The sequence below is a fragment of the Fistularia commersonii genome, chromosome 4, assembly GCF_037954325.1.
Source record: "Fistularia commersonii isolate RoL2024-O1a breed Wild chromosome 4, RoL_Fcom_v1.0, whole genome shotgun sequence".
Classification (NCBI taxonomy): Eukaryota; Metazoa; Chordata; class Actinopteri; order Syngnathiformes; family Fistulariidae; genus Fistularia; species Fistularia commersonii.
This window is the reverse complement of record NC_141287.1, coordinates 2,247,130-2,369,025: the sequence shown is the minus strand read 5'-3', so window position 1 is coordinate 2,369,025 and position 121,896 is coordinate 2,247,130. Positions and strand designations below refer to the sequence as shown.

The window sequence follows — 121,896 nt, the reverse complement described above, 5'->3', positions numbered from 1 at the left end:
CTCACCTCCACAGGTATGTCATCATGACCAACTGCCTTTCCACTCTTCATCCTCTTCAATGCCTCTCACTTCACTTTTACCAATCTCTTCTACTTTGTGGCCTACAATAGTCACCTCTTCTACCCTTGCCTCTCTTTTATTTTCCCCAATCATCAGCTCTTCAAAGTACTCTTTCCATCTTCCCATCACTCTTCAAGTACCGGTCAATATGTTTCCCTCTCTATCCTTAATAACCCGGACCTGTTGTACATTCTTTCCATCGTTATCTCCCTGTTTATGCCAACCTGAATAGATCTTTCTCTCCCTCCTTAGTGTTCAGCCGAGCAAACAGGTCATTGCCCTTTGTTTTGCCTTTGCTACTTCTATCTTTGCCTTACTTTCCACTCCTGTCTCTGCTTCCAAACATGCCTTTCTCCACTCCTTCTTTGACCTGCAGTAGCTCAGTTTCCATTGGTTCCCTGTAGGTCAGTAGTACCAATGCCGAACGTTGTTAACCCGGGCCTCGACCGATCCGATATGATCTGGTTATTATGGTTGATTGGCACGTTTGGTTTTGGCAAAAGTTTTATATATATATGTGTGTGTGTGTTATTCACTTTATATGAAATTGGTAGTGCAAATATTCTAAGTTACTAATTTTTACTGAGATGGAGAACCAAAAAGTAAACAAAAGAAAAATATCCTGAAGGTTTACTCTTTATATGCCTTCACTCACTTAATTCACTATATTTCTCCTCTAGTTACATGGAAATGCATGCCCCCCTAAAACTGAACTTAAAATATGCTAACTTGAAACTTTCTTTTAACTTCTAACGTTCTTCTTTAATATCTCAGAAAAGTGCATTTATGTGTTCAACCACAAATGATGACCTACAAGATCTTTGTGGTTTATTGCTGAAGTGGAAGGAGGAGGTCATCAGTGACAATAAAGAAAGTGGACACCAGAAGTTATTAGGATCACTGCATCAGGCATACAAGTCTATTCGCTGGCGAAGGTTAACCAAACCAGGAAAATTGGTTGGACTTCTCTGCCATCAATTAGGTGCGGTTTTGTTGTAATATGAATAAAATAGCATTGTTACTTACTGTAGCAGTAAGCTCTGGGTTTGAAAGATAAAATAACAGCGACACTTGAGTTGCATGCCCAAAAATCCGGCCACGGATATTCCTTTCACGAGCTGAGTAGGACCATCTAGACGATTATATCTGATCTTTCACCGTAAAAAACACTTTTGTTTTTAATTTTAACCGTACTTTAAAGTGAAGTTATTATTCTGACTTTCTCAGGTTTAATTTCTCAAGCTTTCAATTGTCAGATATGACTTAAAGCTGTCAATAAAAAAGGGCAAATGAACACTGAGCTCAATTTTATTTTTTGTTTTTTCTTGAAACTGTGAAAACGGATCCAATTCCATTTTTTATTATGCACAAATTTCAAACGTGCATAGAAGTGTTTTAGTTTCAGTGAATTGTGAGTTGTGTTCTTTCTACAATTTAACATTTGTAAACACTTAGAACAAGGATAAAGACTGACCAACTTAAGAAAAAGACGGAAAAAAGAAAAGAAAAAACATTCAAGCAGTCATTATAAATTTTCAAAGAAATAAAATAGAAAGAGATATGACAACAAGAGGTGGCTATATGGCAAAGGTGATAGATTAGTATGCTAGCATAAAGGAAGGAGGCAGAAAATAGGGAAAAGAAATGGAAAGAATATCAGATGAAGAAAGAGGGGAGATAAAGTAGAACTGAACAAAGGGCAAAAAAGAAGTAAAGGAGAAGTAGATGAAGCGCAAGGATATGAAAAAGAAGGAGTAGAAAAAGAAGACAATAGAAATAAATTACTGAAATGTAAAACGTGCACACACACACACACAGTGACATACACACTCACTCCCACACACATCCAGCCAACATACATTCATAAACACATACAGTGAGTCCATGGCGTGGGTGTCCTTTAGCCGAGCTCATACATGCATATGAACACAGTTTTCAGGGTAACCCTGTTGGACATGATGTCATCACCACGGTTAAAGCCCAGGTTCAGAGTCAGGAGAGATGTGCGTGTGCGCACAAACATACACACACACACACACACACACACACACACGAGTGTACATAAAACACATTACATCTGCAGTCTCAACGTCGCAAATCTGCATAAGTGTAATGATTACAAGCATGTTTTCTCTGTGTCTCTAAAGGTAAGTTGTTTCCTCTGAGTCATTCTCCGAGTTGTTTTTTAATTCAGACTCAGTTGATCCTCTTGTGTCTCTGGTGCCAGAGTGCGGTCGGCAGGTTCTGGCAGCCATGATACTCCCGTCGCAGCTCGCCATCCGTGAGAGGTGGTGTGACATTACAAGGGGCACCTGCCAGTGTCACGTTTAACAGCTTTTCCCATGGCTCCAAAAAGGGAGGCATTCCAGGAACCTGGTAGATGGCCACAGAGAATGTGGTGATTGTGCTTAATGACAAAATAAAGACCAAAATATTTAATTACCGATTTAATTAAATATGATAAAATACCTTCCCCAGATGGTCCAACAGGCAAGTTGTGGAGCTGATGTAAGACCAGCTGCTGTCCTCCCAGCCAGGGCTCACCCTCTGGTTCGTGTGAGAGCGAGTCTGCCTTGTGTCTCTTTGGATCAAAACCACATTGAGGTGTTTCTGGGATCCTCGGAGCCTTTTCGATAGAACACCGCTGTAGCTCTGATCCACAAACAGCAAAACACGACTCGCCTTGCAGCCAGCCAAATCAGCCAGGAGTTCATTGACCGAGTATCGCTCTTTCAGGTCTGCCTGGAAAGAGAGAAACGCAGGGAAGTTAAGGACCAGATAAGTGCACGTACAAGCATGTTTGGGTCTCTCTCTTACAATGCCGTTCAGGTTGGCATCCCACAGCAACATGGTGCCGTCACTGCGCGTAGGTGAGTTCAGGTAGAGAACCAGTGAGTCTGCACAGTGCTGCTTCCTGCAGATGTATGATAAGTGGTTACGGATTGCCATTTTCTCCGTTGCTGAGTAAACAACCTCCACCTCTTCTGTTTGGAAGAGAAACAACAAAGTAAAGACAAAACGGAGACTGGTTGTAGTCTGCACAGAGTTAATTTAAAACCTACAAGGCAAAAAAATCACTTTAATTATTTGGCTTAGATGATGGCTCTTACTTAGAGAAAAGAACAGATCCGCAGACCGTTTCAGTAGAATTTGCAGCTTAAGACTACAACACCACGGAGATTTGTTCAATTTTGTCCAATTTTGATGGTGACAAAAGTCAAACTACCCTTTTTAAAAGTTGTGTAAAGAGTCCTACCCGGAATTTGTTCACTGATGGCGAAGAAAGTCTTAATGTGATCTTTATGGAAACCGTTGTTCCGAAGCATTGCATAGAACCTCTGCAGGTTCTGAACATGATACTGAAATGTCATCTGCTGCTGCCAGCCACCTGCATGTGGACATGCATTGACAGAAGCAAAACACACACACACACACACACACGTGTATTGGTTAAATACTTTCCTTTGCTGCGTTTTTAAACAAACAAAAACAACAACAATATAATAGTAGTGAACATTAGTCAACATCTCTATACATGGTGCGAAAGGCACAGCATGGCTCAGGGGGTTGGTGTTGTAACCCCAGCTTACTGTTCTGTATATTTCCTGTGCATCTTGTATTTGCAAGTGTTACTTGCAGTGCTCATGTCCTCTATTGTAAGTCGCTTTGGATAAAAGCGTCTGCCAAATGTGATGTAATGTTGTTCTCTTGAAACTGAGCACTCCTGGTTCAAATCCTGTGATTCCTGCACTTCTCCTAGCCTGCCGAAGTGTTGTTGAGCAGCACTGAAACTCTACCTGCTCCCCTGGCGCTACTCATGATTGCATTCTGCTCAGAGTTCATCCATGATCAGTTAAATACACTGATCAAATTTCACAGATGTTGTGTTGTGCGTAGAACTGTATGTTTCAATAGAGTGCTTTCTTTCTTAAAACAAGAAAGCAATGGTGGGATACACACACCGTGATTTAAAATGTGCACATTTGGCATACTGATGATACTGTGGCCCAGTTCACTAGAAATGCCCCACCTGATATGAGCACGGCATGGTCACAGGTCTGATAGAGGCGGCACGAGAGGTGAGTGGCTAACGGCTGCTGGTGACAGCGTCTGGTGTTTTTACTCAGCTCGCAACTGGCGATGGGCAGTCCTTGGGAGCTCATGGATACAGGCTGAGGGCACCTCGCAAACTCTGCATGGTCTGCATGGAGGATGTGTTATGGATCATTTAAGTTGCAGCATCACAGAAAAATACGGAGGTGTTTTGAGAAAACATGAAAGCAGCTAAGTAAACATGTTGTTTCTGATTGTCACCGTTGTCTTTCTTATTTTGAAAAAATGCATTTTATTGTTTCTGTATTTATACTAATAAATCCCACAGTATTGATAAAAGTTCTGGCAGTGGGTGGTACAGCACAATAATCTGTCCTTGACGAATCAAATGCAGCCAAACCCCTAAACTTAAAAAATCCCAAAACAACAAACAAACCTACATGTATCTTAATTGTTGTGTCGCACAATAAGACATTTCACTGTACCCCTTTTTTTCTGCAATGCCACCCTGAAGTTGAACACATTTTAGCAATATTAGCAATAGATACCCAGACTATAGGATTACCTGCTAATTTGGCACATATTAATTTGGCCTCTGCAACATTTGTATACGTCAAGGTATAAAAATCATTTAGGGCGAAATGCCATAATGTCCAAATATTTCTGTTTATGGCAAACTTTTCCCTATAAAACTGATTTAAACTAATCATCAGAGAACCTCTCAGGGTTCTAAAGTTTTAAAGGCTAATTTACCATATCATTTTACAATTCAAGGCATCTGTATGAATCCAGACTCCACAAAGCAAATTGTTTCTTGTGGTAGCTGCACAGTGGCAGCATTGAAAAAAACTTATGTGTGCTGCAAATGCCAATGATTTGAAAAGCTGTTTTTTCATCATTTCTGTTGGAAATAATAGTTTTAACAGCAAGAGCTGGAAGATGAGGTGGCAGTAAAACAATTTGCATGAACATTCTTACAGATGTTCTATGAAGTGTGTTACTTTTTTAAATTTTAAGTTCGGAGGTATGTTCTTTTTGCTCAACGTGTAATACAAATAATAGTTTTTTTAATTCGAAAGCACTCTTACCATTTTTCTCAAATGATAATGTGCTTTCTATTCACTGGAAACAATCACCTGCAATTGAATATTCCAAATCCTTCAAGTAAACAAAAACAGTTATTATATAATATCAGTCAATTGTAAAAGACTTTAGGAGATTGTTTAATACACTGACACTAAAAGCTGAGAGTGTGTCTGTGGAAAGAGCATTGTATTTTAAATACTTAAAGAAAAACACTGTATATTATATACATATCATATATATTATTTTAATTCTCAAGATCTGACATTAATACTATTATCATGTGCTGAAAAGGCAATACTGAGAAAGAAACCAAGCAAGACCTTGCAGGTAATGGTATCACAATTTCATTAAATATATAAATCATCATAAACATGGCTCCTTTATCTTTGTGTTATGTTATATTAGTGAAACATCTGTTCACCTCTGAGGAATATTTGCCAGATAATTATTTGATATATTTAATTATAAAGATCCATTTTAATTGGGTCATCTAAAAATTGGGAATCTTGCAGACAAAGTTGAACTCGGATAGAAAGAATAAGATGCGAGCCACTGAAACCTCTTGAACTTGTGAAGATAGAGACATGGATCTTACCCACACATCTGAGTCTTTGTGTTCGGTTACTGTCTCCCACTCCAACCACCAGCGGGAGGAAGTGAACCTCACAGAGTCCTCCCACGGTGCGCTCCACCAGCCGACTGGTGCCACTGGCTGGGCTGCTAATGCCGCCACCACGAAGAGTTCCCCCTGCCAACTGCCCATAGCTGTTGCCAATGAGCCTGTCTCCTCCGGCCTGACGCCGCTTCAGCTGGTTCTGACAGCGACCTTTCAAGGCCAGAGTCAAACACTCCTCACCTGAAATACAGAGACATTGCAGGGTTTTTATTTATAAAACTTTCCTGTGGGATGAGAAACTTCACGCTGTCCTTACAGTTGAAACCCCCTCCATCATGGTCACCTAAATTAAGGAATAAATTATAACGAGAAAAACTGGGAAAATTGTGTCCGTATGGGGTCATGGGATGGACTTGCAACCGGTCGAGGGTGTTTCCCGTCCTGGGACAGGCTGCGGCATCCCCTGTGACCCTGAGTAGGATAAGCAGTAGACAATAGAATAGATAGAATAGAATAGAATAGAATAGAATAGAATTCATTCTACTGAATCTGCGACAAGATTGGAGAGCTCCTATCAGTGCAAACAGTGAGCTTTACTAATATGTACAAGATTAAATCCTACAAGACAATTGTCTTGACAATGTCAAAGGCAAAGGGCAAATTCGTTCTAAGGAGAAGTCAGTGCAAACATCATCAAGGGGCAAATGTGTAGTTACTGACTGAGTTTGAGACTGAGTTGTGTCTCAGACTCAGTCATAAACATTTGCCCCTTGATGATCCTAAACTGAAGAGAGGTTTATTCTCTTTATTTCATTCTGTTTGTTCTCTTTCTTGCACTTATTTTGTTTCGTCTGTCCATTCAGTAAACAGATTTGTGAAGGTTTGTAGCATTCACTTTGCTTGTTACAGAAGGACCCTGCAAGTAATTTGTAGCTGCCAGACACTTTAAAACTATCACCCTGATTCCTATTTATTGGCGATCTTTTCTGTACCTGTAACATTTATCTTTCCCCCTTTTTTTAAGACCAAAAAACATACTCTTTTCTGCTTGTTGCCTTATCTTCCCTCTAGCTCCCTTCCACTCCCATTTTATGGTAAAGACGCTTGAAAGACAGCCTTGCTTAAAAATACAGCGATCCAAATCTGTTCATAGGGCCCAGCAGGGCGACAGAGAATTGTGTGTATAAATTATTGACAGGTGTGTTTTCATGTTGCACACGGAGCAAATTCATCTCTACATCTTGCTCAAAATTTTCTCACAGAAGGAGGTCAGCAACCTGCACTCTACTTAACCTTTTTTTACAGCTCAGCAAATATTTGGACCTCGCCAAATACATTCCCTTCCAATCTCCTGAGACGAGTTTGACACGAAAGCTTTTCACTTCTATTGCTCACTCTTTTTATTATACTTTTTATACTTTCCATCACGGGAAATTCCTCTGCAATCAACCTATCATGAATGAACCACATCTTTTAGCTTTTTTATTCATAGATATGCCAGTGTTTGTTGGAAAAGCCAAAAAGCTAGTGTCTCTTTCTTTGCAAGACTGTCATTTGTGACTATATTGAATTTTCACAAAATAATCTAGTGTTGAGGGAGTTGAACATTGGATGAATCATAAGCAACCTGAGCATCCAAACAGCTACCCAATGATTAGAAGATGACCATCACTGTGGTTGAGGATATTACCTTAACTTTGAACCCACCTGTTTCCCCTTAACCCTTATTTAAACTTTAAGGAATGATCCATCTTAATACTACTTTCTCTGATTTTCTTTACTTTCAGAGGATCCCAAATGTGTTCACTTTACAAAGCTGTGCACACTCAAACAATCCAAATGGTTAGAAATGCACCAGGACACACGAGGTCCTGCTGTGGGAAAAGTCTTGCGTGAAAAAAGGGCTATAAATGGAGCTTTCAAACTTTCACAGTCTTTTCTGCTTCAGTTAAAGACAGAGTTTTATACTTGCACACACTAAATAAAACAGAAACACAGGCTTGTTGACCTCACAGGTAGCTTGATATGACTGCTGCGAATTACTGTTGTCAACAATCACTACTGCAGCTCCTGCTATTTTGTTGAACACAATATTAAACTACTTTTTATCATATTAGGTGTATGCTATAATAAATATAGTATATTTTTACAGATAACTTTCCAATTGAACGGTAGAATTTTCTCCTACGTTCGGAAGACATCTTTAGTCGTACAGCCGTCATACACAAATGTGACTCAAAATCTCCAACAAGGGATGCACAGAATTAGATTCTAAATCTTTTGATGAGAGTTTTTTTTTTTTTATTGTATTTGAAAAAATATGTGAACCTACAGACCTGATTGACTTTGCAAGCATCTTTGAAACCATTATGGCCTTTAATATTGACTTTGATGATGTGTTAAAAAAGATACTTGGCAAAATTCGAGTTTGAGACTTGCACAACCAGTTGAAATTTAAACAATAATACACTGTGTGTTTTTCCCTTGATTTTCAAAAGGACCTATCTTATCCCCACTATAAATAACACATTTTGATCCTGTGGTGTTTTTATCATAGATTTATGTATAGAAATCTTAAAGAAACTGAAGCTAAGGGTTCAAATGTATGTGCTATAAAACATGAAACTTCTTCTCCTTTTGGCTTTTCCCTTCAGGAGTCGCCAGAGAGAATCAACCCTCTCCATCTAACCTTATACTCTCTATCCTCCTCTGTCACACCAACTACCTTCATATACTCTTTGAAGCATGTAACTGATATAGTAAATTTTCATATCAAAATCCTTGTCCCGAATGAAAATAATTTCCACTTCAGCCATTAATTATCCACGGATTCAACAGCCAGATTTAATAAGGTGCGTGTGTGTTTGCATTGGGTTCATTGGTGCAGTTTGGGGGAAGAAAATGGATATTTTGCCACACTGACACTATACAACACCACAGCCCTAGTTTGACATAGGGGAAATAGATTCCAATTGATGATTTTATATTGTAAATTACATTTATAGTGTCCTTTCCTTAGAACCATTCAGTCCTCATGGACAGGAGATCACAAGGGGTAAAAAAAAAAAAAAAAAAAAACATATACTGTATTTCAGACATTTTTGAGTTTTGTTGACGCAATCAGCGATTTGATAATGTTGAAATTTCACAGATCTTTTGAATTTCAAAAAATGCTGGCATCTATTCATTGAAAAAAAAAAACGAAAAGTATTTCAGTAGTCCAAAAAGTTTTTTCCATCAAAACTGGACCCAATCTCTTTGTATCCATTTAAATTAAACTACTCAACAATCAAGTAAAAACTGTCTTTGCTCTTGAAAAGATGAATAAGCGACAATGAGTCTCATGTTGTGTTTTTTTTTCGGGAGGGCAAATTTAAGTCTTTATACATTTATATCAAGTATGCTTTATTTTGCCATTTGTATCAGTGAAAACCTCCTATGGGGACATTTAAATTATGTATGTAATAATTATTCATTTCATGAAATGAATTCATTCATTTCATTTAATAATCAATAATAATCATTATAAATCATATAAATTGAATTATATTACTGTATCAATATAACACCTAACAATTCTCTGAAAACTCCAACGATTATGGATAGATTATCTATCTATCTTTCTATATAGATAACAAATGAGCCCGATCATAAAAATAGCCAATTCTTCCTAATCAATAATTAAAGTGAAACACACTCAAACTCACCCAGGTAAATACCATCCAGATGAGTGCATCTCTTCTTTGTCACATTCACATCCACGTAAAAAAGAACCACTGGGTGGCCAAAGTTCTCCCCAGGGCTCAGATCCAGCACCAGCACGGCATCATGGGCCATGGAGGCTGGAAAAGACTGCTGGTCCCTGTAGCGACTAGTACCTCCATTCATCATGGCGCTGACACCAAAACCATTTTGGGTTTTTGAGCCCAAAGTCCAGGCTGAAGACTGATATGAGTCCGGGAGGATGGCCAGAACTTTGTCTGAAACACCTGCAAGACAAAGACATTGGAAAGTTTTTCCAAAAAAATAATGCATCATGGTTGAATGGAGAAAAATGTGTCGTAATTGAATTTGAGTTAATGTTGATGAGGCAGAAAAGCATACATTAGTCAAAACAAATGTGTGCATATTATGATGCTATGTTCAAACAGCAAAAACAATGTTTTCTAGTTGAGTGGAAGATTTTGTCATAGAGGATCCACAAAACCCTCATTGTGATGTGACGCTGAATAAAAACATGGTAAAAACTTTTCTGTCTAGTTAGGGGGTTACCTTATGAATTTTTACTATGTTATAACAAAATCATCACTAGTTTCCTGAAAGTTTTCATGCACTTACGTCATAACTTCCATCTTTTCAGAATTAAGTGGGATATATTTTACCCATACAGATTCTGTCTGTAAGCGGAACTTAGACACACTCAAATGGTTTCATACAAGAAAATCTCAGTATAGCTCGCTCATGCAATTTTTAACAATGTATGCATAGTTTGACCTTTGCCCTCCTTACCTCCAGATGTGCGTGGCTCAGACACATAAACCGCCACGGCAGACGGCGGCAGGTGGGAAAGACGCCTGCACTCAGCCTCGGAGAGCGAGGACGTGCGGAGGCATCGGTCCAGCTGATCCCACTGCAGCGACTGCAGGCCTGAGTGGACCCAGCGCTCCAGCTGGACCGCGGACATGCTGCCCGCCACCGCTTCCATAACAGTGTGGAGGACAAGTATGCAGAGATGAAGCATGAGAGCTGACATTGTCTCGATCTGTCCTTTTTCAGCTTTTCCTTCAAGATTTTAATCACCTTCCCACTCCAGTTTAAGCCTCCCTGTGCTTCTTTGTCTGGTTTTTTTGACTTTCCTTTTAGTTCATTCTCTCGGCTTATTTCCTTTTCTCTCCTTCTCCTTGTACCCTTTTCTTTTGTTAATTCTGCTTTTTAGCCATCTATCTTTGTTTCTTGACTCCTGGAATTCTGCAGCATCATCTGTCCTTATTGGATTTCTGTCATTTCTGCATACCTGTGATCACCAAAAAATATTTTTGTTGATGTTCTTTTCTTTTTTTTGTGTCTAGACCAAACTTTGTAGACTAACAAGTAGATATTCCATCTTACTGTTGCATTTTAAAATGTTTATCCTCCTGAAATCACGGCAGAGTAAACCTCACATACACATCTAAAGTATCCAGTAAAATAAAAAGTGGATTTCCTATTTGTTTTGTTCTTTGGTTCTTGGTTGTTTTTTTTTTGTTTTCAGGGAAAAAAAATTAAAGGTACATTAAGTTGATGATATAGGTTCAATCACTTCCATCACTTCATCGTCATCCTTTCTTTTCATTTGAGAGGAGTTGATAGACGACAAGATTGTCTTTTGAATGTGCTTCTTGCTTTAAGTTTTCTTCTTTATTCCTCATTTCTCCTTGATAACAGAGACGGAATGGCATGCCATTTTAGTCCTTGGAGAGGCAGTTCAACTGTTCTTTTAACTAGTTGCCAAAAAATGTCCTCTTCTTATTTCCAGAGGTTTGACTTGCTCAACAGCGCTGGAGCTGTTGGTTTGGAAGGTAAAAGGTCATCCAGGATCAGGAAAAACTCTTGATGAATGAGATCCTTTTGTTACTCTCCTTTCTTTTGGAACAAAAAGTGTGTCCTGCAGACTCTTTACTCTCAGTGACACTCGACTATGGCAGGTTATCCGACCACAGATGCACTTCTGCTGCTCAGCCTGTTCACTGCTTCGCCTCAAGTCTCCCCCTTTTTATGTGCTCTCTCTCTCTCTCTCTCTCTCTCTCTCTCTCTCCCTTTCCCTTTCCTTTCTTCTCTTCTGCAAGCTCTGACATGCCAGGGAGGAAGAGGGGAGGAGATAAAAGGAAAAAAGGGAAAAAATAAGGGATGGGGCTAGAGAATAAGAGGAGAAGGAAGTGATGAGTCAAGAAAGGGCAAGGGGGAGGAAGCAAAAAAATGTGAGAAATCAGTATAAAGAGGAAGGAGGAACGTGTAACTTCCTAAGTAAAGCGGGAGGAGATAGGTGGGAAAGGGGAAGACCTGGTATGAGGAGGAGAAATTAATTAAAACAGTGGAATGAGAGGAAAAGAATTGGAGAAGAAATGTATAAAGTTGGCAGACAGAGAGAAAGTGGTGATGAAGATGAGAAGAAAAAGACAAGATGTGTAATCTTTATTTAAGAAACAGGAAGTAAAAGGCGAAGGGAGAGGATAAAGTGGAAAGAGCAAAAGAATGAAGGTTGAACAGATTGGTAATATTCGGATGTAGAGTGCAGGGGAAAACGAGATGAACAAGGAGACGGGATGTGAGGACAAAAGGCCATTTGTTGAAGGGAGAGAGGTGATGAGATAAAAATATGGAAAGGAAAAGGAGGACAATAAATATATGGTAATGAAATCAATTAGGTACAGGCTGTCCGCTGCCTCTGCACCAAAGTACAAGCACGGACTGGTAGGCTTTGCCTCAAAGGCCAAAAGATGATCATCACAAGTGAAGACAAAAAAAAAATAAGTAATGTGGTTTCAACATGAGTGGAGCTGAATTAAGTCAGTCATGTTTTTTTTTTAGACAACCATTTCAAGCAAACTCAATGAGAAGCTCAGTTTACATGAAAGTGACAGGTGCCCTCTAGTGGCTCTATGTCTCTTTTGTACTGATTACAACGGTTTGGTGGCATTACACAGCAAAAGTGTGTGCAGTGATGTTTGAGGTGATGGATGGAAAATTTCTCAGTCTCAATCTAAAGAGGAAAAAGCCATCTTTTTTTTTGTTTGTTTTTTTAGAAAAATAAGTAGCACATGTTATCTGACACCAGAGACACTCAACAGCTCAGCCTTGTTTCCCACCAAATACATTCAAAATATGTTCATAAACCTATATGTCCAGTTCACTCTGGAAATAAGGGATAACGTTTTTTAGTTTAGCCAAAAGATTATTTGATACAAATCAAACTGTTTTAAGCATTCTTTACAACTTCATGCTCATACTCATATTTCTTGAAGCTTTGTCTGTCAATACCATTTACAGGCTCCCCTCCAACTTGCTTGACTTCTCCTTTGCAGAGGCTCTCCTTCAGTTTTGGAAACCTCTGTTCTTGTGTGCATGGTGATGCTCTGTCTGGAAAGCAAGATGCAACTGAGCACCAAAGGTAAACAGCCTTCATCATAAAGTTGTAGAAAAAAAACATGTTTTCTTATGTACCATAGTTTCACTGGAAAGGGGCTACGTCCTTGAAGAATGTGGCCATCCAGATGGTGTTGAAAACAGCAGGGAGAATCATCAAGACCAGCCTCCCAGAGAACAGCACCATCTACAACTGCCGCTGTCTGAGGCGAGTACAAAAACATCCAGCGTAACCAGTACCTTCAAGCACATTTCTTCCACCTGCTGCCTCTCTGGGAAGATTTAAAGTCCATTTCATCCAAGAACCACAAGACTGGCCCAAAGCCTCGACACTCAGGCAGTGAGACTACTAAATAAACACTCCCTCCCTTTCTGCAACCCCATCCATCTTACACACCACATCCCACCACGACAATAAGATGAACAAGGTCTTACATCTCACATCCCATATAGCATTCCACTCACCTTCATCTACTGCCCTACCCCCGTTCTATTGCACTTTTCTCTCCTGCACTCAAGTTACGTCTATTTCTGCTGTTATAACAAATAGCTGCATAATGCGCTCGAAACTTCTGCTGGCCTTCTCTGGACATTAATGCCACTTGCATGTTCTACAAATACTTTCTATGGCAGTATTAAGATGCTCATAACGATATCTTGTTGTTATTACAATTCTTATTTTGACAATGCAAATAAAGTATGAATTAAAGTATTGAAATATTAATTGATGTATACATATTTTTAATTCCTCTCCCTTCAGCCGCAGGGAATCTCAAAGTCTTTGTACTTAAGACACTTTATAGCAGGGGTGGGCAATTATTTCGGCAAGCGGGCCACATTTTATGTTTAACTTCTATATCATGTAAATTGAACAATATAAAAACTGTAATTTAAATATTTACATTTTTCGGCATTTTATTTCAACTTAATCATTAATGATCATATAAATGCACCGACATTATTTTGAATGCAATCATCCATACAAAATCAAACAAAAGGAAAAATATAGGGAGTTTCTGAATTTATCATTGATTGAAAATTTTTGTTAAGAATATTCAAAGAAAATTGTTTGGCGGGCCGGATGTGGCCCGCGGGCTGTAAAGTGCCCAGGTCTGCTTTATAGCCTTGACTTGTTGCTTTGACACTTTATAGTTTTATTTGTATTTCTTATTCGCCCCCCTTTTTTATATACTGTTTTACAATTTCCTACAATTATTTATTATTGTTATGTTTTACTTGAAACTCGGCCACAACAATTTCCTTCGGGACAAATAAAGTTGTTCTTATTGTTATTCTTATATGAATTAAATACAGTGGAGTGTGTAGTTACAGAAATCAAATATCAACAAAAACTGAACCTCTCTCTATGACTTTTTCAGTTTTATTTTTAAAATCAAATGAAATTAGATCTACGTTCAAGAAATGAACTGTAGTAAATGAGTGTACCGGTTGAGAGCGCTCTGATGCGCTACGACAGTGAACTTTGGTTGAAGCGTTGATATAGACGATCTTTGACCGTGATGTGCTGCTCTGTTCTGTCTGTCTACCACCGAGATGTTGGAGTTTAACGAGTAACAGCTCGACAGCCATGGAAACAACATGTTTGGGGACTTTGCAAGGCGTTGCATAGGTATGGGCTTACACCCACAAATATATAAAAAGTCTAGCTATCATCGGCGGAATATTTGGGTTTACCGGGCGGTCGGAATCGTCGCGTCGACGTTGCTAACGCGCTAACAGTGGTAAATAAAATCGGCCGCTAGCGGGCAGCTCGCTTGCTAGCTAGTTGCTGTGTCCGCTGCGTTAGCATTTACTTTGAAATGCTCCGCCGTGGGTGTTACGGTAAGTGGCGTGAACGGGGATATTTGGATAGAATTGTATGTCTACCTTAACGCTAACAGAATAATTGACGGACAAATTGAACCCCAAGATAAGCGGCTTGTCATTGAAACGGCCGTGAAACTTCCTCCTCCTCAAGGCATCTGTCCCGGTGACAATTCCTGTAGCCCCCGATACCGACGCCGGTTGGCGGGGAAGGGGAAGCTAAAGCCAAACATACCGGGCGTTTCATGGCTACTGCTTTACTCGGATCTCAGCGTGTTGTTTCTTTATACCAACGGTTACCATTTTAACCGCAATCTCCGAAAATAAAGATGATGAATATGTGGAATCTAACCTAGACCGCCATGCTCTATAAAACACCTGTTTCTGCCTGTAGGACGCTTAAAACCAATGTCTTATTCGACCTCAAATACCAGAGCTCCATCCAGAATAATCTCATTTTGAGTCATTGGAAAATGAGTCATTACTGCATCATTGGGAAAATGTGATTTTCTTTTATTTATTGGTGTCACTGCTCTTGCGGTGACCGGCTGGCGCACGGAATAGCATTTTCAACTTTTTTTTCTTTTTTTTTTGGTTTACTATGTTTATAGCTTGTATATTTTAAATATATCCTCCTTTACCTCCCACGTTCTATTACGACTTTATTGGGAACGTAATGACCTTCATCTTCTGGCTCCATTCCGTCACCCAACACGACAGGAATCGCTTGGAGCGCATCACCTAGGTCTGCTCCAAAATAATTGGCAATGACCACCTCCTCTGACTCCTCTCCCGCTTCCATGACAGTCAAATCTTAAAAAACAGCCAAAAAGATCTCCCAAGACCAGTCCCACATCTTAAACCCAGCCTTCGAGTGGCTCCCCTCAGGTCACAGACTCTGCTGTTGCACCTTCAAAACTCAGATGAACTGATGAGCTGTCTTATATATATATATATATATATATATATATATATATATATATATATATATATATATATATATTTTTTTTTTTTTTTTTTTTTTTTCAGATTCTGATTATAAAGCTGCTTTTGCATGTCTTGCACTTTCAGGGCTGGACACCGGACTTGTGTGACACTCCTTGAAGCATGGTCCCTCACTATGAGCCAAAGGGATCCGAAAAAGTGAACACTTCTATTTGCTCGCATCAGTGAAGGTCCTAAAAATCACTTACCCTCCTTTGACCTCATCTATTTCAGTATGAATCACTTTGATCCAGGAAAAGACAGCATGTGCGTGCTTGTTTAAGGACCACCTGAACACTCGATTACATCGGACCTTTTACTGGCTCCCACTTTATCTGTATGGACAGTTATGAGTGCTCTTTGTCTGAATTCTTCAAGACTTTGTGTCAATTCACAGAATTTGACAGGGAATTTGCACCCTGTTACAGCTGACATCTCAAGAGCTGTTTGGAAAGTATTTCATTGCCAGTGGGTGATTAGGTGGTCATTTTACTTTAAAGTTCAGTGTGAAATTCCTTGTCTGCCTCTCAATCCACATCAGAGTATCTTGCCCCAGACTGAACTGTGTCATTGTTTGCTATAGAAATGCCAACCAACCAGTCCTCTCCTTGGGATGGAGGGAAGCCCAGGGCTTGCTCTAATACAGAGAGCCCCACCTGTATTGCAGCCACTAAAGTGCCTTTTAGTCAGACTTCTCAAGATCTGTACAAGACAAAGGATGAAACCAAATCACTCCCTTCTACTGTTGGCTCATTTGCTACCCCTCTGAGGCAGACAACAGCGGCGCTCACTGTAATGGAGAGAGGAACCAGAAATAACATTCATAGCCCATTTACAAGTGTGCCAGATAAGTCTGCAGCCCAGCGACAACAATCAAATGAACTTCAATGCCCAAATGTGTTGCTGGCAACAGGACTGAAGCACGCTTGTAGCCTCAGAGAGACTAGCATCAATGTCTCAATCAATCATGACAGACTTAAGGTTCAGAGAAAATGCTCATCAACCCAAGCCTCTCAGTCGGGAGATGGCGTGGCATCAGTTCAAGGACATGACTCACTCATCAATAAAGAGCCCTCTGTACAGCAAATACCCAACGTGATGGTGAGTAGACTTTTCTAAACATACTCAACATTTTTTCTTACTGGCATGTTTGAGATGTAACCCTATTGAAATTGTTTTATTTTTTTGTCAAAAATAAGACGAAAAGATGATCGTTAAAAGAGCGCCGACATTCAAGAAAAATGATAGGTCCAAGTAAAAAATAAAAAATACTTATCAATACAGTCGGATAGATATAACCAAGGTAAATTAAAATATGTATTGATACAAAATAAATATAAGAATAACTCTTTACAGCTGATACTTTTTTTTTGGCTCTACTATTAAAACATATGGTGTTGACTCAAGTAGCCTCCTTTGGCATTTATGAGCAGTCTCCTTTTTATGGGCCTGAACAGACCAAAAAAAACCTATGTTATTGGATAAATATTGTTACCTTTAAATGAGTTTTGTACAAAGATCAACATTTGAATAATCCTGATCCTTTTTGAACAGTCTTGAGTTCTGATAGGAAAAATACATAATTATTCTGAGGTACAGTTGTCTTTGTGAAATAGCTATATGCTGAAGGGTTGATTTGATTGGATATGGTTGAGCCATCGGCAAAATTAAGCGAGCAATAAAATTATTCATCTGTTCTTTCTCCGCCACATTTGACTTGTCCTGGATTTCTGTTCTTTTCCTAGCTGGTGGCTGCAGACTCGCCCTCCTCGCCCACAGTGCCTCGCCTATGTCTAAACTTTTGTGAACACCAGGGGGAAGCGTTTGGAAAGGAAGTCCTTAACGTGGACGTGACGAAACCAGAAATAAAAAGTGTAACAAGAGATTCTACCAGGAGAATCAGCACAGTAAAAACAATAGCAAAGTTCGGCCAGTCAAAAGTAACAGATTTGGATAATGGGTTGCTTGTAGTAGCTTGTCCGGCACTCATCACGGCAACGAACAACTGTAAACCCCAAACAGCTGCAACACAGGATGTGAACAAGAGAGACTCAGAAAATCAGAGTCTGCAAGGACGATCCCAGCTGACACGCCATAGAATCAGCCATCTTCGAAACGGCCCCCTTCCAGCATCACCCAACACCAAAGCAGGGGCCGCCCTGGGGGAGCCACTCGCTTTATCAGACATTGGGCCAGGTAGTCACAATCTTTGCTGAATGTACAAAGAATATAACCCTCAAATAGAAGATGCATGTGTCCCCTTAACTTCATATAGGAACATTACCAAGTGCATCTGTTTGTTCTATAGACTCAGTGACCTCCAAGATCTCGGCCCTACACATTACACCTCAGGAATTGCCTGTCTACGCTACACCTGCTTCCTGGCTGACTCCCCCTACCTCGGCCACTGAGTCTCACCAATCTGGGTAAGGCTTCCCACAACGTGTCTCTCCCTTTTCTATAGTCTAAAATTCCAAAAATTATTTTCAGCCCAGAGTGTGTTATACAGGAGGGAACACTATCTGATGAGCTGGAGAATGACATCAGCAGTGACAGTAAGATACGGCCTCAGTGTTTCTGATGTTGCGCATTATCACATCTGCTGCGTTGAATACTGATTATGATTTATTTTTCTCCCTAGATGATTCTGAATACTTGTCCATCAATGGCGAGTCATCCCCAGCATCCCTCATGTATCTTTTTAGGTGAGATTCTGCACATTCTCTACATTCATTCACATCCTTGGCATTTCTGCAACTACAAATGCTGCCTGCCATTGATCCACATAAGCTGTTGATGTGGCTTAAGTTCTCTAGCAATTGAATGATATACACATTGCCCCATTTATGCAGAGGTCAGACAACAACATCAGCTTCATGACAATTTTTTTACACAGTCAATTCTGGGAACCGCACCCTGGCAAGTAAAATGAAACAGCATCATTCTTTAAAAAGTGCATATGAGACTTGGATCCCTGAATGGTGCATTCCTTCCCTCCCTTCTGATTTTTTTATAGACAATAAGGCATGATAGAGGTGTAATATTTCTGGCCGGAAAGCTGCTACTTTTTTGAGGTTTTTATGGTGTTTGGGATTCATGGATTTACTTTGCATCTCCTTTTATTTCTGTTCCAAGTGTGTCTCTTGGTGCTCCTTGCCACAGCACTATCAAAACGGGGGTTTGTTTAAGTTGGCATCCAGAGGTATTAATTATACTAGAGTGTGATTTTTTTTTTTTTTTGTTCGGTGATTGTGGGGGTACCCTGCAATATAGGAAGAGGTTAAGGAAAGCTGGGGTGTAACATAGGGAAGGATTGTTTGGGCTTTGACACTCAGATGCACACACACGCATACAGTGAAATGTAAAGCTATGATGTCATAAAAGGGGAATGTGATGTCACATTTGAATATACATAGGTCGGACGGAGTTTAACTCACCAACACAAGAGAAATCTTTAACCTTGAATGGAAGATTATAGAAAGTGTGATAAATGATTAATAATGTATTGGTTTGGAAAAAAATATCTGGAGTTGAAGAAATAGGACGGAAGGGAAAGGAGTTTCTTTCCAAAACATTGCATCTGTCCTCCGAGAAAAGCATGAACTGTCGGCAATAAATTATATGCTCTCAAAAAAGTGCTGTGCTTATACATATAACTTTTAGCTGCCAGTTATTCTAATAATTGATTAGAAAACATTTTATACATATTGCAATAGATAATGCTGATTTTTTTTTTAATGTTAACTCATCAGACACAGTGTTATCGAGGTTTCTATGACAGTGCTTTGAATATCTTCAGGCTTTTGAGGATGTTGTATCAGACGTAGGGAAATTAGCAATTCACATATTTGGGAATTTTTCATAACATACGAGAGATCAGATGACTTATATTTATCCCGAGTGTGTGCACATAGTAAGCACTGAAGTGAAGCTTTTGTATTTTCCACACCAGTCAAATCCCATCAAGCCTATCATACAAAAATAAACACTAGAGCGGCCAAATCTCCTCATGACAGGAATATTTCTGGATTGTTTAAGGGCCTTTTCACACCTGCATTGTTTACTTCCGCTCAATCAGACTGACACAAAAAACCCTCCTCTCCCAACCTAATTTGGTATGCTTAGGCCTTTTAGATCAGGGTTAGACCTGTTCTTGGTTTGTGATTAAGACGCACTAACAAAGACCTGGTCATACAGATGTTTGTCTACTCAAAGAAGGGGGGCTCTGTTTCATGATGGTCGTGCAAAGGTTTGCGGGGATGGTGGTGGGGGTCTTACTCATGTACGATCGTAATTTTTGGTCCAGGTGATGACTGACCGTTTGTTCAGGTCATCAGACTACAGAATCAACATAATCCATGATCCTAATTTGACCACTAAAATGACATAAAACATCAGTTCCTCTTGTTTCATTCTCTCTCCGTTCTTTGTTAATAGCCTGAAAGCAGCAGAGTGTGGTGGAAAGGTCTGCTGCTTTGTGTGTCGCATTGTTCTCTGCTGTGATGGCCTCAACAGTAGAACTCCCTACCAAAAACTCGCAGCTGATTCTTTGCTTAAAATAGCCTGGATATGGATCACTATTGTTGCCTCCCTCCCCCTGCATACAGCTGATTTGTTTATGTGGTCAATTAGGTCCTCCCACAAACACACACAACCTGTACATTGCTCATGTATGAGGAGTATAGTTATAAGATAGCTCTGTGTGGCGATTAATGCCATTGTGTACTTGTCACTGCCCGAAGGACTGTACCCAGCTGGAGAAAATCATCAGCATCCACTCTCCCTTCATCTTTTTATCTCTCATTCCTTCCTATATGACTGTCATGTGAGTGCTCTTTGGTTTGTACATTCAACTTTAAGTGATGGTATGAGTTCAGGTCAATTGAAGTGGGCACATTTTCTGGACTGTAGGTACCCAGTTGAGTAAATACCACAGGGACTCCTGTAAACCTGTGAATTTTAGTTTTTGGTTTAAAAAAAAAAAAAAGACAAGGTGAAATGTATTATTATTTGCATTTTTTTGAAATACTATGAAAGCAGCCTGAGTTGTTTATTGATCAAGATGGTGCTTTATTGTTGGAAGATGTTAAGTGTTATTCAGACACTAATGAATGTAGTTGTAATGCGTTCTTGCTGTAACCACCAATTGTGGTTTATGTCCACACTTAAACTCAAGATGTGCCTCAGCACATCTATGGTCAATGTGGTCTTATCAGAATTGCTGATGCTTTTGACTCCTGTTGCTTCCAACAGGCATCCATTTTAATTATTCTCATGTACACTTAAATATCCCTTGATGTTATTTGCCTTTTATGTTTGTTTTACCAGGTTGGTCCACTTTGTCAAGTGAAACCTGTGTGACAAATAGCGTGTTTGGTATTTTCCTTTAAATGGAGACATATTTTTAACCCATTTTATTCCAATGTTTTGCTGGCAAGCAAAAAGCAATGACTGATAAAGAAAGAATACACACTTTTAGATTATTGTTTTCATCTGGCAATAATACATAATTCCTCCAGGTGGCAACAGTGAGATACACCTGTGTGATGGTGGAGTGGAACAATGAAGATTCTTGTCATCGATTTACAGAAATAAAAGCGCATTTATTGAGATAAGATCCCAAAAAAGTCTCTTCAAATTATTGCCACACACTTCATAGATCTCTCAGATCTGTACAATTCTGCGATAAGACAGATTTGATGCAGTATATTTAATTGGTATAATGTAAACAAATTCTGTTCATGCTGCATTCTACCATTTGTAATGAACTTCAGTATTCTATACCAATAGGATATTGATTGTTCTGGCTATCGGTTCTGGACTTAAATTTTTCAGGTCGGTCGTTCCTCATACACATTTTCCCTCGCACCTGCCGCTCTCTCACTTTGACTGTCATTTCTAGTATTGAGGAGCCGATGACATTGGAGGCGGAAGATAACCACATGGAAAGACGAGCCCTGGTTCCCAGCTTGTTCCCTCTTCTCCCTCCAACTTTGTACTTCAGCACTGCCAGTGAAAAAGGTCAGGTGAAAGCATAGTAGCTCCAGCTGTGGCTGACTGAACATATAAAGGGCAGGACAGAGAAATGTGGGAATTATTGCAGGTCAACAACAACAGAACCGCATAACTGAACGTGAATATAACATTTTTTATCGCCTTTCACTTGCGATAAACGCTTGATGTAGTCAAACCTATTCAATTATTTTGCGTGCAGTTTTTAGCAATCTCAATCCAATCTTGTATTTTATTGTTACAACCTCTGTCACTATTTACGTTCTCGTGGCAAATACAATGCAGTTATAAATTAAGTGCAACTTGGTTACTCTTTCTCCGCAGTGGAAATGCTACCTGTGGAACAAAGACGACTGTTAAAATGGAAGATGAGCACAGTCACGCCGAATGTTGTTAAAAGCACAATTGCAAGGTCTCACTTCAAAGTCACCAAGAGTAAGTATCACAGCGTTGCAACAGCTCTAGTCCATTTTCCATGATTTGACAAGAAACCTTAGACTTGTCTCAAAGGTTCTCGATGCTCTAAAGCTGTTGCATGGAAACGGGGGCCGGCTGAGATCTCAAGTTCCGCACTTCACACAAAATGTGTGAAACATAGAAGTTGCACTGCAGCCAACACCAAGTAGGATAGAAGGGGGGTAAAAGAGTACACCTATAAAGATGATGCAACTTTCATCACAGGCTGCAATTTGTTAAGGAATAAAAATCAGCTGTTAATTTTGAAATAGCAACTGATCATTTAGCACAGACAGTGTTAATTTTTTTTATTATCTGTATATGGAATCTATCAAAAGATCGGTGGCTATAGTTTTCATAAAACATTTGTCCTGACTTGTTTACTTGGGTCTTGGTCATAGGTATGTTTCATTCAACAACTTAGCTCACCTACATCGTAACTTAGCCTCAAATGTGGGTTTAATAGTTGTACAACTTCTGCTGATAAGAGGAGAAATATACCCTAAAGCATTATTCACCCTGGGGAAATCCTGTATTTAACAATATGGCGATAATTGAAAACAAGCACCTCCTGTTTTGTGGTACACTCCCTCAGCATGCTTTTCTACTGTCTCTTAATTGTTACCCTTTTCTTGTTTAGAAAGCCATGACTGGTTGGGCTGCTGGGGGCATCACATGAAGTCTCTTTGCTTCAAGACAATTGGAGAGCACCAGAAGGTAAGGGGCTACTTACTCTTCACAACAGAGATCACTTATCCTCATCGAAGACTCCAATCACAGTAGCAATTCAGTTTATGTACCCACAATTGAACCCAGGCCTACATTGAGCCTCTGCAGTTTCATCTCTAGACTCCAAGGTCCTGACAATACATAGGACAGGAGGCTTCCATTTACTTTGTGGGCAGTGCATGGCAGAAAAATAATAAAGCTTTGTCAAAATCAGGTTCTCGTACATCTCTAAGATCTACAATTGCTGTCGACATGATGGTGTTTTTGTGTTTGTTCCCAGTTAAATCACTTCCCAGGGACGTTCCAGATAGGCAGGAAGGACCGCCTGTGGAGGAACTTATCAAGGATGCAGGTTCGATTTGGCAAGCAAGAGTTCAACTTCTTCCCCCGCACATTCATTCTTCCCCAAGACATCAAACTGCTCCGCAAGGCCTGGGAGGACGGAGGCTACCGACAGAAATGGATCATCAAACCTGTATGCCATTTCTCTTTTGGTCATTTGCTTTTTACTGTAATCCACTATCCATCTCAAAACACTGAAGTGATTATTGATCATAATTCTGCTTTTGTTAGCTTTATGCAGCTCTCAGATCAAGGCTTTTCTCATTCCATACTAGTCTCTTGGGAGACTAGATTTCAAAAGAAGTCACCAACATTACGCCACATTTGAATTTTTATTCTGTATATTTTTTGGGTGATGTACTTGTAGCGATTATTTAATATTTCTCTCTCACTTTTTCTTAGCCTGCCTCAGCCAGAGGGATTGGTATCCAAGTTATCCACAAATGGAGTCAGATGCCACGCAAGAGACCCCTTCTGGTCCAAAAGTAAGTGGTCAGGTAATTTAAAATGTGGTGAGCACTATGTGCAATACATGCCGTGTTTTCCGGACTATATGGCGCATTGGGATATAAGCCGCACCCACTAAATTTTAAAAGCAAAAAATGATTTTACATATATTAGCCACACCGGATTATAAGCTGCAGATATCCTCGGTGAGAAATGAGATATTCACACGGAAAGATTTTAAAAATGTTTATTTACATACCTTAATTGTTTGCAGCATGGCTGATCAAGCACAGAAACCGCTTCTTCTAGATTAGCGGCATCGCTATATAAACCGCAGGGTTCAAAGCGTGGGAAAAAAAGTAGTGGCTTATAGTCCGGAAAATACGGTAATCACTTGACTTGAATTTCTTCACTTGAAGATATTTCACCCCTTACCCGAGAGGTTTCTTCAATTCTAATGACCTATGGGGAGTTTCCAAATGAGCACAAACTGGGGGTATTCAGAACTCTACATAACCAGGATAAGAACATCCAATCAACCGCCGAAGGAAGCAAGACCAAGGTACAACACATCAAGAAAGCCTTGAGATCCTGTGGCAACCCTAACTGGGCCTTTGCCAAATCAGAAACCACCAGACGCAGGAATGTAGAACAGGAGGAAGACAACACCAAACAAAAGAAAACTGTCATACCTTATGTTGCTGGTGTTTCGGAGAAGCTCCGAAAGGTGTTCAACAAACTCCATACACAGGTAAATTTCAAATCCCACAACACCCCGAGAAAAAAAACTGGTGGACCCCAAGGACAAAACACCCAGGCAAAGGATAGAGAATGTGGTTTATGCCGTCACTTGCACTGGGGATTGTGATGATGTCTGCATTGCAGCGACCAAACAAACTCTGCACAAATGGATGACCCAACACAGCCACCACTTCAGGACAGGACTCTGTGGTCCACCTACACCTCAAGGACAAGGGCCATTCTTTTGAACACAGCAATGTCCGTACTCTAGCCAGAGAAGACAGATGGTTCGAGAAAGGAGTCAAAGACGCCATCTTTGTCAAAACAGAAAAAAACATCTCTGAACACAGGAGGGGGGCTCAAACACAACCTTTCACAAACCTATAATACCGTACTAGGATCGGTAACAAGACAGATTTGCACACATGGACCAGGACCATCTACACCCTCCAAACAACCAGGGAAGACCCACCACCAGAACCAGCCCCCAGTAACATCCACGTGAGCTTCAGTTCGAGTGATCCAACAGGATTTGCTCTCTTGTTGGGTTTACCTATTCACATACCAATCCAGGTAATCCCACAAAGTTGCTCTTTTGTTCCAACGAACAACGCTCCCGCTAGCATAACAACCCCCTTCGACCTAGTTTCTGCCGATCAACTCTTCCATTTACGCAACAAGCCACCATAACCTAGACCTGCCCAAAACCCTGGTAGTTATATTGTGAAACTCCCCAGAGGTCATTAGAACTGAAGAAGCCTCTTAGATGAGGGGTGAATTGTCCTCAAGTGAAGAAATTCAAGTTTGGTCGCCAAGACAAGACGATTTCGACAAGAATTCGCCATGAGCTGGATGACGGAGACCTAATCACTTGTTCTTGAACTGTCGTTTGGCAGGTCCATTATGTGCTTCTTATATTTCAAAGTATTTTTGACACATTTTTCATCTGATATCCTGCTAAGAATGTGTTCATCATCTATTACGCTCCAGTTGGTGTGTTATTCATTGTGTTATTCTTGTTTGGGGTTCATCTCAAGCTGTTCCTACAATGGCAGCAGATGATGGAACGCACCAGCATTGCATTGCTTCATGAGCTGACAGACATTATCTCAAACAAGTAAAGCATTGTCTTGTTTTTTTAAAGGTATCTTCACAAGCCCTACCTCATCAGCGGAAACAAGTTTGATCTGCGGATCTATGTCTACGTGACATCCTACGACCCTTTACGCATTTACATCTTTTCTGATGGACTAGTTCGCTTTGCCAGCTGCAAGTCAGTCCCCATATTTTCAACAGTTACATTAAAGTAGAGTGCTCATATAATTGTATCATTGTGTTCCTGACGCTTTGTTGCTCAGACCTTGGTTTAGTTCTGAAACTGTGGTTCTTAAAAAATCCCTCTGAGGTTGATAGATATTTAACATATTTAACAGATATTTAGCACCTCTCTCACTCCCTCCAGGTACTCGTCTTCCATGAAAACGCTTGGTAACAAGTTCATGCATCTTACCAACTACAGTGTCAATAAGAAGAACTCTGAGTATCAGGCGAACAGTGACGACAAAGCTTGCCAAGGACACAAATGGTAAGAACAGGAGAGTTAATAATGCACTCTGTACTGTGGCTCAAAAACTCAATTAATTGTCTTTACAGGGCTCTGAAGGCCTTGTGGCAGTACCTTGGCTCTAAAGGAATAAACACCAATTTGATATGGGAGAAGATTAAAGATATTGTGATCAAAACCATCATTGCGTAAGTATTTTGTTTTTTTTCCTATCACTTGTTACTGATACATCAATTTGTGTTTTCTCTTTGCTCAACATGACAAAACAAGCCTTGATGTGTTTTCTCCCATGCTGTATTTAAAAAAATATTTCATTTGTAAAATCTATAATGTTGTCTTTGCTTTTTTTACTGAGTAACTAAAAGAATGATATGACTCGTTACTTCATCCATATACAGACACATCCTGATAAATCCTGATTATTAGATTTGAAGAGTTTTGTATGAAATGTTATGATAACATTCCGAATGGGTCATTTTCTGAGAGAAATTCTATATCGCTTGTGTTGGTTGTTAGGTCAGAACCGTATGTTAACTCTCTCCTGAAGATGCATGTTAGAAAACCTTACAGCTGCCATGAACTGTTTGGTTTTGATATCATGCTGGATGACAACCTCAAACCTTGGATCCTTGAGGTCAACATATCGCCAAGGTGAAATACACACTTACAAAACACTTTCTGTATCTTTTCAATTAATGATGTATCTGTTTCGAGCACGGATCAGCTACTTTTGGGTATTCGTTTGATACACTCTCCTATCATTAAGAATTTGCCAAATTTACCTTTTTTATTTAATCATATTTTTTTTTTTTTTTTTTTTAATAATTATAGAACTTATTTAATAATTGTATGGTATTATTAAGCATTAATGATATTAGTCTATGTGTAGACACTGATCATGTTCACAATACTTATCAACAATCATTTAACAAAGGAAGAATACAGATAAATATCAATATGCAACTCTATTTCCTTAAATCTTTGCAAGTTTTTGCTTTTTCAAAATTTCACTCCTACAACATTCCGGGGAAATTACAATGTCCTATTTTCACAAGCCACTGACATTTTTTCACGAATCATACACTGTGTTGCACCATGTTTGCACAAGTTGTCAACTATGTAACATACAAAAATGAACTTTCAGATTTTTAAATCATTCTTATCAAATTTTGAACTTATCACCAAATCAACAGCTTTTTACCAACATTTTCATTTGTTACAGTAAAACATATGTGTTAAACTGAAAGGCCCTAAATAATGACTATGTTTAGCACAGCCTAGTTGATTTTTCAGTTTTACTTCAAAAGTAATTATTCAGTAACTAAGGCTTTCCTATCGGGAGATATTTGATAAAGTTAATAGACGTGACATAGTCATGTGACAACAGAGAGACGAGAGAGAAATGACACTGAGTGACGCTTCAAGCGAGTTAATACAGAAAAATGTATCTCCTGCAAAATGTTTCTTAGATCTAAAGCATAATTTTTACCTTTTTACGTTTACCTCATTTTGGAATCACCTGTTGCGATAAATCCATAGTTCAAGTAGAACTCCTGGTTTTGTTTGTCAAAAGCTTCTTTTTCTTGGAAGTTTTAGGCTCTTCTTCTTCCTCTTCACTGGGCCTTTTCCCCGCTGAGAGAAACTTTCCAAAGATGTCTGTTTTTTACTCATTTTGCTAGCTTGTGGGTTACGTTTTTGGCACTCAAGTGACCGAGATGTAACCGAGAAAATCCAGTCAGACTCAGATAATAAGTCCAACGGAAATCAGTAATTATTTCTTGGGTAGCCCGGTACCAATTGATCCATGGACCAGTACCGCTCCGGGGGTTGGGGACCACTGCCCTATATGAACACCCATAAACAAAACATGCATTAAAGGGCTTTGCTTTGGTTTAACGCCAGTTGATGAGTCTATACATTGGCATAGAACTGCCATATACAGAATGTGCCCTGGTGACGATTCTACGATCTCTCTGTTTTGGAAGATTGTCTACGCATTCTGATCCTTCACGATTTAATATGAAACATTTTTTTAGTAGCAAAAAAAATGAGATGCAGCACACTGGTAAGTGGTGCTAATGCCTGCGGGCAACCCATGGCAAGCTTGTGCATGCAACACCATGTTGATGATTGTTTAGAGTGATTTTTCTGACAAAGTGAAATCTTAAACTCAATTCAACTCAAACTTGAAATGCTCCTGAAAATACGATTGTGCTCAATCATCTGGATTAATCCTGTGTTGATTAATCCAGCAGGGATATATCTCTCAGGAGTCAGTTGATAACCATTGTGTTTTTGGTTCAGCCTCCACTCCAACACAGCACTGGACGTTGCCATTAAAGGGCAGATGGTCAGAGACCTCCTCAATCTGGCAGGTTTTCGGATTCCACAAAAATGGGAGGTGGTCACCCCCTGCAGCAGTTCCTCCAGCCCCCCCAGCAGGTAGTTGAGTTGGTTGTATTTGTGTGCATATATCAGAGGTGGTATGAAAAGATATTTGATAGTACATGATGCAAAAAATAATAATAATCTACATCCAGGCACAGTACAGTGTGTATACAGTATCCAGTGTTGTAAATTTATATTGTAATTTGATTGTCAAGAGTTCCAGTGCTTAGTTACCTTTGCTCAACTTGACTTTGACATTAGATGAAATTAATCCTATGGCTCTTCCAGGCTTTAATATGTTACTAGACTAATTAAATGTAGACAGTTAATAGGTCATTTGAGAGGTTTTGCTAAAGGAATAAATCAGTCGACTAATAGAAGACCCTTTCTCTGTTTAAATTCATGGGAGAAGTCACTTTGGGTCCAATGACTAGCACATTCACCTACTGTGGCCCCTGCATAACAAATGTGTTTCACTTTCTTAATAGTTTTCTGTTTTAAAATCAAACTTCACTTAGGATTCAGTTGTCAGTTCATAATGTGTCAATGCATGTGTGCACGCAGTGCAAGCAAGGACAAGACCAAGCCAGATATATCTGCTGATGAGAAGGTCAAACGGACATTTTATCTCACACAGCGCTACGCTGACCAGGTATGCACACACGCACACACACACGCACACACACACACACACACACACACACACACACACACACACACACACACACAGAAAGTAGAAAGTGATTGAATGACAAGTAAGTGTTTCTTGAATCAAAGATTAATTACAAAAATTTTATTTTGATCATTCAAAGTGCCTTGAGAGTTTGGTTGTGTCTTTAGCTGTACAATAGTCACTGGCCTTAGACTGTTCAAACACAGATAATGAGAAAAAGTTTTTTGTCATTATCGCTTTTTGTCTGTTTCTTGATTAAATTCTCTGAATGATGTGTTTTGTAGACCGCTGTACACCGCCAATAATCAACTTTCACTAACTATGTTGGCCTGATGGATTTTAAATTGACACGATATATACTTTATAAATCACAGTGGGAAAGAAAACAAACCATTTAATGATACCGGCATCCTAAACAACGGCAAGATTTTCTAGTGAAACTTTTTAGCTCTTGCCATTATTTTTGGAGGTTGACATCATGATTGTTTTTTTTTTCTGTGTCCTTCAGGAGTTTCTCTCAACTGTGCTGCAAGTTTTGACTCCAAGTGATGTCTACGTCCTCGCAGAGACTGAAGATGAACTCAGTCGCAGAGGAGAGTTTGAGCGAATTTTCCCCTCTGCAACATCATCCCGATACCTTCGCTTCTTTGAATGTACAAGGTACCTCAACATTCTGCTGGACCAGTGGGAACAGAAGTACTGGAACAACCGGGACAAAGGTGGGACAGATCTGACTGACATGTCACCAATAAATCTGTAACAATAAGCAATCCGGTGTGTGTCTTGGTTTTCTAACTGTTATAATTCATGAAGGCTTTTTTAATCTACAGGCATCAGTGTGCTGAGGCATCTGTGTCAACAAGGAGTGCATCTTGGAACTGGTGATCCTGCACACATGGTGAGAAATGATTTTCTCACACAGTGTAAATAAGTTCTTATGACACACAAAAGTGCTTTGCTATAAAATGTTTCCCATCTGTGTTTTTTTTTTTTGTTACTTTATCCTGCTAGTGGTCCAAGTGTAGCTACATCTCCAAGTTTGAACCCCTCAGACAGGAGCTCAACAGCCCATCAAGATCCAGGTATACTAATGCATGTGCACAAGTATACACACACACACACATATACTGCTTCTTTGCTCTCGTTGTGAGCTTTACTTAAACTTGAAAAGTGAAAGTGAGGAAAAAAGATACTCAAGAAAAAAGATTCTCACCTGACATTCTTTTATGCACTGCATTTTACTTCAATGCAATTAAATCCCAAACTAATAAATGTGGTGGACGTTGAAAAACAAAATTGTTGACTGAATAGTTTATAAATTTTATTCATTGGATGACCCTTACTTTCTTAGTTGGAGTTGTTGTATACAATTGCAAACTAAAAAAAGCTTTAAGTTGCATGACATGACCACTTTAATGAGTGGGTCATTTGGAAAGTAACAAGTCTGCAGTGAAGAGGGAAACAATCTGATCTCGTTTTATTTAATACCGTCTTTACTAACACAAGGTAAATAGTGTTTCTAACTATCTCCATATATCTCTTGCCTGGTTTTCCAGGGTGGTGGTCAGCCATCAGCACCAGTCCGACTTCGGTGAAGAGGATGATGGTTCTGACAGAGAAGCCTCTGTTTCCAGCCTGCCAGTCACAGAAAGCCCTGGATCCAGTGTCACCAGCAGTGCCAGTACCAGTCCTCTGCTTAGTGTGTGACCACTGATTTGCAGACAGGATACTCAGCTCCCAGATCCCACTAATAATGAGATTGTGGCCACAGCCCGAAACCCCTCTCTAGTGACTTTGAAGAGTGACCACTGGTGTGTTAGTAACATGGGCAACTTTGGTATTTTCATCCTCAGTCTTGTTTCTGACATTTAAATAATAATAGACCCGCTGTTGTGGGAGATATCCCCAAATACGCTGTTTTATGTCACTTACAAGCTCAGGTTATGTTGAGATTTTTTTGAGTTACCTCTAAACTGTTTATGCAGTGCTACTATATTCTCGCATCTTCTGAAATTAAACAGACACATGTCACTGTTGCCAGACACTGACAACTTGAGCCTTCCAGTAGAAACAACACAATGAGGTTGGAATTTGACACAGAATAGGGTCCCCGTGTGATAATGGTGCTGTCACGGTGATGGCTGCGAACTATTGAAACTTTGCAAAAAACGTTGGTCCTTCTTGAGCTTTTGGACATAAAGGGAAGATAGGATCATCGTTGAAAAACACTCGACTCATCAACTATGCAGTTCACATGTGCCTATTCTGCTGTTGTTGTTATGGACCCAGTTTAAGAAGCAGAAATTGTTGAAACGCCTGTCCAGCCTCACAATTTATCTGTGCTGAACTTGGAACCGCATAATAATGATGTTTTCAAATTTACCAGATTATCAGTTCTTGACTGCTTCTTTGTGCTGGCCGTCTTGAGAGTTCCTGTTCTTATTATATCCTAAAGGGAATCCAGTTCAGATTACATTCACTGAGATGCCATTTTTAGTGAGTTAATCTACTTGAAAAGAAATCTGAAAAAAAAGTCTCCCTTAGCCAATCTTTTATAATAAACTATGGTGGGTTACAATCAAAATAAACATTGTTATTATGAGGTTTTTTCATCTACTTAGGCCGAAGATTGGCAACTTGTCGGATCTCTGTTAACTCACTATGTTGAGTCAAAGATGGTATGAAGAGTCATCCTGGCAACACACTTAAGAGTCTTCTAAGGGAGATTTCCCTCTCAAGGACATTCCTGATCAATTATACTTGAAAATGTGAAAACGCTTTATATTTCATGTCCCAAAGTTGTACCATCATGAATTTATCAGAATGGTTAAATGGGGAAAACCTGCCATTACATCACCCAAAGCCAAAAGGTTAGTTTGCGATGCACTGCCAAAGTGAACTTTTAATGGTATTCTGCATCTTTGGGACATGACAGGTGGTTTTGTAAGTTATATGTTTTTGTATGCAGAGTACATTGCAGTTTGTAAAATTATCCTGTATTCACATCAATATGGGAAACATACAAAATCAATGGTACTGTCATTCACCACAGGGTTTTCTCTAGAAGGTTGGATGCTGCTGCTATCATTGAACAAAGACCATTTCACAGTGATTCCACTGGCTGTCGAGCTGTTAAATAAAATAGTAAGTATGGGAAAATTAGCTAATTTCACCTTACATGGCAGCCAAGTTGCCACAATGATTCTTAACGGTTTCAGAGTGAGTATATCTAACTGTGTGATTTTTTTTTTTTTTTTTTTTTTTTAATATGCTTGAAGTGTAAAAATGAAATTGCAATCATAGTGTTTTCTACTAACTTAACAGATGTAACAGTTTAATACAGAAGGGCTAGGTAGGTCACTCAGGAATAATGATTTGGAAATAAAAGCATTTGGGGAACAGCTCCTACGATTAAGGTTGTTATTTCTGATTGGTTAATTTGTTAAAATGTTTAGTCTTGAAAATCAATTTTCTCATTTTTCTTTTTTTCTTTTTTTGTCATTTTTTGGCCTTAGCTTCTCTCTCATTTCATTTCAAATTTATATTCCTTTCCTCTGTTCCTAGGTTTCCTCCCCATTTTCCTTTTTTTTTTTTTCTTGTCGCCTCCACCTTCATGCAAAACAGAACCGAGACCATGCTAATTCTAAATGCGTCGGGACGCTTAAGCAGTTGTAAACTATTAATATCCGAGCTTTTCTCTCAGCTCCAGTGCCAGGTCCATTTGGTTCGCCGCATTTATTAATAGAAAGAACCTGTAACTGCTGTCAGTAGTTTGACTCGTATACCATTTCAACGCGCATATCTAAATCTACCTGCTTTAATGAAATCGGAATTTAATGTTACATAACCGGCGTGTTTTTTGCTTGTCAGCAGATGAACTGAAAGAGGGAAAGCTAAGGTCAGGAGCGAGTGGCCTTTTAATTTCTCGCTGCATATAGCAGTCAACTTGTTTGGTGTGTGTATAAATAGTTTGAAATATAATGACACTTTGAGAAGTAAGCCGTGGTTGGGTTTAAGCAACCGCTGAGGGCTTCGGGAGCAAAACAACTGCAGTAAGAGTGAATATTCTCTAGATTTTAACCAGGTTGCCCACAAATGACAGTCCTGCAAAATGTAAGAATAATTCTGATTCCCCAGACCATAAGCCCATGCTGAACATTTCAGTTTGCATGTAAAGAGTGTGAATGTTGTTGAACACCAGGCAGTAATAAATCACACTGTATCATCTCATCCTTGCTCTGCTTCCTAGTGAACAGTTGATAAGAAAAGTCCTTCCTAGCATACTGAAAACTTTTGAAGTTTTGCCTACCATTTAATCGGTTAAGTCCTTTGTTCACAAAATGTTGGATTTTAAGTCATTCAGTCGCCGTTCAACCATCTTCAGTTACATTCTTAAGAAAGTTGTTTTGCCTACCAGTCAGAAGAATGGGTATGTATGTGAGAACACCTTGTTGGGAAAGGGTGATCATTTTTTTCTTTGTGTTTGAAGAACATAAATATTGCCATTTACCAACTGGGTTTAAGCTCTGGAGATTGCAAAATTGAATTTCCAAATTTGAATTTTAAAAGCAAGGGAAGATTTGTTAGCCATGCTTACTTTATCTTTATATTGACCTTTTGATCCGTCTGTGATTCAATGCAGCAAAAAGCAGTTTTAATGCTGCACAGATTATCTCAGCTACAAACGGTGTTTCCAGGTGGACTTTTCAGCATTTATCGATAAACCGTACTGTCACAACGAATCATAAACCCTGCCTCTGTTGTAAAACCCTCCCCCATACTGTCCCGTCCATGTCCTGTTTCCCCACCCACTTTCTCCCCCTGTGAATGCCACACTCGCCCTCATAGCCCTGATTTAGCCCTGCCAGGGCAGCCTTTCCTAAACATTCAGACCCAGCTGAACAAAGCTGTGGTGTCTTTATCATTTTCTTTTTCAGTCTCCCCCTCTTGTTTTCTCTATTGCCCCTGCACGTCCTCATCATGCTTGGAATCTATTGCCACTTGCTAGTCTGATTCAAATCCAAAGCCTCCTAGATGTTAAATTGAAGGTGGACTAAAAACTCTTATGTTTACGATGGCAAAAGCTGGGCCTTTCAGTCTGTTTAAGTTGAGGAAGAACTCCAGTTCCTCCTCACCAGCCACGGAGCCTCCTGCAGAGGTAAGATGTCCAACTGGCTCCTGCTCGATACCTGCATCTCCTACTGCGTCTAAATCTGAAGGGTGTCTGGGATGGTTGTCAGTTTGTGACAGTCACATGTTGAAACCTTTTTTCATATTTTGGTGTAATCTTTTGATGCAGTTTATTTTGCAAGGCATGCATTAAACTTGAGCAATAACAAGTCAGGGAGTCAAGGTAACATTCTTCACAAAAACAATAAAATCAAGAAGCTGTGATGTAAAGATGAAAAATTATCAGCCGCACGACCACACGCTATTAAGTGATTCATTACTATTGCCTTTGGTGTTAAAACACACCCAAGCTTAAATGTCATTTAAAAATAAGAATCAGTTTTTCATAAAAAATCCTGAAATGTTGTTGCGAGAAATAAGGCCAAAAATAAATGTTTTTGACTGTTATTACCTTAAATGGCATAAAGATAGTCAGTTTTATTAGCTGAGTAAAATCAGCAGTCATTTTGGAAATATTGTTGGTTTGCAAAATCCAGGTTACAGTTGCAAGAAGCATAAAAAGCATTTAATTGTACAAAGTACATTCGTTTCATGAGACAACCTTTGGGTGCAAATGTGTGGATTAGATTCGAAAAATGGTTCTTTCTGAGAATTATTTTTCTGAACGATCATCGGTAGGACGCATTGATGCAAATATGTTGCTGTTCTACATCAATCCCACAAGATTAGGATTAGGGAGACGCCAGCACTCTCCTGGAGCCAAGCCAGGAAGATGGATCCTGATGGATTGTTACCTGTCAGGTAACAATAATAAGACAACAATAACAACAACAATTTCTCAGGGAGAAAGAGCTAGTGTGCAGTGGAGCAGTGCCGGACAGAAATAGTTGGACTCTGTGCAGGGCATTGAATTTGTGACCAATCACCAAGAGGGGAGTTGAACTCTTCTTGTCTGGAGTAGTTCAGTGGGAAAGGCATAAGGATACCCGCAAACCCCTTGTTGTGACCAGAGTGTTGGAATTTTACCCACTCAATGAGAGGGCTGGCTCCTTAAAATTGTGGACCCCACTCTCCATTGGAGTATTCTTTGAGTAACATAGTACTGTGGAGAGACTTCAACTTTCAAGTGAGCAATTTCACAGATACCTGGAGGGAGGTGGTTGGGAGGAACTCCCTGGCTACTGTAAACCCAAATAGCAGTCATTTATTTAACATCTGTGCAAGGCCTTAACAAACGGTGTTCAAGCACAGTACTGTTCGTAAGAGTACATGTTACTAGAACACTTTGGGCCGAATATCGATGATGTATTTCATAATTATATAGTCAGATCTGCAGCCATATGTCTTGGACATCGGTGAAGAGAGGAGAGCAGAGCTGTCCACCTCTCACCATCTGCTTTTGGGTCAGATCAGGTGGCAAGGAACAGATCTGGTTTATCCAAACGGCTTGTTCGGTTCAACTGTGAATGCATAATGGAAGACTCTGTCGACCCAGCTTTTAACGCCCACCAGTTTCTCCCAAACCCAAAGGGAGGTCAGGGACATGGAATCTGAGCGGTTAAATGGTGCCTTTGGGCGAAGTAATCTGAGAAACTGTTGGTGAATATCAGCGGTGACTCGGGGTGTCAAATAAAAAATAGAGTCCTCCCAGACGTGCAGGCCTCCCTGAAAGTGTGGACACAAAAGCAACAAAGGTCAAGGCCTCTGTGGTCAAATACACAAACCCCAATTTGGAGGAATTAGAAACCATGAATTGGGATGTTAGGTTTGGCTTACAGTCTGTATAACAAACAAACTCTGCTATCTTTCTAATCAGCATGAGGTGCCTTACCGACGAGCTCATCTCTTCAAACCGTCACTGTTGTTTCTTTATGTCAACATAGAACATTGGCTTTTGGCGTTCTGTATTTTAAATCGAACCAATAATTACATGGTTCCCATTTGTTTTGTGAACGATCGTTGAATTTTACTCTACAGGACCGTCCCAGAAAATAAGAATATTGTGATAAAGTTCTTTATCTTCTGTAATGCAACTACAAAAACAAAAATGTCATATATTCTGGATTCATTACAAATCAATTGAAATATTGCAAGCCTTTTATTATTTTAATATCGCTGATTACGGCTTACATCTTAAGAAAACTCAAAAATCCTATCTCAAATTATTAGAATATCATGAACAAGTAATTTTTGTTTTTTTAATTGCATTTCAGAAGATAAATAATTTTATCACAATAGTCTAATTTTCTGAGACACTCCTGTATTCATCAGACTTGTCCCTATGACATGCATCAAAGTTGGACACTAAGCACAATTTAGTCACTATTTATCACCAGAAAGGGACTTCATTTTAAAGGATGAATTCACACTCTTGACTTTTTTAGTTTGTAGGAATGAATACTTTATTTGTGGCATTCAGTTATACACACAGCAAACCAAAAGTATTGTGTGGCGCGTTATTTCAACTTCATGGTTTTTAAGTTTGTCTGTTAAGCTTGGATCCTGTAATAGTTGAGTTTCTAGTTCGACAGATTCCTTTTTTTATACTTAAAACACAAAGTAGTGACAACGTCACACAGGGAAATGTATTTATTTGTTAATCCTCAGTGGCCGGCTGGGCCTAACGCTAAATGTTTTTTATTTCAATCACTCTCCCATTCTGTTCAAGGTTTCCCGTTTCACCTCAGAGTGCACAAGCAATGGCTTATGCAAGATTGTGAAGAAAACTACCCTTAATTTATTTATCGTCTGTGTTTGCTCTTTTTTTGCAAGCAAGATCTATGATTAGTCTTTCCGTACATCTTTCAGGACATTTTCCCGTCTTTTTGGTTTCTTAATTTCCCGCATAGTGCTGTTTTTGTAGTGTGAAATTCATTAATAACCTAAAATGAGAGAAAATGTTTTTTTTAGTGGCCTGATACTTTCTAACCCTTGACACATTTATTATTCTAACTTTGAAAGGAGAACAAAATATTTCATTTCTGCGGTTATAAATAAGTGTATATTTAAGAACAACATGCTCATGTATATTACCAATTATCTATCTCATCCATGTATTTTCACCCAATCTCCAAAAGTATTCATTATTATTATAAAGAAGCAGAGGATGTGCAAGTTTGTCTCACTGTCATTAGGAAAATAAAAATGTTGGAGGCTCAAGTGCTGTAAGGGAGTTGAATTATTGTATTTTTTGGGTGACTGGAAGTGTTCACTTTAAGATTTCTAACAGGATATAATCATCAGATTAATAGAAAATAAAAATGGCATCAATTATCCAAAAATTTACCACTTCAGATGATCCTGCATCCTCCCAGCTCTCCCAAATGAGTTTTCCACTGAAGAAATAAAGGGAACTGATGAAAAACCCCAGCACCGATCTAATAATAGTCAGAGTGATTGTTTTTTACATTAAGAAAAAGCTGATTATGCAGTTAAAGGAAGCATAGTTCAAGGTATCGTAACAGGGAATTTAAGCAAATTGTAGCTGCTCTTTTGAGCTCATTGGCCATCTGTCACTAAAATTCTTATTTAAGACTAATCTGCATTGCCTGGGAGTGCTAAAACGCTGACGGGTGTCAACAACAAAAAAACAAAGGTACATCTGGATATCCCATGCCGGTCCAGTTTACACACTTCGGTAATTTTATTGCCATTCTTCAAAAATCAAATAAAAAGTAAAAAAAGAAATTATTTGTATCTGTGCGTTCACTTGTTAGTGTCACCAGTATGCAGAAAAAGTTGTTTCGCTGAGCTTCACGCAGCAAAATGTTATTTCTGAGGCTATGAATAGGTCGTGGGTAATGCTGGATTCAAGTATAAGGAACAAAATTCAATGAACATGCTCTTTATTTCCATCTGCAACCATTTATCCATTATTGGACCGACAATTTGTAAAATTTCTTTTATGGAGTAAAATGTTTTACTTTGTCCCGAAGGAACCACACGGGTCCCTCTTACCCACAGGTAGGGCCAAAGGGGTCGGGTGCAGTATGAGCCGGGCAGTTGCCAGAGCCATGTTTTATGGCTATAGACCCAAAACAGTTCAGTTTACCCAGCCTTCTTGGGGTCCCTAGAGGGGCTGCTAGAGAGTTCTCCTACCGAGGACTACCTCGTTCTACTGGGAGACTCCGATGCTCACGTTGGCATGACAGTGCAACTTGGAGGAACTGCCCCTCTTATCTGAACCCGAGCGATGTTTTGTTATTGGACTTCTGTGCTCGTCAAGAATCGTCCATAACAAACACCATGTCCAGGCCATGACCATATATGCACTTGGCACTAACACACCTTCGGCCACAGTTCTTTGATCGACCTTGTGGTTGTATCGTCAGACTTAGGGCTGCATGTCTTGGACACTCGGATGAAGAGAGGGGAGGAGCTGTCAACTCGTCACCACCTTGTGTCGAGCTGGCTGGAGGAAGATGCCAGTCAGACCTGGCAGATCCAAATATAACACGAGGGTCTTACTAGGAACGTCTAGCAGGGTCCCCTTTCCGAAGAAGTTTCAACTCCCACCTCCAGCAGAACTAATACCACGTCCTGAGGGAGGCAGAAGACATTGAGTCAGAATGAGCCATGTTCTGTGCTTCCATTGTTGAGGCGGCAGACCGGAGCTGCGTCCGTTGGGCGGTCGGTGCCAGTAGGGGCATCAAACTGAAGGAGTCCTATCGGGCCTTTCTAGCCTGTGGGGCTCCAGAGGCAGCTGACAGGTACCGGCAGGCCAAGCTGCAGGGAGCTTCGGTGGTTGCCGAGGCAAAACTTGGGTTTGGGAGGAGCCCGGGGAAACCATGGAGAACGACTTCCGGTGGGTGTCGAGGAGATTCTGGTCCACCATCCGGCGGCTCGGTAGGGGGAAGCAGTGCTTCATCAGCACTGTAAGCAGTGGGAGTGAGTTGTAGATCAGTGGCAGGAATACTTCCGAGACCTCCTCAGCCCAGTTGAAACGCTTTCAAATGAGGAAGCAGAGCAACACACCTTTCTCCAGGGCTGAAGTTGCTGAAGCAGTCAAACAGCTCTTTGGTGGCGGGACCCTGGGGGTGGAGGAGGTCCACCCCGGGTTCCTCAAGGCTCTTGATGCTGCTGGGCTGTCCTGGCTGACATGTCTCTGCAGCATTGCATGGATATTGGGGATAGTGCCGCTGGACTGGCAGACCGGGGTGGTGATCCCCCTTGTTAAAAAAAAAAAAAAGGATCACACTCCTTAGTGTCCCTGGCAAGGTCTGTTCAGTGGTGCCGGAGAAGAGGGTTTGCCGGGTTGTTGAACCTCGGATCCAGGAGGAGCAGTGTGGTTTTCGTCCTGGCTGTGGCACAGTGGACCAGCGCTATACCCTCAGCAGGGTCCTCGAGGGGCCATGGGAGTTTGCTCAACCAGTCCACTCATGTTTTGTAGTTCTAGAGAAGGCATGCAATCGCGTCCCGCAGGCAATCCTGTGGGGGTTGCTCCGGGAGTATGGGGTACTGAACCCCACCATACGGGCTGTTACAAATCCGGGTCCAGTGTGCTCAACTGGAAATTGGTGGAATGTCCAGTCCGGGTTAGGGAAGAGGTCCTGCCTCCAGGGGAGGAGTTCAATTATCTTTGGATCTTGTTAATGAGTGAGGGGAGTGTGGAGCGGGAGATCAATAGGCGGATTGGTGCGGCGTCTGCAGCAATGCGGACTCTTTACTGGTCTGTCGGGGTGAAGAAGGAGCCGAGCCAAAAGGCGAAACTCTCAACTTAGTTGTCGATCTACGTTCCCATCATCACTTAAGTTCATGACCCGTGGGTAGTGACCGAAAGAACGAGATTGTGGATACAGGCGCCTGAAATTAGTTTCCTCCACAGGGTGGCCTGTCACGGGGCGGACATGGTGGGCCGAGCAACAGGGTAAGGGTCACACACAGGCAGGGTCTCTGGCAATTCCCCGGCCCCGAGACAGAGTCTCACAAGGCTGGGTCTCATAAGGCTGGGTCCCAGGCAAAGTCACAGGAAGGGTCCCACAATCCTCCAGCCCTGGGCAGGGTCTCAGGAAGAGTCCCAGGAAGGGTCCCACAATCCTCCAGCCCTAGGCAAGGTCTCAGGAAGGGTCACGGGCAGGGTCGCACCAGGGCAGGGTCTCAGGAAGGGTCCCAGGAAGGGTCCCACAATCCTCCAGCCCTGGGCAGGGTCCCAGGAAGAGTCCCACAATCCTCCAGCCCTAGGCAAGGTCTCAGGAAGGGTCACAGGCAGGGTCGCACCAGGGCAGGGTCTCAGGAAGGGTCCCACAATCCTCCAGCCCTAGGCAAGGTCTCGGGAAGGGTCCCAGGAAGGGCCACACAATCCTCCGGCCCGAGGACCTCTTCTCGAGTCCCTCTCAAGCCTTCTCGATCCCTCGCAAATTCCCCTGGCCCCGAGCAGAGCATGCCGCTGCTCTTTATGGGGCCGGGTAATTAGCGGCAGCTGGCGCTGATTACCAATTGGACCCAGCTGTGTGAGACCCTGACATGGCCAGACTCTCCCTTAGTGATAGGGTGAGAAGTGAGAAGTCATCCGGGGGAGGTTGCTCAGAGTAGAGTTGCTGCTCCTCCGAATAGAGAGGAGCCAGATGAGGTGGCTCGAGCATCTGGTCAGGATACCTCCTGGACGCCTCCAAGGGGAGGTATTCCAGGCATCTGGGAGGAGACCACGGGGAAGACCCAGGACACAATGGAGAGACTGCTTCTCCAGGCTGGCCTGGGATTTCCTCGGGTCCCACCAGAGGAGATGGACCATGTGGTGGAGGGAGAGAACCTGGGCCTCACTACTCCGGCTGCTGAACCCATGACCCAACTCCAGATAAGTGGGGGAAGATGGATGGATGGATGGATGTTTTACTTTGCACTGGAAACAATTCCGGATGGTTTTCCCTTGCCATGACAATGATGTTATTATGTTCCCCAAGTGATATATTGTCAGGACTTGGCTTAAATAATGGGTATGAAGTCTTGATATCGTGTTGCCACCTGGAAAGTACTTTGTTAACACACTGGAGAGGAAAATGAACAAGATGGCCACAATGACAGCGCAAAAATAAACACTTATGCCCCCTGGTGCCACCCAGGGGAAATGACCAGAGCAGACAAACACAACCCAATACGCCATTATTGGATGAGCGTGGCTGAGTCAGTTCCACAACAGATTTTCTCTGTCTTTGGATGATGGTGTTATTCAGTGCAGTAACAAAGTTAGCAGACGACCAATGTCGTTCTCAGCGAATGTCGCAGTAGTTGCAGGTTCCTGCAGATTCCTCCTTCACAATCTCAGGAAGATTTGCATATTCCTCGCGGAGGATACGGCGCAGATACTCATCCGGGCTCTAGTCTTCTCTTGTCTACTGCAACTCCCTCCTTGCCGGTGCCCCAGTGGTGACCATCAGGCCTCTGGAGCTTCTTCAGAAAGCAGCAGCCCGCCTGGTGTTCAACCGTCCCAAATTCTCCCGTAACTCCCCTTCTTATGTCCCTACACCGGCTCCCGGTAGCCGCCCGCATCACGTTCAAAACCCTGGTGCTCGCCTAACGGGCAGTGAATGGGACAGCCCCGTCATATCTCCGGGATATGGTCAAGCCACGTGTCCCTACCCGTCCCGTCCGATCTGCCACCCCTCGGTGACTGTCCACCCCATCACTCAGAGCCCCTGGCTGCCGATCGAACCGGTCTCGGCTCTTCTCGGTCTCGGCTCCTCAGTGGTGGAACGAACTCCCGGAAAAGGTCAGAACAGCGGGGTCGCTGCCCATCTTCCGCCGTGAGCTGAAAACATACCTCTTCACCGAGCACTACCCTACTAATCGCACTTAGTACCCTCACAAAAAGTGGAAGAAATGAATGTATATATGTATACGGTTTTGAGATGGCTATTTTGTAGAGTGGTGACGTCTGAATAACGACTGCTGGTGCTTCGGATCTTTGGTTATTGAATTTTTGTAAGTCGCTTTGGAGAAACGCGTCTGCTAAATGACTGTAATGTAATGTAATGTAAAGACAGGATCCTGTCTTTCAACTTACATATTAAAGAGGTCCCCAGAGTCTCTTTTTTCCACATTAGAAATATTGCTTGGATCAGAGCTGTATTTTAAGTAGAGGACACTGGGATCCAAATCTATACATTTGTGACATCGTGATTTGATATGCCTTCTTCCAGGCTGCCAAAAATGAGTGTCCAAAGCTTGCCAATTGTTCAGAATGCAGTAGCCTGTGTTGTGACTGGAGATAGTAAATTTGTACATATAACTCCAGTGCTGGCCTCCACTGGTATCCTGCGTGGGTATTAATATCCTCGCCATTATTAGGATAATAATAACATACATACCCATTGTTTGGCCTTTGCCATCTCTACCCTTACCTTGCTCTTCATGTACTCCAGTCTACTCCCTTCTTCTCCCACTTCTTCTTTGCTAGCCTCTTTCTCTGTGTATTCCCCTGCACTTCCTTATTCCAACACCAAGGCTCTTTATCTTCTTTCCCTCCAGTGGACTCTCCCAGTTTCCCAGTGATCTGTAAGCTCTCCCTGACCACCCTGAGCCTTTCTGGTGTTTAAAATAGTCACTACAGCCATTTCCATCCTTTTACATAATCTACCACCATCTGCTCCTCTGTGTTCCTATTCTGGATACCAAACCGACCCATCACTTCTTTCACTTTCGTCTTTTCCTTTCAGGGGTTGCCACAGCATTTCAACCTCCTCCATCTAACCCTATCCTTTGTACCCTTTTCTCTTACATCAACTAACTTCATGTCTTTTGTCATTACATCAGTAAATCTTCTTGTTCGTCTTCCTCTAGGCCTTCTGCCTCTGACCTTATCTTCGCTGATCAGTGCTGTCCCACTGATAGATGCATTCCTGATCCTTATTGGTCCTTGTCAATCCAAAAGAAAACCTCAACATCTTCATCTCTGCTGCTTCCAGCACTGCTTCCTGTCTTCTCTTCAAAGCCACTGTCTCTAAACCGTACCGCTTCACAAGTCTCACAACTGTCTTATACACTTTTACATCCTGGCAGATAATCTTCTATAGTAACCTGATACTTTTCTCCACCAATACCAACCTCCTGGAACCTGTTTGTTCACCTGTTTTCCACACTGGACTGTTGACCTTCAGTACTTGTATAGTAACGACCTTCAGTACTTGTGTACTAATGATATGTCTAACATATCATATACATGTCCTGCACCAGTCTAACATACTTCTCTGCTACTCCAGATTTCCTCATACAATAACAGAATTGCTCTCTCAGCACCCTGTTGTATGCTTTTTCTAGGTCTACCTAATGCAGCTCCCTCTGACCTTCTCAGCATTCTGAAAGCAAGTACTGCATCTGTAGTACTCTTTCTAGGCGTGAAACTATACTGCTGCTCAAAAATGTTGACTTCTACTCTCCAGGCATCACCTCAGGCATCTTCTCACTCATAAGATCCTATTGAATAATCCAACCAGATACTCTACTGCTGCCCTTCTAGACACTTCCATACCTCCACAGGTATATCATCATGACCAACAACCTTCCCCCTCTTCTATGCCCTCCTCAATTTACCTTTACTTGTCTCTACTAATTTGTGCTCCACAATAGTCACCTCCTCTACCCTTCCCTCTCTTTCATTTTCCTCATTCACAAGTACTCCTTCCATCTTCCCATCAGTCTTATGGTATCTGACAATACATGTCTATCCTTAATCACCCTAACATAGTGTGCATCATTTACATCTCTAGCTCTTTGTTTGGCAACCTGTATAGCTCAGTTGGCCCAGTCTGGGGATGACAGGCTGACGGGGCAGGGGACTCAAAGAGGCAAGGTGAGTCCAGTAGCCGACAAATGAACAGTTACTCCGATAGGTGAAGGCAGGTGTGTGGATACCAGTCTGCAGTCTGTAAGACTCTGGTAGTGCTGCACAGCCGGCTGTTGGGCTGTAGGGTAGCGGCACTGGGAGGACGCTAGCAGCAGGAGAACCACTGGGCGGTAGGGGTGGGCGGATCGACCCAAATATCGATATTATCGATTCTAAGCAAGTACTTGGATCGGATCGATACTTTTGTCCTGGGATCGATACTTTGCTCCTCCACCAAGGATTTTCTCAAAAGCAGGACAGTTAGTGACTCAGAGAGGAAGTGCAATAAAATGGAAAAATATAAACATGTTACTGTTCCTGAACAAGTACCTGAAATCCGTTGTCACTATGGCAACAGAGCCAAAAGGGATTCTTCCCTTTGAGCAGCGAGCCAAAGGCTGGGAATGAGAGCCAATTGTGTTTACACTTTATTTGCACTACTGAATTTGTTTTCAAAATATTGTGCAATGGAAGGTATTATGATTGTCATGTTGACATTGTTATATTTGTATTTTCGTCATCCTTTTTTGGCTTGACTCTTGACTTTTGTTCTGAAACAGTTGTTGTAGTAGACGTATTTTTATTTTTTTAATACTGTTAGTTTGTATTGTAGTTATTTTAATAAAAAATAAAACATTTTTATTGCCTAAAATCTTTGTGCTGTGTTTATCATAATTATAATAAACTAACTCGGGGGGGGGGGCAATTATTCAATGATCATGACATGTCCAACCAAAAAGTATCGGTATCGGTATCGGCCGATACTACCCTGTATTTACTTGGTATTGGATCGATACCAAAGTTCCCAGTATCGCCCACCCCTACTGGGCGGTGTAACAAGGGTCCTGGCACCCAAACTCATCCCAGGGGAGCTTGTCAGGTGGCAGGTGCTAGCTTATACTGATGTTGGGACAGGTGAATCCTGACTTTTGCCCAGTGACAGCTGGGATAGGCTTCAGCACCTCAGCAACCCTGAGGGCATGATAAGCAGTATAGATACTGAGTAAATCAGTGAATTTCTTGTTTTCGCGGCGCTTGGAGCACTTTTTTTGAGCCGGATCCCGGTCCTGGCGGAGCAGCTCCATTGTTTTTCCCGGTCACCATCAGGGGTACAGAAGTGGACATTGTGGACACCTATAAGTACCTGGGTGTCCACTTGGTCAATAAACTGGACTGGACTTTGACCACCAAGGCCTCAGGAGGCTCAGATCTTTCGACGTCTGCAGGACCATGCTAGAGATGTTCTACCACTCAGTGGTGTCCAGCGTCATCTTCTACGCCGTTGTGTGCTGGGGCAGCAGGCTCAAGACAGCTGATGCTAACTGACTCAACAAGCTCATCAGGAGAGCTGGATCTGTCCTGGGAGTGGAGCTGGAGTCTGTGGTGCAGGTGTCAGAGAGGAGGATGCTGAGGAAGCTCCTCAGCATCATGGACAACGTCCATCACCCCCTGCATGGACACTGACGTCCTGTCAGAGCTCTTTCAGTCGTGGACTGATACCACCAAGGAGCTCCACTGAACGCCACAGGAGGTCTTTCCTACCGGAGGCTATCAGACTTTTTAATTCCTCTTCCCTCAGCCGAAGGGAATCTTCAAATCTTTGTACTTAAGACCTTAAAACACCGATAGCCTTAGCCTTGACACTTTATATCTATTGTATTTCTTATTCTCCCTCCTTCCTACTATTATCTATTATTGTTGTGTTTTACTTGAAACTCCAGCACAACAATTTTCTTCGGGATAAATAAAGTTATTCTTATTCTTATTTTTGTTCTTGTTCTTGTTCTCATTCTCATTAAACTTTCTTCTATAGAGTATTTATGAGAGGGATTTGTGAGCATGCATCAAATAAAAGTGTCATTATGAAAGTTGACATGTTACATTATGGACACTCCTAATATTTCCTTTTTTTTTGACACTTTATCCCAGTTTTGTTCCATCCTAATATAAGACCAAACCTGGCCAAAATGGAAGCTGTTAACCTTTTAGACTAACATTCATTCAGTACAATATCTATATTTTAGACATTGAATTATTCAATTCAACTGCTGATGTGCTTCCATTGCCAGGTCTCCATGTTTGAGATGGACCAGGAAGAGGATGAGGAGGGTGGTTTAGTAATGAGCTACAAAGGTAAGGAAATATTGAGTTGTTATTAGCTTGTTTGTATCCAGGTTTTATTCCATTCCCTCTGGTGTAATGAAAAATGCTATGCAGAGCAGAGTTCTGTGTCTGTATATGCTTTTATAAATACATAAGAAGGTGGCACAGTGGTTAGCGACCAGTCCAGGGTTAACCCCACCTCTCGCCCAATGGCAGTTAGGATGGGCTCTAGCGTAGATGGATGGATATACTTTTATAATCTTTTATCTTTCCCTTCTTTTATTTTGTAGGTGGTGGCTTTACATATACGCTAGATGCTCTCGGACCCCCTGTAGGCAGAGACCCTGATACATTAATTTACATGAACTTCATGAAGAGTCATTGCTGCTATGATGCAATTCCTACCAGCTCAAAACTAGTCATCTTTGACACAACTCTGCAGGTATGACACACACACACACATGCACACACTTCATGCTCAGCATAAAATTCCCCTTTGTAGTCTTTGTAAACAGAAAAGAAACCTTTCCTTTAGTTTGAATGCTCCATACTTAAGTCCGGGCTTAAATACGTAATAAATGTAACATAAATAAATAAATGTTGTCTTGTGTTTTGTCAGGTGAAAAAGGCTTTCTTTGCACTGGTGGCAAATGGTTTGAGAGCAGCACCGTTGTGGAACAGCAAGCTGAAATGTTTTGTCGGTGAGCCAGACTATATGTTTAATGTCTTGCTTTTTGTCAAGCACTGAACTAAATGACTAAATGGACTAAATGGACTAACTTATCACACCCTGAATTGTTTCTGTTGGAGGTCTTTTCTCTGGGACTATGATATCGTGCTATTATAGTCATGCAAAAGTTGCCAATTCAATTATATCATTATATATTCCGATACATTTTATGTTCAAACAAATGTTTAATATTATTTCATGCCCTTATGGTTATTGATGAAGATCATTTTTTAATACATCCTCATGAAATGAAGGCATATGTTAGAAATGAAAATGCATTCTATTTTCAGACAGATAATTTACTCCTGTCTGGGGTTCAGGTTGTAGCTGACTAAAGCGATGGTGACCGACTTCCCTGCAGTTTTGACGGACGGCTGTGAGGGTTCAAATTTCCTTACAGCAGATAAGGGTTGGGGGTTCGGTGACTGTGAGTGTGTGTTGACATTTAATGGAAAGTAGGTCAGCTCTCACACGTCTGTGCAGTATTACCAACATGATCACCTCCGGGGAACACATAGAGCAGATCATCATGACACAGGAAACACTGTGTTCTTGTCACAGCCACTGTAGTACATTTATCCCTTTCTTAAATTCCCATTAAACCATCCCATTGGTCTGTATATAATGGTTACATTGATGGAGTCCAAATATAAGATAGCACATCACATTTAAATCTTTGGTATTAGACCTGTGACCATTGTACCTTTAATCTAAGAAAAGCAATAAAAAAGTCACACATTTACCCCTTTCTCTTTAATTCTTTTGCTTAATGATATTTCCTATATTTTCGACTTTGATATTGCTTCCCGATATCATCTGCCCCACCGACTGAAGATTGTAATTAAATTATTCCAATTATTGATGTGTTTTTTTATCACTTTTCAGTGGCTATCATGATATGGTGAATATAACAGCAAAACTAAGGCAACAATAAGAGAATGTAATATGCATAAAATGAGAAATATTCAACATCTAAAAAGAAAACTAAAACAGCACGCGTAGTAAACAGACATGGTTTTAGCCCCCTCAAAATTATCTCGCGATCTTTTTTTCCCCTGATGGCTGTGTAATGTTTTGTCCAAATCTTTTGGTCTACGGTTGACATTAACTGCATCACCAATTTTCTATGACGTATTTATAGAAGCTAACTGCAGTGGTGCACAAGGTACAGTAAGTCATTGATATCCCTTATACTAATCTTTTCATTTTCCCTTTATAGGTGCACTTTTAAGTCAGTGTCTAAAAACAGAAAACTGGAGCAGAAATGATGATTCGTCAGCAAGGAGGCATTATTTTAGGTTGATTTCTGCAAGATTTCTGTGAATTCTCCCCTGACCCTCTAACACCGGGGTGGGCAAACTACGGCCCGCGGGCCACATCCGGCCCGTTGGTCTTTTTTATCCGGCCCGCCAAAGATTGGTACAGATTGAATTATTGGATCAGTGAATGTGGGAACTCAAACAGGAGATTTATTCACTTTTGGAGCTACTTGAGAATTTTCCTGATCTGAATGACACAGATCGGCTTTGTGATTTAGCCTTTACTGTGGACATACTGACAAACATGAATAAGACGGACGTGGAGCTACAAGGGATAAACCGGTTTGTGCGTGAAATGAAAGAAAACGTCAGAGCCTTCAAAACCAAACTGGTTATATTTTCAAAGCAAATGTCAGACAAATGTCGGATGAGTCTGATATGTCCTGTTAACAAATGCGTTTTTTTTTTTTTTCTATATGTATGGTATCTTGTGCTGACCCGGCCCTTCTGTCAAATTTTAAAAATCAATGCGGCCCCTGAGCCAAAAAGTTTGCCCACCCCTGCTCTAACATGTTTAAGATGTTTTACAATTTATTGATGTTTTTGGCACCCTGGAGCTGTTACTCAAGAATTCCCCAGCCTCTGAAAATTCAAGAATTTCTATTCTATTCTATTCTATTCTATTCTATTCTAATTTTGTGAAACATTTTGATATCTCATTAGGATTAAACAAGTGACCTAATTTGGAATTACTTTCAATGGAATTATTTGATTCCTCAAGAAAAAAAAGACACCACCCAACTTCACACTTATTTAACCCATAATAATCTGTACCAAGCAATTCCAATCCAGTTCCAAACCAGTCCTCTAAACTGGTTCATATCATACCGTTCATTATCACTTGTACACTGTTCAATTTCAAACAATTCCAAATCAAAAACTGTTATTGCCGTTACACAAAGTGCAGTGAAATTGGGAGATTGCAGCTCTCAGATCCAGCGTTATCTCAAAAACAAAATGAAAAAGGCAGAACACTACAACAGCAGCAATTATAAGTTAAAAAAAGAATAAAAAGATAACTTAAAAACTTTGTCTTGAAGATGTTAAGAATAGTTCCTATTGTAGTGATTTTTTTTTAACATTAATTTTTAAATTTATATTTACATTGCAGGCTGAAAGTATCCAATGCAATGGCAATCCATGGTTAAAGTATCTTCAAATCATAATAGAAGTGTGCTCTTTCTGTGTATGTGCGTGTGTGTGTGTGTGTGTGTGTGTGTGTATGTGTGTGTGTGTGTGTATGTGTGTGTGTGTGTGTGTGTGTGTGTGTGTGTGTGTGTGTAGGCATGCTGACCATCACAGACTTCATCAACATACTCCATCGGTACTACAAGTCCCCCCTGGTATGTTTTGATGCTGTTACTGCATTTTGGCTTTTGAGTTTGTCAATCCTAGAAAGCAGCCTCAGGGAAGCACAGGCCGGTGTGTTCCCAAGCCAGCCTCGTATTCGGAAGGTGTATTCGGAAGCAGAGAGAGATGAGGAAAGGCAAGAGTCTGAGACTCAGAGTAGGGACTTTGAATATTGGGACAATGACGGGAAAAGGTAGAGTTGGTCGACATGATGCAGAGAAGGAAGGTGGATATACTGTGTGTCCAGGAGACCAGGTGGAAAGGTAGTAAGGCTAGAAGGCTAGAAGCAGGTTTTAAGTTGTACTATCATGGTACTGACAAGAAGAGAAATGGAGTAGGAGTTATCTTGAAGGAGGAGTTTGTTAGGAACGTTCTGGACGTGAAAATAATGTCAGATAGACTTATTAGTCTGAAACTGGAAATTGAAGGTGTGATGATCAATGTTGTTAGTGGCTATGCCCCGCAGGTGGGATTTGAATTTGAAGAGATGGAGAAGTTCTGGGATGAGTTAGATTAAGTGATTGAGAATATCCCCAGAAATGAGAGAGTGGTAATTGGTGCACACGTCAATGGACATGTTGGTGAAGGCGATAGAGAGGATGAAGAAGTGATGGGTACATTTGGTATACAGGATAGGAATATAGAGGGACAGATGGTGGTAGATTATGAAAAAAATGGTGAAAATGGCTGTGGTGAACACCTTTTCCAGAAAAAATAGGAACATAGGGTAGCTTATAAGAGCAGTGGTAGGAGCACGCAGGTAGACTACGTCTTGTATAGACGAGGTAACTTGAAAGAGATCAATGTCTGCAAAGTAGTGGTAGGTGAGAGTGTAGCCAGACAGCATAGGACGGTGGTTTGTAGGATGACTCTGGTGACAAGGAAGATGAAGAAGACAAAGGCAGAACAGAGGACAAAGTGGTGGAAGCTGAAATCGGAGGAGTGTTGTATGGTTTTCAGGGAGGAGTTGAAAAAGGCGCTTGGTGGTCTAATCTGATCAGGAAGACAAGTAGGAGTACTTGGTGTGTCCTCTTGAAGGAAAGTAGATAAGGACACTTGTGGGTGGAATATTTATACAGGTTGGTAAAACAGAGAGATAGAGGGGGAAAGAATGTACAGCAGGTCTGGGTGACAAAGGATAAAGAAAGAAATGTATTGACAGATGCTCGAAGAGTGATGGGAAGATGGAAAGATTACTTTGAAGAGCTGATGAATGAGGAAAATGAAAGAAAGGGAAGGGCAGAAGAGGTGACTATTGTAGACCACAAAAAAACAGAAAAGTGAAGTGAAGAAGGCATCGAAGAGGATGAAGAGTAGAAAGGCAGTTGGTTCTGACGACATACCTGTGGAGGTATGGAAGTGTCAAGGAGAGGCTGTAAGTTTCTGGCTAAATTATTCAACAGGATCTTAGAGAGTGAGGAGATGCCAGAGGAATGGAGGAAACGTGTGATGGTGCCTATTTTTAAAAATAAGGGGGATGTACAGAATTGCGGCAACTTTTGAGGGATAAAGTTGATGAGCCAAACATTGAAGTTATGGGAAAGAGTAGTGGAAACCTGACTGAGAGCAGAAGTCAGCATTTGTAAGCAGCAGTACTGCTTCATGCTGAGAGCGTACTCCAGATGCAGTATTTGCTTTGAGAATGCTAATAGTGAAGTACAGAGAAGGTCAAAGGGAGCTGCATTGCTCTTTTGTAGACCTAGAAAAAGCATGCAACAGGGTGCCAAAGGAGAAACTCTAGTATTGTATGAGGAAGTCTGGAGTGGCAGAGAAGTATGTTAGACTGGTGCAGGACATGTATGCAAGCTGTGAGACAGAGGTGCGGTGTGCTGTAGGTGTAACAGAAAGGTTCTAGGTGGCGGTGGGACTCCATCAGGGATCAGCTCTGAGCCCCTTCTTGTTGGCAGTGATGATGGACAGGCTGACAGATGAGGTTAGACAGGAATCTGTCCATGATGTTTGCAGATGACATTGTGATCTGTAGTGAGTGCAGGGAATAGGTAGAGGAAAATCTAGGGAGGTGGCGGTATGCTGTGGAAAGGAGAGGAATGAAAGTTAGTTGCAGCAAGACAGAATATATGTGTGTGAAGGAGGAGTGAGAGGAACCCGGGTAGAACGATGAGGCTACAGGGAGTGAAGATCAAGAAGTTTGAGAATTTCAGGTACTTGGGGTCAACAGTCCAGAGCAACGGAGAGTGTGGAAAAGAGGTGAAGAGACGGGTTCAAGCAGGTTGGAATGGGTGGGGAAAGTGTCAGGGGTACTATGTGATAGAAAGCTATTGGTCAGAATGAGAGGAAGGGTGTACAAGACAGTGGTGAGACCAGCGATGATGTATGGACTAGAAACACAATGACGAAAAGACAAGAGGCAGAGCGAGAGGTCGCAGAAATGAAGATGTTGAGGTTCTCTTTGGGAGTGACCAGGATGGAGAGGATCAGGAATGAGTCTATCAGAGGAACAGCCCAAGCTAGATGTTTTGGAGAGAAGGTCAGAGAAGCCAGACTGAGATGGTTCAGTCATGTACAGAGGAGGGATAGACAATATATTGGTAGAAAGATGCTGGAATTGGAGCTGCCAGGCAGGAGGTCTCGAGGAAGATCAAAGAGAAGATTTACGGACGTAGTGAGAGAGGATATGAAGGTAGTTGGTGTGAGAGAGGAGGATACAGAAAAGGGTTGGATGGAGAAAGTTGACTCACTGTGGCGACCCCTGAAGGAAAAAGGCAAAAAAAGAAGAAGAAGAAGAAGAAGAAGAAGAAGAAGAGGAAGTTGTGAATCATAGCATTCAAAATTACCTCTCAGCCGTTCTGATTGTTAGAGATTAAACTTCAATTAAACTCATGTCATCCACCTCAACTTCAGGTTGAGGTGGATGACATAAATTGCTTAGATGTATCCTGGTTCAAATTTTCAGAGATTTGCCCAAAATCAAAGCAATTATTTTCTGAGACGATTTCTTGTTGTGACTGCAGGTTCAGATCTATGAGCTGGAAGAACACAAGATAGAGACATGGAGAGGTCTGTGATTTGCATTGATGGCCAAAATGTTTATATAATAATTTTATAATATTTTTTTTTCAAAATTTCTTTCTCTCTCTGTCTCCAGAGATCTATCTTGAGTATTCAATCAACAAACTGATCAGCATCACTCCTGACGCCAGGTCAAGCAAGCCTTTGTGATAAGATCAGGGTTTGAGTTATGCTATTCTTTCTTGCAACCCCAGTCCTCATATGAGGACCATAGATTTACATTTTACACTTCATTATTTTTGACTTTGGCTTTTCTGTCAAAATTTGTATGCCTTTTTTAATAGGACCCATTTGACAGTTAAAGTTTTGAGACACACAAGCGTGTATTCTGTGTCCTCTGCATTTCATTGTTTGAAAGCCTCATTTTGACTGAGTTATTTATCTTTTTTTTATTTGGTTTTGTTTTGTGTTTTTCTTCCCCGTAGTCTGTTTGATGCCATTTACTCCTTGTTGAAGCACAAGATACACCGCCTGCCAATCATCGATCCAGTATCAGGAAATGTCCTGCACATCCTTACTCACAAACGCATCCTCAAGTTCCTCCACATATTTGTAAGCCAACATTTATCTGATGGCCTTAGCAATTTCTTAACAGCCAGAGCTACAGCCTTTGTGAAACAATTATTGAAAATGCTATTTGTATTGTATTGTATTGTACATTTTAGATCTCACACCGCCTATCTTCTCCCCCCATTCAGGGATCTATGATTCCCAAACCTTGGTTTCTGCAAAAAACGATCAGTGAATTTCCCATCGGTACCTTTAAAGCAATTGCAACAGTCCAGGAGTCAGCCACGGTCTATGATGCTTTGTCCATTTTCGTAGAGCGAAGGGTGTCAGCTCTGCCTGTTGTCAGTGAGCAAGGTTGTCCAAAATGTCATTGCTCTATTTGATAGATCACTTTTTCATTATTGTTCTTTTAAAGATCAAATCTGTCTATCATCTGCATTTTCTGTCTCCCGTCTAGGTAAAGTGGTGGCACTGTACTCTAGGTTTGATGTCATTGTAAGTTACTGTCAAGACTTTGTCTAGTTCCAAGTGAGAAAGCAGCCAGCTTCAGATAATGTTTTCCAGAGAGTGCAGGGAATTCCCAAACTGAATGCTATCAATAAACCCAAATCTTGCCGACCAAATTCAATTGTACTCCAGAATGAACAAAATTTTAACTTTTTTCAATTGTTTTGTAAGGTTCCTTTGAATTCATTTCAAAACTTCAATGCACAGAGAAAATCGGGTAAAGTTTCTTAGTCTAATGCAATGAAATAATTTGTCAATAACAAAAAAAAAAAAGGTGTCTAAAGGTGTCTTTATTGAAATGTTCACCCTGTATTTGATTGGAATCGCCACTGAGAGAAGGTAGCCTGGTTAATGGAGCAGACTGAAGAATGAAGCTGTGGTCAAGTTGTATATTATCAACAGAGGGATGTATTCAATGTTATTAATCTCTAATTACTATTACCTATTCTTAATGAAGCACTTGGTGCATGAATAGAAACTTTTGTGATAGTAGCATACACTTGACATGTTGATCAGAATGCCTTACTGACTTATACTTAATCCCCCAAGATATGACACCCTATTGGTTTAGATTAATTATACTAGCAGGTCACCTTGATAAATATTCCCGCCTGTGTGTGCTGTAATACAGTGATCCCCAACCCCTGTAGATCACTTGGCACCGCGCCGCACAATTATTTCTGTTGGATTTATTATCTGAGTCTGAACAATCTTTATTTTGAAAAATCTTTTATTTTGAAAAATGACCGGAATAACTCAGTTACACCTGAGCGCCAAAAATGTAACCCACAAGCTTGCAAAATAAGTAAAAACAGACGGAAAGTTTCTTTTCGAAAGGGGGAAAAGGTGGATCCGCACAATGGATTCATGTTTATTATTATAGTCGCAATATAAACAATCATACCCCGCAGTAAAATTGTCAAGCGTTGACAATTGATGATAAAAAGTTTGGGGACCACTGTTTTAATAGATTTAATGTCTGAAACCATGCCAGACAAGCCATGGGAATCAAATAACTATGTACTTCAGTTTTATAAACTTTATACTTGGAAATTATTTTTAAAAAGTTGGAGTGCCTGATCTCGTCACATGAGTACAATTTCATCGTGACCAATTTTTTAAGTGCTGTATAAAGTATTGTTTCAAATGTATCAATGAACCTGTACCAGGCAGCAGTGGCTATGAATGTTTCAATGGTACTATTCTTCTCTTTTTCACTGGATTGAAGAACCTTGCAGCGCAGAAAAACTACAACAACTTGAACATGACAATGGGGGACGCTATCACCTCCAGGGCTTGCTGTGTGGAGGGCGTACTGAAGTGTTATCCTCATGAAAGCCTAGATACCATCATTGACCGCATTGCTAAGGCTGAGGTAAAGCACCCAGTTTGATGTAGTTTGAAACAAAAAAACATCAAGGCATCTGAGGCTTGTCAACCACTCTCAATACACCTGTGTATATGCGGAATTCTGTATACTTGTAAGCAAATAGTGAGAATTCTATTTTTGAATAGCTTAAAGTCATACCTTTATCTGCATATGCTTATAGTCTCTTTCTTAAGAGATTTCAACTAAGTTATTGTGTCATGGTCAACAAAATCTTACAATGCTTTCACAATAAAATCCCCCAAATTCCACTTATATGCATTTTTAAATGGGCCAATTGGAGAGTCCCCAAGGACGACCGAGGACACGCCGGAGGGACTTTGTCCCTCGGAAATCTGGGTCTCTGCTCAGACTGTTGCACCATGACCTGCTACCGGCTAAGCATCAGAAGATGTATGGATTTCTACAACACTTTTATACACTCAAGTTTGTCTTTTTTGTCAGGTGCATCGTTTGGTGTTGGTTGACAATGAAGATGTGGTCAGAGGGATTGTCTCTCTGTCTGACCTTCTACAGGCCCTGGTTCTCACTCCTGCAGGTATTGATGTACTGTACTCCTGACTCCACCACCTCTGTTTACATCCTCCCTGCTCTCCCAGTGCCTTGGATGTTCTCCAACCTATTCAGCACCTGGTCACGTCCTTCGCCTTGTGACGGCTCCCGGCTGATTTTGGCGATCACAGTGCTTCTCTCCTCTTGTACTGGCTTGTGTTTCTAGCAAACCTAACGTATTTACATTCAGATCTGTGTATTCTAAAACAGAGGCATCACCGTCAAGAACAATTTGCCCTCTGTCTTTGAAAACTAATCTTGTCTGCTTTAGACAGCCTCTCAGGCTAAATTTTAGTCATTGGATAGACAAAACTCCTCTTGGACCTGCATTCTCATCAACTAACTGTCACTTCTAACATCAGCATTTTCAACATCGACCAACCACCTGGAACATTAAGCACCAATCAACATTCCGTGCTATCAACTTGAGTCTCAAACTGAATATATTTCATCTGCCCTTCTAAAACCAAACAGGGGTCTCATGTTAAACTATAATATTTCTGGTCCACTGAAACAGGACAGTGCATTACCTTTGTCTACACCACCAACATCATCAATCTCCTGACTTCTGACCTCCAAATGCCTGTGATTTCACCAAACAACTGAGAAAATCTGCTGAAATCTCATCCAACCCCCCCCCCCCCAGCATTCATATCTCTCTACATGCTGTGAATGCACAGCCAAGGGTCGACCTCCTCTCACAAATGTTCCTATTCGTCAGTCAGTCAGTGTCTTCAGACTGCAGTTCCTCCTCTGATACCACCATGTCCCCAGCATCTTCACAGTGCAGGTAGGAGGCCCCAACCAGGCTGCCAATGGCTGTCTGCTTGAGCTTGTGTCCATAGAAACCCGAGGTCTTACAGCCCCTTACTTACCCCTTTAAATCTATTAAACGATCATATGAAGGGTGAACTACTGTGCATGGAAATGTAACATGGTGCGGTTATGTAGCACAGAAAGAAAACAAATATAATGGCGCTGTTAGTTGAAATTTATGACAACAATGTCAGAGTCATCATTCTGACAATTCCGATCAGTCGTCACTAGTTTTCATGACGACATAGTCACGCTCATCTTTTTGTAAAGCTGCCTCAAGTATTTGTCTAAAATGAAGCACGAAAGCGTTCCCATAGCATGGTATAAATGTATATAAAATCTAAACTACGAGACGTCGAGTCACGATTTGACCAAAAGGGCCGTGTAGTATTCTCATTATTTGTCATCAGACCTGCTCACTTTTTTGGGCCTCAAAATGGAAAACTAATATTATCTTTTACATGTTTCACTTGTATCTAGTTTATAGTATGATGTACTACAGCAAACGTTGACGAATGGAAGCCGTAGGAGGAATTAATTTATGGTAAAATGTTAATCTGACCTCATTCATTCTTTTATTTAGAGTATATCAGGAGCAATTTTCCCGCTAAGCCGCGCATTTGCACAATCGAGCGTTCTCCACGCACAGCAAAGCTGAATTGTAAATGAATTAAACACGTTTATTTTATTTACAGTTCAGCTCGGAGCGGACAGAACACACAGGTGCGAAGAAGAAATCCACTGTCTAAAAAAAAAACAAAAAAAACTCGCAGAATCTTCTTAAGGATCAAACTCGCTTTCGGGACTCGCATTATGTTTTCAGTACTTCTGATATTCTTTTTTAAATTGTATTTACTCCTTACTTTTGTGATAGACCGTTGTATCACATCTCATCGGGAGGAGAAGCAAAGCAGTCATCAAATTTACTTTTTATCCATCTGTTTGAGACATTTCGCCGCTTAGAACTGATGACAGAACAGGCATCACTGAACATCATCTCACATGACTGAAAGCTCTGAAACAGCTACTAAACGTACTGTACTGTACTTACTATAAGACAAAATTAACAAATACCTTAGATGTCACACACTAACCACGCATCGGTGTTTTGCCATCTTTTTCTCCATGTCTGTCATTTTGCTGGATTCACATCATGCCAGACAGATTGTACCGTTGTAAACATTTTGGTGAAACTGGTCGTATAAGAGGGATGTGTATATCTATACTTTCTCTATTTGGTTCCTTTTCAACGTCACTTTTTGAGGAAAATATCCAATGTGTCACCAGTAACTGATAATGTGGCCAACAGCAAGGTAAAGGTTTAACGAGTTTGAATTTTTGATTTTTAGCTCTACATTGTTCATATTTATTGATCTAATTATTTCACTTACATTATTTCACTGGTTAAATTCAATAACCAAAATAACTTATTGAGATTTTTCTTCTTCTATTTCAGATATTTATCAAAAGCCCTGCTTACAGTAGTGAAGAAAGCAAGACTGAGGCACCCTTGTATCGACACTATGAGGAATCCAGAAGTTGGCAGAGGGGATTTTATTTCAGTCTTTGTGGGAAATTATGGTGACACAGGAAGTGATAGGTATTCTACTTAATAAGGCATTTGAATTACATATGAAGCCTTAAAATGGAAACTCTTAAAAGACTTGGGTTCTTTGGGCTGGAACTGATAAACTATGCAGCATGCATGTGACCAAAGCTGCACACGGCACATCCAGACACTTTAAACAGACTGATTGAAAGAGATTGAGATAAAAGTATTTTTGTGATGTTCAATAAACTGTTTTGTGCTTCGTGTTTTTATATCAGCCTGATTATAAATTGGTCACTTAAATGCCATATATATGTTTTTAAAGAATTCTAACATTTTGTTTTTTTTTTTTTGTAAAAGTTTTACTTTGGCTATATGGCTTTCAGGCATATAAAATACTTATTTAGCAATGAAAATGAGTAAATCCAAAAGGAAAATGTGCAATTGTTGAAGAGAATTAACATTCATTTGTTTAAACCTAATCCTAAAATGCTGATGGAGTAAACAGTTGTGATAGTCATGGGTAATGAATAATGATTAAGGGAAAATAAAGATTAGGTTTTGTGTGTTTGTTTTAATAAAGCATCACAAGCAATGGCATGCTGAATAGAGGGTTTGTAAAGACATTTATGATTGCCATGTTATACTTTTTGCTTTAGATATCGGATTTTATCAGAGAAAATTTTTAATGGAATGGGCTTGAATAAGTCAAGAGAGTTTTAAGTGTCCACATAAACGCCAATTTCACTGTAATGTATATATATATATGTAGAGAGAGAGCTTCTTTATGAAAAATGATGAATCTGGAGCCTTTTACACAAGACTCACATTAATCTAGAATGTTTTAAAAGGGGAAATGTGAATAATAATGAGACTGAAAAAAGCAATATTAAAGGTTTATCAGAGGACAGTGGCATTTATAACAGCCATTATTGTAAACAAATGAGAGAATATTACTTCAAACACAAAAGTTAATGACTGTTTTAACACTCAAAATTCAGTTGTTTTCTTATATATTTTTACAACTTGGTACAAAAAAAGGTCATGATTAATAGTCATTGACATTTAGACAGGAAAATGAATTTAAAAGTCATCATTGGTCATGCTTCCTTTGTTTCATCAAGGTTATTTTATAGATTCAAAAATACTGCGCTCTGCACTTGAATGAAATGAGAAATACATGCACATTTTATATTCGATTGAAATGCAGTCTGTTCATACACGATGGCATGTTGGAAACTAATTTCAACAAGATTCGGTGGTTTGAAATCCTTGGATAAATGCCATAAATTTTGCATCAAAAAATAGCTAAATAAATTTGAAGCTATAGAATTTCAATTTGAGTGTTGTTCATGGCTGTTGATCGGGTTATGAATAATTGCAAGGAAATCATCTTCATACTAATAGCATATCTAGCGCTGTCAAACAGTTCTTATTGATTTGTCATGCTCATTGGACCATCTGGGTTTGGCTTCTCTGTTTACAAAGGGAGGAAACGTTAACCCTTACATCCTGGTCACATTATCATTGTATCCACAATCACACTCTATCCCATTCAGGACAACATTAGGTAAACAGTTATATATGTCTCCAGGTTCGTGCAGATGGAAGGACTTTCCAGACATATACAAGAATATCCAACACTTTTTGCATATTTACTCATTTGGTAGTTCTTACTAACAATACCACCAACACCTATGCTTCATTCTCTATGAATTGTATTAATTGAAATCATTTTACTAATACTTTACGACTACCTCTATAGCTGTGCAAATACTTTAACTTCTAATAAGTGTAACAATGAGCAAAAAATCAGAGGCAAAGTACTCAGCAACCCATTTCTGCAGGCGTTATAGCATTTCGGTGCACACGCAGGTGATAACCTAGAAATCATGAATTGGGTGTGCAATCACCATATGCTCCATCATAACTCTGTCTGAACAAACACTTCAGCTACCAGTCACTTGTCAGGTGGCATGACTTCTCCATCTTATGATTCTGAGTAAGTCTCAGTGCAAATATTTCCAGGCAGACTCCAGGGGTGCCTTTTCAGCTCCAGACTTTGAGTATTGGACCCATGGACCCCAAGTTAAGGTAGGAGTCGACCCAAGGCTTCGCTGCTAGCCTGGGTGATTCAACAGACTCATTTTGTTGTAAATAACACTATAAATATCTATACATTTTGGGCACTTATATTGTAAATCATTGGCGATATTATTACCTGTGGTTTTACGGTTGATGACCTTCATGAAATTTTACTGTTAGAATTTTATATTTATTTTTGGACTATTGTCACCAACAAAATTGCTACTGAGAATCAAAGCATACCCTTAGTAAAATTCTTTGTTTGCCTTGCTTGAAGTTATTAAGGTCAGAATAAGGCTATAGCTATGGTGTGTCTTGTTTTCTGAGGTAATTGGGCCACAGTTCAAATTGGGCAACAGGAAATAGGTAGTAACTTTCTTAACATTTTCATTTTTTTCATACTATTTAATACAACAGGCAAGGGACTTTACGGGAGAAACAAAGACAGCTGTCGAGGGACAAACAAATTTGGTGAACTTAATGTGAACTTAATTCTTTTCAATAATATTATCAATTTTGCCATGACCATTATGTTTTAGGGATTTTGTTAACAGCTCCTGATATGAATCCATCAATAAAGAATTGATCAGCAAACGGTCTCGCTGTGACCTGTCAATCATGTATCAGTCTACATGTCCATGAAATGCAAATTGCTGGTTCAATTGATCAGGTAAATAAAGTAAAACATACGCTGTGTATTTAATTGATCAATTGATGTTCATTGGAAAGGGGCTGACAAGAATAAGAATAAGAATAAGAATAAGAATAAGAATAACAATAACAATAACAATAACAATAACAATAACAATAACAATAACTTTATTTATCCTGAAGGAAATTGTTGTGCCAGAGTTTCAAATAAAACATAACAATAATAAATAATAGTAGGAAGGAGGGAGTATAAGAAATACAAATAAAACCATAAAGTGTCAAAGTCAAGGCTATAAAATGTATAAAGTGTTTTAAGGTCTTAAATTTGGGTTGAAAGAAACTGCAACTTATTCACAGAAATCTTCACCAAGATTTTGCTTTAGGCTTCATGTTCAAAAAGGCATTGCTGTTTGGCATTTACCCTTTTTATTCTTAATTATACTGAGATATCAGTGTTTTGTTTAAAAACTCTCTGGATGACTCTTTTTAACATCAAACCTTATAGAGGGCTAAAAATGAACTGCACCTATTGTAGATATCTGATGGACGAATCGCAGCAACCTTCAAATTTAAGCCATTTCAGCAGTTATGTGTTTATAGCATGCACATATTTACATATCATTTCAGATTTCTTTCTTTTTTTTTTTTACTTCACCTGTCAGTCAACCAACCAGACATAATGCAGAGATAGTCTTCCAATCAAGATAAACATTAACACAGTTCATTTACCATGAACACACAAATAATACTGTTTAAGAAGCTCCAGGTGAATCTTGAGTGACATGATTAAATTGAAATGTTAGTGAATATCAGTGCTGTACTTGTAAGAATGAGAAAATCTGATGTCACGTTCAGTCATCCTTATTCTGTCATCTTTCTGAATGAATTCTTGGCTTCATCGTCCTGAAGTGCTTAGAAGGTATATAGTTATGCGTATGAAAAAGACCTGATATCATGATGTTTACAAGCACATCCATCTCCACTGGAACCTCAACCGAGCAAAACAAATGAGGCATATGACGACATGTCTTTTCTTGAGAAAGGGAAAGAATGGGCCGGGGCTTAACTTATAAGTGACGGGAACAAGTTACTTATTTGGGAGAAGAAGTGAAGGTCATGACTGCTCGTGTCCTCTGGATAAAATGGTTTTGAGGTCCATCATAGCAGTTCTAATTTTTTAACCTTTGGAAGGAGACAAGAATACAGTGAATCGTCACTTGGTCAGAGAGCAAACCAAGGTTTGTTGAGGCCAGTGAGCATTTTTGACTCCAAGAACCCGAGTCCTCCTGGTATTTAAAGAAGTAAACATCTATTGCAGCCAATCCAAAATGCATCCCCACAATGAGGCCTGCAAGCTGGCAGTTTCCACATGGGTGTTTTCTGAATTTATTCTTGGTTTAACATCAAGTGGTGCTATAGCTTGAAAATACGAAGCAATTTTAGTTAGTTCTGGACATTTCACCTGAGGATATGTAGCACATAAAATCATCTCCAAGATCCATGAAACAAATGTTACTTATATGATTATAAGCAGGGTCTTGAACCCAAAGATTCGAATTGGAAACCCATGCCTAATTTCATACTGCTTGAAACCTCTTTGCAAAACGTTTAACATAAAACACATATGTATATATATGTGTGTGTGTGTTTGTTTTTGTATATGCACATATATGTATGTATATACAAAATGATATATAAAAACATATATCAATAAATATGTTTCTTAGTCCAGTCTGGAATGCAGCCTCAGGGGGGTCACAGGCCAGTATCTCCCTGAGCCAGACCCAAGTCCACATAAATGCAGAGGGTTGCGTCAGGAAGGGCATCAGGTGTAAAACTGGTGCCAAAACCAAATATGCGAATCAAACCAAAGAATCTCATATCGGTAAACAACGACCGCCATTGGTGTCAATAACCTACAGGGTACCGGTGAAAATTGGGCCACTATGGTTCGAAGAAGGAGATGAGGAAGGCGTGTTCGGAAGCAGAGAGAGAAGAGGAAAGGCAAGAGTCTGGGACCGAGAGAAGGGACTCTGAATATTGGGACAACGACAGGAAAAGTTAGATGGTTGATGATGCAGAGAAGCAAGGTGGCTACACTGTGTGTCCAGGAAACCAGGTGTAAAGGCAATAAGACTAGAAGCTTAGGAGGAGATTACAAGTTGGACTATCATGGTACTGACAGGAAGAGAAATGGAGGAGTTTATTCTGATTTCTTGTTGAAATCTTCTTGTCTTGGCAACTGGACTTGAGTTTCTTCACTTGATGATGCATCAGAGAGGCTTCTTCAGGTCTAATGATTTATGGGGAGTTTCTTAATATAATTGCCAGGATATTGGGTGGGTCTAGGTTATGGTGGCTTGCTGTGTAAATGGAAGAGTTGATCTGCAAAGACGAGGTGGGATCACATCAGGAATCAGCTTTGAGCCCTTTCTTGTTTGCGGAGGTGATGGACAGGCTGACAGATGAGGTTAGACAGGAATCTCAATGGAGCATGACGTTTGCAGATGACACTGTGATCTGTAGTGAGAGACGGAAAGAAAATCTGGAGATGTGGAGGTATGTTCTCGAAAGGAGAGGAATGAAGGTTAGTCACGTAAAGAAAGAATATATGTGTGTGAATGAGAGGAATCTGAGTAGAACTGTGAAGCTACCGGGAGTGGAGATCAAGAAGTTAGAGATTTATGGACATAGTGAGAGAGGATATGAAGGTAGCTGGTGTGAGAGAGGAGGATACAGAGAATAGGGTTAGAAGGAGAAGGTTGGTTTGCTGTGGTGACACCTGAAGGGAGAAGCCGAAAGGAAAAGAGGAAGAAGTTAGTCCAGACTGGATCCAGTCCCAATCCTTGTTTTAACATTCATCCCCACTACCAGGACAATAAATGATGACAAAAAAAAAATGACATGCTGTTTCTTTTTTTGTTAGCTGAATACTGCAGTATATAGTCACTGTGATCATTTAAATGGAAGGTTATGCTTGCTAGTTTCTTTAACCCTTGTGTTGTCTTGCGGGTCAAAAGTGACCCACTACCATATTTAGCTGTAGAAAAAACACCTTAACCTACTTTTTTCCAACTTGAAATTTAATGACTTTTCCTAAAGAGACCCCATGATTAGAAAAAGTGATACTTCTTTTTTGTTTGTGTTTCCATGTGGGCTGTACACCACTAGGGTACAAAGATGTCTTATGGGTCCTTTTTGACCTGTAGGACAAGGGGGGTAAACACAATGTTAAGATCACACAAGGGTTAAAAGAAAGAGAACAAGCATTTACTTTCATTGTATTTTCAACAATTCCCCACCAGAATTAAGGCACGATATAAATCAAACAAATATTGCTAAACTGATCTTATTCTGTTGATATTGCTTTTTTTTTAATTAATAGCAGCTCCACACCAGAAATGCTGAATTATTTGATCTTTATTACCCCATTTTGACTATGATGATGGTTGCACCATGTGAGCCTCTGCCTACTTACCTATTTATTTATCAATTTATCAACTATTCATTTTCATGTGGCCTGAGAAAAGACATCATTTACATAGACCATTATAGTATTAGCTCATGCAGATGTTTTTTTTGTTCTTTTACTGTCATGTTACAAATTCTCTTCTTAGCATAATCACAAATACAAAATGTGTATTCGATTGACAAGTAATCTATAGAGCAGTTTTTACAGATAAATTTACATTACAAAATAAGATCAGCTTGACAAAAAGTCTCTACATTCTGTCTGCAGAAAAGCCAAGAATATGTTTGGCCTGAAAGGAAAGAAGAAGAAGAAAGTCAATACAGGCCTGATCCTGGCAAACAAGTCAGCTTTGGGTGAGGCCTGCATGTCAAACACAGACACAAGAATACCTGCCTTCTTTACAGTGTACAAGGGAGTAATTACTCTTGTAGTATTGTGACTAACCCTTGTTAAACAGTCACATGTTCAGGACAAGACAGTATTAGGTCACTATCATAATATTGTGTTTCATGGACTTTATATAAACCCCGGGAGTTGTCTTGAGTTCAGTCTGTTCAGTCTTAAATGTTATCTCCTCTAACATGATATTTAGGAGATCAAATTTTGCTCAAAGCTCTTCACACCTTACATTTCATTACATTTTATCTCCTTATGTGGCAACAAAATAAGATGCCATCAAAATATCAAAACTCTGACAAAAGTGAACAAGGTGCTGAATAGAAATAAAAATGTAAACATATATAGATAATTAAATACTTATAGTCTATTAATAAGTACAGTGTGATTTCTTTTGATATATATTTCAGTGGGCTTGATTTATCATAGTTTGTCCACTGAGTACATTTAGAAATCATGAACAAAATAATCAATCTTAACAAAAAAAAATGGAAAGTACCAATTTGCATACCCTGGGATTTATTCATGCAATGCCCCTGGGAATTGTATGAATGATGCAATGCAATGAGTGATGCCCCATCACTCAGTAAAATTAGCTGACTGTCCACATGTCAGTATTTTTTCACTTTCACTAAAACCTTTTGATAAAAAATAAATTAAAAAAAAAAAAATAAAAAAATAAAAATAAAAATTATGCATAGCTTTCAACACTTGCTTAGGTTCCCCAAACACATCTTAGGGAGTTAAAGATTAAGGCTAAGGTTAAGATGGGCAACTTACTTAAATACATCTCTATTAATATGTCATGTAGTGTCATGTATGAGTTTAACATGACTGACTGTTCAGTGTATGTTGACATAAAGTCAGAGTTTGTGTGTGTGTGTGTGTGTTTCTGTGTTTGTGTGTGCATGCACTGGCGAACTAATGTAATCTGTGCTTTTATTTAGATGAGGAAGAGCAGCTGCAAAAGGAGACATCTAGCCTGCTGGAAGGAGAAGACACAGAGGACCAACCTATTAGAAGCAGAATAATACCAAACACTAAGAGGTATTTTCACAACACATATTACTGTTATTATTTTCATCTTCTTTGCTCAGGATGTTAACATTGTTGGGAAAAGATTATATTGATCCACCTGTGTGTCTTGGTAACACTGATTTTTTTTCTATCTATCTATCTATCTATCTATCTATCTATCTATCTATCTATCTATCTATCTATCTATCTATCTATCTATCTATCTATCTATCTATCTATCTATCTATCTATCTATCTATCTATCTATCTATCTATCTATCTATCTATCTATCTATGTTAAATTTACAGTAAATATACGTCAGTGATTTATTTTGTTCTTTCTTCTGAACAAATACGTGGGAATGGTGACAATTATTTATGGTGCATTCCTGTTAAACTGGCTAATTTTCACATATTACTGACATTTTACATAGGGTTAGCATGTTCAGGGCTAAAGTCCTGATCACAAAGTGGCTACGTAGGGGACAAACAAACAAAAATATCTTCAGTAAAGTAAAAGTGAATAGAATAATTCTTTCCTGCAGATATTTCTTCATGTCAACATATTGACTTCAAGTTATGCACTTGAATTTGGCATGACAATAATGAGGGTGTATTTTATGAAAGTCTCTGTTTTCTTACAGGTTCAAGCTGCAAACTTGTATCCAGGAATCTGAAAAGAAACCACAGAGATTTCAGGTAATAGTTAAAAAGAACACAGTGGTATGCATTAATATTATTTCATTTTATTCCCACGCTCTTCTACAATATATTTCTTATATAATAATAATAATAATAATAATAATAATAATGATAATAATGATAATAATAATGATAATAATAATAATCTTATTTAAGGCAAATTACTCGACACTCAAGAACACCATACAGACATATACATATAATTCCTGCCTGGCAGCTCCAATTCCAGCATCCGCCTACCAATAATTCACTATCCTGATCCTCTCCATCCTTGTCACTACAGAGAGACAAGCGAACCTCAACATCTTCACCTCTGTGACCTCCAGCTCTGCCTCCTGTCTTTTCATCATCATCACAGTTTCGAAACCGAATCGCATCACTGGTCTCACCACTGTCTTGTACACCTTTCCTTTCATTCTGGCTGACAGTCTTCGATTGCATTGTACTGCGACACTTTTCTCCACACATTCCAACCTGCTTGAACTCGTTTCTTTACCTCTTTTCCAGACTCTGTTGCTCTGGACTGTTGACCCCAAGTACCTGAAATCCTCCAACTTCTTGATCTCCACTTCCTGTAGCCTCACCGTTCCACCCGGGTTCCTCTCATTCACACACATATATTCTGTCTTGCTGTGACTAAACTTCATTCCTTTCCTTTCCAGAGCATACCTCCACCTCTCTAGATTTTCCTCTACCTGTTGTCTGCTCTCACTACAGATCACAATGTCATCTGCAAACATCATGATCCATGGAGATTCCTGTCTAACCTCATCTGTCAGCCTGTCCATCACCATTGCCAACAAGAAGGGGCTCAGAGCTGATCCCTGATGGAGTCCCACCTCCACCTTGAACTTCTCTGATACACCTACAGCACACCGCACCACATCTCACAGCAAGCATACATGTCCTGCACCAGTCTAACATACTTCTCTGCCACTCAAGACTTCCTCATACAATCTTAGAGTTCCTCCTTTGGCACCCTGTTGTATGCTTTTTCTAGGTCTTCAATAGTGCAATACAGCTCTCTGACCTTCTCTGTACTTAACTATTAGCATTCTCAAAGCAAATACTGCATCTGGAGTACGCTCTCAGCATGAAGCAGTACTGCTGCTTACAAATGCTGACCTCTGCTCTCAGTCAAGTTTCGACTACTCTTTCTTTCAAACAACTTCAATGTTTGGCTCATCAACTTTATCCCTCGAAAGTTGCCGCAATTCTGCACATCCCCCTTATTCTTAAAAATGGGCACCATCACACTTGTCCTCCACTCCTCAGGCATCTCCTCATTATCTATGATCCTGTTGAATAATTTTAATAATTTAAATAATTTAGGAGTTGCAGCGAGTTTCGCAGCCTCTCCTTGACACTTCCATACCTCCACGGGTATATCATCAGGACCAACTGCCTTTCTACTCTTCATCCTCTTCAGTGCCTTCTTCACTTCACTTTTCTGTTTTTTTGTGGTCTACAATAGTCACCTCTTCTGCCCTTCCCTCTCTTTCATTTTCCTCATTCATCAGCTCTTCAAAGTAATCTTTCCATCTTCCCATCACTCTTCGAGCATCTGTCAATACATTTCCTTCTTTATCCTTTGCCACCCAGACCTGCTGTACATTCTTTCCCCCTCTATCTCTCTGTTTTACCAACCTGCATAAATAATTCCCTCTTTTCTTATTGTCCAAATGAGCATTCAAGTCATTGTACGGCACTTTGTCTTGCCTTTGCTACCTCTATCTTTACCTTACACTGTATCTCCCTGTACTCCTGTCTGCTCTCTTCGGTCCCCTCAGTGTCCCACTTCTCTGCTAACGGCTTTCTCTGTATATATTCCTATACTTCGTCATTCCACCACCAAGTCTCTCTATTTACTTTCCTTCAAGAGTACTCCCTCTTCTCTTCCTGATCAGATTAGTTGTAGTTGTCCAGTCATCTGGAAGCTCTCCCTGACCACCAAGGGCCTTTCTCAACTCCTCCCTGAAAACCATACAACACTGCTCTTTTTCCAGCTTCCACCACTTTTTCCTCTGCTCTGCCTTTGTCCTCTTGACCACCACCCTATATTGTCTGGCTAAACTCTCACCAACAATTACTTTGCTGTCACTGACCTCTTTCAGATTAATTTGTCCATACAAGATGTAGTCTTCCTGCATGCGCCTACCTCCGCTCTTATAAGTTATCCTATGCTGTTCACTACAGCATAGTTCACGATGTTCACTACAGCCATTTCCGTCCTTTTGCAAAATCTACCACCATCTGTCCCTCTGCATTCCTATCCTGGATACCAAACCTGCCCATCACTTCTAAATCCCCTCTATTGCCTTCACCAACATGTCCATTGAAGTCTGCACCAATTACTACCCACTCATTTCTGGGAATATTCTGCATCACTTCATCCAACTCATTCCAGAACTTCTCCTTCTCTTCAGATTCACATCCCATCGGTGGGGCATAGCCACTAACAACATTGATCGTCACACCTTCAATTTCCAGTTTCAGACTCATAAGTCTATCTAACATTCTTTTCCCCCTTCAGAACGTTCCTAACAAACTCCTCCTTCAAGACAACTCCTACTCCATTTCTTTTCCTGTCAGTACAATGATAGTACAACTTAAAACCTGCATACGTTTACTTACTAACGTTACACGTTAAACGTTAAAAAAAGTAACACCAACTCTAACGTTGGGTATATGTTACCCAATACAAGATACTGGATAAAATATAGTTTTCATCAATTTATAGATGGGCCGATGGGAGGAGGGAAACAAACATACAATTGATAACATCAGTGAGCAGCCTGAAGCTACCCAAGGACCCATGAAACTCAATGGCAACACAATGAAAATCACATGACAAGAATTGTGTGGGTGAAAATCACCTGACGTTAGTGTTCAAGGGTTGAGCTTCTGGCATAACTACCTTTCCACCTGGTCTCCTGGGCACACCTTCCTTCTCTGCATCATGTCAACCAACTCTCTACCTTTACCTGTCATTGTCCCAATATTCAGACTCCCTACTCTCAGTCCCAGACTCTTCCCTTTCCTCTTCTCTCGCTGCTTTTTAACATGCCTGACTCCTCTCCTTCTTTGGCCCACAGTTGCCCAATTTCCAGTGGTACCCTGTAGACAATTGGCACCAATGACAGTCGTTTTTAACCTGGGCCTAGACTGATCCAGTATTAGAGTTGATTCAACTCTTCCATTTACACAGCAAGCCACCATAACTTAGACCCACTGAAGTTGCCAAGACAAGAAGATTTCCACAAGAATTCAGAATAAACTCCTCCTTCAAGATAACTCCTCCACTTCTCTTCCTGTCAGTACCATGATAGTACAACTTAAAATCTCCTCCCAAGCTTGTAGTCTTATTGCCTTTACACCTGGTTTCCTGGACACGCAGTGTAGCCACCTTGCTTCTCTGCATCATCAACATTGTCCAAATATTCAGAGTCCCTACTCTCAGTCTCAGACTCTTGCCTTTCCTCTTCTCTCTCTGCTTCCGAATACACCTTCCTCATCTCCTTCTTCGAACCACAGTAGCCCAATTTTCACCGGTACCCTGTAGGTTATTGACACCACTGGCGGTCGTTGTTAACCCAGGCCTCGACCGATATGAGATTCTTAGGTTTGATTTGCATATTTGGTTTCAGCACAAGTGTTACACCGCCCTTACGGACCTAACCCTCTGCATTTATGTGGGCTCAGGACCGACTCAGGGAGACACTGGCCTGTGACCCCATAGGCTGCGTTACACACACACACACCTATATCTATATATATATAAATCTCTATGTCCTACAGATTGCCATTAACATCACAGAGGCAAAGCAACTGGTGGGTGAGAACATTGATCCAAGCGTAGTGATTGAGATTGGCGATGAGAAAAAGCAGACCTCAGTCAAAGAAGGAACCAACGCTCCCTTTTTCAATGAGGTAGGAATGAAAGTAAAGCAGAAAATATCTTATATCTTGCTTATTTTTCATGAATGAAACATCAATGCCTGTCAAATATTTAGAATGTGTGAGTTAGTCATCTTTATTCCCTATCAAAATGGCCAACAAAATATCATGCTCTTGGCAAAATATGAATCCAGAAAGTTCTCACTTTCACCCTTCTCATCTTTCCACCAGTATTTCGTGTTTGACTTCTTCTCCCACAAAGAGGTATTTTTCGACAGAGTAATCAAACTGACGGTGAGCTCTTAGAACATCTGCACATTCATTATTAATAATTCACATTTGTAAATACTACATCACACGAGTACATAAGGATACAGATCCTAAAGCTCACATACTCTCTGCTTTAGTGTAATCTTCATGTTGCTTTATTTCTCCAGGTGATGCATTCTAAAATGCTGAGGAGCTTCTGTGTTGGCTCCTTTAAGATAGATGTGGGGACAGTCTATAAGCAACCAGGTTTGCAGTACTAAACAATACATACCTGCATATACAGTATAAGTTAAAAAAAAGTCAAAAATAAATGTTTACCCACGACTGCAGATGATATGTGCTCTGGATGATGTGTTTCAAATAATTGAGCAAAGTGATAATTAGTGGAGTACAAACATTATATTCTTTTTCACTTTCCTTTACTTGAACCATTCTGTTTCTTCCCAGGTCATCAATTCACCAATAAATGGGCGATACTGACTTATCCTGGTGACTTTAGCACTGGGATAAAAGGCTATGTCAAGTGTGACATCAGTGTCTCAACAAAGGGAAATGCTATACAGCCTGGAGTCAAATCAAGTGATGCTGAAGAGCAAATAGACAAGTGAGAGACCTTGACCTTTCAAGATAATGTCTTCTTCTTCTTCTTCTTTCGGCTTTTCCCGTTAGGGGTCGCCACAGCGAGTCAACTTTCTCCATCTAACCCTATTCTCTGTATCTTCCTCTCTCACACCAGCTACCTTCATATCCTCTCTCACTACGCCCATAAACCTTCTCTTTGGTCTTCCTCGAGACCTCTTGCCTGGCAGCTCCAATTCCAGCATCCGTCTACCAATATATTCACTATCTCTTCTCTGTACATGACCGAACCATCTCAGTCTGGCTTCTCTGACCTTCTCTCCGAAACATCGAACATGTGCCGTCCCTCTGATAGACTCATTCCTGATCCTCTCCATCCTGGTCACTCCCAAAGGGAACCTCAACATCTTCATCTCTGCAACCTCTAGTTCTGCCTGCTGTCTTTTGGTCATTGTGATTATGGCAATTTCAGATTTCAGAGTTCTGCAGAGTTGACTAACTATTTACCTGCCATGCCTCAGTAGAATTATGGGTTGTTCTCCATGTCTTTTTCTCAGAAACTTTCTGATACCTGAGGGGTTTCCCGCTGAGCGACCCTGGGCTCGTTTCTATGTCAAGGTGTACAGGGCAGAGAGTCTTCCAAGGAACAACTCTAGTATTATGGCCAATGTCACAAAGGCCTTCATAGGACAAAACACAGCACTGATCGACCCATATGTTGTTGTTAGCTTCTTCAAACAAGTGGTGAGTGCAGCGTCTATTAGAGGTAATTGACCTGTGAATGCAGAAGTGGTTGACAAGCAAAAAGGAAAGAATACAAGATAATACAAGTTATATTAGGCCATGGACTGAGGGGTAACTACACTGCTCAAAAAAATAAAGGGAACACTTAAAAAACACATCTTAGATCTAAATGAATGAAATATTCTTATGAAATACTTTGCTCTTTACACAGTTGAATGTGCTGACAACAAAATCACCCAAAAATGATCAATGGAAATCAAATGTATCAACCCATGGAGGTCTGGATGAGGAATCACACTCAAAATTAAAGTGTAAAAACACACTCCAGGCTGATCCAACTTTGATGTAATGTCCTTAAAACAAGTCAAAATGAATCCGTGTTGCTTCCTGAGTGGACACTATGATTTCACACAAGTGGGATTGACTTGGAGTTACATTGTGTTGTTCAAGTGTTCCCTTTATTTTTTTGAGCAGTATATATAAAACTCTTTGGCATTTACCATCTAAATACACACCAGGGGAGAAAAGTTCTTTGTAAACAAACGCCAACGTTTTCTTAGTTAAATAAAGGCCCTCCTTCTTCTCTCATTTTGTCTCTTAGGGCCGCACATCCACACAGAGGTCGACGGCAGACCCAGTTTGGAATGAACAGATCGTCTTTACGGAAATGTTCCCACCTTTATGCCAGAGAATGAAGATCCAAGTTAATTTCTATCAGTTTAAATGATATACTTAACAAAATATGAAAATACTTACATTACATCGTGTGCCTATCCACACAGGTTTGGGACGAGGGAAGCATGAGTGATGTCGCCATTGGAACTCATTTCTTTGACCTGAGACGAATCTCCAACGAACAGGATGGTGACAGAGGTAAAGAGCGGTGAAGGCTTTTTTAACTTTTTAGATATATTGTCCTTCTCTGTCCTCCCGTCTTTTTTCAGGGTTTTTACCAACCTTCGGTCCTGCTTGGATCAACCTGTATGGCTCCGCGAGGAACTTTTCACTTGGCGATGATTCGGCAGAGCTAAATGAGGGCATTGGAGAGGGCATTTCATACAGGTTAATAAGGATGATATAAACAAACAAAAAAAAAAACACATGTGATTGAATGTCAAACCAAATCTTGGGATTATCAAATCATAAAAAAACTGAATAATCCAATTCTTGATTCTGCAAGAGGTCGGATCTACCTGGAGCTGGCTGTGGAGATCTTGCTAGGTGGTGGAGGCAATGAGTCCAAACTCATGCGAATGATCAAGCCTGTGAAAGACACCAAAGGAGGAAAGGCAGGAGAGAAGGATGGTAAAAGTCCAATTGGGGGAGGACCTGGAGGACCTGGAGGTGGAGGAGCAGCCGATGATGACAAAGGCAAAGCAGCAGCAGCAGAGGTTCTACCCGTGGAAGCTCCCCTTGCGGTGAGAAGGGCAGTGAAATTTGCGGTGATCTGCAAAATGGAAGGATTTGACAAGCATGAGTGTTATGGACCAAACACTAAGAATCTATCAAAAACTGCCAATGTAGTGCTTCCATTCTTAGCCATGGCCCATAATGGTTCTCCTTGATCATGGCATCTTCTTCTTCTTCTTCTTCTCTTATCGGCTTTTTCCTTCCGGGGTCAGAACCCCATTCTCTGTATCCTCCTCTCTTACACCAACAGCCTTTGTGGGGGCAGTTGGTGTAAGAGAGGATGTTTCCATTGGTACCCTGTAGGTCATCGGTACCAATTTTAGTCGTTGTTAACCTGGGCCTTGACCGATCCGGTATGATCTGGTTATTAGATTTGATTTGCATGTTTGGTTTTGGCAAAAGTTTTACGCCGGGTGCCCATTCTGACGCAACCGTCTGCATTTATCCAGGCTTGGGAGCTCAGGGAGACACCGGCCGGTGCCACCCTGAGGCTGCATTTCCTTAATCATGCCATATTATGGTATACAATAACTATGTTGTGGTACTGACACTGGTACTGTGGTACTTTTGTCTCAGGCTAAGACTCTTGGCTACCAAACCTTTCTCTGCTTTCCTTGTCAAGGTATCTATGTCGACTTGCCCTTGTCCTCAATCTGGGTCAATTTTATTATTTTTGCCTTCGCTCAAAAACCATTATACCAATGGCACCGCACCGGCCACTCAGTGAAACAAGTCACATTGAATATCTTTAGCAGTCTAGAATTGGCTAACACATCTGATCAGACAGAATACATTCCATACCATCAACTGTATATAATGAAAGAGGTGTATTCAAGCATTGCTATATTATTTACAACTACACCTGTACAGCCATCTGACAACGCTATGGCTCACAGCTGTGGTGGCCACTATTCACTAAGCAATATATCACTGTATTGTTACAATTTGGGGATTTGTTTCTCACAATTTTTTCTAAAAGTGAAAATGTTTAATATAAATATTGAATACCACAAGAGAAGATTCCACAGGAGAGGATTGTACAGAAGAATGGTGAACATAAAGGGGTCATTATTAATGCAAGATGAATGTTGTGTGATCATCGCAGGCACCAGGAGAGCCTCTTTATCTCATGTTAAACATCTATTACATTATAGCAACTTCTAAATAATTCTCTGGCAAATACATAACTTGGAACTGTGAGATTAATTTTAATTTATCAACAATGACCTGTGACAGTCAAAGATGATGCATACAGTTTTTGTTTTATATAAACATGACAAATAGCATGCGGACAGATATTTGATTGAATTGTAATGTTTATTTCCAGATGAATGAAAATAACACGGAGAGTTTCCTGCTGTTTGGTGCAATATTTGAAGCCACCATGATTGACAGGAAAATTGGAGACAAGCCCATTTGCTTCGAGTTCTCATTGGGTGAGTCCCAGACAAAAGTGGTCAAATGCATAAAGGCAACCTTTAATAAAAAATGATGTTAATTATAAATTGTCATCTTTATTAATCTAATTGTTCAAGCTGAACTCTTCTTCTTCTTCTTCTTCTTCTTTCGGCTTTTCCCGTTAGGGGTCGCCACAGCGAGTCAACTTTCTCCATCTAACCCTATTCTCTGTATCTTCCTCTTTCACACCAACTACCTTCATATCCTCTCTCACTACATCCATAAATCTTCTCTTTGGTCTTCCTCGAGACCTCTTGCCTGGCAGCTCCAATTCCAGCATCCGTCTACCAATATATTCACTATCTCTTCTCTGTACATGACCGAACCATCTCAGTCTGGCATCTCTGACCTTCTCTCCAAAACATCGGACATGTGCCGTCCCTCTGATAGACTCATTCCTGATCCTCTCCATCCTGGTCACTCCCAAAGAGAACCTCAACATCTTCATCTCTGCAACCTCTAGTTCTGCCTGCTGTCTTTTGGTCATTGTAACAGTTTCTAGTCCATACATCATCGCTGGTCTCACCACTGTCTTGTACACCTTTCCTTTTATTCTGGCCGATAGTCTTCTATCACATAGTACCCCTGACACTTTTCTCCACCCATTCCAACCTGCTTGGACCCGTCTCTTCACCTCTTTTCCGCACTCTCCGTTGCTCTGGACTGTTGACCCTAAGTACCTGAAATCCTCCAGCTTCTTGATCTCCACTCCCTGTAGCCTCACCGCTCCACCCGAGTTCCTCTCATTCACACACATATATTCTGTCTTGCTGCGACTAACTTTCATTCCTCTCCTTTCCAGAGCATACCTCCACCTCTCTAGATTTTTCTCTACCTGTTTTCTGCTCTCACTACAGATCACAATGTCATCCGCAAACATCATGGTCCTCATCTGTCAGCCTATCCATCACCATTGCGAACAAGAAGGGGCTCAGAGCTGATCCCTGATGGAGTCCCACCTCCACCTTGAACTTCTCTGTTACCCCTACAGCACACCGTACCAGTGTCTCACAGCTAGCATACATGTCCTGCACCAGTCTAACATACTTCTCTGCCACTCCAGACTTCCTCATACAATACCAGAGCTCCTCTCTTGGCACCCTGTCATATGCTTTTTCTAGGTCTACAAAAACGCAATGCAACTCCCTCTGGCCTTCTCTGTACTTTTCTATTAGCATTCTCAACGCAAATACTGCATCTGTAGTACTCTTCCTAGGCATGAAGCCATACTGCTGTTCACAAATGCTGACTTCTGCTCTCAGTCTAGTTTCCACTACTCTTTCCCATAACTTCATTGTATGGCTCATCAACTTTATCCCTCTGTAGTTGCCACAATTCTGCACATCCCCTTTATTCTTAAAAATAGGCACCATCACACTTTGTCTCCATTCTTCAGGCATCTTCTCACTCTCTAAGATCCTGTTGAATAATCTAGTCAGGAAATCTACCGCTGCCTCTCCTAGACACTTCCACACCTCCACAGGTATATCATCAGGACCAACTGCTTTTCCACTCTTCATCCTCTTCAATGCCTTCCTCACTTCACTTTTACTCATTTTTGCTACTTCGTGGTCTACGATAATCACCTCTTCTACCCTTGCCTCTCTTTCATTTTCCACATTCATCAGTTCTCCAAAGTACTCTTTCCATCTTCCCATCACTCTTCTAGCATCTGTCAATACATTTCCCTCTCTGTCCTTTATCACCCGGACCTGTTGTACATCCTTTCCATCTTTATCTCTCTGTTTCGCCAACCTGTATAGATCATTCTCACCCTCCTTACTATCCAACCGAGCATACAAGTCATCATAAGCCCTTTGTTTTGCCTTTGCTACCTCTATCTTTACCTTTCGCCGCACCTCCCTGAACTCCTGTCTGTTCTCTTCAGTCCTCTCAGTATCCCACTTCTTCGCTAACCGCTTTCTCTGTATACACTCCTGCACTTCCTCATTCCACCACCAAGTCTCCTTATCTACTTTCCTTCCAGATGACACACCAAGTACTCTTCTACCTGTCTCCCTGATAACACTAGCTGTTGTTGTCCAATCATCTGGAAGCTCACCCTGACCATCCAGACCCTTTCTCAATTCCTCCCTGAAAACCATGCAACACTCCTCCCTTTTCAGCCTCCACCATTTTGTCCTCTGCTCTGCCTTTGTCCTCTTCATCTTCCTTGTCACCATAGTCATCCTACAAACCACCATCCTATGCTGTCTGGCTACACTCTCACCTACAACTACTTTGCAGTCACTGATCTCTTTCAGGTTACCTCGTCTATACAAGATGTAGTCTACCTGCGTGCTCCTGCCTCCGCTCTTATAAGTTACCCTATGTTCCTGTTTTTTCTGGAAAAAGGTGTTCACTACAGCCATTTCCATCCTTTTTGCAAAATCTACCACCATCTGTCCCTTGGCATTCCTATCCTGGATACCAAATCTGCCCATCACTTCTTCATCCCCTCTATTGCCTTCACCGACATGTCCATTGAAGTCTGCACCAATGACCACTCTCTCATTTCTGGGAATATTCTGCATCACTTCATCCAACTCATTCCAGAACTTCTCCTTCTCTTCAGATTCACATCCCACCTGCGGGGCATAGCCACTAACAACATTGAGCATCACACCTTCAATTTCCAGTTTCAGACTCATAAGTCTATCTGACATTCTTTTCACCTCTAGGACGCTCCTAACAAACTCCTCCTTCAAGATAACTCCTACTCCATTTCTCTTCTTGTCAGTACCATAATAGTACAACTTAAAGCCTGCTTCTAAGCTTCTAGCCTTACTACCTTTCCACCTGGTCTCCTGGACACACAGTATATCCACCTTCCTTCTCTGCATCATGTCGACCAGCTCTCTACCTTTTCCTGTCATAGTCCCAACATTCAAAGTCCCTACTCTCAGTCCCAGACTCTTTCCCTTCCTCCTCTCTCTCTGCTTCCGAACACGCACTCCTCCTCTTCTTCTTGTTCTTGTTCTTCGACCCACAGTAGCCCAATTTCCATTAGTACCCTGTAGGTCATCAGTACCAATGGCGGTCGTTGTTAACCCAGTCCGCGACCGATCCGGTATGGTATAGTTTTGGTTGTCTCGCATATTTGGTTTTGGCAAAAGTTTTACGCCGGATGCCCTTCCTGACGCAACCCTCTGCATTTATCCGGGCTTGGGACCGGCACAGAGAGACACTGCTCCGTGTCCTCCCAAGGCAGGCTTGGAGAGACACGGGCCAGTGCCGCCCTGAGGCTGCATTTAATTGTTCAAGCTGAACTCAATGTTGCCTAATATTTAAGCCATTTAATTTATTCAACATATTATTTCATCTTAGTTTTTACTTATACTTGAGTCATCTTATAAACTGTTAGATAATATTTTTGAATATGTTTCAGTTGATTTTCTTTTCCTTTCAGCATTTTCCTTCAGGGGTCGCCACAGCAAATCAACCTCCTCCATCTAACCTTATTCTCTCCACCCTCTTCTCTCACACCAACTAGCTTCATGTTCTCTTCCAGTATCTCCATAAGTCTTTTCTTTGGCCTTCCTCTAGTGCAGTGGTTCTTAACCTTGTTGGAGGTACTGAACCCCACCTGTTTTACATGCGCATTCACCGAACCCTTTTTTATTGGATCGAGGATCGGTTCGTTGATGGGTACAAAGAACAGGCAGAGTAGCCTTTTCATGGAATCTGGCTCCCTTCACCTTGAATTCAGCAAGCGCTATGTTCTTGTAGTTCCCATCTCCATGCAGCTGAAGGAAGCCTTCCCTTAGTTTTGCCGGTGCTGGACTGGAATTGCTCATCTTGTCATTCCAAATCATGCGGTTAGGACATCGATTCCAATCTCGTTCCGTCATACATGTGAATCCGTATTGTACGTGTTCTTCCGACCGCTTTCTTTTTTTGCCCGACATAATTAGTATGAAGGGATTAAAATATTAAGAAAGAAATCACATGACGTACCATCACGACAGTCACAAGTTGCAACAACTGAGCGCGCCAAAATCCCTGCAGCACGGATAGGCCGAGCTATGTAGCGTGATCACCTGCTGCCAGTGATGTCATCACCAATGTGTGTCTTGACCTCCGCCGAACCCCTGAGACTGACCCGCCGAACCCCTGGGGTTCGATCGAACCCAGGTTAAGAACCACTGTTCTAGTGACTGGAAGTTCCAACCTCAGCATTCTTCTACCAACATATTCACTATCACTCCTCTGCACATGACCCAACCATCTTAGTCTGGCTTCTCTGAACTTATCTCCAAAACATGTAACATGTGCTGTCCCTCCGATTGAATACGTTTCAGTTAATAAAAGTTTTTTTTTTTTTTTTTTCGTTTCTTCTCCGAGGTATTTGTGGGAATGTCCAAGAGCAAGTGGCTCAACCTGGCCTCAGTGCCAGCCCCGCAGTCAGTCGTAGGAAAGCTGCAGACAGCAGCAACACTTCAGGCTCCTCCAGTCCGGCTCAGTCCACCTCCCTCAACACACCCCTCCTGCCCAGAAACACCCAGGATTCCACCTGCTCTCCCTGGTCCTCTACACCTCCTGCAAAACCACTCATCGTTGAAGGAAACAGGTCGAGTCATTGTGATATATTAACCTGATGCCTTGATTCCTCATTGAATACACTATGCATACTATGGTATTTTGCTACACAGCCTTCTTTTAAAATCTGCAACAATTTATTATGGTGCAATTCAAGTCTACGTAGCAAATAGTAACTTCCCTTTATTACTCAAGTATTTCAATATTTTTAAATTAAATGTTACAAAAAGAATCAGTACAGTTACCCTTCTACCGTAGCATTACAGTAGATGTATCACCAACTCATGTATCAAAATAATACCATCAGTGTCTCAGTGGGATTTTATTTCCCAAGTATCTCAAAAATTGCTGGTGGATAAATGCATCTATATTGTTCTACTAACCTTTTAAAAAATATATATGTGTGTATTTAGGCACTATATGTATTTGCCCCTGAAGAAACAGAAGCCATGCATTAAGGTGCTGAGTGACTGGGAGGACAGAAAATACCGACTCCACATCTCTAACATGCTGGAGAACATTGCTGCTTTATTTGTATGCATGCCGGCACACACACACACACACACACACACATGCACACACACACTATTTGCCTGCTGACCATGTTAAAGTAACACCATTATTATTGTGACCCTCCTTATCAAGAGTGACTTGAAACTTTCCATTTCATTACACAGTGGTCGGTTTGCAAGAAAGGCATTGTTGAATTGAAACCTATCTCACATACACTCACCGTACACTTTATTAGGTACACCATGCCAGTAACGGGTTGGACCCCCTTTTGCCTTCAGAACTGCCTCAGTTCTTCGTGGCATAGATTCAACAAGGTGCTGGAAGCGTTCCTCAGAGCGTTTGGTCCATATTGACATGATGGCATAACACAGTTGGCGCAGATTTGTCGGCTGCACATCCATGATGCGAATCTCCCGTTCCACCACATCCCAAAGATGCTCCATTGGATTGAGATCTGGTGACTGTGGAGGCCATTTGAGTCCAGTGAACTCATTGTCATGTTCAAGAAACCGGTCTGAGATGATTCCAGCTTTATGACATGGCGCATTATCCTGCTGAAAGTAGCCATCAGAAGTTGGGTATATTGTGGTCATAAAGGGATGGGCATGGTCAGCAACAATACTCAGGTAGGCTGTGGCGTTGCAACGATGCTCAATTGGTGCCAAGGGGCCCAAAGAGTGCCAAGGAAATATTCCCCACACCATTACACCACCACCACCAGCATGAACCGTTGATACAAGGCAGGATGGATCCATGCTGTCATGTTGTTGACGCCAAATTCTGACCCTACCATCCGAATGTCGCAGCAGAAATCGAGACTCATCAGACCAGGCGACGTTTTTCCAAACCTCTATTGTCCAATTTCGATGAGCTCGAGCAAATTGTAGCCTCAGTTTCCTGTTCTTAGCTGAAAGGAGTGGCACCTGGCGTGGTCTTCTGCTGCTGTAGCCCATCTGCCTCAAAGTTGGACGTCCTGTGGGTTCAGAGATGCTCTTCTGCCTACCTTGGTTGTAACGGGTGGTTATTTGAGTCACTGCTGCCTTTCGATCAGCTGGAACCAGTCTGGCCATTCTCCTCTGACCTCTGGCATCAACAAGGCATTTCCGCCCACAGAACTGCCGCTCACTGGATAATTTTTCTTTTTCGGACCATTCTATGTAAACCCTAGATATGGTTGTGCGTGAAAATCCCAGTAGATCAGCAGTTTCTGAAATACTCAGACCAGCCCTTCTGGCACCAACAACCATGCCACGTTCAAAGTCACTCCAATCACCTTTCTTCCCCAGACTGATGCTCGGTTTGAACTGCAGGAGATTGTCTTGACCACGTCTACATGCCTAAATGCACTGAGTTGCCGCCGTGTGATTGGCTGATTAGAAATTAAGTGTTAACGAGCAGTTGGACAGGTGTACCTTACAAAGTGGCCGGTGAGTGTATATTTGTGTATCCAAATAAAGCCAATCAGTTCTTGTTTTGTAGGAGGAAGGTGTGGCCAGTGCAGAAGATCTTATCAAGAGGTCAGATCCAGAAGCAGAGAACACACTCAAGAGAGTACTCAGAGAGTTCTGTATGGATGCCAGGTATTCCAGAGCTCACAATCAGAGAATTTTATATAAGTGTATAAAACTGAAAAATCTGGTCACAGAGTTTAACAAAAGTATAACTACTCATTGCAGGGGTTTCATTTCAACAGCAGATGCAAAGTTAAAGGCAGAACTCAAGTCTAATCACCTGACGCAACTGGACAAGAAACGTCTCACAATGTGTAAACAAGAACTGGTGGGAGGATCACACACACATGCACACACACACTTCTGAGCAATCAAATACAATCAAAAATTTTATTAATGTAAGAACAAACTATAGTGTGGTTTAAAACTTCAATCATGGTTGAATTATGGTACGAACCTATAGTTTAATTGTATCTGTTTTGTTTTGTTTTGTTTTGTATTTTCCCTGTTTAGAAATCTAGTTTCTCACATAATTTAAATGAATTATTAATGTAACATTAATTACATGCAGTATGTATTTCAGTGGCGGGCCGTGCATTTCACACCCAGGCCTTCAATAGTGCTCCATTTATCAATCTACGCCTCAATAACTGTTTTACAGCTATGAAAACCATCTTATAATCCAGTACAAAGAGCCGATACTTCACAGAGATAACTTGTGTAGCCACAAAAAATGCTGCTGCTGAAGAAACAAACCTGCAGTGCACAAGTCTCCCTCTACTGCAGCTACAACTGCGACACATATAAACAATTTTTTTTTGTATCCACAAAACCTCGGGGGGTCGAGTAGGGTGATGAGCATCGGTTTTTCCGGGTCTTGTAATCTGGTCTGTGTCTGGAAAATAATATTGTCCAAAATCCTGCGATGGAGTTGGTGGTAGTACATGCAACGATCTTGCGCTTGACCTCTTTGTGCGCTGGGAACGCCTGCGATGCGTTCAGTGGCCTCATAGAGTTCCCTGTATCGGCCTCTCTTTCGCTCAACTGTGTCGCAAAACTCCTTTAACCAGACAAAACTACATCACGGGTTGACAAATTAGCTGTTATATCAACACAACTATATATGTGTTTGTGTAGCTCACCACAGATGCAGCCTGCTAGCTCTGGCTAGTGTACTCTCTGACTATCCAATCAAAGGGCGTGTGACACGCTGATGCTACCATAGCCTTCCAGAAGGCCTTGGTGTAGCAACTCAAACTGTGATTGGGCAGATTTCTTTGATTTGGACGACAAATAATGGCTGAAATTAATCATAATAAGTCTGTGAGTCAGATATTTTTTAGGCCAGCAGAGAAGGCTTTGCAGGCCCTAACAGCCCACCACTGATGTATTTGCATGTTTGCACATTTGCATGTTACAGGAGCTTATGATTGGAGATGCACAGGCTCTGGTAAGGAGGAAGGGAAATCTTGGTGGTGTAAAAGAAATGCTTCAGGAAGCAACAAAACTCTCACACAAACTACGGTTTCTAGTGGAGGAGGTACAAGTTTCACTTGTTTACAGTTATACATAATGATATATTGTAGGTGCATTTTAGGGATTTTATGTGTCTGATTAATGGTCTGTTTTTAATATATTTAACTCCACAGCCTCAACACACAGTCCCAGATGTTTTTGTTTGGTTGTTAAGTAACAACAAGCGTGTTGCTTACGCTCGGATTCAAGCCAGAGACCTGCTGTACTCCAGCAACCAGGAGGAACGAGGAACTCACTGTGGCAAGATAATAACTCTTTTCCTAAAGGTAAGCAAATATGAGCAGTGCCTTAACTAGTTCTCTCATAATTATTACCTCTCGTAGTTTTACTTGCACATTGAAAGTCATTATTATTAAGCGCCTGTGTAATGTACATTTTGGAGGACTTAGGGACTCGGTCATGTGTGTGTGTGTGTGTGTGTGTGTGTAGTCCCCTGGAAAGCGCGTTCCTGGGTTATCTGTCCAAGCCAAACTGGATGTGTACCTGTGGTTTGGAACCTGTTCAGATTCAAAGCAAATGCTTGAAAACCTGCCATCAGGATTTACTCCTTCAGCGTTGAGTGAAGACGCCAGCAGCTTCCCCACCCACTTGATCTGTTCAGGTGATCACTTTTCAATTACTTTGGGGGCTAATTCACCTGTAACATGCTGATACAGAATTATCTGTGGGAGATAATTCAAACTATCTTTTCTGTGTGCAGAGCAGAATCATTTCCAGCTGCGGTGCCACATGTATCAGGCTCGAGGTCTGATAGCTGCTGATAACACCGGTTTGTCCGACCCTTTTGCCAGAGTCACTTTCCTGTCACACAGCCTGACCACATGCGTAAGTAACACATTGTTTCTCTGAGATGCCTGCAATCTATGGTCTGTCCACTTCATGCAGTAATTTGTAGCTCATTTTTACTAAATGCAAATTAATGAATCTGTAAATTTTGTTTTGATTAATTTGAATAATTTGGTAGTCTATATATATACTGCTCAAAAAAAATAAAGGGAACACTTGAACAACACAATGTAACTCCAAGTCAATCACACTTGTGTGACATCATAGTGTCCACTCAGGAAGCAACACAGATTCATTTTGACTTGTTTTAAGGACATTACATCAAAGTTGGATCAGCCTGGAGTTTGTTTTTACACTTTAATTTTGAGTGTGATTCCTAATCCAGACCTCCATGGGTTGATACAATTGATTTATAAATTAATTAATAATTATTATTAATTATTGTTTTATTAATAATAATTATATTTTTTTATTAATTCAAATTATTTTTTAATTAATTTAATTATTATTAATTATTTAATATATTGTATATATATATATATGTATATAGTATATATTGTATATATAATATAATATATATATAAAATATAATACATTAATAATTTAATATATTAATATATAATATGGGATTAATAAAGTTGTTCTCATCTCATCATCTCATCTCATTTCCATTGATCATTTCTGTGTGATTTTGTTGTCAGCACATTCAACTGTGTAAAGAGCAAAGTATTTCATAAGAACATTTCATTTATTTAGATCTAGGATGTGTTTTTTAAGTGTTCCCTTTATTTTTTTGAGCAGTGTACATATTTGGCTAGACAGTAACAACAACAATTGAACAAGTCACATCAGATACATAAAAAAAAGGCAAAGTCAATCTTAAAAGAGAAAATATACACTGATAGTTATTGAACATTAAATACCTGAAAGTAATGCAGTGAAAAAAGTCCCCTCTGCATTAATTTGAAATCCAGAGCCCATGACCCTTTGAAGACCTCTTTGGAGAAACCTAACAACAACAAAATGGAAGTTCTCCTTGAGGACAAATTTCATAATTCCTCTACAACATTGACAACTCCTCCATCCTTTCTTCCGCTGAGGTCAAGAGTCGATTTGTCAGATAGCATATTTTCTTTCCAGTCATAAATGAATAATATCTCTCGGTACGCATTATCAATAGACCCTGCCCCTTCCGTTTGGATGTACATCATTTTAAAGACCAAATAAAACATCAATATTGCAGAAAAAAATGACTCCAGAGAAGAAAGATACGTATGTCAATAGTACAATACAGTTGCTTCCTGCTGTTGAAACATTTTTAAGACATTCATTCATTCATGAATTTACAGTTTCAAATATAAAAAAAGAAGGCTTTTGGATATTCATTTTAGAAAATGCATCGTTAGTATAAGATCATCAGATCTTATAAATAATATCATGTCGATTGTTTTCTGATTTGACCCATTTTTTTATCTTTTTCCCTTGTTGTGTTTCCATCCTTGACTTGCTAACTATTGTAAACTATACTGTGCAATATTTCATCTCATAACAGCTACACTACAATTTTCCCTTCTATCATACTATTGTGCACTCCTTACCTCACTTGTTTACTAAGACACTTTATAGTTTCACTGAGACACTTTATAGTTTATTGTTTATTTTTATTTCTAATTCTGCCTTTTCTTTTTATTATTTATTACTGTTATATTTTCTGTAACTCTGGGACAACAATTTCCTTCGGGATTAATAAAGTTGTTCTTATTATTCTCATTCTTATTGTTTCCTACTACCAGGTGATCAGTCAGACACTCAGTCCAACGTGGAATCAGTGTTTGTCAATGTCCGGCCTCTTGCTGACTGGGGATCTGCTTTACGTCCTGAAAGAACCGCCGCGCATCATCATCGAGGTTTACGACAGTGATGCTCTGGTACGGACGTGAACCTCTACATTCCCAAGTTTTGTTGCATCCAGTCTCTGAAAAAGACAATTTCTGGCATCTTACTGTGCGACCAGGGTAAAGCTGAGTATTTAGGTGCCACAGTAGCGGCGCCTGAGGTCCGGCTGATCTCCGATCCATACACACCCCCTTCTTTGAAGTACAGCCCTATACACTGCGGCAGCCTGTCAGGAGGAGATCTGCTGGCTGGTTTTGAACTGGTGCAGGTAGATCATAAATTTGCCTTTGTCAAAGTCCAGCAGGAGGCATCAACAATAACGCTTATTGGGTAAATGTGTAGATGCCATTGTCTGGGGAGCAGAATTTGCCACCCTTAGAGGAACGGGAGGAGGGAATTTTTGAGGTTCCTGTCAGCATCAGGCCTGTTCTCAGCACCTACAGGCTCGAGGTAAGCAAAAGACCTACTAACATGGAGATCCATCTCCTCCATGGGGCTGATTGTTATTGGTGTTTTCGTTGAAGCCTAAAGTGGCAAATACTTGTAACAATTAATTGATAATATTTAGAATTTATATTAAATGCACATTAGTGATGTTATTAGAATTACCAAGCTGTCACTCTTTCCCTACTTAAAAGTGCACTTTCAAGAGCGATTTTTAGATTTAGGATCACTTTAGGGATCAAAGTTACCTTACCTCAAAATATACCGGTTACAGTGACGATGATTAGGTTTGAATAAACTCAGAATGGAGCGTTCCAATAACTAAAAGCCAAATGGAAAAAAATGATCCCGTGCACATTTTTTTTTTTTTTTAATTGCAATGAGAACTGATAGGCAAGTTGTACAAAATGTGCAAAGCATTGGCATAGGAGAGTTGTGATTTTGATTATATTTTAACAAGGGGGAAATAAATAATTTAGTATAAGAATTTATTTTCCCCTATTTTGCCTTTCATTTATCTAATCTTTTTTTCACTTTATTTCTATCTTTTTAAATTTCTTGATATAATTTCCAATTCTGAGATGGGAAATATGCATCTGAATGTTTGTAAGAATTGGAGATTTTACTGTACCTGCAGATCTTCTGGACCTCCACCAATTTAGAAAAAAGAATTGCAAACTATCATAAGATTACACTGTAAATTGCATATTATATGTTGTGACGACAATTTGTGTGTTTTTTTTATTTGCCTCTCCACCAGGTTCTGTTCTGGGGTCTGAGGGAGCTGAAGAAGGTCCAGTTGCTATCAGTTGATCGTCCACAGGTAAACAGGCTGCCTCCCATTCAGGGTCATTTAGTGAGCTTGAGTAAATTAGAATCAATAAAAAAATATTTGTGAAGTTGACGGCGTTACTTTCACTGGGGTTACTTTCTCTGACAAACACACAATCATAATACAGGAGTGTGTTTGTTCCACTGCGGCTTGGAAAGGTACAACAGAACATCACGTGCTGCTGAAAATCTTGTCAAAAGTCTGGCAAACACAGCTTTCTCAACAAAAAATAATAATTTTTAAAATAAATAAACAACAAAAGTTGGTTGCCAGAGCAAATAAAAATGAGGATATATTTCAAAATCTAAATCATTGTATTATTGCTGCTGCCATGCGTATATCTTTATGTATATTTGGAAGAATGGTTGGTAGCCTGTGACTGTTGAGACTTTACTTAAACTACTTCTTAATCCGAACAAACACCGCATTGTAAGACAAGACAAAAAAAAAAAAAGATTCGTGTGGTGGAAACAAAAAAGGAAGCTGAAATTCCATTGATGTGACTTTAGGTCCTCATCGAGTGTGCGGGGAAAACACTGCGTTCCTCTGTCATCCAAAAGTTTAAGTCCAACCCAAACTTCACCACATTGGTTGACGCCATTGAGCTGGTAAGATGTAATTCTGTTATATATTTATCTGCAATACCATTAAGGCCTTATGTCTTTTGGTGGGTTCAAGGGGTCTTGTTGGTCAAACAGAAGCAGCTGTTTTATTTACAAGAGATAACGGTTCTCTTCTATATTCCTGCAGGAGTTACCAGAGAATGAAAACCTTCATCCACCTCTCAGCATAACTGTCGTCGATTGGCGAGCCTTCGGACGCAGCACGTTGGTTGGGAATCACATCATCAACAACCTGAATGCCTTCAAATACATTCCACCTCCAATCCAACTTCCTCATGTACAGACAAGCACCCCATCTGAAGACATACAAAAACCTGTGCCCGCACCACAGAGAGCTGAAGGTAATACGTTGAATTTAATATAGATGTGATCCCAGACAGTGAATGATATTACATTACATTGCATTGCATTTGGCAGACGCTTTTATCCAAAGTGACTTACAATAGAGAATGATAGCGCTATGACTGACTTGTCCAGATTAAAACATGCCTCTTGCCCAATGTCAGCAGGGACTGGGTTTGGACTAAGAAAAAACAAAAACAACAAACAAAAGCTTTTGTCCAATAACGATTGGTGATACTCGCATGGGAAAAATAAATTGTAGCTAAATGATAACTCATAATTTTTAATTTCTGAAGCATTTCGGTATGCATCATTACATTTTTTTACATTGCATTTGGCAGACGCTTTTATCCAAAGCGACTTACAATAGAGGACATAGGGACTGCAAATACACTTGCAAATACACGATGCACAGGAAATATATAGAACAGTAAGTTTGGGTTAGTGAGTTTGTTTTTTTTTTTTTTTAATGGACAGAGACACACAAACGTACACACACACACACACACACACACACTGCATAGCCTAACTTGCTCCCAACCTGATCTGGGGCATCAGCGCAGTAAAAAGTGCTGAAAGAGAAACGTTTTTACCCATTTTTATCATGGTCTGTATGACCATCATCTGCAGATGCAATTCATTAAACTGCTCAGCAAATTTCAAATAATGGCATCTGCTGATCCTCTAATAAGAATTGGTCTCCAACTTGTACAGCAGGATTGCCCTGGGATGCAGGAGAGTCAAGTTCATGTGTTGCATCGACAAATAAGGATGTCCTTATAATAGTTGAGGAGGAGCATCCAAAAGAAAAAGCCCCATACTCAAGAAAAACAAGAAATCTGAAGAAAGGGGTGAGCATATTATAATTATAATACATTGGTCCTTTTTTTGTGTGAATAATTTACATATATGCACAAATTCCAGGACAGCAAAGCAAAGAGCAGCCGTCGTTCCACCAAAAGGAGACGACGAACCATCGCTGATGAATCAGCGGAGAGTGTGATTGATTGGTGGTCCAAATACTACGCATCAGCAGAGAAACAGGTTCATGCCAGTTAGTGATGAAAACAGGACTGCAAAAAACAACAGTGTAAGTAAAATGCATTTTGCCTGTGTTTGTTCCAGACTAAACAGAAAGATGGCTTCTCTGAAGTGTTTCAAAAAGGTAAGCACGGACAGAATTGCCATAAACTTCTTACGACCCAGTCGGGTCACATCCAACCCATAGCAGTTACTTCATTACCTCACACTGCAAGTTGCAAAACAACCACTCTACATTATATCCATAGAGCTAGAATTATTAAAATCGCAATTTAATAAACATACGCTCCTTACAACGCACGACGTGTATATTGCAGCCTCACCGTTCCACGGCTTGCTCAGCGACAGAATAGACTCCTTGGGTAAGGATACGCTTAAATTTTACTGCACACAACTCGCTATGGCTGTGAAGAAGGAACGGGACGACTCCTATTTTCTTTGCAATGTTATTTAAGTGCTTAACCTGCCTGCACTTCTTCTGCTACCCTGCCGTTCCTGCTCTCTGTCAGCAGTGGATTCAGTGCTGGTTGCAACTTTGATGCATTTGTTCTATTATCACCTCATTTCATTTGCTGCAGTCAAATGTCAAAGTTTGCATGAGCAGGGAAAACTACATTATTCATCATGCCTCATCATGAATGTGCACGCACAGATACACACACACGCACACTTAAACATATGATAAGATGCTATTTTTCCAAATGATTTCTTATTAAGTTTACGGAGAATTCCTCCCACAATTTAAGGTTATTTCTTGCTTTTTTTTTTAGACAATTTGCATTTTTTTCTTTGATTGTGACACTCATGAAACAATTGGTTTGATAAGCATTAAAAACAGGCATTAGAAACAGGAAAAGCACTGAATTGATAAAGGAATAGGATATCAAATCGACTTGTGAAGTTCCTCAAATTTTTAACCAGAAGAACCTCCAAATTCTCCAATGGAATTTTCAAACCCATTATTTGCATCAAGTTCAACACGAAATGACTCATCTTTAAGAACTTAAGCAAATGTTACTTATATACATATGTTCTGAGGTTGTGGATGCATGTTTAATATTTTTTGGCATGTGATTTTAAAGAATTAACATTTATATATAATTAAGTTATAGTCATATTTTTTGTACCAGCTTTGAAGTGAGCATGTACAGTATGACTTTGATCTCAGATGGAGACAAGGACAAACAGAAAGGAAAAGGAAAGCAAGTCTCACCGCCAACTTGTAAACTCGCCACACTGCAAGTATGTGATATTCATCAAGAGGTCGATTTGGCTTCTTCTTTTTTTTTTTTTTTTTTTTTTTTTTTTTTTACATACAAGACTTTGCTCTTGCCTGAAAATGTTCCTGTTATCACAAACTTGACAACGGGTTACAAAATCTGCTTGATCGGCTCAATTCCAACGCTCCCCAAAGCCTGCCAAGGTGTTGTTTATCCATGTTCATCCATGATGGGTCAAATGCAAAAACATTAATTTCCTGACAGGGACTAATAAAGTAAAAAAAAAAAACATGAATTGATACATGCCTCCGGTAGCAATCGTGGACATCTAGGTTCACATTATCTTCAGATGATTTTTTTTTTTTTTTTTTTGTTACTATTTCAAATAGATGATCTGAAAATAAAAAATTAAAATAAAATGCAAATAAAATGAATTGGTGCTGCCGCTCTCCTGCCGTTTAAAGCTGTACGATAAGGAGCTGGAGGCAGAGTTTGGGCATTTTGACGACTGGGTGAACACGTTCGAGCTGTTCAGAGGGAAAGCCAGCGAGGAGGAAGGAGCGGCCGAGGAGAGGTTCGTTGGCAAATTCAAGGTGAGGAAATTGGATTTTGCATTTGATTTGATAGAACTTTATTGAGTTGGGGCTCCAACTTTGTGGTTAAGACTTTAAAACAGTTAAGACAATTTATATGTCATTGTATTTCTTATTCTTCCTCCTTCCTACTGTTATCTATTACTGTTATGTTTTTGCTTGAAACTCTGGCACAACAATTTCCTTCGGGATAAATAAAGTTGTTCTCATTCTCAAAAAAAAGTTAAATTTGGAGAGTTGAAGATATTATCTCTATTTGACTGAGCTAGATGTTTTGTTTTTGTTTTCTTTATTTTTCGCTTGCTAGTGAGGTAATAAGTGACCTATAAAGAATACTGTATAATGTGTATCTTGTCATGAGGTTTTGTAAGAATGTGTGTGACTCTGTCAAGGAACCTGTTCTAATAAATGTTCAAAAAAAAAAAAAGAAAAGAAAAATATAGTAATAAACTTTAAGATTAAATGAGACTTATAAGAAAGGGATTTTTAAACCATTTACACATGTGCATATAAAATCTAAATTGAATCCCTGCCTACACTCTACAAACTAAAGAGTGCTATTAACTGTGTAAGGAAGAAAGTAAAAAAAAAAACAAAAAAAAAAACCAGCAGTTAAATTTGGAGAGTTGAAGATATTATCTCTATTTGACTGAGCTAGATGTTTTTTTTTTCTATTTTTTTTTTTTTTTTCGCTTGCTAGTGAGGAAATAAGTGACCTATAAAGAATATTGTATAATGTGTATCTTGTCATGAGGTTTTGTAAGAATGTGTGTGACTCTGTCAAGGAACCTGTCCTAATAAATTAAAAAAAAAACAACAAAAAAAAAAAAACAGCAGTTAAGCACAGTACAGTAATAACCGGACAGAAAACAGATATGAAACCGATCAAAGATGAAATCAAGTATTAAATGTAAAGTATGGGGAAGAATAAATAAGTAGATAGAAAAACTAAAACATATAAACAGAAAAAAATGATTTATTACATTACATTACATTGCATTTGGCAGACGCTTTTATCCAAAGCGACTTACAATAGAGGACATAGGGACTGCAAATCTTCTTCTTCTTCTTCTTCTTTCGGCTTTTCCCGTCAGGGGTCGCCACAGCGAGTCAACTTTCTCCATCTAACCCTATTCTCTGTATCTTCCTCTCTCACTCCAACTACCTTCATATCCTCTCTCACTACGTCCATAAATCTTCTCTTTGGTCTTCCTCGAGACCTCTTGCCTGGCAGCTCCAATTCCAGCATCCGTCTACCAATATATTCACTATCTCTTCTCTGTACATGACCGAACAATCTCAGTCTGGCATCTCTGACCTTCTCTCCAAAACATCGAACATGTGCCGTCCCTCTGATAGACTCATTCCTGATCCTATCCATCCTGGTCACTCCCAAAGAGAACCTCAACATCTTCATCTCTGCAACCTCTAGTTCTGCCTGCTGTCTTTTGGTCATTGGAACAGTTTCTAGTCCATACATCATCGCTGGTCTCACCACTGTCTTGTACACCTTTCCTTTTATTCTGGCCGATAGTCTTCTATCACATAGTACCCCTGACACTTTTCTCCACCCATTCCAACCTGCTTGGACCCGTCTCTTCACCTCTTTTCCGCACTCTCCGTTGCTCTGGACTGTTGACCCTAAGTACCTGAAATCCTCCAGCTTCTTGATCTCCACTCCCTGTAGCCTCACCGCTCCACCCGAGCTCCTCTCGTTCACACACATATATTCTGTCTTGCTGCGACTACCTTTCATTCCTCTCCTTTCCAGAGCATACCTCCACCTCTCTAGATTTTCCTCTACCTGTTGTCTGCTCTCACTACAGATCACAATGTCATCCGCAAACATCATGGTCCATGGGGATTCCTGTCTAACCTCATCTGTCAGCCTATCCATCACCATTGCGAACAAGAAGGGGCTCAGAGCTGATCCCTGATGGAGTCCCACCTCCACCTTGAACTTCTCTGTTACCCCTACAGCATACCGTACCAGTGTCTCACAGCTAGCATACATGTCCTGCACCAGTCTAACATAGGGACTGCAAATACACTTGCAAATACACGATGCACAGGAAATATACCAAACAGTAAGCTTGGGTTAGTGAGGGTTTTTTTTTTTTTTTTTTTTTTTTGGACAGAGACACACAAACGTGCACACACACACACACTGCATAGCCTAACTTGCTGCCAACCTGATCTGGGGCATCAGCGCAGTAAATTACCCTTTGCACATCACGGGACATCACAACATTTCAATGCTACCCCCTCCAGAGGAGCTACATCGCTGCGCAACGGGGAAACACTCACATAGCCGAACTCCATCTCACCTTGTCGGTTCTCTCTGCGCAGGGGCGTTTTTGTTTGTATAAGGTGGCAGCTGAGGATGACAATGCTTTTGAGGAAACTGAAGACACTGCACACTTTCGAGTTAACAGAGGTATCCCTCCGAACGGCCCAGTTCAAGTCCTTATCCGGGTGTACATAGTCTCTGTGAGTTTTCCTTCACCTTCTTTTAAATCCCAAAATATGACATGAAAAAATATCATTCTTACCATTATTTGATATTCTGTCACTCAAGGCGTCTAACCTGCATCCTGCTGACCCGGATGGGAAAGCGGATCCTTACATAATTGTTCGATTTGGCAAGAATGAAATCAAAGACAGAGACAACTACATCCCGAAACAGCTGAATCCTATATTTGGAAGGTAAATAAGTTTTCAGTGCTTTACATTCAAGAAAAACCACACGAGAGTTTCCACTTTCTCTGTTACTTCACCAGGTCTTTTGAGATACAGGCAACGTTTCCCCAGGAGTCGGTGCTCTCGGTGCTGATCTATGATTACGACCTGGTGGGAGGAGACGACCTGATAGGGGAGACTCAGATCGACTTGGAGAATAGATTCTTCAGCCGACACAGAGCGACCTGTGGACTCCCGAATGAGTACAGCCTGTGAGTGTTTTATGCTATTTTATGCCCACACACACACAATTGACGATTGGCTCACATATATACACCGCTCGAAAAAATAAAGGGAACACTTACAAAACACATCCTAGATCTAAATGAATGAAATATTCTTATGAAATACTTTGCTCTTTACACAGTTGAATGTGCTGACAACAAAATCACACAAAAACGATCAATGGAAATCAATTGTATCAACCCATGGAGGTCTGGATGAGGAATCACACTCAAAATTAAAGTGTAAAAACAAACTCCGGGTTGATCCAACTTTGATGTAATGTCCTTAAAACAAGTCAAAGTGAATCTGTGTTGCTTCCTGAGTGGACACTATGATTTCACACAAGTGTGATGGACTTGGAGTTACATTGTGTTGTTCAAGTGTTCCCTTTATATTTTTGGAGCAGTATAGTACGACAGGACACCTGGGATGTCTCTCATCTCATAAGTGAGTCACTCCTGGTTGTTTGTGTCCAATAGCGAGGGTTATAATACCTGGAGGGACTCGATGAAGCCAACAGAGCTGCTTGCAAAATTGTGCAGAGACAATGGGTTGGATGGTCCTCACTGCAGGCCGGGACGCATCACTGTGGCTGGAAAAGTCTTCACCGGCAAAACACTTTTCACACATGAAGGTAAACAATGCGCATTAATACATGAAGTAACATAACTAGTGATCCTCACTGGTATTATGGAATTCAAAATCCTTATGAATATGGTTTGATATCAACACTTAACACATCTTGGCTGGATTTTGATAGATTTTATAGCAGTTCTGTTCTGTTTTTATCTGTGTGTTGTGAAGGTCAGTGTCTGTTGATGTATGTTCATTTGAAAATTTGTGTATACGATGTCTTAAAGCCGGAGATTTTTGCGCATATTTATTTATTTACTAGTTTTAAACCTTGATTGACCTTGATCAGGGGTCGGCAACCCGTAACACCCAAAGAGCCATTCAGACTCGGTTTCCTCGGAAAAGAAAACACTGGGAGCCGCAATTGCTTTTTGACATCTAAAATAAAGGTACCATTGTATATATTGCTTTTTATTACCTTTACACTTTGTATAAACAAGTGTGTAGTGTGTTGCTTCTGATATTCACAAAGTATTACGGAGAAAATAAGGTTTTATTTATGTAATGAAGTCATTTTGAGCTTTGGGCTTTCAGTGTGTTTAGCGGAGCCTTGACCCGAATTTTAAAAATATATCCGGAAAAAATCACTGTGTCAGTAAACAACAGAAAATATATATTTGCAAAATATCTTCATAAATATTTATTTTACCCGGTTTATGGGAATCTGCAAATTCTGCAAATCGGGACTTTACCGGCTGGCGGGTATACCGGCTTCCGCCAGTGTGACGTTATTTTGAGCGGCGAAAAATGAAAAATATCATTTTATTTAATATTTCAAGATCACAATAATCTTCCAACTTAGACCTAAAAGTTAAAAAAAGGAATTAACACAAATGAAATATTCTTCAATTAAATATTTATAATTAAATGTTGCCGACCCCTGACCTTGATCATTCCAACAGAACGTGGCACAGAAAGATCAGGGATAGATGATTTCGAGGTTGAATAAAGTGGTCGTTACAGTTTGTGTGTGTTTGTGTGAGTGTGTGAATACTGTATACCATCCAAATCTCACAGAAGAAGCAGTTGAGTCCTATGAGGACCTTTCTCTGAAGATCCTGCATCGCTGGGCTGAGATCCCAGGAGTAGGATGCAAATTGGTGCCAGAACACATCGAGACAAGAACCCTGTTCAACAAGGCCCGGCCCGGGATGGACCAGGTAGAACCGGACGCTTAAACAATTTTTTGAATCCTGTATTGACATCCCATAACCATTAAGCTACCTTTTGTTGTTTTTTTTTCGAGTGTATAGGGTCAAGTCCAGATGTGGGTGGATATGTTTCCCATGGATTTGCCTCATCCTGGACCTTCGGTCGATATTTCTCCTCGAAAGCCCAAAGGGTGAGAGAGTTTTGTACAACAGCATCTAAAGATGCAAAAAGTTGCAAATGATATGTTATTGTTCAGGTATGAGCTGCGCATAATCATCTGGAACACAGAGGACGTTGTTCTGGAGGATACAAACTTTTTGACCGGCCAGCAGTCCAGTGATATTTATATCAAGGGGTACGTTTTTTTTCTCTCTATGGTAACAGTTTTGTCTCCATTTGCAAATATCGGAGTATAACAATTAACACAATGTAAAACTTTCTTTTTCTCCACGACTGTAGTTGGCTGAAAGGTTTAGAGGATAACCGGCAGGAGACTGACGTCCACTATAACTCTCTGACCGGGGAAGGGAACTTTAACTGGCGATTTGTCTTTAGCTTCAACTACATGCCTGCTGAGAAGGTACAGATGGTGGATTCCACCTCATTTTTGGAGAGAGCATGATTTTATACACATGCCGTCTTTTTTCATTTCAAAGGTGATAGTGGTGAGGAAAAGAGAGAGCATTTTCTCATTGGATAAAACCGAGCAGAAGCTTCCAGCGATCCTCATCCTGCAGATCTGGGACTTTGAGACGCTATCATCCGATGACTTCCTGGGTGTGTGTGAGACAGTTTTGTACCCGTCTATTTATCTTCGTTCGAGTGTTAACCTGAATGAATGTACGCGTGCGCAGGCACGGTGGAGTTGGACCTGCACGGCTTTCCTCGGGGAACCAAAACTGCCAAATCTTGTAAGATGGATATATTCGAGGATGGGACAGAGAAAATATCCATCTTTCAGCAAAAGAGATCAAGAGGCTGGTGGCCTGTCAGCAAGTCTGGAGAGTTGACAGTATGACTGCTTGCACACACACACACACACACACAGACACACACTATCACAATCTGCTGGTCAGAACCACAGCTGTTGAAAACAGGGAATATGTATTAACTACTTAACCAGTAACCAAAATGTCGCTTCAACCCAAAACCTTGATGACTCTGAAAGTGGAATACACTGTTTTACATGACATGACAACATGTGCATTTATTGTGCATGTGCCACATGAAGGGTAAACCACCATAGCTTTGGGAAAATCACTTTCTGATGTTTCCCAATAGATGGACAATTTTTTTTTGTCAAACAGTGGGAGAACGCTGTTATTTTATGATATATTTTCAGCTCTGTGCTGTAAAGTTTAACACTGCTCTACTAAAGGTTTGCACAAGAAACAACTATTGTAAACTTCATAACACCCTGAAAAAAAATCCACAGATCTTTTCACAATTTTAGTGGGGATTATTTCTTTCACAGGGGAAAGATATCAAGTTTATCCATTTAGCACCTTTACCATAATACATATGCGGTTTAATGTCGGCATTTCTGCCCCACTCTGTCATTCATTGGTAAGAGATTTTAACTGTCCATGTTTGCTTAGCAGCCCCTGATCCCCCTGCTAAGGGCTAAGATTAATATATATATATATATATATATGTATATATACTGCTCCAAAAAATAAAGGGAACACTTGAACAACACAATGTAACTCCAAATCATAGTGTCCACTCAGGAAGCAACACAGATTCATTTTCACTTGTTTTAAGGACATTACATCGAAGTTGGATCAGCCTGGAGTTTGTTTTTACACTTTAATTTGGAGTGTGATTCCTAATCCAGACCTCCATGGGTTGATACATTTGATTTCCATTGATCATTTTTGTGTGATTTTGTTGTCAGCACATTCAACTGTGTAAAGAGCAAAGTATTTCATAAGAATATTTCATTCATTTAGATATAGGATGTGTTTTTTATGTGTTCCCTTCATTTTTTTGTGCAGTGTATATATATATATATATATATTTAAATAGTAAGTTAATAATAACAAATAGAACTTGCACAACTTTATCCACGTACACTGTCAAACATTGTTGCATGTGCATCAAATGAACTTCTCAGGGGAAAGTAGAAGCTGAGTTCCACCTGCTGTCAGCAGAAGAAGCAGAGAAAAGTCCCGCTGGTCGAGCCCGGAATGAGCCGGAGCCACTGCCTAAACCAAAGTAAGTGCAGCCAAAAATGCTGAGCTTTATAATCTTTATTATCATTTATAATAAACATTAATTCATATAAATCCATTTAATGTTTTGTCATTGGAAGAAAGGGCAAATTTTATGAATTCAGTCATTTGGCAGACACTTTTATCCAAAGCAACTTACAGTGAAGATGCCAGGGATTGAACCTGGATCATATACATGCAAAGCATGCGCTCGACCACTGAGCTACACGTTATGAATTATTTCCGCAAAACACTTTATCATTGATAAACAATACAGAATGGACAGGAAAAACATCTGTGGATTTTAAAATGGACACAATGTTGAGTGACTACATATTATCTAGTAGCCATTGTCATATTTCATTGGTCACACATGCACAGGATGTTTCTCCTACAAATATTGTAGGAGATTAAAAATTAAAAATTAAAATTTTAATTTTAAATTTAATTAAAAAAAAATTAAAATTAAAAATTAAAAGATTCCCTTAAAGGGAATCTTTTAACATCACACAGGACCTAAGTCATTTATTGTGCAGTTTTGAGGTCTCCTGTTTATACAGTATCAGTAGAAATACAATAACAATAAGACTATAAATGTCTTTCAGTTGTTTTTTGTAGTAGACATGGATGTCCTCATTGGGGGATAATAAGTGTAAAAACAACACGTTTAAATGATACAAGCTGATGCATTTTATCTATAGGATAAACTGATTTTTTTAGACACCATTGTTGCTTTTATTGCTACAACCTAAATATAAAATTTTACTATAATTTTTTTTTTAAGATAAGAATATCAGGACCCCATGTAAATTTTATAGTTTTGATTGAAATGAGAAGAGCGTTTTCTCTAAATCAAGCCATTAAATCATAAAAAGCTGCTAAACCTCCTGCTCTGTTCCCCTGCAGTCGTCCGGACACTTCTTTTTCGTGGTTTGTCAACCCATTCAAGTGCTTCTTCCACCTTATATGGAGAAACTACAAGAAGTACATCATCATTGCACTGGTCCTCCTCATTCTGACGGTGTTCCTGATCCTGCTGTTCTACACATTGCCAGGCGCCATTTCCCAGAAGATCATTAATGGATGACACATTGAGATAAAGGAAATGTTTTCTAAGAAAAAAGGCCAAATGATGAGTAACCTCAAAGGTTCGTTAGTTGTACCTTTGTTAAGATAACCCATGATTTCAGGATTCTGATTTTTATTTGTTTTTTTGAAATATCCAGCTAAATGCCTTTAGCTGGCCAAATAAAAACTTAATTATCCACAAAAATCTTCATCAGAAAACGTCTCGGTTCTATTTTCATTGACCGCCTCTTCAGAATTTCCCTACGTCAATATACACTGCTCGAAAAAATAAAGGGAACACTTAAAAAAAACACATCCTAAATCTAAATGAATGAAATATTCTTCTGAAATACTTTGCTCTTTACACAGTTGAATGTGCTGACAACAAAATCACCCAAAAATGATCAATGGAAATCAATTGTATCAACCCATGGAGGTCTGGATTAGGAATCACACTCAAAATTAAAGTGTAAAAACAAACTCCAGGCTGATCCAACTTTGATGTAATGTCCTTAAAACAAGTCAAAATGAATCTGTGTTGCTTCCTGAGTGGACACTATGATTTCACACAAGTGGGATTGACTTGGAGTTACATTGTGTTGGTCAAGCGTTCCCTTTATTTTTTTTCGAGCAGTATATTTAGTCGAGCATCCTGCTGGTGCAGAACACCATTTGCTTCAACATCGGCAAGGGACAACAGCCAACCAAGAGAGCCATTGCCTTTGTCCGAGCAGCGGCGAAACCTCAACCCTCCAAGAAGACACAGGGCGGCCTGCTTTCAACAGCAAGGAACTGGCAACTCTTGGTTGATCTGGAGAGGCGGCTCCGTTACCCAGACGACACTCCGTCCAGATATAGTGTCGAGGTCGACTTCCAGCAGGCAGGTGGTGCTCCTCGGGTTAACAGTTCCCTGGGAGGACAGAATGGAGGAAGCCCAGGAGAAGGAAAGAACAAAATACGTAGAGCTTGTGGCTGAGTGTTGGAGGAACGGTTGGAATGCCCGCTGCAAGCCTACTGAGGTGGGCTGCAGGGGCTTCGCAGGCAGATCCTTACAACGTCCCCTTGGGACTCCTTGGAATTTGCGGACTGCAGAGGCGAAGAGCCACCGAGAACATCTTAGAAGCAGCTGAGGGTGCTTCACGGTGGCTGGGGGGGAGGTGCGGCGTAGTGCGCTAACCGGGGACTGGTCAACCCTGGCTGGGTCACCTGGGTGAGGGTGCGTGACGAAGACCCGAAACACCCGGTGATCTCGGGAAAGTCACCGAAGATGCGTCCGGGTTGCACCACCCGGTGTATTTTAGGTCTAGTCTCTGTGTGACAGTAATTCGAGTGTTTATTATCAGGCCAGATTGTTTTGCAGATAAGTTTACAGAGCCACTTTAGGTCAGCTTTTTGATGATGTTTATTCAATTTAGATAGGAAGTCATAATCACATGTATCCCATTGTCACCTGGTTGCTATTTCTCTGAGGAAACATATAGCGGGGCAAAAAATATTTAGTCAGCCACTAATTGTGCAAGTTCTCACACTCAAAATATGAGAGGCCTTTAATTTTCATCATAGGTGCACTTCAACTATGACAGACAGAATAAGGGGGAAAAAATCCAGGAAATCGCAATGTAGGATATTGAATGAATTAATTGGTAAATTCCTCAGTACAATAAGTATTTTGTCACCTACAAACAAGCAGGATTTCTGTCTGTCACAGACCTGAAACTTCTTCTTTAAGAGGCTCCTCCGTCCTCCATAACGTTATCTGTATCAATGGCACCTGTTTGAACTGGAGAGTTCAAACAGTGTATAAAAGACACCTATCCAAAATCTCAGTCACACTCCAAACTCCACTATGGCCAAGATCAAAGAGCTGTCAAAGGACACCAGAAACAAAGTTGTAGACCTGCATCAGGCCTGGAAAACTGATTCTGCAATAGGTAAGCCGCTCGATGTGAAGAAAGCAACTGTCAGAGCAAATGCTAGAAACTGGTAGAAATACAAGGCCACTGATAATCTCCCTTGATCTGGGGATCCATGCAAGAAATTCACCCCATGTGGTCAAAATGATCACAAGAACAGTGAGCAAAAAAATCACCTGTATGACCTGCAGAGAGCTGGGACCAAAGTGACAATGTCTATCTTCAGTAACACACAACACGACAAGGGACTCAAATCCTGCAGTGCCAGACGTGTCCCACATCGGCAAATGCGAATGCACTATTAAGGTTTTTTGACAGTGACTCCATATTCCGAAATGTTCATGAAAATAAAATTTTCTTATAAATGTATTTATGGCATATCTGAATCTTATTTTGAAGGGATATTTAAACATGAGTCAGAGTGCTCTGAGCCCCCCCCCGGCCACAGTGAAATTATCAACCGTTGACAGGTCTGTGGTGGTAAAAAGGCTGAAGACCACTGCACTAGAGGACACCTGCATGGAGGAATGGGCCAAAATACCAGCTACAGTGTGTAAAACCTTGTATATGAACACTTGATGTGTGAAAAATGTTTGACCTCTGTCAATGCCAACAATACTTTGAACTTTGTTATTGACCACATACTTATTTTCCACCATAATTTGCAAATAAATTCAATAAAAATCAGACATACGATTTTCTGGATTTTTTTTTTCCCATTCTGTCTTTCCCAGTTGAAGTGTACCTATGTACCCATATTACAGGCCTCTCCTGTCTTTATAAGAGGGAGAACTTGCACAATTGATGGCTGACTAAATACTTTTCTGCTGCACTGTATCTCAATGTGACCTCCTTTCACTTGAATTAGCTAGTGGTGGCTAACCCGATGCAATCCTATGAAAACCTTGAGATAACATTCGCTGTGACTAGCTGCAATAAAAACACATTTTGAACTGAACTGAAACCCCGACAGGCGACTGGCGTATCCAGTAAACGGTGTGAGCAGATCCAGGACCCACATAAAAAGCGTAACATATGTTGGCAGAGGATGTGTTTGAGCTGGTGTTTGGTGTCAAATGTGGACAAGCTAACAAGTCAGGGAGGAGACTAATCAAGACAACCTGCTCAAACTCCATTTCAAATTCCATGCGAAAACAGCTTCCTATGATTCAACTACTTTTACACGGCAAAGTTCACACCTTGTGAACAAAGCCGGATTAATATTTTCTCATTTGACACAAGGATTTATACAAAGTGACATTTGTATAACTAATACAGCATGGTCAGACTGCAGGGGTTTACTTGAATAACTGCATTATCGACACATCTACACCCCGGGTTTCTCATCATGTGAAACATGTCCTTGAAATCCAATCTGCTTCAACAGGATTTGCTTCATTTCTAAGCTCAGGTCCTGAAACATCACTTGAGAATATCAGTGTCTCTCAGAGAGATACTCTGCTATGTCGTGCTCCCTTGGGGGAAGGAGCAGGAAGGGGACAAGGAAGTCACAGGGTGCTGAGAAGAAGCCATACCGGGGCCCCTCATGAGCAGAGGTGGGGGAGAGGGGGTGATGAAGGGGGGAGCCGCAGAGATGTTTGCTCCTGCCGTAGTGTTGCTGTGGCTGCTGGAGGTGGAAGCTGAAAAAAAAATAGGCCGTTGTGTGGTTAAATAGAAGAGAGTGACAAACTGAAGACATGAAGCACGTATTGAATTCATTCAAACCACAACATCCTGTCTCCCAAATAGCTCTGACTTCTAAGAAGCCGAACTTTTCTTTGGAAATGAAGTCAGTTCCGATGCAATATGACTTAACTCATGCTATCCGAAGTGTTTGAATTAAAAATGTGTGCGTTAGTATGGTGCCACTGGAAATTTGAAATTACTAAACATTTCATATTGTGTATTACTGTGAAAGGGAAAAATTAAGATCTCAGAGAGCGGAATTATACTGAAATAGAATGAGAGGCTGAATGATTGACAAGCAGTGCACACACTGTCTCATCTTACCACAAGGCATTCGGAGCTGCTGCTGCTGCTGCCTGCTGATGAGGAAAGTAGTTTGACAGTGATCTGCAGCTCCGTCTTGAGCCTGGGGATGAATTTTTGTGAGCTTAGCGAGACACTTGTCTTAGTTTATGGCAGTGGGAAAAAGGCAAGGTAAGGTTTTTAACTGTGCCAGTTTTCTGAAAGTTATTCGGATTCTTTGGCAATTTTCACACACACATCCCTGATTGAATTAGTTTGGAATAAAGCAGGTCAATAAACAAAGCATCTCAGAAAATTTGAATATCATGGAAAAGTTCAATATTTTTTGTGACTCATGTCAGAAAGTGACATGTTTACATATCATATTGATTTGTTCCACATAGGGCTAAGATTTCAATCCTTTATTTCTTGAAAATTTGAAAGTTACGGCTTAGAGATATTGAAAACCAACTTCAGTGTCTCCGAATATTAAGAAGATCAGGATTTTCTAAACAGAAATGTCAGGGTTCTGAAAAGTATGTTCATATCTTTGCACTCAATACTTGGTCGGTCTCCTTTTGCATAAATTACTGCATCAGTGCAGCGAGGAATGGAGGGGATCAGCTTGTGGCACAGCTCAGATGTGATGGAAGCTCAGATAACTTTGATAGCAGCCATCAGGTCATCTGCATTGCTGAATCTGGGGTCAGGAGTCAGCGACCTTTAACACCCAAAGAGCCATTTGGACACGTTTTCCACGGAAAAGAAAACACTGGGAGCCACAATTACTTTTTGATGTCTAAAATAAAGGTACTACTGTATATATTGATTTTTCTTGCCTTTATACTTTGTATAAACAACTTAGTGTGTTGCTTATGAAATCCATGAAGTGCTACAGAGAAAATTTTATTTCATTTATGTAATGAACACATTTTGAAATACTGAAAAAATAATAATGGGTGGCCCATCCTTAAGGGTAGTCAAAGCAGCAAGGTGAACAGCTGCGGGGGAACCCCGAAGGTTAAAAAGAAAGTTTCTTTAAAAAATGTTTTTCTTTTTATTTAATAAATGCATTTTTTTTAAAAGAATAATAACAAAAAAGTGAGTTTAATGTCTCTTTCAAATGAATTAAAAAGCTGAACTTAAATGATCCATGTAGCAAACAAATCCTGATATCACCTTTCGGCTTGCAGAGCGTGTAGCGGAGCCTCAAATGCTCTATTTTCTTCAGATATTTTTCTTTTCTTAAATTTCTCCATATTTTGCCGGTTGAAAGTCTTTGCGGGTATATCGGCTTCCATGAGTGTGACGTTTTAGGCGTCAAAAAAAAAAAAAAAGGATATACTGTATTTTCCGCACTATAAGGCACATCGGATTACAAGGCGCACCTTCAATGAACGGCCTATTTTAAAACTGTTTTCATATATAGGGTGCACCGCATTATAAGGCGCACAGAATAGAAACTACTGTATTGGCTGGGGTTGCGTTATGCATCCACTAAATAAAGCTGTGCTAAAAGGAAATGTCAACAAAACAGTCAGATAAGTCAGTCGATCAAACTTCATTAACAGAATACAAACCAACGTTCCGACAACTCCGTTCACTCCCAAAACAAGTTAGTGGTCATCTTGTTGCTTCTTCCACTTCCGTACCATTGATTTATTAATGTCGAATTCTCTCGCTGCTGCTTTATTCCCATGTTATACTGTGTGACTGATCGCCTTGAACTCTGTGTCATTAGCGTGTCTTTTGAAAGGTGCCATTTTGGGATCTTCATACACACACACACACACACACACACACACACACACACACACACACACACACACACACACACACACACACACACAAGTGGTGTGAGACTGGAATTCCCCTATACCGTTTTTACCGCTATTACTTCGGCAATACCCCCTGATATGGTAGCAATAATTAACGAATATTGATCCATATATACGGTGCATCGGATTATAAGGCCCACTGTTGGTTTTTGAGAAAATTAAAGGCTTTCCGGTGCGCCTTATAGTGCGGAAAATACGGTTTTATTTTATTTTAATATTTCAAGATCACAACAATCTTCCGATTTAGAACTAACATTGAAAAAAAGAAAGTAACACCAATAAAATACACTTCAATTAAATCTACTGCTCAAAAAAAATAAAGGGAACACTTGAACAACACAATGTAACTCCAAGTCAATCACACTTCTGTGACATCATAGTGTCCACTCAGGAAGCAACACAGATTCATTTTGACTTGTTTTAAGGACATTACATCAAAGTTGGATCAGCCTGGAGTTTGTTTTTACACTTTAATTTTGAGTGTGATTCCTCATCCAGACCTCCATGGGTTGATACAATTGATTTCCATTGATCATTTTTGTGTGATTTTGTTGTCAGCACATTCAACTGTGTAAAGAGCAAAGTATTTCATAAGAATATTTCATTCATTTAGATCTAGGATGTGTTTTTTAAGTGTTCCCTTTATTTTTTTGAGCAGTGTACTTATACTTAAATGTGTTCCCAAGCCACTCGCAGCCACGGGTTGCCGACCCCTGCTCTAGATGTTACCCTGTGATTTCTCTACGGGCTTGAGGTCAGGCAAGTTTGCTTGTCAATCAAGCATAGTCACACCACGGTCCTTGAACAAGCTTTTGTATCTTTGGCAGTATGATCAGGTGCCAAGTCCTGCTAGAGAATAAAAATAGCACCACCATAAAGCTTGTCAGCAGAAGGAAGCATGAAGAGATCTAAAAATGTCCTGGTAGATGGCTGCAGATTTCAGGAAAACCCAGTGGACCAACAGCAGCACATGACATGGCAGCGCAAATCATCACTGACTGTGGAAACCTCACACTGGACTTCAAGCGCTCTTTCTTCAGACTCTGGGACCTTGATTTCCAAATGACATGCAAAATTTACTTTCATATGAAAAGAATACTTTGGACCACTGAGCAACAACCCAGTTCTTTTTTTTACAAACCCAGGCACGCTGGCTGATTCAAGACTGGCTTAACAGGAAGAATGCGACATTTGTCTAGACCAGGGGTCGGCAACCCGTAACACCCAAAGAGCCATTTGGACCCGGTTTTCTCGAAAAAAAAAAAAAATACTGGGAGCCGCAATTACTTTTTGACGTCTAATATAAAGGTACCACTGTATATATTGCTTTTTATTACCTTAACACTTTGTATAAATAAGTGTATTGTGTGTTGCTTCTGAAATTCACAAAGTATTACGGAGAAAATTAAATGTTATTTATGTAATGAACTCATTTTGAGCTTTGGGCTTTCAGAGCGTTTAGCGCAGCCTTGACCTGAATTTTAAAAATAAATCGGGAAAAAAAAAAAATCACCGTGTCAGTAAACAATAAAAAATAAATATTTGCAAAATATCTTCATAAATATTTATTTTAGCTGGTTTATGGGACTTCTGCGCACAGCATCTGCAAATCGGGACTTTACCGGCTGGCGGGTATACCGGCTTCCGCGAGTGTGACGTTATTTTGAGCGGCGAAAAATAATAAATATAATTTTATTTAATAATTCAAGATCACAATAATCTTCCAACTTAGAACTAACAGTTAAAAAAAGGAATTAACACAAATGACACACTTTTTGACACACTGAATTTTGTGTTTCAATATCTGTAAGCAATAATTATCAACACTTGATGAAAAATTTCTCTGTATGTGTAATGAATCGACAATACATGGGTTTAACCATCTGAAACAGTGGCAAAACATTTAACTTTTTCATGACATTCTAATCTTTTCAGGATGCACCTTAAGATTTTTTTTTTTCTCAGAATAATTGAAATTGATCTCATCTTGTTGTAAGTAGCAGATGACCAAAAGTTTTGGGACAATGTTTTACAATGTGCAAACTCGGAGACACAAACAGGCATGGGTGAGACAAGCCTAGAGGCAGCTGATTGCGATTTGTAACCAAACTGAATGTAACTATTTCGATTCCCATCTTCATTAATAAGGTAAAAGATTTCATTTCACTTCTAGCAAGAGATTTTACATGTACCGTATTTTCCGGACTGTAAGTCGCGTTTTTTTTCATAGTTTGGCCGGGGATGCGACTTATACTCTGGAGCGACTTATGTGTGAAATAGTTAAGCTCTCTTGCTCTGATGTGTGTGTGTCTTTAATATGACAGCGATCGTCACACACACACACGCCAACCAATCAAAATTCAGCAGGGGGGGGGTCATGGCAGAAGTGCGTTGTGAAAAAAGAAGCTACCAGCGACTTCTGTAACTATGAAAATTGATCATTTCAACATTCTTGGTAACTCATAAAAACAACTGAGAAGGGCTGAATGAAAATGGCACCGAAAAGAAAATCATATTCTGCAGGTTACAAGCCGGAAGTAATGAAATATGCAGCCGAAAATGGCAATCGAGCAGCAGAGAGAAAGTTTGAAGTTAGTGTGAAACTTGTAAGGGACTGGCGAAAAGCGGAGGTTACTCTTACTGAAATGTAGAAAACTAAAAAAGCTAATCGCGGGCTAAAAGCTAGCTGGCCTCGGCAAGAGGAACGAGTTCACACTTGGTGCTTGAACAACGTGCTGCCGGGAGAGGCTTGTCAACAGGACAGTTGCATCTTCAACCCAGGTAGTTGCCAAGGAGATGAATAGAAATGAGTTTACGGGAGGAGCTTCCTGGTGTTACCGCTTCATGCGACGCAATCGCCTCTCTACCAGAGCAAGGACGCCATCCTGTCGGGATCCAGAAAGGCTGGAATAATTGGAACTGCAAGTGACGATGACTCCGACGTAAGCGACGTACCGGTAGAAGAGGAAGCGGCGCACTGTCTACCTTTGGAGTTGGCGCAGTTGTTCAGAAGTGACACCGAAGAAGAAGATTTCGTTGGATTCAGTGATTAAGAGTGACATAGATTGTTTGGTTGTAGCATGTAGCATGCTATCGTTAGTCGAATGACTCTTACTGTAATATGTTACATTAGCATAGCCTACCAGGCACGTTCTCAGTTCGTTGTTTATGCGTCATATAGGCTATACTTATTCAGCCTGTTGTTCTCTATTCTATTTTCATTTTAAATTGTCTTTCAAGATGAAATGTCTATTCTTGGTGTTGGATTTTATTAAATAAAGCCCCCCCCAAAAAATGCAACTTATACTCCAGTGCGACTTATATATGTTTTTTTCCTTCTTTATTACGCATTTTAATGGCTGGTGCGACGTGTAGTCCGGAAAATACGGTGTACATCAAAAAGGCCAAATCATTTGCTAGATTCGATATTGATTCAATATTGTAAGATGGGTCTGACTGTAACAAAACATCTCGAACTCACCTGGTTCAAACAAGCCTGAAGTTTCCGCTTTGCCCTCCATCTGGCCACCCTAAGCCTGGTCTTCTCTCGACGCTCTCGCACCTTCGAAACCCGCAATCATAGCAAGACTTTTGATAACATTCTGACATCATGAAATATGAAAATCAGTAGTGGCAAAGAATATTTGCGGCTTACCAAATCTGCTAGCAGAGGCTGCGGCAAGGTTTTCTCCAGCTCTCTGCGTCTGTTGAGGCTTCGTCGACGGAGCTCGTTTCTGCGCAGTTTGTACTCTTCATACAGGCTGAGGTCTTTTGTCCACAGATGCATCACCTGACGAGGCGGCACTCCAGGTGGCATGGCGGCGACTGAGGGTAAGGGGGGCTCTGACTGGGGTATAGTGTCTGAGTGCACACACCATTTATATTGATCAGTTTAAAATCAAGTTCAAGCACTGGTCTTGTGACTTTTACCTTTTCTATTTCACAAACACTACTCACAGGAGCCTTGTCCAGGTGAGCTGAAGCCAGTGGTGCAATGTCTCTGGCTGGCATGAAGTTCAGCCCAATCCCCTGCTGATATCTGAGCCTGGGAAAAAAAAGTGACATGAAAACAAAAAAAGATAATTTACATCTAACATGCAGAGCATCGAATTTAGCAAAGTTAAATGAGGTTGTTTAACTGAGTTGTATCATCACACCTCCATGTGTTGAGAATATTAAGTTATAGCAAATCTATGGGCAAGCGAGAAAATATGTTTTAAGATTTTTTTTCTCTCTTTTTTTTAACTGCACAAACAAATCAATCCTTGCAAAAATCATGATCAGCCCCTGCCATTTTCAACGGTTACTTCTAATTATGTATGTGTATTACACCAATTCAAGATTGTGTGCCTTGTGTATACAGTATACCCTTGTTTTTCGCAGGGGTTACGTTCCAAAAAGAACCCATGAAAGGCAAAATCCGTGAAGTAGAAACCTTTATATTTTTTTTACAATTATCATACAATTAAATACTCTATTATACATTGAAAAGAAAGTACAAACCATTTTACAGTTTTGATACAGTATTCTCGCTTTTGTGCAGATAACGTTTGTATCCAACGTAATGTTTTTTTTTCCTGCGGTCATTAATCCACAGAGCTAATGCAAACTCCATCCTTACTATGGTCTTGTTGCGGACAGTTGCAACCCTTTTTGCATCCTCATCAAAACTTCTTGCCGCTGTCGTCCTAATGTTTTTTTCTTCCTTCTTTACAGAACGAAGGGAAGATTCATTAATTCCGTAATGCCGACCTACAGCCCCATAGCTTTTACCTTCCCTTAGCGTGTCCAGAAGTTTAGCTTTATCTGCGATAGATAGCATCTTCCGCTGCCTTTTGGGCCCTGCAAGGTGCTTTTGTCGGTCCAGAGCGTTTTGTCAACGTCATGGGTTTTAGAGAAACTCGAAATTGCAAGAGAATTTGCACGTACGTCATGTAAATTTGGCAAGCTGTTTTACGTACGTGTGCATATTAAACTGCAACGTCATTGATGCACGAGTAGAGAAGAAGCGGAGTGACTTTTTAGCCAATTAGAATGCAGAACACAACGCACAATGCTAATCCGTGAAGTAGCGAAACCGTGAAAAGTAAACCGCGTTATAGCGAGGGATCACTGTATACTGAATATATACATACATACAGATACAAACACACACACGCACATACGCACATAATCAAATAACCTGGTACTAAATTAATCACTTTCTTCATGGTTTTGCAACATTTGATTTCTTCTCCTGGAGATTTAGGATGGAACCTGCCCTTACCTCTGACTCTGGCACATGACTGTGCTTCATCTGTGTGTCCAGCAGCAAACTGGCCATGACCTCTTGCTCCTCATCTGGTTCCTCTTTGATACAGATAATATGTTCCTCTTCCTCGTGCTGTTGCGCCTCTTTTTTGACCTACATTACAAAAGGAGATAGAGTCTCTATAACTGAAAAATGAATATAAGTACAATTTGAGTATAACGCAAACACACATGACCGAAAAATGGAATGTCTCTGTTGTTTTTCTAATTAATTGTGGAATGTTTATCAGTCACTCTCCCTGCTCCTTTGCCCAAACAAAAGTATTATTGTGTGCATGTGTGTGAGTGTGTTTTGTCACCTGTAAAACTGAGACAGGCAAAGTGGAGCGGTCAGCTTGACTCCTACCACTTGGGGACAAACAGGAAGCTGTGGTGGGCTGCTCCTCCAGAGTCAGGCTCTGGACAGGGGGAGGGATCGCAGTAGTGTCTATTCCCTCTGTGCGTGGTTGCACTGTGACCGTCCACACACAGTCCACGTCCTGCTCCTCATCCTTACTCAGGGAAACATCTTGTTGTGTCGGACACAATAAACCTGAGAAAACACACACACGCACAAAACTAAGATCAGGCCGTGGAGATTCCGCCTCACTCACCAAAGATCGACTTCCTCTTCAGCCATTAGTGATCCCTTTCAGCTTTACCTGTGCTGCTGTCCAGAGATTCTGTCACTGTGCTCACGGACAGCAACAGGTCAGATTCATTTGAACTAGCAACATGCACATCCGACTTGCCTTGCACTTTGCAAACACTCAGCAGGGGGTTGCACTCTGGAAGGATAAAAACGGATGTGTTGAATCCTTCTGAACAAAAAAAGCAACGTGTACCTCTCATTTCTGCACTCCGTACCTTGATGGCTTCTTGCAAGTGGTCCTTCAGCTGCCCCTGTCTGAGTCAAGCTTGATGAGGATGATGCCTCAGTGCAGGAGATGCCTTCTACAGGGGGGAAGGTGGACTGGTGGATGCGGACCAGAGTGGAGGCAGAAGCTCTCTGCTGCAGCTCCTCCTCCACCCCCTGCCTGTAGTATTTCAGTTTAAGCTCAGTGTATCGCAGCTTGGCTCGAATGTTATCATTCTCCTTCTCCTTCAGGGCCTTCTCCCTCTGCAGTGCAACAACATCCCTTTTCATTAAAGCAACTTGGGCCTTCAGCTCCTCGAATTTGACCCCGACCACTTTGAGCATCTCGGCCAGCACCGTCTCGACTGCTCCGTTCACCGCCTGCTCCACCACCGCACCCATTTGGCCTCGGATTAGTGACACGGCGATACTGACATCCATCTTCACAATTAAACCACAGATTTGGTTTGTTTTCTGCAACAGAGCCAACCATATAAAACAAAATTAATTACACTGTACATTCAGGTAGCTGAGGATATTATTTCAGACATCCATGATAGCTGACCTCTTTTACCTCTACACATGTTAACCAATACCAAATGAATTGCAAAATAAATGATCTATTTTAGAATCAAAGAAGATTTATAGATATAGTGAGAGAGAATCTGAAGTTAGTTGGTGTGAGGATACAGAGACTAGTGCTAGATGGAGAAGGTTGATTGGCTGTAGCGACCCCAGAAGGGAAAAGCCGAAAGGGAAAAAAGAAGACAATCATGGATATTCATTCAATTGAAACAAATTTGTATATTCTTTTAAATATTTGCAAAATTACAGCTGATAAAATGTGAACGTTCCTTTGCAGTGGTCACTTGTTGTTAAAGGCATCTGGTACAACAAACACACGGCTTTGTTTACAGCCGCATCCGTTGCACGAACACGCGTTTGGATGCGAGACCTGAATGTTGACGTAGTTCGAGCTACAAAAAACACTAATGGTCAGCTTTAAAAATTAAATTAAACCCCACTTGTCTTTAACACAGCACTATAACTACAGGACAAATAAGAAATGACCATGGAAAATGCTTCAAATATCAGTTCAGTTTCGACGTTCTTAAAACACGACATGGAGGGTGTTGTCCTGGGTTCAGGAACCCCCCGCCCCCCCTCCAAAAAATGCCTATCGGATAAAACATATGTTGCCAGAGGCTGCGAATCCCCGACAAACCCCGACGTCTATTTAATCACGTTTAAGTCATGTTGCTGTAAAAATTATAGTAGACACTCACTGCCAGGCGCCTTAGCCTCCGAAGGCTAACCCGAAGGCTAACCCGAAGGCTAACCCGAAGGCTAGCCCGGAGAGCTGCGGCACAGGACGTCTCTGGAAACCGTTGAAATCCAGCCGATATAGGTCGCCTCACACCTCAGAACCGATTCCAATTTTGTTTTTGTTTTTTTGCTCTTCTTCGTTTTTGACTTTGGTTTGTAATGTGCGGATAATGGAGTGCCACAATAGCGCCACCAGCTTGTGCAGTATAAACTCTTCTTCGCCGGGTTTCGCCGTCAGCTTTTCCACCTTCCTTCACTTTGCTCCCACCTTCTGGACTTACTGCTAAAAACTGTCAAGATCGAATTTCATCCAAGACAAAGGTTAAAGGGCAACGCTTGACAATTTTACCGCAAACCGGGGTGGGTAGATTGTTATAATATAATAATAAACGTGAAGCCACTGTGTTCTCGTATGCAACTTTATTAGCAGCTTCCTTGAAACATTGCGCCAACAACATGAGTATAACATCAAGGCTCTGGTAACATCCTCTCTCGCCATTAAATAAATGATAATAATAAGATAAAACTCACGTGGAAAATAAATAAATGACCAGAACCAGAAATTCCACATTTCTTCCTCTATCTAAATATAAACCACTTGTATCATTATTATTATTATTATTATTATTATTATTATTATTATTATTATTATTATTATTATTATTCTTATTATTATTAAACACTACATAAATGTTATTTTTCAACAGCTGAAATAAAGTTGAAATAAAGTCTGAAGGATCAGATAAGACTCGGCTCACTAAAAAGAGCCGCCTCTTTCGGCTCCCAATCGGCTCTTCAGATTTTTTTGTTGCTTTAATCGACATATCACCAACAATAATGTAACATTATTCACAAAATGAATTAATAATTAATTAAAAAATGTATTATACTATTATATTATAATAGCCTTTATTTTTCGCTCTACAGTGAACTTTTGACTAATTTGAGCTTTTAACTTTTTTATACTAAGCAACTTTAAAGTCAAGCAACATAGACTCCCTGAAAAACACACGACTCAACAAAATGTAAATTATAAAATATTTACTTTTCAGTGCAACAACAAATAAACTATGAAATACAAAAATAAACTTTTAGCTTTTTTATACGTAACAAATTTAAAGTGAAACACAGGATCCCTGAAAAACACACAAAATATAAATTAAAATATTTACAGATCTCCAAAAAATAAATGATAAAATACAAAACAATTTTAGCTTTTTATACACTCAACAAATTTATAGTCAAAAAAACAACAAAGAATCCCTGAAAAAAATGCAAAACAACAAAATAAAATAATTAAAAATTAAAAATAAATTAAAAATATAAACTCTTCAGTGCTATAAACTATAAAATACAAGAACTTTTAACTATTGACCCATCAATTTTTAACCAATTAAGACTGAAACAACACGGAACTCCTGAAAAACACGCAAAAAATATAGATTAAAATGTGTAAAACAAAAAGAAAACGATCAGCAGTCTCTACTGAAGATTGGCATTTAGAAACACCAAGTGCAGACACAGTGACGACGCCACACATATTGACCAATCATGTGCGCCTTCAAGAGAAAAAAAAGCGTCTCGAAAGGAGCCGGTTCCTGATTGGTGGGGAGCCTATAAAGTGCTCCCTATAAAGTGCATGCAGTTTTGAAGGCTTCATTGCCTCATTAGAGAGCCGGTTGCTGCATATTATGCAGAGCGGACTTGGTGCTTGGGAATCACCTGTCAGGATTGTCCATATTTCAAATAGGACTCCTGGTATTGTCTGTAAAAAGCTTTCTTTTTCTTGGAAGTCGTAGGCTGTTCTTCTCTCTCTTCACTGTGCCTTTTCCCCATTCGCAAAAAAAAAAACTTTCCAAAGACGTCTGTTTCTTGCTAATTTTGCTCGCTGGGTTAAATTTTCCTGCTCAAGTGAGCGAGATGTAACCGTGAGAATCCGGTCATTTTTCAAAATAAAAGATTTTCAGACTCAGATAATAAATAAAACGGAAATGACTAATTATATCTTGTGCGGCCCGGTACCAATTGATCCACGGACCGGTACCGGTCCGCGGCCCGGGGGTTTGGTATTCAAGCAGAGGCGGGCCTTCACTTAGGCCTTCAGTGGTGCTCCGAATCAATCCACCCCCCAATAATTAGTTTACGGCTATAAAAAAAACCTTTCCTGCACCCATTGTGGGTTGACAATACCAATATTAAACAAACACAACTATATAGTGTTTCTGTTTGCAGCTTGCTAGTACGCTTCTCCTCGCTAATACACTTGTCCACTCTCTGGTTATGCAATCAGAGGGTGTGAATACCTGATGTTGCTGTAGCCTGCTAGAAGGCTGCGATGTCGCCAACTCAAAATCTGATTGGTTGAAGGAACAGCGTCATCGACACCGTTTCTTTGTGTAAAGGGCCAGCAGAACTGATTGTGCAGCCCCCCCCCAAACACACACATACACTCACACACACAGGCAGATTCCTTTGACTTTGACCCCGCCTGGCAACAGATTATGGCTGAAATGTGATTGGTTAATATGAAAATGTATGTCTGGAAGCGGCACAACCAGGAGAAAAGCTATGAAAGGAAGTGAACAGACCATATGGAATTATTTAATAAGTATCTTGGTTCATCCATGATGGGTAAATTCGTTCTCTGCAATTAACCCATCATGGATGAACCATGAACAGGAGGCTGCCGTCCTCCAGCCCCAGGGGAGCAGTTAGGGCTTCGGTGTCTTGCTCAAAACCTTTAGACGGTAGGAGCCAGGAATTGAACCGGGAATGCTCAGTTCCAAAGACAATTGATCTACCTCCTGCACCACGCCATCCCAAAACCAGCAAAACATGATTTTCACACTAAAACCCTAACCCTAACCCAAAAACATAATGATGAATACTTCTGACTTCTGCTGTTGCCTTTGAGAGACCAGTTCAGAAAGGCGTGGCTTTACCTTGGCAAGTGTCATGGCATTTTTGTGACAAAGTCTGCTCCTTTGTTTTTATATCCAGCATCCTCAAAAAGGATTGCTTGCAAAGACATGTTTTAACAACACCAGGGCTTTCTTAGCAATAACAGGGTAAGTTACCATTTGTTGACACCAAAACGTTGAAAAAAATGTTATTTATCCAGTTCATTTGCAGTGCGCTCTCTGGGGATAGGATTTCTTGTACAGTGATAGTGTGCGAGCAGTGCGCAATTGCGCTGTTGTGCAGCTTAGAGGGAACATTAGCTCCAGGGGAACCTTTTTGTTTTGCATTGGCACAGACAGTAAGAGTGTTATCCTCCGCACCTGGAGGCCACGCCTCACCAGAGGGGAATCGGCTAATCAAGCCTGAGTATTTAAGGCCGACCCAACGTTTCAGTGAGGGTCCGGTCGCGTTCGAAAACGCTTGAATAAACCAACCTGCAATTCTACGTACCTGTGTCTGTCTGTCCTGGGGGGGAAACTGTAACAAAGAGACTACAATAGGACTGATGTATCGTAAATGTCTGGTTAGGACCTTAAGCAACACACTTTTTGTAACCAATCATAGTAAAGAAGATGAGACAACATGGAGATTGAAGTAACCACATCATAGATGTGCTGCACCGCAGGGAATTATAACCATGAATCATCAAATGGGTTTATTGTATTTTAATTTTCTCCCTGCAATACTTTGCACCTCTTTGTCATTCTATTTCTTGCCAGTACAGACCGTCTTTGTCATGCAGTAAATCACAAGAAAACTGCCAAAGTTCCTTCAGTGCGGTAGGGGCTATAGTTGCAATATTGCTCAAGTATACAGAGTTCTATTACAAACCTTATAACCGACTAATTTGGCTGGTGTTGTCCAGGGTCAAACATGTATCTTCAAAATTTCAATTGTTTTTGTTTCAAATTGATTCTCCATCAGGAGTAACAACTGATCATAGTGATGATAACTTGGTTTTATTTTGGGGCGTTGGCGAGCTGACAAGGTTCCGCAGGAGAATAATGAGTATGGCTCTCCGTCTACCCCTGTCATCTCTTTCTTTAACCGAAATAAATGCTTTGCTATTTTACAATACACTCCCCATGTGTGATTTTTAGCATCAAATGCTGCTAATTTCTCTACATATTCAGATTAAACATATTTATAGTTGGACTTTACTGTTACTGTAATTCTCACTATTATTTTTTTTTTAATTTTATATCACCGTGGGATGTGAGAAACGTCGTCTCAATTCTTCTATATGTCTGGTACAGGCAGAGAAGTTGACAATAAAACTGACTTTCACTTTGACTGACTTTTTATGTCTTGAGGACATAATTAATTTGGTGATGGTACAATTACTCTTCTTCACATTACTCCAGGCTCTGTTCTCTCTTATACAAAGGAACTACTTGGCATGGTAACAATATAAAGCCTTCAGCCATCATCTATTGGAAATTGTGAATTATTGCATGTCAATGTTCATCTCAGGATACCACAACATGGTTTAGAAGTATAGCTTATTTGTGTGTAACTCTAACTTTTGCTTTTCTTTCTCACATAGCTGTATGTACATGCGCTTCACCACATATTCCATTTCATTCGTATATCTAGAAAAAATGATTTCACACTATCATCACAAATACAGGTTAAAGGTCAGATTTTAAGGTATTTGATTTAGTGGGATCTCCATCTATGAGCTGTAACAAAGTGAAGTAAGAGTAGACCCACGGCCTGGAGATTCTCTGAGATTTTTCCAGACCCCTGCCCTCCAAAGTCAGAGCCCTTTTAAAGGACGGGCGTTCCTGCAGCAGCATGATCTGTCTATAGGGGACGACAAAAAAGATTTACAATTTCAGTCCACTCCATGTTTGATTTGCCAACATTGTCTTTTCATCTGGAACGTTTTTGTGTTATTTGAGTCACTTTGGAACTCGATCTGGGATGTTTGTTCTGCAGACACAACACTACAGTATATGTTGCATCCAAACTCTGCACAGTAGTCAAAGAAAGACACACACACATACTCAGCCTGGAGCTTGGACTTGTCTTCGAACTGCAAAGCGGCCTCTTCTTCTCTCCACCTTTTCTCCTCCTCTTTGACCCTTCTATCATCTTCTTCTTCCTTTGCCTTCCTGAGGAGGTATTCCACCCTCTTACTTTCATCAGTCTCCTTTATTGTGTCAAGGACGTTGTCTTGTCTTCTCTCTTCGTCCAGATGCAAAATTTTCACTTCAGCTAGAAGGTAATGTCAAACGGGTGTAAACCATCACTTGGCACTGTCACTGCTCATCATTACCTTAAACAATCTTTCTTTAATAAAGAAAATAACAACTGCCACAGGCCTATATAAATATTGCTTTTTGAAAAGCTTCTGTCAGTGGACATTAGGAAACTAATTCTATAACTCTTGTGCCCCAGAGAATCATAATCCGTTAGGATGTAATAGATGTAATAGATGATTCTAGCAATTATATGAAATAACCCCTCTGCAACCTTCATATCCTCTTTCACTACATCCATAAATCTTCTCTTTGGAGCTACTCAAGACCTCCTGCCTGGCAGCTCCAATTCCAGCATCCATCTAGCAATATATTCACTATCCCTCCTCTGTCCATGACTGAACACTCTTAGTCCTTGCTTCTCGACCATACAGCATCACTGGTCTTGTACACCTCCGACATTTTTCTCCACCCATCCCAACCCGCTTGTACTCGTCTCTTCTCTTTTCCACAATTTCCGTTGCTCTGGACTGTTGACCCCAAGTACCTGAAATCCTCCAGCTTCTTGATCTCCACTCCCTGTAGCCTCCCTGTAGCCTCCAACTGAGTTCCTCTCAATCACACACATATACACCGTCTTGCTGCGACTAATTTCCTCTCCTTTCCGGCACATACCTACACCTCTCTAGATTTTCCTCAACCTGTTCTCTGCTCTCTCTACGGATCACGATGTCATCTGCAAACATCATGGTCCAAGGAGATTCCTATCTAACCTCATCTGTCGGCCTGTTCATCACCACTGCAAACAAGAAGGGGCTCAGAGCTGATCTCCGATGAAGTCTCACCTCCACCTTGAACTTCTCTGTTACCCCTGCAGCACACTGTCTCACAGCTAGCATACATGTCCTGCACCAGTCTTCTCTGCCACTCCAGATTTCCTCATACAATACCAGAGTTCGTCTTTTGGCACCCTGTCATATGCTTTTTCTAGGTCTACAAAAACACAATGCAGCTTTCTCTTGCCTTCACTGTACTTCTTTGTCAGCATTCTCAAAGCAAATACTGCATCTGTAGTACTCTTTCAAGGCATGAAGCCATACTGCTGTTCACAAATGCTGACTTTTGCCCTCAGTCTAGTTTCCACTACTCTTTCCCATAACTTCAATGTATGGCTTATCAACTTTGTCCCTCTATAGTTGCCGCGATTCAGCACATCCCCTTTATTCTTAAAAATAGGCAACATCACATTTCATCTCCATTCTTCAGGCATCTTCTCACTCTCCAAGATCCTGTTGAATAATCTTGTCAGAAACTCTATCGCTGCCTCTCGTAGACACTTCCATACATACATCCATGGGTTCGGCTTCCGCCACTTTGTCTGCTCTGCCTTTGTCCTTTTTGATCTTCCTTGTCACCTTACAAACTTGTCATTCCAAAAACCACCATCCTATGCTGTCGAGCTACACTCTCACCTACAAACACTTTGCAGTCACTGATCTCTTTCAGGTTACCTCATTTTGTACAAGATGTAGTCTACCTGTATGCTCCTACCTCCGCTCTTATAAGTTACCTTGTCCTGTCTTGTCCTGTAAATATGCTCATCACTTCTTCATCCCCCCTACTGCCTGCACCAACATGCCCATTGAAGTCTGCACCAATTACCACTCTCTCATCTCTGGGGATATTCTCCATCCCTTCATCTAACTCATTCCAGAACTTCTCCTTCTCCTCAAAATCACATCCCACCTATGGGGCGTAGCCACTTACAACATTGAGAATCACTCCTTCAATTTCCAGTTTCAGACTTATAAGTCTATCTGGCATTCTTTTCACCTCCAGAACATTCCTAGCATTCCTCTTTAAAGATAACTCCTACTCCATTTCCCTTCCTGTCAGTACCATGATAGTACACCTTAAAACCTGCTCCCAAACTTCCAGCCTTATTACCTTTCCACCTAGTCTCCTGGACACACAGTATATCCACCATCTTTCTCCGCATCATGTTGACTAACTGCATTTATCTGTGCTTGGGACTGGCTCAGAGAGACACTGGCCCATGTCACCTTAAGGCTGGCACAGGAAAACACCGACCCATATCGCCTTGAGGCTGCATTGAAATAACCCCTCTGCAACCATATGAGGTATTTTATTCTGAAAAACTGCCTCATGTTTAAAGACTGATTATCTTCCTAAATATGTTAAGGTCTGACAGTTAGTCAGGACCTAATTAACAGTCGAAATGTAATAACAAATGAAAGCTCAGATATCAAGAGACAGACGAATCAGCCATCATTTAAGTCTGTTTCTTCTGTCATTCTCACCCATTCTCCTCTGTTTGCTGTCTTCTCTCATTCTCTGAAGCAGCACCATCCTTTTTCTCCTCTCCTCCCTTCTCTTCTGCTCCCTCTCTCGTCTGGCTTCTTCCTTCCTTCTTTGCTCCAGCTCGCCTTCCTCGGTTCTCTTCCTCAGTTCCTCTTTTTCTGCTTGTCTTTTTAGTCTTAGGGTTATATTGGATAGATAGGGATAGACAGGGTAAAGTGGATATTAGGAGTGGTTACAATTAAAGCCTTAAAGCCTTTCTTAAGCTTTAAAATCTTCGCCCAAATTTCTCTAAATTTCCAAACTAGCTGATATTACATAGACATCTTGGGAAAAGACAATTTAGGATTGACCCGGCTGTTGAATGTGATTTTTAGAATACATTCTGTTTATTTGTGCATAGCTGCCATTGTTTCATTTGAGATAAATAAACCTGAGTTCCGCAGCTTGTCTTCTCTCCTCTTCCAGCTCATTCCTCAGCCTCTCCTCCGTTTGCCGTCTCTCCTCCTGCATCCTCTGATCCTCCTGCTGCCTCCACTCTGATTGCACAGCTTGATGCTGAGCTCCAAACTTATTTTGAATTTCTTTGACCTTGTAGGAGTAAAACAAAAAGTTGTTCATTCATTCATTATCAATGCCACTGCACTCTCTCTGTCATCGGATGAGAGGCAGGATTGGTCGCCAGTCAACCATAGACCTTTGCTGACAAAAACAAGCAAACACAATTTTTCTGCTGTATAACAATTGGTGTAAGTAGGAAAACTTACAGCATTTGTTAAGCCGTTGAAAATCGGCAAGCAATGTGGTCGGTGAGAAATATTAAACCTTTTTTTTGCATCGCACCTCAGACATTACTGGATGTAACATCATCTGCTCTTCTGTTATCATGACTGTAGAGCAGGACGACGAGAGGTGACCACGAGAGGAAGACGCAGCCACATTGCGAGCCAGATGTGCTGCTTCATGTGAAAGTCCCTCTGAGGAGTTCTCAGTAGCAGGAGAAGATGCGGGAGATCCGAGTGATGGCACGGATTTATGGTCATTAGTTTGTGAGAGGACGTCACTGGAAGGATGATCTTTATCTGGCTTGTTTATTTTGTGGTGCTTTGGACTTGAAAAGGACTCTTTGGTGGGTTTCCAGTCAGACTGTTCCTCTGTTTTGTTCCTGAGCTTCTCTTTATCCTGCCAGACGTCAGGTTCCCCTGTGAAGGAAAAATTGAAGTATTTCTTCAAACACTCAAGTATTCAGTAATGTCAGCTAGAAGAAAGCAGACTTTGCAAGTATAAATTGAGATATAAATTATACTTTCATTAAAGCCGTGCTGCCCCAAATTTCAAGAAAGTAAGATATAAGGAAAAATATGTCTGCAAGCGTCAAATAAACAGCAAATAAAGAATTAACCCCCAAATAAGTTTTTCTGATTCTGATTTAATACTGAAGATGGTCTAGAACTATAAAAGAAAATCATCTTACTTATAGTGAAATGAGTATAAAATGACTGCATGCTTTGATGTTTTTGCAGACTTTCCTTGAGAAAAACATTTTTTGTGGTTAATACATTCCTCAACTTTCAACATCTTAAATGTGTGTTTGTTTATATCCCAAGTTCCAGACTGAACTTCAATTTGATCAGAGCCAATGAAAGCCCGACTGAAAAAAGATGTTTTATAGAGTATGTGATTATGAAAAACTGCATTAAGTGCAGGTGCAGGAACTTTCAAATGGTTTTGTAGAGGCATCTGGTCTTTGCAAACCATCAGAACCTTACCAACAACAGGTTTGGAGTGTGACTTTAGGATCAATCTTCTTCCTGAAGAGTCATCTTTCACCCTCACAGACTCTTCTTGACTTTTTCTCATCATCACATTTCCACTGTCTTCCTGCTTCTTTTCGTGAAGCACAGAAGATGTCTTAAAAAAAAAGCTTGAAAGCTAATATATTAGAATCTATATCATATATTTCATGACTGAATAACATGTATTTCAAAGGTTTCCTGCAGCAGCCCCCCCCCCCCCCCCCCCCCCCCCAAAAAAAAACATTTGTCTTGAAAACAAACGCAACACTACATTCGGGCAAAAGAATCAATTGTTTAATCGCCCTCACCGTAGTGGAGGGCGTTAAACTCTCTGGGGCTTCGATTACATCCTTTTTTATTTGGCTCCTGTTTGAAGTGGCATCTCTCGCGTCATCTCTTGTCTCGATGCTCCTCTGATCACCATCTTGTTTAATCATCAATCCCTGCCGTTTAGCCGCCTCAGCATTAACAGCATTCATTCCTCCCTTTCTAGAAACACAAAGGATATATTTCCAGTCCTCATCATTGAATATTTTTAGCACATTAATTGAACACACAATGATGTTCCTTCCAGCACTGAGCTTAAATGTTGACTGTTAATGTTTAATTGTAACCATAAAAGCAATATTTTACTAACACCTATTGATGCTTGGAATAACTTTATAAAGTCTTCTTGTTTTCCTTTGGGCTGCTCCCTTAGGAGGTAAACCACAGTGATTCAGCCTCATTCAACAAACCCCGTTCTCTGCATTCTCTTCTGTAACACCAACTAACTTCAGTTCCTCTTTCACTACAGCCATGAATCTTCTCTTTGGTCTTTCTCTAGACCAGGGGCGTCAAACATACGGCCCGCGGGCCGGAACCGGCCCGCAAGGGGGTTCGACCAGGCCCGCATGATAATTTGAAAGTGAAAAAATGCATAAAAGACAAGGATTCATATTTTTAATTAAATGCAATTCAAGAATTTTTTCCGCCAGGTGACGCACTATTTTGGTCAGGGTA

General features: G+C 40.4%; 5 protein-coding genes across 14 annotated transcripts; 3 read left to right on the top strand and 2 right to left on the bottom strand.

Annotated features, from left to right (window-relative positions):
* Nucleotides 1–916: 916 nt before the first annotated feature.
* On the bottom strand, nt 917–11,521 carry LOC147234383 (uncharacterized). 2 transcript variants are annotated; one of them, XM_086144525.1, is made up of 8 exons: nt 10,325–11,521; nt 9,523–9,804; nt 5,795–6,055; nt 4,091–4,261; nt 3,317–3,448; nt 2,878–3,044; nt 2,530–2,802; nt 917–2,433 (listed from the first exon to the last, which is right to left on the bottom strand). In XM_086144525.1, the coding sequence occupies exons 1-8, from the start codon at nt 10,566–10,568 to the stop codon at nt 2,257–2,259; spliced, it is 1,707 nt and encodes a 568-aa protein (XP_086000651.1). In that variant the 5' UTR covers nt 10,569–11,521; the 3' UTR covers nt 917–2,256. The 2 variants fall into 2 exon arrangements, with proteins under 2 accessions (XP_086000651.1, XP_086000652.1); XM_086144526.1 differs by having other exon boundaries at nt 2,878–3,041.
* Nucleotides 11,522–14,430: 2,909 nt separating this feature from the next.
* ttll4 (tubulin tyrosine ligase-like family, member 4) lies at nt 14,431–32,501 on the top strand. 2 transcript variants are annotated; one of them, XM_086144700.1, is made up of 22 exons: nt 14,431–14,567; nt 15,833–15,936; nt 16,329–16,846; nt 17,491–17,941; nt 18,054–18,171; nt 18,236–18,300; nt 18,387–18,450; nt 21,648–21,766; nt 22,082–22,192; nt 22,854–22,930; nt 23,223–23,417; nt 23,687–23,769; nt 25,617–25,745; nt 25,935–26,057; nt 26,126–26,224; nt 26,553–26,687; nt 28,341–28,478; nt 28,989–29,076; nt 29,606–29,816; nt 29,928–29,995; nt 30,109–30,179; nt 30,654–32,501. In XM_086144700.1, exons 3-22 carry the CDS (start codon nt 16,331–16,333, stop codon nt 30,802–30,804), a joined length of 3,012 nt encoding a protein of 1,003 aa, XP_086000826.1. In that variant the 5' UTR covers nt 14,431–14,567; nt 15,833–15,936; nt 16,329–16,330; the 3' UTR covers nt 30,805–32,501. The 2 variants fall into 2 exon arrangements, with proteins under 2 accessions (XP_086000826.1, XP_086000825.1); XM_086144699.1 differs by having other exon boundaries at nt 15,833–16,846.
* Nucleotides 32,502–33,953: 1,452 nt separating this feature from the next.
* Nucleotides 33,954–59,177, top strand: prkag3b (protein kinase, AMP-activated, gamma 3b non-catalytic subunit). Of its 5 annotated transcripts, XM_086144694.1 has the most exons (14): nt 33,954–34,255; nt 46,114–46,177; nt 46,438–46,589; nt 46,767–46,848; nt 49,481–49,539; nt 52,519–52,564; nt 52,653–52,707; nt 53,002–53,128; nt 53,275–53,440; nt 53,544–53,581; nt 54,822–54,968; nt 55,425–55,518; nt 56,050–56,322; nt 57,805–59,177. In XM_086144694.1, exons 1-13 carry the CDS (start codon nt 34,163–34,165, stop codon nt 56,136–56,138), a joined length of 1,212 nt encoding a protein of 403 aa, XP_086000820.1. In that variant the 5' UTR covers nt 33,954–34,162; the 3' UTR covers nt 56,139–56,322; nt 57,805–59,177. The 5 variants fall into 5 exon arrangements, with proteins under 5 accessions (XP_086000820.1, XP_086000821.1, XP_086000822.1 ...); XM_086144695.1 differs by lacking the exon at nt 56,050–56,322; XM_086144696.1 differs by having other exon boundaries at nt 55,425–56,322.
* A 722-nt stretch (nt 59,178–59,899) lies between these two features.
* On the top strand, nt 59,900–98,480 carry fer1l6 (fer-1 like family member 6). Its single transcript, XM_086144688.1, has 46 exons — nt 59,900–59,991; nt 64,373–64,458; nt 65,449–65,548; nt 66,163–66,217; nt 70,019–70,150; nt 70,349–70,411; nt 70,555–70,633; nt 70,835–70,991; nt 71,524–71,710; nt 72,312–72,413; nt 72,493–72,583; nt 72,655–72,772; nt 72,891–73,128; nt 74,448–74,556; nt 78,923–79,148; nt 79,531–79,651; nt 81,110–81,210; nt 81,307–81,409; nt 82,502–82,621; nt 82,731–82,883; nt 83,047–83,218; nt 83,318–83,442; nt 85,197–85,331; nt 85,418–85,567; nt 85,642–85,749; nt 86,504–86,566; nt 87,085–87,183; nt 87,326–87,539; nt 88,255–88,391; nt 88,465–88,584; nt 88,666–88,705; nt 88,899–88,943; nt 89,750–89,823; nt 90,266–90,394; nt 92,744–92,884; nt 92,973–93,100; nt 93,175–93,345; nt 93,838–93,992; nt 95,009–95,151; nt 95,245–95,333; nt 95,400–95,498; nt 95,603–95,723; nt 95,800–95,920; nt 95,998–96,155; nt 97,260–97,360; nt 98,263–98,480. Exons 1-46 carry the CDS (start codon nt 59,975–59,977, stop codon nt 98,441–98,443), a joined length of 5,577 nt encoding a protein of 1,858 aa, XP_086000814.1. The 5' UTR covers nt 59,900–59,974; the 3' UTR covers nt 98,444–98,480.
* Nucleotides 98,481–99,810: 1,330 nt separating this feature from the next.
* Nucleotides 99,811–111,842, bottom strand: LOC147234379 (uncharacterized). Of its 4 annotated transcripts, none has more exons than XM_086144689.1 (10): nt 111,575–111,842; nt 110,300–110,762; nt 110,095–110,220; nt 109,753–109,985; nt 109,410–109,547; nt 108,101–108,188; nt 107,799–108,004; nt 107,625–107,705; nt 102,348–102,429; nt 99,811–101,977 (listed from the first exon to the last, which is right to left on the bottom strand). In XM_086144689.1, exons 2-10 carry the CDS (start codon nt 110,727–110,729, stop codon nt 101,799–101,801), a joined length of 1,563 nt encoding a protein of 520 aa, XP_086000815.1. In that variant the 5' UTR covers nt 110,730–110,762; nt 111,575–111,842; the 3' UTR covers nt 99,811–101,798. The 4 variants fall into 4 exon arrangements, with proteins under 4 accessions (XP_086000815.1, XP_086000818.1, XP_086000817.1 ...); XM_086144692.1 differs by having other exon boundaries at nt 110,185–110,220; nt 111,575–111,833; XM_086144691.1 differs by having other exon boundaries at nt 111,534–111,820.
* Nucleotides 111,843–121,896: the final 10,054 nt, after the last annotated feature.

Bases quoted from the DNA above. Each gene is read 5' to 3' on its own strand.
- ttll4 (XM_086144700.1), top strand. From the start codon at position 16,331: ATGCCAACCAACCAGTCCTCTCCTTGGGATGGAGGGAAGCCCAGGGCT. The intron at 21,767-22,081 runs GTCAGGTGAAAG...CTTTCTCCGCAG, and splicing joins CAGCACTGCCAGTGAAAAAG to TGGAAATGCTACCTGTGGAA. The intron at 29,077-29,605 runs GTATGCACACAC...TGTGTCCTTCAG, and splicing joins CACAGCGCTACGCTGACCAG to GAGTTTCTCTCAACTGTGCT.
- LOC147234383 (XM_086144525.1), bottom strand. From the start codon at position 10,568: ATGTCAGCTCTCATGCTTCATCTCTGCATACTTGTCCTCCACACTGTT. The intron at 9,805-10,324 runs GTAAGGAGGGCA...TTTGTCTTGCAG, and splicing joins TGAGCCACGCACATCTGGAG to GTGTTTCAGACAAAGTTCTG. The intron at 4,262-5,794 runs GTAAGATCCATG...TCCTCCATGCAG, and splicing joins ACAAAGACTCAGATGTGTGG to ACCATGCAGAGTTTGCGAGG.
- fer1l6 (XM_086144688.1), top strand. The intron at 72,773-72,890 runs GTTAATAAGGAT...TGATTCTGCAAG, and splicing joins GGAGAGGGCATTTCATACAG to AGGTCGGATCTACCTGGAGC. The intron at 92,885-92,972 runs GTGAGTTTTCCT...CTGTCACTCAAG, and splicing joins TCCGGGTGTACATAGTCTCT to GCGTCTAACCTGCATCCTGC.
- prkag3b (XM_086144694.1), top strand. From the start codon at position 34,163: ATGTTTACGATGGCAAAAGCTGGGCCTTTCAGTCTGTTTAAGTTGAGG. The intron at 46,849-49,480 runs GTGAGCCAGACT...GTGTGTGTGTAG, and splicing joins CAAGCTGAAATGTTTTGTCG to GCATGCTGACCATCACAGAC. The intron at 52,565-52,652 runs GTCTGTGATTTG...CTCTGTCTCCAG, and splicing joins CAAGATAGAGACATGGAGAG to AGATCTATCTTGAGTATTCA.
- LOC147234379 (XM_086144689.1), bottom strand. From the start codon at position 110,729: ATGGATGTCAGTATCGCCGTGTCACTAATCCGAGGCCAAATGGGTGCG. The intron at 108,189-109,409 runs GTAAGGGCAGGT...TTTTTTTCCCAG, and splicing joins GTCATGTGCCAGAGTCAGAG to GCTCAGATATCAGCAGGGGA. The intron at 107,706-107,798 runs GTAAGCCGCAAA...CGGGTTTCGAAG, and splicing joins AGCCTCTGCTAGCAGATTTG to GTGCGAGAGCGTCGAGAGAA.